A 143,606-nucleotide genomic window follows, 5' to 3' on the forward strand; every position below is an offset into this window, starting at 1 on the left:
CAAGTTCCATGAGGGAAGCTCAAATTCAAGCCATGAAGAGGAGCTAAGTGAGCCAAGTAGCTCACATCATGGAGGAGAAGATTTAGAAGTTGAGGGTCACTCAACATCTAAAGAAGAAGAGGAGGAGAGTTCCTCTTCAAGGTCGGAGCAAGAAGAAGAAGCTTCTACCTCCGGAAGGGATGAAGATGAGAGCGTTCATCCATCCTCAACCCTAGGTAACTCAAGCATTTTAATTTCTAGCAAATTACACATAATGTGCTTCGAGTGTAGGGAATTTGGGCACTACAAGAGCAAGTGTCCAAAGAGGGTTAGAAAGACTCCACCGGCACCAAAGGTCAAGGAAGCCGGCGTCCCAACACGCAAAGGCAAGAAGCACGTGGTGTGCTTTCAATGCAAGCAACGGGGACACTATAGGAGCCAATGTCCGAAGGGGAGGAAACCTCACAAGGACAAGGGATGCACATCGATAGGGGGAGCTAAGGCAAACCCTAAGGTATCTTTTAAGGCTCATTCGTGCAATTCTAGTAGGATACATGCTAGTAATTTTATTGCATTAGTCAATAATGATAAGCATGTTAACACTAAAAATCAATACATGTGCTTAGGTGCTAAACATGTCAACCTAGATAGGGATACTACTAGGAATGCTAACTCTAGGATTAACACTTCTAAGGTTAAGGAAAACCTAGGTAGAAACCCTAAATCAACTAGACACATGCCTAGGAACACCTCAAGAAAGAATGACAAATCAAAACTTGAGGTATTAGAAAAGGAGAATCAAGTCTTGAGGTCAAGGCTTGATACCCTAGAAAAGACCCTTAAAAATTTAGAGAAGTCAACTCTAGGGCCTAAGGGTCAAAAGTCCCAGGACAAGAAAGGTTTGGGTCACAAATCTAAGTCCCAAGTGGTCAAGCCCACTTACCACAATGTTCCATTCGATTATGGAACAAAACCTAGGGCTAGGAAGACCATTACCAAGGTTACAAGGGGAGTCACCCCTATAGTTGACCTTGATGAGACCCAAATGACCAAGGCTTCAAAGCCTAAGAGGGTCATTAGGAGGGTTGCTAGGGAAGTCATCCCTAGTGAATATTTAGTGAACCCAATGAGCTCAAATAGGTATTGGGTTCCTAGGAGCATCTTCTCTACCCCATAAATGGGTTAGAGAGTGTCAACTCCTATAAGAAGGGTAGTTAACCCAACTTTGAGGAAATTGACACTCAAGGAGCATTTTCAAGGTTTTGTGAACCTTTGAAAATGAAATGGAATTATCATTTACTCCTTGGAAGAGTAAAATGTGCCATTATGGAAAAGAATGATTTTAATTGGCACAATTTGGGAAAATCTAGAGAACTCTCGAGGAAAAATGAAACATACCAAGTTTTGAGGATAAATTTGATCTTTAAGTGGCATGAATTAATCTAGAGTTCAAGAAGTGTCAAAATTAGGATTTTGGCATTTTAGGGCAATCAAGGGTTAAATTTTAGGTTAGCAAAGTGGTTAAGGATACTTAGATAGGTAATCTAGGTATATTTATTTATGCTAAATCTTGCCATGATTGTTTGCCCTCACATGTCATGACATCATGTTTAGTTTTATTATCATTTGAAATGTCATGATAATGCTTAGGCTAGTTTATATGTCATGCTTTATTTAAGTTTTCAAACTTTATGCCATGACATCATGACATTGGCACATGTTTTTACTTATGATATCATTATATGTCATGTCATCATCTCTTGCATTATAATCAATTGAATTGATTTAAGGATGAAAAACACATTTTGATATTGAGATCAAATTTATGTTTAGAAAATGCATGAGACCTTAGTCTAAGATACCTAAACTCATATCTCACATCAAAATTGCCATGGATGTGTTTGATACACTTTAGATGTGTGTGAGATATTAGGATCATGAATTAGGATCAAGGTGCATAGTTCTTGTACCTAGATGAGCCTAATTCAAGAAATGGAGGATCATAGGGAAAACTTGTGTACAAGTCATGTACATATAGTCCTAAGATTATGATCCTAAATTAAAGGGTTTAAAATCATTTCAAAATTGATTTGAAAAACCTTGATGAAGCTTTCCTAGTGATTGCATTCATCATTGAACATTGTGATACAAAGTTGAGTTAAACTTGAACTATTTCAAAGTTTTTGAACTTTGTATCAAGATTGAAAAATGGAAGTTATTTTCATAGAAAACTATTTTTCCATGATAGTGTATGATATGAGGAATGTATCCTCAAAGTTTCGTAATTTTGGAATTTTCTTGAATTTATTAGGAGTTTCGATTTTCAGGAAGGAAATCGAAGTTATTCGATGGTGGATGGGTCCGGGGACCCGATCCGGGAAGATCTGATCGGTGCGTGGACCGATCGAGTGTGGATCGGTGCGGACCGATCCGTGAGTTCGATGAGCAGTGCGATCGGTGAAACGTCGGTGCAGGGACCCGATCGTATGCGTCGAATTCTGATTTTTTTGTTGTGCGAAATTTCAGTTATGGAAATGGTGTTTTTGGATTTCTAAAGGTTTGGAACTCACAAAGACATTGTTGGTGCAATGGTAAAGGGGGAGTTGACCTTTAGGGGGAGTTTTACCTAATTGTCAAGGGGAGTTGACTTTTAGGGGGAGTTTTTACTTCTTAATACTTTTGAGGATTAGTGATATGGGATTATCACTAAGTTGATTGTTGAGTTTAGTATCAAGGGGGAAATTTAGAGTTTCAATGAAAGGTATGGAACTTTCATTAGGAAGAAACTCTTGACCTTGATACCCTCCTTTTTTTCTTTTTGATGTGTGTCAAAAAGGGGAGAGTGTTTATTGGAGAATTATTGGAGAACCCAAGTTAGGTTATCGGGTTAACCTAAGCTAGGGGAAGAATGTCAAGGAATGTTCGAGGAAGAACATTGGAATTCTTTTTGATGTGCGTCAAAAAGGGGGAGAATTATTGGAGAACCCAAGTTAGGTTATCGGGTTAACCTAAGGGGAGAATGTCCAGAGAATGTTCAAGGAAAGAACATTGGACATTGGAAGATGGTTGGAAAACCTAAGTTAGGTTATCGGGTTAACCTAACTTGATTATGGGTTTTGTCAAACATCAAAAAGGGGGAGATTGTTGGTGCAACCTTAGGTCAAGGTTGACCTGGTTGATCTGACTCGAGTTGTATTTTGATGTTTGACTTAGGAAGATTGTTAGTGTAACCTTAGGTCAAGGTTGACCTAGTTGAGTTGTATTTTAATGTTTGACACTCGTGGAAGAGTTGTATTCTTGATATGGGACAAGAATAGATGTTTGGGAGATTATTGGTGCAACCGTAGGTCAAGGTTGACCTGGTTGACCTGATTCGGAAAAAAGTCCAAGTATGGAGACTTGGCAACGGAAAAGTCCAAGCAGGGATCTTGGCACTGGAAAAGTCCAAGTATGGAGACTTGGCACTGGAAAAGTCCAAGCAGGGAGCTTGGCACGCGAAAAGTCCAAGTATGGAGACTTGGCGGAGAAGTCAAGCAGGGAGCTTGCACGAGGGAAAGTCCTAAGCGGGATGTTAGGCGGTGTGGAAAGTCCGGTGAGTGAAGCCAGGCGGTGGAAAAGTCCTAAGCGGGATGTTAGGCAATGGGAAAGTCCTAACTGGGATGTTAGGCGGTTGGAAAGTCCTGGTGAGTGAAGCCAGGCGGTGGGAAAGTCCTAACCGGGATGTTAGGCGGTGTGGAAAGTCCCGGTGAGTGACCGGGCAAGGAAAATCCAGATGGATCAAGGGTGATCGGACATCCGGTGGGGAAAAGTCTAAGTGGGTCAAAAGGATTGACCGGACACTTAGCGGGAAGTGCTAGCAGTCAAGGGAGTGACCGGATGCTAGGGATGATGTACCAACAGTCAAGGTTGACCGGATGTTGGTGTGGAAGCCTTAGGTTTAGGGTGAGAAGTTTGGATCGATGCGGTGACCGATCGGTGACTCTGGTTGCCACTGATCGGTGCAGTGACCGATCGTGAATCGAATCGATGGCTCGATTGTAATCTGATCGATGCGGAGACCGATCGAGGCAACGCAACCTCGCGAAGAAAGCCGTGGATCGATCTGCCGACCGATCCACCCATAGCCTGATCGGTCGGCAGCATAGATCAGTGGCTGAGGAACCGAAGGCTGATCGGTCTATGGACCGATCGGAGGTTCCTGATCGGTCACCCGATCGAGGACCGATCAGGGACGAAGCCTATGCTTCTGTTCCGTTTCTGATCGGTCCATGGACCGATCAGAATCTAGCCGATGACGCAAGCGGCTAGTTCTCGCTCTTCTTCTTGGCGGTATAAAGAGGGCTACGGGACTTGGTGAAGTCTCTACCGCTACTTCTTCTTGCTTCGGAAGTTCTCTCACGCCTAAAGCACGCTTCTTCTAGTGCTCGAGCTTTCTTGAGCTCAAGCCATTCGAAGCTTCGCGTGAGCTTCCCAGACTTTCTTGCTTGTTGTTGCATTCGTCCGTGAAGTTGTTGCTTCGGACTTCATCGACGACAAGAAGGCAAGCTTGTATTGTTACATTCATTGTATTTACTTCTTGTATTCCTTGTATTCTATCTTGCTATTGCGAGTTATTGTGGTGAGGTTTCTCCACCCACAAGGAGTTGATATTAGCCGGTTCTCCGGGGACTCATCCACCGACGGATTGATAGGGCTCGTCCACCTTACGGACACGCCGAGGAGTAGGAGTATCATCTCCGAACCTCGTTACATCCTTGCGTTGAGGTTTGATTTCTTCTCCTATTTTCTTTCTGCATTTAGTTTCCGCTGCGCTAACCCTAGTTTGTAGAAAGAAACGCGAGCAATTGGGGTCGGCTATTCACACCCCCCCTCTCTAGCCGTACGAAGAGATCCTAACACCTTGGACTCACCCCTTTATATAGGGCAATAAACCATGGGCATAATGGACTTTTCCATTATGAGTAGTGGAGAACGTGAGCATGTTCCCACATCCCCACTCTCCCCATTTCCAACATCTCTCACTCGTCCAAGGTAAGTCACTAAGACTAGTTCATTCAGGTAAGTCACAAAGACTTAATAAGTCACATAGACTATTAGAGGTTTGGTCACATAGACCATATGAGAAGATTCAATCCATACTTAGAGAAAATGGTTCGTGTGACAGCAAGCACACTGAGCGATAGTTGCTAAGAAAATTGTTAATCCTTGACTTAGCCGCTCCTTGAGCAATCAATGTTAATAAAGTTGTTACACTTTACTTAGCTGCTCAAATAAATTAGAGACATACTCTTCATGGCACATAGCCTCTTTCCTGGTGGCACATAGCCTTTATCCAGGATTCATCCAATCTTCAAGTGACACACAACCATTATCTTGGAGATATCCATGTCTTGCTATTTACCCAGATTAAATAATTTTCATTTACATCGATATGAACATCTCTAATCCCTTATAATGACCATTATGTTAAGAGCATGTTCCATATCCAATATTCACATTCATTTCTATACATAACAGAAATGGATCGACAAGTGAATAATAACAAAAGATGTAAATATATTTAATCTTCCTTTTTAACTAGAATCTATTCATTTTAATCAGTTGCTTTCCTAGTTATGCTCCATAGACCGAATCATCCATAGTTATAGGATACACGCTAAAGTAGCAGACACTAATTAAAACTTCAAGTAAACAACTAAATAGTCACTAAGGCAAAAACTAAGATTAACTTATAATCTCAAAGGTCTCACATAGTAGAGAAACATGGATTCATTCTCCTACTACCTTTATTGTCGCAATAACATATGTGGTATGAATCACATGCTACGATGCTATTCTCTTTACTAAAAAGAGTGTATGTTGTCTTCAAATTTAACATCGTACAGATTTTGATCTAGACATATCTAATGTCTAATCTTGAATTCAACATATGAATTCTAATCTGGCTTTCAACAGGTTCAGTAAATGGTGAGTTCATTTACTTCGATCATTATTAATACATAAATGATCTCATCTTGACATAATTATCAAGGTGACATCAACTTATGGATCTGTCTCTAATTTCAGCTACATAAGTTATTCCATAAGTAACAGTCTTACCCCTATTTGTACTTAACAAACAGAGATGATTGTCTATGTGAGTGGACCAATCTCCACCTGCCAACATGCTCACCGAGATCTTATATGAATGTAACATATAAAATATATACACTGAATAAATTATGGCAAATGACACAATCATAACACAAAATCTGATTGTTATTTCAATATTGTTACATTCTACGAAGTCCCAAAGACTTTACATGTTCTTGAAAGGACTCTTTAGTCATTGGCTTAGTAAAAGGATCTGCAAGCATAGCACGTGTAGGGACATACTCAAGAATTACTTTTCTTTTAGCCACAATATCCCTCACAAAATTATATTTAATTTCTATATGTTTGCCTTTTTTATGATATTTGAGATCCTTGGAAAAAGCTATTGCAGCTTGACTATCACAGTATACAGTTACTGGACTCCCATTATCCTCAACAATTTTCAGATGCTTCAGGAACCTTCTCAACAAGACTGCTTCTTGCACAGCAATTGGATATGGCACATATTCAGCTTCCATAGTCGACAAAGCTACACAAGCTTGTTTCTTGCTGTTCCAGGAGATGACGCCACCATTTAGCAAGAATGCATAACCTGATGTGGATTTTCTATCATCCAGGTGTTGGATTGTATACTGAAAGCCTAAGCTTTGTAAACATTCATTATGTATAAAGAATCACATTTGGTCAAATTGTCTACATTTGTTTGTAGTTGTTCATTTAATTTATATTGTAGATAACATAGTATGTGGTGTCACATGCAGAAGATGATGTTATCAGTACCTTATAAATTATAAACAGTAGCTCACGACCAAAATGGAAATGAACAAACCATTAGAAGGTCGTAGTGTAATTAGGTATTAGTTTATCTTGACTATATAATTACACTAGTACACTCAGAGTGTATTGAGTTGGACCATTTGAGGTCGTTTCTTTTATACTGACTTTATAAAGGAACAAAGACCTCGGTTATTATAGAAGTGTGTACTCTTAATCCTAATATAATAACAAGCATATATATTTGATATTTATTTCTTTAATTTATCAATGGGTGAGATTTAGTTCGATGAATCAATAAGCCCGATAAGTTGGGAAATGGTATCACTTATAGTGTGTGTTGTTGATTATAGAAGGAAACTGTGTCCTAGAGATACTAGGTTGATAATATCCTCAAGAGGAGCTCATAAGGATTGTCATGTTAAACCCTGCAGGTGGACCTAGTCCGACATGACAATAAAGTTGAGTGGTACTACTCTTGGATTTAGATATTAATTAAATGAGTTGTCAGTAACTCACTTAATTAGTGGACATTCGATATCTTAAACACAGGGAGACTAACACACTCATAATAAGAAGGAGCCCAAAAATATAATTTGGGATTGATGCGGTAGTTCAATAATAGTTCTCTAGTGGAATGAATTATTATTGATAAAATTAAGTTGTGTGTTCGGGGCGAACACAGGATGCTTAATTTTATCGGGAGACCAAAACTAATTCCTCCTCTCGGTCCCTATCGTAGCCTCTTATTTATAGAGTACTATACCCACCTATACCCACCTTCTATACCCACCCAAAGGGGGCCGGCCAAGCTAGCTTGGGAACCAAGCTAGGGCCGACCTAGGTATAAATTGGGGTGGCCCTAGCTTAACCCAAGCTAGTGGGCCAAATTAAATTAAAAGGGAATATTAATTTTAATTTTTATTATGTGGAAGAAATAATTTATTAAAGAGAATTAAAATTAAAATATCTCTCTTATAAAAGATCTACAAAAGATTAAAGAAAGAGATTAGATCTCTTTCCTTATTTGTAGATTGGTGAGATATTTTATTTTCTCTTTAAAAATTATTCACATGTTGTAAAATTAAAATTATAGAAAATTCCTTTTATCAACCATGAAGAGATTTTTGAAGAGAAATTTTATTTTTTAAAATTTCCGGAAACAAATTAGGAAGTTTTAATTTGTTGATTAAAACTTGTCTAAATTGTTTCCCCTTGATGTGGCCGGCCAATATAGATTAAATTGGGAAATTTTATTTTATTTTTCTCAATTAAATCATGTCAAGGAAATTAAGGAAATTTTATTGTAATTAAATTTCCTAATTTGCCTAGGCCAAGGAATATAAAAGAAGGGGTGAGGGTGCCTTCATGGGAGACAACCTCTATTATTTCTCTCCCTCTTTTATTCCTTGGAGTGGCCGGCCATCCTCTTCCTCTCTCCCTCTTTGTGGTGGCCGAATCTCTCAAAGGCTTGGAGCTCTTGTGGCGGCCGGATACTACTTGGAGAAGAAGAAGAAGAAGAAGGAGAGAAAGCTAGCATCTCTTGGAGCTTGGTTGGTGTTTTGTTCTTCATCCTTGGTTAAGCTGTTTGTGGCCGAACCTAGCTAGGAGGAGAAGAAGGTGGTTGGTGGTTTCTCATCTCGGAAGATCGTTGCCCACACAACGTCCGAGGTTAGAAGAGGAATACGGTAGAAGATCAAGAGGTTTTTCTACAAGGTATAACTAGTAATTTTTCTTTCCGCATCATACTAGTTATTTATGGAAATAATACCAAATACAAAAGGCTTACGATTCTAGAATTTTGAATATATTTTTCGATGTTGTGTTCTTTTGTTTTTTTCTTTTCCTTGTGATTTGATTGTTCTTTTCGGTTAACCTAAAGTTATTTTAGGAAATTAAATATTAGCTTTCTATAAAAGGTTTTGTCTAGTCGGTGGTGGTTGCTCCCATATCCAAGAAGGTCATGTGCCTCGCCACGTCAGTACTGGGAACCAATTATGGAAATTAATATTTAATGGAATTAATAACTTAAGGTGACTTGGGTCGAAAGTGTTAAGTTCCGCAGGAGATCCAAGTCAAAACCTAAAAGAACAAATAGATTAAGTTTTGGATCAAACGTGTTAAGTTCCGCAGGCGATCCAAAATTTAATTTAAAAGAACACATGGTAGCTAGGAAAAGGTTCAAACCTTTGTACAAAATTTTTGTATAGTGGAACCTCTAGGTTTTCCGAGTAGCAACCAACAATTGGTATCAGAGCTAGGGTTTTGCCTCTGTGTATTTGGTATTAGGTTAATTATGCACATGTCATACATAATTTAGGCAGGTTAATAGTAGGATGTGCTAACTTTGTGGATGCAGGATCCAACTATTATGTCTTTTAGTTATTATGTGTGTGATTGGACCCTTGGACATGTCAAGGGCATTTATATGTGTGTGCATGATTGTATTTAAATACAGCAGGAGCTATATTTAGTTTTATTAGGATTTTATTTTTGATCTAGATACATGTACATTCCTTTTATGGAATATAGGATCAAAATGTAAAATTCTATTTATGTCGCGGATCGAATCTTGCAACGCGTGGAACCTTCTAAGGACCAGAGGCGCAGCGGAACTAGGAGCAAGATGGATGCGACAACTAGACCCAGTGGCGGTGGCCAAATATGGCAGCAGCTTGGGATGACAACACACGGAGGACAACTAAAGACAAAAGCCATAATAGTTGAAAATTAGATTTTCTATTTATTGCTTTTATATTGTGCTGTGTGTGCATGTTAGTTTACAAGTTTAGTAGGCTAGCATAGTTAAAATTCCTCATTTATAAATAACTAAGTGGGAGAGGGATTTTTAAGTAAATCTCATGGTCTCCATTACTGGTTTGTAGGTGATGCAAACAAGCTTGCGCGTTTGCTCTGAGTGCCTTCCTCCATAAGGGATGAGCTTGTTTGCGGATCACTAGAACAGACTTCCATTTTTGGATGACTATAGGAAGTTAATTAAGAGCGTATGATCTTCCCCAACGGAAGGGGCATAATCTTATTAATGGACTTAGTGTCAAGTAGTGATATACACTTAGACACATCTAATAGTATCCTCCCCATCGGAGTCACTGCTATTATTTGTGTGACCAAATGATACCAACTATTAATTTTATTTGTCAAAAAGTTAGGTTGACAAGATAATAAAATTAATGGGTTAAAACCCTCCTTTTACAAATGTTGAATTAGTATACGTCCACACTAACGTGACATACAAAATTCACGGTGTTTTGAGGTGTTGGTTAATTTAAAATAGTATTGTTTGAAGAATCAATATTATTCTAAATTTAGAGTTCTGACAAAAAGTTATTTGTGATTCTTAGGATGACTTTCAACCCACTGTCCATCATACAAAATAGACTTTCTGGACCTAATTACATAGATTGGAAAAGGAACTGGACATTGTCTTACTGTTGAAAGCTATAAATTTGTACTAACCGAGCAATGCCCTGTATGGTGAATCTACCCAGAGGAGATTGAATATCATAGGAAATGGGTAAAAGCGGATGAGATGGCGGTGTTACATTTTGGTTTCAATGTCAAATGTATTGCAACATCAGCATCAAGATTTACCAACAGCCTATGATATTATGAACAATCTCAAGGAACTATTTGGTCATCAGGATAGGGCTTCTAGGCAAGAAGCCATGAGAAAGATAATGAAAGCCACCATGCAAGAGGGTACTCCTGTGAGGGATCATATCCTAAAGATGATGGCTTATCTGAACGAGATACAGATCCTTGGAGGAGAAATTGATGGGGAAACCCAGATCGATATGATCCTCCAAATGCTACCTAGAAGTTTTGAGCAGTTCCGCCTGAACTATAATATGAATAAGAGGATTTATTCATTAGCAGAACTACTGACAGAACTTCAAGCAGCAGAAGGATTATTTCGTCACAATGCTCAAATTCACTATGCTGAAAATGGTTCTACTTCTAAACCGAGAGGAAAGAAGAAGAAGAAACAAGTGGTTCAGTAAAGAAAGTGAATAAATCTCAGAGTACGGGATATAAAGCTGGAATGAAGAAGCCGAAGGGCAAGTGCTTCATCTGCAAGCAGGCAGGACATTGGAAGGCGGACTATCCTCGTAGGAACCAAAACAAAGGTATATCTCATGCTCTAGTTGTTGAAACATGTTTAGCGGTGTTATCTACCAGCACCTGGTGTGTGGATAAGGGAGCCACTGATCATGTCTGCAATTCCTTGCAGGGGTTCTAGGAAACCCGACGACTATCTGAAGGAGAAATTACCGTCTACATGGGCAATGCTACTAAGGTGGCAGCTGTTGCAGTGGGAGACGTCTACTTATCTTTTAGTAGAAATAGAAATTTGGTTTTAAGAAATTGTCTTTATGTACCCAGTTTTAGAAAGAATTTAATTTCAGTTTCTAAACTGTTTTTAGATGGATATTCTGTTTCTTTCAGTAACGATGTAGTTATTAAAAGAAATAATGTGATTATCTGTTCTGGTGCATTGGTTGGCAATTTGTATACTTTAAATCCAATTTCTTCCATAAAGCAATACATGGAAATTTATAACTCATCTTCTAATTTTAATAAGAGAAAAGAACCTTCGGAAATGAACCAAGCATATCTTTGGCATCTAAGGCTTGGTCATATTAACTTAAGTAGGATTCAGAGGCTTATAGCCGATGGACTTTTGGGTTCATTAGAGTTGGAAAATTTTCCAACTTGTGAATCCTGCTTGGAAGGTAAAATAACCAAGAGGTCGTTCAAGGCCAAGGGGTATAGAGCCAAAGAAGTGTTAGAGTTGGTTCACTCTGATTTATGTGGTCCTATGTCTGTCCAGGCAAGAGGAGGTTTTGAATATTTTGTCTCTTTCATGGACGATTATTCAAGATATGGATACATTTACCTAATGCGCCGCAAGTCCGAGTGCTTTGATAAGTTCAAAGAGTACAAGGCTGATGTGGAGAAACGACTAGGTAAAAGTATCAAGACACTACGGTCAGATCGTGGTGGCGAATACCTCTTAGGAGAGTTTAGGAATTACTTATCAGAGGCCGGGATTCAATCCCAACTGTCTGCACCTGGTACACCTCAACAGAATGGTGTGGCAGAACGAAGGAATATGACTCTTATGGAAATGGTTAGATCGATGATGAGTTATTCAGAATTACCAAATTCATTTTAGGGATATGCTCTGGAAACAGCAGTGTATGTTATGAACTTAGTACCTTCTAAATCAGTTTCTTCTACTCCCATAGAATTGTGGAATGGGAGAAAACCAGTTTAAGACATATTCGGATTTGGGGTAGTCCAGCACATGTGCTGAAACCAGATGCTGATAAGTTAGAATCCCGTACAGAAGTTCGCGTGTTTGTAGGATATCCCAAAGGAACGAAAGGTGGTTTATTTTATAGTCCTAAAGACCAGAAGGTCATTGTTAGCACCAATGTCCAGTTTTTAGAAGAAGACTATATAATGGATCACAAGCCCAGTAGCAAAGTTGTTTTAGAAGAACTTAGAGAAGACACGTCTACTTCAGTACCAACAGTACAAGATGAAGTACCACAAGAGACTGCAACACGTGTCACACATGATATACAACCACAGACAGTGCCTCGTCGTAGTGGGAGGGTTGTAAGGCAGCCTGAAAGATTCATGTTTTTGGGAGAGTCTTCGGACTTGATCCCGGGTAAACATGAACTTGATCCCCGGACATATGACGAAGCACTCCAAGATATAGATGCAGCATCTTGGCAAAAGGCGATGAATTCTAAAATAGAGTCTATGTACTCTAATAAGGTCTGGGAGCTTGTAGAACCACCTGATGGTGTAAAAGCCATTGGATGCAAATGGATCTACAAAAGGAAAAGAGGGACAGACGGGAAGGTAGAAACCTTCAAAGCTAGGCTTGTTGTGAAAGGGTACACTCAGAAAGAGGGAATCGATTATGAGGAAACCTTTTCTCCGGTAGCCATGCTTAAGTCTATCCGGATACTCTTATCCATTGTTGCTCATATGAATTATGAGATTTGGCAAATGGATGTCAAGACAGCTTTCCTTAATGGAAGTCTTGAAGAGAACATCCATATGAAGCAACCAGAAGGGTTCGTTGAAAAAGGCAAAGAGCATCTAGTATGCAAGCTCAATCGGTCCATTTATGGACTGAAGCAAGCTTCAAGATCTTGGAACATCCGGTTTAATGAAGTAATCCAGTCATATGGATTTATTCAGTGTCCGGATGAGTCTTGTGTATACAAGAAGTGTAACGGAAACGTGGTGGTATTTCTTGTACTATACGTAGATGATATTTTGTTAATTGGCAACAATGTCAAGGTATTATCAGACGTAAGGGTATGGTTGTCCAAACAATTTGATATGAAGGACTTAGGAGATTGTGCACACATTCTTGGGATCAAAGTTATAAGGGATCGTAAGAAAAGAATGTTGTGTCTGTCCCAAGCTTCATATATAGATACAATCCTTGCTCGTTTTAGCATGCAGGATTCCAAGAAAGGTTTCTTACCTTTTAGGCATGGAATAGCTCTATCTAAAGAGATGTCTCCGAAGACATCAAAAGAGATAGAGGACATGAAAGCAGTTCCTTATGCTTCGGCTGTAGGAAGCCTAATATATGCAATGCTATGTACGAGACCTGATATCTGTTTTACCGTGGGCATGATTAGCAGATATCAGAGTAACCCTGGACAAGGACATTGGACTGCGGTAAAGCATATTACTAGAGATTATATGCTAGTTTACCAAGCAGACGATTTGCTCCCTGTGGGTTACACGGATTCAGATTTCCAATCAGATAGGGACAACAGTAAGTCTACATCAGGCTATGTGTTTACTTTAGGAGGTGGAGCCATTTCATGGAGGAGTGTTAAGCAGAAATGCGTTTCGGACTCAACCATGGAAGCTGAGTATGTAGCAACCTCTGAGGCAGCTAAAGAAGCAGTATGGCTCAGGAACTTTCTAATGGACTTAGATGTGATTCCTGGTTTGCCCAAAATCATCACAATTTATTGTGATAATAGCGGTGCAGTTGCAAACTCGAAGGAACCACGAGCTCATAAGGCAAGTAAACATATAGAGCGCAAGTACCACCTGATACGAGATATCGTGAAGCGAGGAGAAGTTGTCATCGCCAAGATTGCATCAGCGGATAACCTGGCAGATCCTTTCACTAAGGCCCTTCCGGCGAAAGCTTTTGATCGGCATATGGAGGGAATGAGAATCAGATGTATGGTAGAAGATATGGCAGCTTAGTCATTAGTATAAGTGGGAGATTGTTGGATTGTATACTGAAAGCCTAAGCTTTGTAAACATTCATTATGTATAAAGAATCACATTTGGTCAAATTGTCTACATTTGTTTGTAGTTGTTCATTTAATTTATATTGTAGATAACATAGTATGTGGTGTCACATGCAGAAGATGATATTATCAGTACCTTATAAATTATAAATAGTAGCTCACGACCAAAATGGAAATGAACAAACCATTAGAAGGTCGTAGTGTAATTAGGTATTAGTTTATCTTGACTATATAATTACACTAGTACACTCAGAGTGTATTGAGTAGGACCATTTGAGGTCGTTTCTTTTATACTGACTTTATAAAGGAACAAAGATCTCGGTTATTATGGAAGTGTATACTCTTAATCCTAATATAATAACAAGCATATATATTTGATATTTATTTCTTTAATTTATCAATGGGTGAGATTTAGTTTGATGAATCAATAAGCCCGATAAGTTGGGAAATGGTATCACTTATAGTGTGTGTTGTTGATTATAGAAGGAAACTGTGTCCTAGAGATACTAGGTTGATAATGTCCACAAGAGGAGCTCATAAGGATTGTCATGTTAAACCCTGCAGGTGGACCTAGTCCGACATGACAATAAAGTTGAGTGATACTATTCTTGGATTTAGATATTAATTAAATGAGTTGTCAGTAACTCACTTAATTAGTTGACATTCGATATCTTAAACATAGGGAGACTAACACACTCATAATAAGAAGGAGCCCAAAAATGTAATTTGGGATTGGTGCGGTAGTTCAATAATAGTTCTCTAGTGGAATGAATTATTATTGATAAAATTAAGTTGTGTGTTCGGGGTGAACACGGGATGCTTAATTTTATCGGGAGACCAAAATCAATTCCTCCTCTCGGTCCCTATCGTAGCCTCTTATTTATAGAGTACTATACCCACCTATATCCACCTTCTATACCCACCCAAAGGGGGCCGGCCAAGCTAGCTTGGGAACCAAGCTAGGGCCGACCTAGGTATAAATTGGGGTGGCCGACCCTAGCTTAACCCAAGCTAGTGGGGGCCGGCCAAATTAAATTAAAAAGGAATTTTAATTTTAATTTTTATTATGTGGAAGAAATAATTTATTAAAGAGAATTAAAATTAAAATATCTCTCTTATAAAAGATCTACAAAAGATTAAAGAAAGAGATTAGATCTCTTTCCTTATTTGTAGATTGGTGAGATATTTTATTTTCTCTTTAAAAATTATTCACATGTTGTAAAATAAAAATTATAGAAATTTCCTTTTATCAACCATGAAGAGATTTTTGAAGAGAAATTTTATTTTTTAAAATTTCCGGAAACAAATTAGGAAGTTTTAATTTGTTGATTAAAACTTGTCTAAATTGTTTCCCCTTGATGTGGCCGGCCAATATAGATTAAATTGGAAAATTTTATTTTATTTTTCTCAATTAAATCATGTCAAGGAAATTAAGGAAATTTTATTGTAATTAAATTTCCTAATTTGCCTAGGCCAAGGAATATAAAAGAAGGGGTGAGGGTGCCTTCATGGGAGACAACCTCTATTATTTCTCTCCCTCTTTTATTCCCTGGAGTGGCCGACCATCCTCTTCCTCTCTCCCTCTTTGTGGTGGCCGAATCTCTCAAAGGCTTGGAGCTCTTGTGGCGGCCGGATACTACTTGGAGAAGAAGAAGAAGAAGAAGGAGAGAAAGCTAGCATCTCTTGGAGCTTGGTTGGCGTTTTGTTCTTCATCCTTGGTTAAGCTTTTTGTGGCCGAACCTAGCTAGGAGGAGAAGAAGGTGGTTGGTGGTTTCTCATCTCGGAAGATCGTTGCCCACACAACGTCCGAGGTTAGAAGAGGAATACGGTAGAAGATCAAGAGGTTTTTCTACAAGGTATAACTAGTAATTTTTCTTTCTGCATCATACTAGTTATTTATGGAAATAATACCAAATACAAGAGGCTTACGATTCTAGAATTTCGAATATATTTTTCGATGTTGTGTTCTTTTATTTTTTTCTTTTCCTTGTGATTTGATTATTCTTTTCGGTTAACCTAAATTTATTTTAGGAAATTAAATATTAGCTTTCTATAAAAGGTTTTGTCTAGTCGGTGGTGGTTGCTCCCATATCCAAGAAGGTCATGTGCCTCGCCACGTCAGTACTGGGAACCAATTATGGAAATTAATATTTAATGGAATTAATAACTTAAGGTGACTTGGGTCGAAAGTGTTAAGTTCCGCAGGAGATCCAAGTCAAAACCTAAAAGAACAAATAGATTAAGTTTTGGATCAAACGTGTTAAGTTCCACAGGCGATCCAAAATTTAATTTAAAAGAACACATGGTAGTTAGGAAAAGGTTCAGACATTTGTACAAAATTTTTGTACAGTGGAACCTCTAGGTTTTCCGAGTAGCAACCAACACCAGAATCTGTATCTGAATAACCTTTCAGACTCATATCTGATCCTTGAAAACAGAGACAATAATCTGTTGTCGCCTTCAGATATCTGAATATCCTTTTTACCGCATTCCAGTGTCTCGGTCCTGGGTTTGACTGGAAGCGACTGACCAAGCCCACAACATAGCTAATATCGGGACGTGTTTACAATATAGTGTACATCAAACTACCAATAGCACTGTCATATGATTTTTTATTCATCTCAGCTATTTCCTCTGGAGTTTTAGGACACTTACTCTTACTCAAAACAATACCTTTCACAATAGGTGTATGTTCTATGTTGCAATTATACATGTTGAAATAATATAACATCTTATTTATATAAGACTCTTGTGACAGACCCAAAAGTCTTTTAGGACGATCTCTTATAATCGTAACTCCTAAGATGTATTCAGCTTCTCCCATATCTGTTGTATCAAATTGTGATGACAGTCACTTCTTGACTTCATTCACATATCCTATGTCATTTCCAGCTATTAGCATATCATCAACATATAATGATAAAATGACATACTTTTCTTTTTTTCCTTTTCAGGAAAACACAATGATTCTCATTGATCATCTTAAAACCATAAGATAAAACAACTTCGCTAAATCTTATGTTCCATTGTCTTGACGCTTGCTTTAACCCATATATAGACTTTCCAAGTCTACATACTTTCTGCTCTTGGCCTTCAGCAATGAAACCTTCTGGTTGAACCATATAGATTTCTTCGTCAAGATCATCGTTGAGGAAAGTAGTTTTTAAATTCATTTGATGTAATTCCTGTTGGTGCGGTTTGCACTAACGATTTAACCCAGGTTTTGATGAATGACAAATCAGGTTAAGTTAGCTTGTTGTTGTCTAACACTCTGATCGAGTGTGCAGGAGAAGTCCAGCTAGGTCGACGGGCTGACCGGATAGCTGGCGAGAAGTCCAAGCGGGTCGACGGGCTGACCGGACGCTTGGCGAGAAGTCCAGCTAGGTCGACGGGCTGACCGGATAGCTGGCGAGAAGTCCAAGCGGGTCGACGGGCTGACCGGACGCTTGGCGAGAAGTCCAGACGGGTCGACGGGCAGACCGGACGTCTGGCAGGTAAGTCACTGGAGGGGAGTGACTGCGAGGACGCGTTCCCGGGAAGGGAACATTAGGCGTCGATCCGGCTTAGATCCATTTCGGATATCTAAGTCAAGATCGTGACTAGATTCCGGTCTCGGAAAGACGGAATCTAAGTCATACTTTGCTTATCTATAAAACTGTGCTAACAATCTTTGCTGCAGGGTACATTTGCCTCGGACTAACCTTTTCTTGCAGGAGAAGGACTTTCTGGAGAAGAGGGGTCCGGGCGCCCGGGAGGCAAGTTTTATCCCGATTGTGCGTCGCCACGTGGAGCTCACTGATTGGACCTGCCACGTCTCACCAGGGCGCCTGGAAGGGATCTGGGGCGCCCTGAGCTTCATATAAAAGAAGGGGCAAGGGTAGAGCTTCTACAAGAACTGAGAATCCAAGATCTGCTGCTCTGTGCTCTTGCGACGCCACGAAAAGCTCTCCGACTCAGTGCTGGTTTTGTTTTAATTCTATTGTCGGTATTTTCTTTATCTGTCAATTCTTGTACTTAACTCTGTAATATTCGAATTGATAGTGATTGCCCAACGAAAGTGGTCAAGGACCACGGGCCTTCGAGTAGGAGTCGCCTTTCGTTTTTCCCTCCAAAACTGGTTTTGAAAAATACATCGTCATCTTTTCACTATTATTTAGTATCGAAAAAATATTACATTTTCAAAAATTTGAGATAATATTTTTTATTAATATTTTAATAATATTTTATTATTTTTTTTTAAAAAAAAATAGTAGTGAAATATTATTTGTTTTCCAGCACTGCTAATCCAAGACCAAGTCTTGGGATTTTGTCTTTGTTTCATTGTGTGCAAGAACAATGTCTTTTCAAGAAGGATGGAACCCCAATGAACCACCACCGTACGATGAAGATTTCAACTACTGGAGGCGAAGAATGGAATGCTTCTTAGGAAGCGTAGATATCGATTATATGCTAATATTGAAAAAACCTTCTCAGAACTCGGAGCTGAATAAAAACGTAAGTAAAATTATTTATAATATTTTACCTAACAATATTATATGCAGACTAGAAAAATACAAGAATGCATATGAGCTATGGACCCAGTTGATCAAGCTTCACGAGACGCCAATGGAGCTAGAAGATCAAGTTAAAATCGAATCCGGACTCGAGTCAGATCCAACGGAGAACTGAATTAGGGGTTGCGCTCAAGGTTAGTAATATTTACCAAAACACCCTTGCTAGTAGTAGTTTAAAATATGTGCATGTTAATTTGGATATGTCTGAAAGTATATGTGAAAATAGTGTACATGACAATACTTGCGAAAATACCCCTAGGATATTTTCTGATAAAACAAATATAATTAATTCAGAAAATATAGAAAATACCCCCAGGATATTTTCTGATAAAATAAATATAATTAATTCAGAAAATATAGAAAATATCCCTAGGATATTTTCTGATAAAACAAATATAATTAATTTAGAAAATACAGAAAATCTAAAAATAATCAATAAATCTAAAAATTTGAATTTAAACCTAGACATAATTAATAAATTATTTAATAATCTAGACAATATCAATTTGGAAAATTCTATCCAAACCCAAGATAATTTAATTAACAAAAAATTAAATTTTAATGATAAGACTTATTTAATAAATTCCACTAATTATATCAACTTAAAAGGTAAAGAAAATATAAGGATAAAATCAAACACTTTGATAAAATCAAAACGAAAGTTAACAAACTTAAAATTAAATGTTAAAGATAACATATTAAACAAAACTAATCTAGAAAATTTAAAATTAACAATTAATAAAAAGTTAAAAGATAAACCTTTAAAGAAATATAATTCAAACAATTTAATTAACTCAAAAATAAATAAAAACCTAAACTTTAAAAATAAGCTATTAAAGAAAGATAATTCAATTAACCCAATAAAATTGAAATTGAAATTGAAAAAAATTTAAATGTTAAATATACTCTTTTAAAGAAAGATAATTTGACCAATTTAATTAATTCAAAATTAAAAACTTAAATTTAAATTATAAATTAAACATTAAAACTTAACTAAAACCAACTCTAATTATACAAGAAATCTTAAAAAGAAAAATCAATAATTTAAGGGGAGGCTCCAGAATAGCTGGCACCTCCAAAAATATATTACCCGACAGGGTAACCCAAACTAACCCGACAGGGTAATTAGGATTAGTTAAAAAGGGACCCAGTTTAACTTGAATCACGGTACGGGTAAAGTTTTTGGATGATAGTACGTTAGGGAAGCTTGGGCATCGCATGTCTAGAAAGATATGGCTTCGATCTGGTGCATTTGGCCAAGTGGAACTGATCGAAACTACCCTTAAACAGAACCTAACTAGTTAGACCAAGGTTTAGTACTAAGCTCCATGGATAGGACTATTCGGAAAACTTCGAAAGGTTGGTTACTTCTAATGACGTCCAAGTGACTCGCCAAGCTTAGAAGTTTATCCGAAGAATGTCTATTTGTTGATACCAAAGCTAAACCTGAATCTAACACAAGTTAAATCAAACCCTATAATTAAATCTAATTCATCTCACAAAATTGTAGGATTCCCTGATTGAAAATATAGATCAGGTGAGATGACTAAGGACCTAAAAGAAATTAATTAAATTAAATTAAATTAAAATTAAATCAATTAAATTAAAATAACATTTTCTTTAATTTAAAATTTTATTTTAAAAATTAAATTTAATTTTCTTTTACTTACAAATTTATTTTAAAAATTGAACTTAAATTATTTTAACCTAAAAATTATTTTAAAAACTCTTTTAAAAGTTCTTTTAAAACTAATTTTAAAAATTCTTTTAAAACTTTTAAAACTTATTTTAAAAATTATTTTAAAAAAAAAAAATTTTAAAACTTATTTTGAAAATTATTTTAAAAATTCTTTTAAAAACTTTTAAAACTTATTTTAAAAAATTCTTTTAAAAATTATTTTAAAACTTATTTAAAAAATTATTTTAAAAATTCTTTTAAAAACTTTTAAAACTTATTTTAAAAATTATTTTAAAAACTTTTAAAACTTATTTTAAAAATTTATTTTAAAAATTCTTTTAAAAAACTTTTAAAACTTATTTTAAAAATTATTTTAAAAACTTTTAAAACTTATTTTGAAAATTATTTTAAAAATTCTTTTAAAAACTTTTAAAACTTATTTTGAAAATTATTATTCTTTTAAAAACTTTTAAAACTTATTTTAAAAAATTATTTTAAAAATTCTTTTAAAACCTTTAAAACTAATTTTAAAAAATTATTTTAAAAACTTTTAAAACTTATTTTAAAAATTATTTTAAAACTTTTAAAACTTATTTTGAAAATTATTTTAAAAATTCTTTTATAAACTTTTAAAACATATTTTAAAAATTCTTTCAAAACCTTTAAAACTAATTTTAAAAAAAATATTTTAAAAACTTTTAAAACTTATTTTAAAAATCATTTTAAAACTTATTTTAAAATTTTTAAAACTAATTTTAAAAACTTTTAAAACTTATTTTAAAAATTATTTTAAAAATTATTTTAAAACTTTTAAAACTTATTTTTAAAATTATTAAAACTTATTTTAGAAAACTCTTTTAAAAATAACTTTTCACTTTAATAATAATAATAATAATAATAAAAACTATTAAAAATTATGATTTAGGCTTTAGGCATATTTTTAACATTAAACATTATTGTAACCTCAAACATTATTTTAACTTTAAAACTTTAAAGTTAAAACATATTTTTATAGTTAAAACTTAACATTAAAACTTTAAAGTTAATTTAGGTTTAAGACTTAAAATTTAAACATAATTCACAATTAAAATCAAACTTAAATTACCTTCAAAAACTATGTTAAGAATAAACTTAAAACTAAATAAAATTAAATAATTAAATTCAAAATTACATTGAAATATGTTGTTAACAAATAATTAAAATTTGATTAACTTAAGATTATAAACTCAATTAAATAAGTGAATAATTGAAATAAGAACTTAAAAAATTAACTTACACTAAATAGTTAATTAATTCTTAATTTAACTCAATAAATCTTAATTTTAACGTTAATCAAAATCCTAATTTCACTATAAATTAAATCATAAGTTATCCTTATTAACTATTAATTCAAATTGAACTTTAACTATGTTTAATAATTTTTTTGTACTTCAAATTACTACTAACTTTAAACTAAATTAATCCAACTTAAAAGGAAGTAAGTGAAAAAATCGAATTATAACTAATACTTTTATTAACCAATTCAATTAATTAATACAAAGGTTAAATCATTTTAAATAAGTATTAAATTATTAAATCAAGTAAAAATTAATCGATAAATTATTGATAATGGTTAATTGTTATTGAATTAATAAAATCGTATCTTATTTAACCTTAAACTAAAGCTTACAAGCCTGAATCTAAAATTAATGATTAATCAAACTCAAATAGATAATTATACCAAGGATACAGAGATAATAATATAAGTGTTACTAGGTAGACAAATGTGTCAGGGCTTGAAATTTAACACACTCAAACCTTAGCATTATATTAAGGGGGAGTAATAAATAAGGAGGATTAATATATTAACGGAGTATCAAATTCAGGGGGAGGTTTATTTATCTCCTTAAGTGTTAGTTTTTAATCTTCTCTTTAAAATCTCTCTAGAAAATTCTACCTCAATTTAAAAAAAAAAAAATTACTTTGAATATTTTTAGCAAATACTTTTAAAATTTTATGTCAAGTTCAGGGGGAGAGATTAATTAAAATTTTCCCTTTATTTAAAAATATTTTAAAATATATGTTTGAAAAATGTTTTCTTAAACCTATTTTTGAAAACCTAAGCTGTTTTACTTTTTATTGAAAATTGATTAGATTTAACTTAGTTTTTGAAAATTGAATTTAAAACTCTAGTTCTTAAAATTTGATTTTACTTAATTTTGACATTTTGATTTGAAAGTTAACTTTTTACAAAAATTAGTTTTAAAAATTGCTTTGTTATTGAAAATTGTGGAAATTAGATTTCTTTCAAAACTTAAGTTTACAAACTAAGCTTCTCAAAATCATTTTCCTTAATTTTGAAAATTGATTCTTTTACAAACTTAGTGTTGAAAAATAAATTTCAATCAGTTTTGAAAACTTAGTTTTGGAATTTTGATGTTGAGAACTTATGTTTGAAAAGTTGAAACTTACTTTGAAAATTTAACTTGCAAAAACTTAGTGTTGAAAATTGTGGAAATTAGATTTTTCAAAAACTTAAGTTTACAAATTAAATCTTTTAATCCTTTTCAAACTCAGTTTTGGAATTTTTGAAAACTTATTTGAAAAGCATTTCAAAATTGAAACTTGTATGTGAGATTTTGTCTAAACTTGGCTATTTTTCTAAAATCTAAAAGCTAACGCTTTAAACAAGTTTCAAAAGTTTAAACTTCCCCAGATTATCTTGACATGTTTTTTGTTTAAAGTCTATGCTTAGTTAATCCATGCTTATTTTTGATGAATGCCAAAGGGGGAGAGTTAGGTGGTTAAGTTAGCTGAACCAAACTGAAAATACAAACTAACTCAAAAAAAAAAAAAAAAAAACCACATTAAATGCATGTTGTTTTATGCATATGTTTACACTAACTTAACCAGGTTGTCATTCCATCAAAAAGGGGGAGATTGTTGGTGCGGTTTGCACTAACGATTTAACCCAGGTTTTGATGAATGACAAATCAGGTTAAGTTAGCTTGTTGTTGTCTAACACTCTGATCGAGTGTGCAGGAGAAGTCCAGCTAGGTCGACGGGCTGACCGGATAGCTGGCGAGAAGTCCAAGCGGGTCGACGGGCTGACCGGACGCTTGGCGAGAAGTCCAGCTAGGTCGACGGGCTGACCGGATAACTGGCGAGAAGTCCAAGCTGGTCGACGGGCTGACCGGACGCTTGGCGAGAAGTCCAGACGGGTCGACGGGCAGACCGGACGTCTGGCAGGTAAGTCACTGGAGGGGAGTGACTGCGAGGACGCGTTCCCGGGAAGGGAACATTAGGCGTCGATCCGGCTTAGATCCATTTCGGATATCTAAGTCGAGATCGTGACTAGATTCCGGTCTCGGAAAGACGGAATCTAAGTCATACTTTGCTTATCTATAAAACTGTGCTAACAATCTTTGCTGCAGAGTACATTTGCCTCGGACTAACCTTTTCTTGCAGGAGAAGGACTTTCTGGAGAAGAGGGGTCCGGGCGCCCGGAGGTCCGGGCGCCCGGGAGGCAAGTTTTATCCCGATTGTGCGTCGCCACGTGGAGCTCACTGATTGGACCTGCCACGTCTCACCAGGGCGCCTGGAAGGGATCTGGGGCGCCCTGAGCTTCATATAAAAGAAGGGGCAAGGGTAGAGCTTCTACAAGAACTGAGAATCCAAGATCTGCTGCTCTGTGCTCTTGCGACGCCACGAAAAGCTCTCCTACTCAGTGCTGGTTTTGTTTTAATTCTATTGTCGGTATTTTCTTTATCTGTCAATTCTTGTACTTAACTCTGTAATATTCGAATTGATAGTGATTGCCCAACGAAAGTGGTCAAGGACCACGGGCCTTCGAGTAGGAGTCGTCACAGGCTCCGAACGAAGTAAAAAAACATCTGTGTCTATTTTACTTTTCCGCTGCGTTTAAACTCGTTGTTTTTCGAATCGATATTCACCCCCCCCCTCTATCGAATCTAACGGTCCTACAATTCCAAGTCATAATGTACCACAAAGGCCAAAATAACTCGTATTGACACAAATTTCACTACGGGAGAAAATGTCTCTTCAAAGTCAATACTCTCTATTTGGGTATATCCTTTTGCAACTAAACGAGTTTTGTATCTGTTAATCGATCGATCAGCTTTTCTTTTTATTTTGAGAATCCATTTATTCCCAATAGTCCTTCGGCCCGGAGGAAGATCGACTAAGTCTCAAACATGATTATAAATCATGGACTCCATCTCTTCAACCATTGCAGTTTTCCATTTTTCTCTAACTCTACATCCCAATGCTTCCTCAATGGATTGAGGTTCGTCATCGTCAATTGGAAGTGTTACCAATGCCTCATTCTTAATATCAAACATCTTCTTAGGTTTGATCTTACGAACACTTCTCCGTAAGTTGGGCTGTTGAGAAGTCAACTCATGACTCGGTATATCACTCCCACTCGGTTGACTAGACTCAAGTATCCCTTTTGACACCTCTCTTGTTGATAATATCTCATCCTCCTCAAATAGAGGAATATTTTTTATCAACATCACCTCTGATTGAGAACTCTGTTTCGAGAAAAGTCGCATCTCTCGAGTCTATTTTGGAGATGGTTCCATTTAGTTGCTCACTTATGAAAACATAACCTTTGGAGGTCTCATGATATCTTATAAAGATATATTTCTTACCCCTAGGTGCCAATTTTCCATACTTGTGAGAACTATCATGAACATAAGCAGCTAACCCCCAGGGTCTTAAATTACTTAAATCTGGTTTTCTGCCTGTCCAACGTTCATATGGGGTAGATGAAACTAATTTTGAAGGTACTTTGTTAAGTATATAGGCTGCAGTTAATAATACATCTCCCCAATAGGAGATTGACAAATTAGTTTGCACCATCATAGACCTAACCATTTCAAGAATAGTCCTATTTCTTCTTTCAGCTACCCCAATTTACTGTGGAGTTATAGAGATTGTCAGTTGTCTAATAATCCCTCTATCATTATATATTGTCTTGAACATATCGGACAAATACTCCCCTCCACGGTCAGTGCGTAAAGTCTTAACTTTACGTTTCGTTTGATTCTCAACTTCGTTTATATAACGAATGAAGCAATTTAATGCTTCAGATTTGTGAGAAATCAAATATACAAGACCGAACCTAGAGAAATCATCAATAAATGTAATGAAATAGGAAGCTCTATGTCTAGCCTTCACATTCATTGGACCACAAATATCCTAATGAATTAACTGCAATGTTGATTCATATCTAATAGCCTTACCAAATGGTTTCCTAGTTGCTTTTCCAGCAAGACAATGCTCACATATAGACAATTGAATCTTAGCTCGAGTGCCCAATAGACCCTCTCTAGCCAACCTATTCATACGTTCTTGTCCTATGTGTCCTAATATAGCATGTCAAACCTCATCAGTTATATCTGCATCACTAGTTAGAGTAATGTTTGAAAAATAATCATCAATAGCATAATTGACATCTGGTTCTACATCAAGAACCATAAAACCATTTGTTAAAAAATCATGTCCGATTGACACTGAGTCAATCTTAAGTTCAACAGACCGACTGTAAAAATTAATACAATACCCTAAATCAAGAAGGCATGTAACGGAAACAAGATTTCGTCGAATTTCAGGAGCATACAGGATATCATGTAGAAACAAAACTCTACCACCACGGAGGTTGAGTTTGCAAGTGTCGACTCCTTTAACTTCAACTCTTGCATTGTTTCCCACATAGATCCACTTGTTGTCAGCTGGTACCCGACGGTACTCAACAAATGTAACTCGTTTCCAAGCTACATAGTTGGTTGCTCCCGAATCTATAATCCACAAAGGATAAGAATCAGTTAACAACACTGAACTAGCAACAAAATGCTCTTGAAAAGAAGATACACTTAGATTTACCTTTTTTGGCTCAGTGCACTCCCGAGCGAAGTGACCCTTCTTGCCGCAGTTAAAACAAGTCAACTTATTTTTAGGTTTCTTTCCAGTCTTCTTTACTATATTCTTGATTGGGCCCTGCCCCACAGTAGTAGCTTCCTGCTTTTTTCCCTTCCCTTTCTTGAACCATTTCTTTTTCTTGGATCCAGATGATCCAGCAGAAGCTATAGCCACATAGGCTTGTCCAGAAATCCTTGCGGATTCAACTCTCTCTGCCTCCAATTCTACATGGCGTGAGACGTCAGTGAAACTCTTAATACTCTCATTGTGAGTTAAGGTCTGCTTCATGATCTCCCAAGAATCTGGAAGTGAACGAATAACTGCTTGAACCTGTTGTTTATCAGTCAACTCATGACCAGTAGTTTTAAGCTCCCGAATCATGTTCGACATCTCCCTGAGGTGTTGAACGATTGACACATTCGGACGCTTTTTGTAACTATCAAACTTGATTGTCAGCTGTCGAATCTTGCTCAGACTTACTCCACTGTATTTTTCTTTAAGGGCTACCCAGACTGCATGAGCCGTAAGATATGACTCATAATCAAAAGCTAGGTCATCTACCATTGAACTAATCAATATACCCTTTGCAGTGGAGTCCTTTTTCTTCCATGCCTTATAGGAATCAAGATCTCATCTGTGTTGTGCAGTGGGACCATCTATAGGTACTTCCATAACCTGATTTACAACCTCTAGAACTTCTTGTTCCTCAAGTACATATTGTATCATGAGATGCCAGATCTTATAGTTATCCCCATTAAGTTTTTCACCTTTGTTGAGTTCAACTATTATGTTTTTGGTTGCCATAATCTATCATAAATAAATACATTATTTAGTATTCAGTGTAAATCATATGCATGCAATTTATGATTGACTCAATATTACTTTGAGTTGGTTTACAAAATCAAGTGACAACTATGTTTTCACTCATCATTTGTATGATCAATCAAATTAATATTAATCAATTCTATTACATACATCTCAACAAATGAACTGATCATTTTTAATATCATGAATTTTTTAATTAAATGAACTAATCATTTAATATATCATGATTTCTTTAATTAAATGAACTAATCATTTAATACATCGTGAACTAATCATGCATCATGTCAAGCAAACATCATAAATAAATGAACATATCATTAACATAAAATTATGTTGCATATTGTTAACATATAACTAACTGACATGAATGAAATGGACTAACATTGTTCATACATAATGAAAATAACAGAACCCTAGAAAATTAGATAGGCAACTATCACTCCCACTAGGACAGACACTAGTGTAGTTGCCAAAATAATCCCTCTCAGCCTGGACTCATTTGGGGTAACCTCAGGCAGGACAACTTCAAGATTCTCTATAGGATCCTCCACACACTCTCCCAGATCCTCTTTTGATTCTTCAGGATCTTCTGAATCCTCTTCAGATTCCTCTGGATCCTCCTCTGGATCTACAGGCAGGGGCGGATCCAGAGAGAAATTTTAACGAGGGCTAATAGAATATCTTTTGTAACATAAAAAATATATTTAATAACAAAAAATTCAATTTGACATCACAAAAAGATAAAATACTAAATTAATAAATTGCAATTAGACTATTTCTTATTGAAGTATTGGTTAACACTTTGTGACATATTAGGTGATCATTGGATAAGAAAGAGGAGGTAACTGCATCCTGCGGCTTTTCATCTTTTGAAAACGCTGCAATATTTGCTCATTTTCAATTGTTGAAAAGATATCTTTCTCGATGTATACGACTAGACTGTCATTCATCCACTCGTCTCCCATTCTGTTACGTAAATCAGTCTTTATCGTCTTCATCGCAGAAAATACTCTTTCAACAGAAGCGGTCGCAACTGGTAAAACTAATGTCATCTCAATCAGACGATAAACCAATGGATAAGCTTGATTTTTTTGAGTTTCAACAATTTTCTGAGCAAAACTTCCCAAATCTTCAATTCCAAAAAAAATTGGATCATGTCGTATATTATGAATGAAATTCTGAAGTTGTTGTTCAATAACTATACAATCATTTGTTGAGAAGTCCTCAGGATATAAATCACAAAGTCGAACGAGTTTCTGAACATTGAATTCAGAAAAAGAATTCCTTGGATGAAGACATGCTATACAACTAAGCAATTCTGTGCCAACTTCTGTAAAACGAGTATTCATCTCTTGTATAACTGAATCAACAACCTAACATTATAATTCACAAAAAAAATAATTAATAAGTAAAAAACTAGGATCGATGAATATGATAATAATAATAATTTTAAAAAAATAATACCTGATAGAAAATCTCCACACGATAATAATGCAAATTGGTGATGACTTGCCTTCTACGTCTACTACGACCACCAATCATACAATTGTCTTTCATCTCCGACACTGGGATCTCATTCAACTCACAAAATGTGTTGACTTTATCTATAATTGTATGCCATCCGTCTTCCCTAAATATTTGAAATTGATCTTTCACACTCTCAATCAAACTTATAGCTTGGACAATATTTTGATCCTTTTGTTGTAACACAAGTGACAACTCATTTGTCATTCCCAATATCATCTTCATCAAGTGCAACATGAAAACAAACTCATAATTCTCCATTTTCTGAATCAAACTTTTGGCAACCCCTCTACTATCAAAAGAACTAGAATCATCACAAATATTCTCCAACACTTGAATCACTGAAGGCCACATAGATAATAGACGACCCAATGTCAAGTAGTGTGATCCCCAACGAGTGTCTCCTGGCCTTACTAAATTAGTTTCTTGATTTTTGCCACTGCCTGTACTAATGTCTCCACCCTCCAACATTACAACAATCCTATCATGTTCAATTTGCCTAAGTTGATCTCTCCTTTTACATGATGCTCCCGTTGTGTTAACAATCATAGTGACATAGTTAAAAAAAATCACTCGCATTGAGATTACTCTTGGCAACAGCAATAATAACTAACTGCAATTGGTGAGAAAAACAATGAATATAACTTGCAAATGGATTTTCTTGTAAAATGAGAGATTTCAATCCATTGAATTCACCCCGCATATTTGAAGCTCCATCATATCCTTGACCTCTCAGTCTAGATAATGATAATCCATGTTTCGCAAATAAAGCATCGATAGCATCCTTCAAAGAACGAGAGCTAGTGTCAGATACATGTACAATTGCAAGGAATCGTTCAATCACCTGTCCTCTTTTATTCACATATCTCAAAACAACTCCCATTTGCTCCTTCACTGAAATGTCTCGAGATTCATCAACCATTAAGGAGAAAACATTGTTTCCAATATCTTCGATTATGGAAAGTGTGATCTCAGAGGCACAAGCACGCGTAAGGTCTTTTTGAATTGTTGGAGAAATCATTTGATTGTTTCCGGGAGCATTTTGATTAACAACCTTTGAAACTTCCTCATTTCGTTGACTGTACCATTGAAGCAATTCAAGAAAGTTTCCTCTATTTAAAGAATTACTTGACTCATCATGTCCACGGAAAGACAGTCCTTGCTTTAAAAGAAATCGCGTAACATCCAACATTGCTGTTAAACGGATGCGATAAGAAACCTCTATATCTCGCCCATGTGCTCGTAATATATTTGAAACACTATGTCTTTGATCTTGAAAAGATTCAACCTGTACTCTAGCATGATTGTGACAACTATCTACGGCACCATTATGCAAATTAAATCTTTCTAAAGCATTTTTCCAATTAATAAATCTATTTTTTACAAAGGCATCCTCTTTATATCGACCTCCTTTATTTGATGGTTTAAAAAGATAACACCATAAGCAAAACGCCGCATCTTTTGATATGCTATATTCTAACCATGTATATATTTTATACCAACTATCTTGGAAACTCCTTTCTTGATTACCAAAAGATCTTTTTGGATACATATGCCCAATTGGTTGGCAGGGCCCCCTAGTCAAGTACTCTCTTCGGACTTGATCTCGAATAGAAATATCAAACTCTTCAATTGATTTTCGTAATCCAGGATCACTAACAATATCATTTAAATCTAATTCCACATGAGATTGAATTTCCATAACTTCATTAATATTAGGATCATTGGAAGAACCCTCACGAAAACGTTTAGGTTTAAAAAACCTCTCCATAATCTACATAAATAAATAATTAAAAATAAAGTCATGTATATGATGTAACTAAATTAATATTCATAAATCACAACTAATTTAAACCCTAAACTTCTTAATTTAAATTGAAATAAAAAAGTAAAAAAAATAATAAGAAAGGTAAAAAAAAATAACCTTGAATTCACAAATTATGTGAATGACGTGAGCCCACCTATGTTGTAAATCAAGAGTAAGACAGATCCTTTACTTGTACTTGCTGGAAGAGCCAAATAATAACCTTCTGATCCCGGACAAAATACACAGAGTCCTGAAATTATCAAATTAACAAGTTTTAATCTTAATCTAAATAATTGTTAGGATCAAATCAACAGACAACAGGTAGTATTTTTTGGATTTTAGTAAGTTAAGAAAAACATTAATCAAATCAACAGCGGCTTGCAACTGACAGCTGTTGACCTGCTGTAGTGGATGGGCGACGCCGCGGCGGACAGGCGGGCCGGGGCCGCGGGCGGCCGGCAGTCCGGCAGACTGGTCGGCGGCGCCACGATGGACCGGCAGACGACGGAATCAACATTCAACACTACACAAGAAAACAAAATAAAAGTAGAGAAAAAACCTTAGAGGGAGCTGCTGCAGTCAGCGGGCGTCGCAGGGCGGAGCAGTGGGCGGCGGACCGGCGGGTGTCGGACTGGTGGGCGGTGGACCGGCGAACATAGGATGACAGAACGAAGCGTCGAAGCGTCGAGTCGCCGACTGCTGAGGCGGAGTCGAGATTCGCGATCGCGAAGAGGGAGAAATTGTAATTGACGAACACGAACTGTCGGCAAAAAAAAACATGACCTATTGGGCATTTGGGCTTGGGCTGCAAAGGCCTATAAATTTTATTTTAAAAAATTAAAAAAAAAAAAAAGCAAGATGAAAACGTCGCTGCTTCACTTTTTGTCCAGTGGTTGTCGGCTTCTCACGCCGCCGCCGGACACAGAACAAGTGTGACTCCTCTTTAGCTCTTTCTCCGGCAAATCTTGGCGAGGGCTTCAGCCCCCTCCAGCCCTCGCCTAGATCCGCCCCTGTCTACAGGACCTTCTGAATGCTCTTCAGGATCTTCTGAATCCTCTTTAGATTCCTCTGGATCCTCCTCTGGATCTTCAGGACCCCAATAGAGATGAAGTAACTGTCTGCACATCTCTGAATATGAGATGTGCCCATCATAATCATCCCAAAGTTAGAATGCTATCTGCCTAAGATTTTTTGGCAGTGAATAGACTAGAGCCCATCTTCTGTGTGTGTCTTGAACTGGAAACTCTTCTCGCTCGAGTTTCCAGAACAACCGATCGAGCCGACCAATAAGCCATCCGAGTCCTTGAACAGGGTTGAAATCAAACTCCTTAATCTCCTCCCAAAGCTCATGTTGTCGTAAATCATGATTAGCCATCTGAAAAATTGAAATTAAATAAGTCAGTACAAAACCGATAAACCAGTACAAAACCGGTTTATTTCAATTTATACAGGCATAGTACCAACATAATAAATCAAGAAAAATAAATCTTCTCGATTTTCAGGAGTTCAAGTCGACAATTAGAACTAATCTAATTGGTCAGACCCATTGGATCGGTTGATTAGGGATCCAGATCCTAAGCTTGGTCCATTGTCCTTAATTAGAACTAATCTAATTGGACAGGGATTTGTCCTTAATTAGAACTAATCTAATTGGACATGGATTTTTGTACCTATGTTCTGTTACTTTTAATCTAAGTCTATTTCTACCAATTTCAGACTTATTGATCAAACTTAGGTCGGTTTGATCAAACCAATATTCATTGGTTTAAGTCTGACTGATTAGAACAAATCTAATCATTTGATCAAATTTGACCCAATAGAACAAATCTGGTCATTTGATCATATTTGGTCCAAACTCAATCAAATTGGTTCGGTTAAACCAACTAATAATTTAAACCTGAACCGGGTCTAAGTGGACCAAAATTACTCTTGACCATTTATTATTAATGGTGAAATTAATTGAACTCAATTTTTAATTAATTAACAAGCGAACAAAATTAATGCTACAGTATGCATTATAGCGATCTTGATTTTACTAATTTGGCATAACATGTATGCTACGACACATTAGTCGTGCAAAACAGCGACGAGAAATAACAAAGCGATACAGAAAATTTCCAAACAGTGATTTTATAATTCGTATCCATGCATTTAGAAATAACACAGCTCTGATGCCATTGTAGATATATTCTAAATGCATGAAAGAGGAATTAAATTAAAGCAGTAAAAACTTACAGCGATCTGCCGCAGATCTGCAATCGACAATGGCGAAACTCAGGATCGAAAAGCCCTCCGCAATTTCATGAACCAAATCCCACCACCTCAGATATTCTCCTTCCTCTCTCTGCGTTGCACACTAGCAATTTCACATACCTTATGATCCTTGGATGCATCCCTTTATATAGGAAAATAAACCATGGGTATAATGGACTTTTCCATTATGAGTAGTGGAGAACGTGGGCATGTTCCCACGTCCCCACTCTCCCCATTTCCAACAACTTCTTGATTAGAGTGGTGTTGCCACCCAACCATTACGAGGTGGATGCATTTGTTTTGTAACCAATATTCCTTGTGATCCAGAATATGAACAGGAAATTCTTCATATGTCGCATTAGAATATAGTGGAACTTTAAGCTCCTCTAGGACATATGTCGGATTTAGAACATACTTTCGCAGTATAGGAATATGGAAAATATTATGTACTCTTGCTAAAGCTGGGGGTAACACATGATATGTAATAACACCAATCCACTCAAGGATCTTAAAAGGTTCGATAAATTTGTGAGCTAACTTCTCTTTCAACTCAAATCTCTTAACTCCTTTTATGGGTGAAACATGAAGAAATATGTGATCACCTACTACAAATTCTAACATTCTTCATCTTCTGTCTGCATAACTCTTTTGTCAACTCTGAGCAGTCGGCAGTCTCTGTCTAATAGTTTATACTAGCATAGCATTCTACTGAATACTTTGATGCCCCACGAGTTGACATTCACCAACCTCATCCCATAAGATAGGAGATGTACAAGCTCTGCCATAAAGTGCATCAAACTGGGCCATTTAAATAGTAGAGTGGTAACTTTTATTATAAGCAAACTATACCAAATGTAGATGATCCCCCTAATTATCCCAAAATCTTATACATAAGCATACAAAAGATCCTCCAGAGTATGGATAGTGTCCTCTGACTATTCATTAATCTGAGGGTGAAAAGTAGTGATAAAGTGCAATTTAGTACCCAAAGCCTTCTGGAAACTCTGCCAAAACCTTGAAGTAAAGTATGGATTTCAATCAGAAATAATACTAAGAGGAATACTATAGAGTTTAGTAATCTCTCTGCGATATAACTCTGCTATACTATCTAGAGATTCTGTCCTATAAATCAGCAAGAAATGTGCTAATTTGGTTAATTGATCAATGATAACTCAAATCAAATCATATCTTCCCTGGATCCTTAGTAACCCTGTGACAAAATCTATAGTGGCATGCTCCTATTTCCATTCTGTCACTATAATCTTTTGGAGTAACTTGATTGGTCTCTAGTATTCTGCCTTAATTTGTTGGTAAGATAGACACCGAGCTACAAAATTTACAATATCCCTTTTCATACCTTTACACCAATATGATTACTTCAGATCTCGATACATCTGAATACCAGCCAAAGCTACAATATCCCTTTTTAACGTGCTACAAAATCTACAATATCCCTTTTAAATGTGCTAACTCTATTTTGTAGGATAATATTTGTTGCTTGGACTAACGTGTTTTGTAGGGAACCAAAGCTGCAAAAAGGCTGAAAAAGTGCTCTCGGTGCTCGGAGTTACTCCAAGCGCCCGGGTCAGTGCCGGCAAGGGAGCACCCCATGTGGGTGCCTGGCAAGGAGCCCGGAGTTGCTCCTGTTGGAACCCCAAGGTTGTTTTGGTGTGATCAACAAGTTAAGTTAGGTCCTGTGTGTTTTAACCTTGTGTCTAAGTGTGCAGGAGCTTAGGAGCACAGGTACTCGAGCGGAAGACGCAGCTAGCGAGAAGGACGGCACGCGGTGCGTTCGAGGGACGAAGACTGCGGATGAGCACGCCGGCGGACGAGAAGGAAACACGCGGCGATTCCGAGGGACGAGAAGCCGGAGGGAAGCCCGCTCGAGAAGACCGGAAGTTGGGTTCGAGTGAGCCCTTTTCCAGATGGCAGAGATCACCCAAGCGAGTGGATCCGGAGGAGAAGAACCGGACCGAGGCGGGACTGAACCAGAGAAGAGGTCCCAGACGAAAAAGTCAACGTCTGTTGACTTTGGCCTCCGGGGCGCCCGGATCGTGAAGTTTGACCAGATTGAGTCAATCTTGATCTGGACGTTGGGGGATAAAGTTTTATCCCCCCCAGGGCGCCCGGAACCCTTCCAGGCGCCCCGACCAAGGCTATAAATATAGCCTTGGTCCAGAAGCTTTTTCAACGAACTCAGAAATTTACATTCCAAACACTTGTGCGCTTCTTTTCTAGTTTAGCTACTAGTCGGCCCAACGGTTTTACAAGTGGTATCAGAGCCGAGACGCTTCAAGAAGGACTAACCGCCATCTGAAGCAACAAAATGATGGCCGTAGCTAGCGACTACCCACCTGCATTCGAGGGGGAGTTTTTCGTCTGGAAACAAAAAATGGAGGTTTACCTTAATTCAGAGTTTTGGTATTTCTTTAATAATGAAATTTGGTTATTAAGAACCGAAGAACGCGTACGGAGAAGAAATCGATAAACGTCTCTAGACTCACAAGCAACGTGAGGAGTTTATGGCAAACACGCGAGCTAAATTTCACATTCTAACCGTAATACCAAAAGAAAATCTTGACAGAATCGGAGAATACAAGAACGCAAAAGAACTTTGGGAAAAGTTCTTGAAGATCTACAAAGAACCAGCTGAAACCGAATCCGACTCCTTGATGGACATCGAGCCGTCGACAGAACAGTCCGAGAATGAGGAAACTGCCGAGATAGTCGATCTCCATCCCGAGGACACAGAAAGCTCATCCCAGGTGAGCATCAATGAAGGGGGAGAGATATGGGAAGAAAGCAACTCAACAGGGGGAGAATCAACCGCTAACAAGGTAAGTCAGGTATGATCTTCACCTTATGAGAAATTGGATAAATTTATTGAAAAATTGCCTGAAAATGAAAAGTTGATTAGAAATTTTTGCGAGTTAAAAATCGAATCATTGAAAGAGTTTTTTGGTTTACCAATAACTTTGAAAGAATTCTGCAAATTAAAAATATTATCAAAAGAATTCTTCGAACTACAAAATGTTTCGATAAAAGATTCTTACGAATTACAAAATATTTTGATAAAAGAGTTTTGCAAGTTAGAAATTTTGTCGAAAGACTTTTGTAAATTGCAAAATATTTTTTCGAAAGAATTATGCAAATTAGAAATGTTGTCGAAAACTTTCTTCGAATATTTTTTTGAATTACAAATTACTTTCTCAAAAAAGTTTTGCGAATTAGAAATTGAGTCATCGAAAAAGTTTTTCGGATTAAGAAATCTGTTATTAATAGATTCCTGCAAATTAGAATTTTTGTTAAAAAATTCTTGCAAATTACAAAATATTTCTTCAAACGAATTTTGCACAAAATATTTCTTCAAGCTAGAATTTAAGTTATTAAAATATTTTTGTGAAATAGAAAATCAAACAATAACAGAAAATGGCATGTTAAAAGATAGAATAAAATTTTTAGCATGTTTAATATTTGTTGTCTTAAATCTGAAAAATTGTGATTTAAGAAGTTATGATAAATTAAAATGAAAATTTAAAACTTTCTAATAAAATTATGAGAATTAAAAATTAAATAAATGCATAGATTTTTTTTTAATTTTTCTAAATATTCTCAAAAATTGTTTTAAATTTTTCTTGCATAAAGTTTTCGACTTAGAAAGTTTTTTCTTGATAATGAATGCTTAGAAATTTTTCAAAAGTTAATTTTGACTTAGAAAATTTTCTTGACTTAGATATTTTCCAAAAAATCATTGAAATAGATTCTTATAAAATTTCTAAGTGTCAACCCTTAGATTTTTCTTACAATCCCATTTTTTTGTGATCAAAGGGGGAGAAGGAAAGTATAAGTCTAGGGGGAGGTAGAAATTGAAAATTGAAAAATTTTGAAATTTAATTTTTTTCTATCTTGTTGCACATTATTGCAATAACTTGTTTTAATTTTATGTCTAGTTTTGACCCTAGCTTAACTTGGGTTGATCACACCAAAAAGGGGGAGATTGTTGGAACCCCAATGTTGTTTTGGTGTGATCAACAAGAAGTTAAGTTAGATCCTGTGTGTTTTAACCTTGTGTCTAAGTGTGCAGGAGCTTAGGAGCACAGGTACTCGAGCGGAAGACGCAGCTAGTGAGAAGGATGACATTCCGAGGGACGAGGTGCTGCGGAAGAGTACACCGGCAAATGAGAAGGATGCGGTGGTTCCGAGGGACGAAAGCCGGAGCGGAAGATTGCTCGGGGAGCAAGAGACGCAGCTAGCGAGAAGGACGGCACGCGGTGCGTCCGAGGGACGAAGACTGTGGATGAGTACGCCGGTGGACGAGAAGGAAACACGCGGTGATTCCGAGGGGCGAGAAGCCGGAGGGAAGCCCGCTCGAGAAGACCGGAAGTTGGGTTCAGGTGAGCCCTTTTCCGGATGGCAGAGATCACCCAAGCGAGCGGATCTGGAGGAGAAGAACCGGACCGAGGCGGGACTGAACCAGAGAAGAGGTCCCGGACGAAAAAGTCAACATCTGTTGACTTTGGGCTCCGGGGTGCCCGGAGCAATCCAAGGCGCCCGGAGCCCTACGGGGCGCCCGGAGCAGTCCGGGGCGTCCGGAGCCCTACGGGGCGCCCGGAGCCCTATGGGACGCCCGGAACCCCTCCGGGCGCCCGGACCGTGAAGTTTGACCAGATTGAGTCAATCTCGATCTGGACGTAGGGGGATAAAGTTTTATCCCCCCCAGGACGCTCGGAACCCTTCCAGGCGCCCTGATCAAGGCTATAAATATAGCCTTAGTCCAGAAGCTTTTTCAACGAACTCAGAAATTTATATTCCAAACACTTGTGCGCTTCTTTTCTAGTTTAGATTCTATCTTTTGTGCTTTCACTGCTGTAAGAGGATTCTCCGCCTGAAGGAGATATTTTAGTGCACGTTCATTCCTTGGATTAACAACCTCCTTGGTTGTAACCAAGTCAAGTTGTGAGCCTCTTCTTTCTGCTTTTTATTTACTGCTAATTTACTTTATGCAAGTATTCTGTTGAAAGTTCGAGAAGGGTCTTTGTTGTTTTTTTTTCAGGCTATTCAACCCCCCTTCTAGCCGGCCCAACGGTCCTACAGCTCTAGGCTCCCAGACCAGCTACATGCCATCTTCAAGTTACTTTGTCACGCATTGGTTAGTCGACCTACATTAACGTTAGTAGTCTAGGTGTCTGGAGTTGGTCCGGGAGCCTAGACATAGATAAACTTCTTAGATGAAGTTTTGACAAGAGCATGCCATGTCAGCACACTCCAGGTGCCCGAGGAGGGATTTAGGCGCTCGGATGGGGCTATAAAAGAAGCATTTGACTAACAACCTCTACACAATTCATTTATGAGCTTCAACGACTCTTCTCCTACTTCGACAACACTCTGCAGCTACGCAACTGCTCCAAGGACACCCGACCACTACCGACAGACTAACACCAACTCACGAGCCCATTCAGACTCTACAACTTCAAGTGTTGGTCACTAGTTTTAAATTTGTACTTACTTTACATATTTAAAAAGGAAAGTGTAGGATTGTTATATTTTTTCATATTTTGTTCTTTGTATTTGATCACTCTTTCGATAGTTTCAGAAAAGAATTTAGTGGATTACTCATCGATATGTTTGAGGGACCTATGTTTTGGAGTAGGAGTTGCCAAAGGCTTTGAACTAACTAAAAATGCTTGTGTTCGTATTTTCTTCTTTCTGTCTTTTCGTCTTTTCCACTGCGTACTTATTTTGATTTCAAAAGAAAAAGGCAACCCCCCCCCCCCCGGCGGTGCGTAACGATCTTACATTAGTTACTATTTATGTATCCCTTAGATTTTTTTCAAATTTATTTTCAATGTTTACCCCTATTTGTAAATGTGATTAAAGGGTAAGAAATTGGAAGGGTAAAGTTAGGACTTATTTATAAAATGTTAAGTTAAACTATTCATGTCAATTTATTAATTTATTTCTTTTAAATAAATTTTTATGCCCATTTTTACCCTAACTTTAATTAGGATTGATGCACATCAAAAGGGGAGAGATTATAAGTACTCCAAATAAATTTTGATGTGATCAACTGAGTTAAATTAGGTCTTGTGGTGTTTTGATCCTTACATCTAAGTGTGCAGGAATTTAGGAATATAAAAAGTCGAGAGGAAAATGTAGCAGAAGGATGACACGGGAATCGAGTTGACAGGCTTGGTGCATATGAGGGATGAAAAGTTGCGAAAGAGTACATCGATTGAGCGAGAAGGACGCCCGCGCTGCTTCCAAGAGATGAGAAGCCGGAGCAGAAGACTTCTTAAGGAGAAAATCGGAGTTGGGTTTGGGTGATCTCAACTCTGGAAAGCTGGAGGATCACCTAAGCGACCGGAGAAAAAGCCAGCGACCGGAAAAGACACTAGATGGTTAGCACATGGTTGATTGATTCAGCTGCTTGAACTAGATTATCTGGGCACCCAGACCACCCAGGCTCCTAACATGTGGCTTGTCGTAGTGTTGTTGTTGTAGATCACCTTCGGGTCAATGTCAGTAATGGTTCGAGCACCCGGACATGGTCCAAGCATCCGGACATGGGAAAATTTGTTCTCTAAGCTATTACTGTAAGTAGTCCATGGTAGTTTTGATGTGATAAACCAATTCTAATTAGGTCTTGTTGTGTTTTGATCCTTATGTCTAAGTATGCAGGAACTTAGGAGCACAAGAAGTTGAGCAAAAGATACAACTAGCGAGAAGAATGTCACAGAAAAGAGTCGACGAGCTCTATATATCTGAGGGAGAAGGTACTGTGGAAGAGTATGCTAGTGGACGAGAAGGCTCAGCGTTTCCGAGGGATGAGAAGTCAGAGTGGAAGATTGCCAGAGAAAAAGGTCGGAAGATGCGTTCGGATGAGCCCAACTCTAAATGGTTGAGATCACCCAAGCGAGAGTGACCAGAGAAGGCACTAGACCAGTCAGCTAAAGCTGACGGATCCAGGCACTCGGACCAGCAAGTCGGGGCGCCCAGACCACTTTGGTGCCGACCAGGGTGCCTCTTTGAGTGGATCATCGTTGGGTCTATGTAAGCAATGGTCCGGGTGTCCGGAAGTGGATAAAACTTTATCACTTATCCGTTGCATAGTCGTTTATGAGGAGATAGAGTTTTGCCACGCTGGGGGTGCTCGAAGAGTGTCTAGGTGCTTGAATCGTGTCACATCAGCAAACGATTAGTGAGCTATAAATTGAGCCCTGGTCTTCTTCATTTCGTACAACACACTATGTATTCATTCTTATTTCGAATTTCTGTACTCTCAACACTGTAAGAAGCTTCTCTGCCTTCGTAAAAGGAGAACTTTCTACTAGAGCTTTCTGCCTTGGATTAGCAACCTTCCAGGTTACAAACCAAGTAAACTCAGAGTCTTCTCTTATTTTTATGTTATTATTTTTAATCAACTAATGTGTGTTTGTCTTTACTAAAGTTGAAAGCAAAAGAAAGTATAAATTTGATTGCAGGGTTATTCACCCCCCTCTAGCCGGTCACACTGATGGGACCTACAATTGACATCAGAGTAAGGATGCTTCAGAAGAACTAACCGTCGATCGAAGCACATAAGAGATGGTCGGAGCTAGCATCTACCCACCAATGTTTGAGGGGGAGTTTGCATTTTGAAAATAAAAAATGGAGGTATTTTTCTGAACTAACTTTGATATAATGCTTTTTATGAAATTTGATTTTGAAGTCCCCAAAAGTAAAGATGGAAAAGAACTCGAGGAGCATCTTTGGACTAAGAAATGGCGCAACACATTCATAGAAAATGGTAAGGCCGAGTTACACCTTCTGAGCATTCTTCCTGCTCAGGAACTCGACAAAATTGGCAACTAGCACTGTGCAAAAGAACTTTGGGAAAAGTTCTTAGAGCTCTACGAACCATCAAAAGAAGAAGAATCTGATTCTACTATGGATACCAATTCGTCTTCAGAAGAGTCTGGGACTGAGGAGATTATCGGAACAACACTAATTATCAAGTACCTACCTGAAGACAACGAAAGCATCTCAGAGATAAGCGTAGACACCGCAGAAGGAATCAACAATGAAGAGGGAGTCTACCGATGAATATGATATGGTAAGTTAGGTAAATAAGCTTTCTCCAGAGCAATTATATAAAATTGTTCAAATGTTAAATAGATTCTTATATAAAAAGAGAACAAAGTATGTAAAGTCAAAGAAAGAATATGCATGCCTAAAAGAAGAACTTGAGAAAGTAATAGAAGCAAATACAAAATTAAAATGCTAGAAAAAAATAATTCATGCCCAAATTTTTTACATGCTCTAGAAATAAATTTTAAATATCATCGAAAGTTTAATTGATATTTTAGATATCATAAGAGCCAAATTAGAAAATTATCATAAAAATTTATTCTTAAAAAGTACATGGTTAATCGAGTAAGAAGGAACCTATATTGGATTCTAAAATCATGCTTAGATTAAAATTTTAATGCATGTTTTATTTTTAATTTGATTTAATATTTTTTGCTTAAAATTGTCTAATGCTGTAAAATAAATTGTTTCATATATTTTTTAGAAAATTAATTAGATCTTAATTTTTTTTCAATAAAGAGGATTTAATTACTTATTTTTAGAAAAAATTTCAAAAATTTTTAACCATTGTATTCATATTTTTTAATTTTGTTAATAAAAATCATACCTTTTAATTTAAAATTATTTAACAAAGATATTTTTTAAAAATTGTATTTTTTTTGTGATAAAATATTATGTTCTTTATCAAAAAAATTATTTTCAAAATTTATTTACCATTATTTTTTTCTATAAATTTTTTTTATCAAAATATTAATTTTTAATATTAAAAACTCTTGAACATCCCATTTTTGAAAATTTATTTTTTCGATAAAAATATTTGGTATTTTACATTCTCATAAAAGTTTTCATGATTTTTCAAGATTAGAAACTATTTTTAAGAATTATTTTTAAAATATACCTCTTTCTATAGAAAATAATTTTTTATTGCTTATATTAGTTTCACTTTTTTGTGAAAATTTTATCACAATTTTGGATATTTCTGTTTAACTGTTACAAAAAATTTTAAAATTTTTCAATATTTAAAAATAATTTTAAAATTATTTATTCCAAAACTGGTTTATAAATCACAAAAGTTTATATTTTCAAAATTTAAACTTCATAATTTTTTTTAATGTTATTCACTATTTTTTGTATCCCTTAAAATTTATTTTAAAGTTATTTTTAATGAATATCTCTATTTTTAATGTGATTAAATGGAGAGAATTATAGATTAACTCTAGGGGAGATAATTTAACATGTTTAATTGTAAATTATTTACCTATTATTTTATTATTTTTTTTATTTTGTTTAACCTTAACTTAACTTGGGTTGCTCACATCAAAAAAGAGGAGATTGTAAGTACCCTGTGGTAGTTTTGATGTGATCAACCAAGTCAAGTTAGGTCATGTTGTGTTTTGATCCTTGTGTCTAAGTGTGTAAGAACTTAAGAGCATAAAAAGTCAAGTGAAAGACGCAGCTAACTTGAAGGATGACACGAAAAAGAGTTGACGGCTCAATGCATCCGAGGGACGAGGTGTTGTGAAAGAGTACACTAGCAGACGAGAAGCACGTGATGTTTTCGAGGGACGAGAAGTTGGAGCAAAAGATTACTTGAGAAGAAGGTTGGAAGATGGGTTCGGCTGAGCCCAATTCCGGATAACCGAGATCACCCAAGCGACTAGAGAAGACGTTGAACCAGTTAGCCAAAGCTGATTGATCTAGGCACCCATACCACTTTGGGGCCAACTAGGGTACCTCATCGAGTGGATCATCGCTGGGTCCACGTAAGCAACGGTCCGGGAGCCCGGAGCGGGTTCGAGCGTCCGAAAGTGGATAAAACTTTATCACTTGTCCATTGAGTAGCCGTTTGCGAGGAGATAAAGTTTTGCCACGCTGGGGGCACCCAAAGAGGGTCTAGGAGCTCGGATAGTACCACGTCAGCAAACAGTCAGTTTTGACCAGTGGGTTATAAATTGAGCCATGATCTTCTTCATTTCGTACAACACACTTTGTATTCATTCGTATTTCGAATTTTTGTACTCTCAATGTTGTAAGAAGCTTCTCCGTCTTCATAAAAGGAGAAATTTCTACTTGAGCTTTAACTACCTTGGATTAGTAACCTTCCCAGTTATAAACCAAGTAAATTTAGAGTCTTGTTTTACTTTATGTTATTATTCTTAGTTAACTAATATGTGTTTGTCTTTGCTAAAGTTGAAAGCAAAAGAAAGTATAAATTTGATTGCAGGGCTATTCACCTCCTTCTAGCCGGTCGCATGGGACCTATAGTTGCGAAACCGTTGCATGGAGATAAAGTTTGTCTCTCTAGGGGCGCCTGGAGAGGGTCTTGGTGCCTGGAGATGTCATGTCAACAAACAACTAATTTATACTAATGAGCTATAAATAGAGCTCTGGTCTTCATTTGAAATAATACACTCTGTAATCTTTCTTGTTTCGAACTTCTGTACTCTCAACACTGTAAGAGGCTTCTCCGCCTTCAACAAAGAAGAACTTTCTACTTGATCTTTAATTGCCTTGGATTAGCAACCTTCCCAGTTACAAACTAAGTAAACTTAAAGTGTTCTCTTACTTTTTATGTTATTATTTTTGATTAACTAATATGTGTTTGTCTTTGCTAAATAGAAAGCAAAAGAAGTGTTTAATTCTAACTTGCAGGCAATTCACCCCCCTCTTATCGGCCGCTCGGGACCAACATCAGACTCTCATGCTAACCGACCCAGTTATAAGCGAGCATGCTCTTGCACTTGTCCCAGACTTTCATACCGCTCAGCCAAGTTATAAGCAAGTTTACCCTTGCTCCTATATTCCAGACTCTCGTACCGCTTGAACGAGTTATAAGTGAGCTTGTTCTTACGCCTATGCCCCAGATTCTCGTGCTACCTGACCGAGTTATAAGCAAGCCTGCTCTCACACCTGTCCCAGACTCTCATGTCGTCCGACCGAGTTATAAGCGAGTCTGCTCTTGCACTTGTCTCAGACTCTTGTGCAATTAGATCGAGTTATAAGTGAGTTTACCCTCGTGCCTATATTCTAGACTCTCGTGCCACTTGACTGAGTTATAAGAGAGTGAACAAGATATAGCCTGTGAAATTGGGATCGAAGTCAAGATGATGTGACGGTCAAAATCAAGATAAGGCGGCAGTTAAACTTAGGATGTGCATGGCCGAACGAACCACTTCTTCAGGGGCAAGGCCTCCAGCATACGGCCGATCGGCCCACAGAGCCGATCAGACCTTAGGAACTTAGCTCCCGGCTATTCAGGGGCAAGACACCCAACATATACTCGCTTAGTCCCAAAACTGGTTGGATCTCTAGATTCAGTTCCTCACTATTCAAGGTGCAACAGCTAGCATACATCCGCCCGACTCTAGAGTCGATCAGACCTCCAGTCTTAGTTCCTCACTACTCAGGGCATAACCCCCAGCATATATCCGGCTGACCTTAGTGCCAGTCGGACCTCCAAATTCAGTTCCTCATCTCTCCTAGGTGTGGTCCACAACCTACATCTGCCCGGCCCCAGAATTGTCGGATCTTCTCTAGTAGACAACATTGTCAGAGAATCATAACAACTTACCAGAGAATAACAATTACTCATAAGAGAATATTCCTTTATTATGGCAGATACACGTAATTGAACCTTCCTTTGCCTAGAGTAGGGTTGCTTTACATACTCTATTACCCAACATATTCTGACACCAGATATTCTCTAACGCTTCATTATTACGGAGGTTATAAGGGTCAGTATAAAAAGGGGTCCTCTCCATTGGCCAAGTATGCTAGACTACGCACGCACACACGCATCAACATTAGTTTCTACTATTCATTTTCTTCTCTATTTTGTCACAGTTCTGACTTGAGTGTAAGAGTACCTGTGCTAGGGATCTCCTTCCTAGTTTTTGCTCTAACATTTCTATTTGCTCTCTGTGGTGTATGCAGAAAGGATTACTCAGTAGTATCTTCTTCTAGCTCAAAATCTTTTCACGGTCAACAATATAACCATTTAGCCTACGCACTATCTTTCCTGATTTCATACGGGATAAAATAAAATTCAAATTGATGCTCTTATATTTCCAAATTAAATTGGGATAAAAACTAAGGGTAAAACTAAAAATAGTTTATTTTGGTTAAAGATAAATCAAAGAGCATTTTTTTAAACTATTATAGAAGGTCATCTTAGGTACCCACTTATATTGTTTGTTGTTAAAATAGTTATTTAAGCTTAATTTGATTTGTTTTATGACTTTGAGTTTGGTATGAAATTTGCTAATTTGATTCGTTTAAATATTATCAACTCTTAATTCGAGTTGATTGTCTAAATTTTTATATTTTTAACGGTATTTTACTAAACATGATAAAATTCAAGTATTACCCATTTCACACACAAAACTTTCATAATTTTAAAAGCACTTATCACATTCCTATTATACCCCTCATTTCTTTCTTTTTGCTTACATTCAAACAAATTTTTTGTTCTTACATTCAAAAATTCATTATTTTAGAATGCAAATTTCTCCCCTCCCGCCCCTGCCCCCGCCCCCGCCCCCGCCCCCACAACTATACACCCCTCCCCCCCTCCCTCTCTCTCCCATTCAAATGACCTTTCTATCCCCTCTTTTTTTTAAAAAAAAATATATTTAATTTTATTTTAAAATTAATTCTATTTATTAATTTTTCATTAATACTTATATATATATATTATTTAATTTTTATTTAGTTTTATTTTTTTAATTAATTTTTCATTAATACACATATATATTAATTTTATTTAGTTTTATTTTTTTAACTAATTTTGTTTATTATTTTTCATTAATACTTATATATATTTTAATTTTATTTATTTTTTATTTAGTTTTATTTTAAATTAATTTTGTTTATTATTTTTTAATTTTATTTAATTTTTATTTAGTTTTATTTCTTTAATCAATTTTATTTATTATTTTTTATCAAATTTTTTTATTTTTTTATTTTATATAATTTTTAATATATGTCAGAATCTCTTTCTTACTTTAAATTACCTTCCTAATTCGATACTTAAATTACCTTCATCCAACTCTTGACACATGTCAGAACCTTCTCTCCTTTTAAATCATCACTCCCTCCAACCCTTGACACATAACACATGTTAGAATCTCTCACCCTCTTTAAATTACCCATCATCCAACAATTGACACCTGTCAAAACACCCCCTTCATTTAAATTACCCCTCTTCAATGCTTGACATATGTTAGAATCTCCCCTCCCTTTAAATTACCCCCCCCCCCCTCTCTCCTTCCAACCCTTAACATATGTCAAAATCTCTCATCCCTTTAAATTACCCCCTCTTCCAACCCTTAACACATGTCAAAATCTCTCATCACTTTAAATTACCCCCTTCAAATCCTTGACACATGTCAAAATCTCTCATCCCTTTAAATTACGCTACTTCCAACTCTTGACACATGTCAGAACTCCTCACTCTCTTTAAATTATCCATTCTCCAATCCTTGACTCATGTCAAAGCACCCCTCTCCTTTTAAATTACCCCTTCAACCCTTAACACATGTCAGAACCTCCCCTCCCCTTAAATTACCCACCCTTCAACTCTTGACACATGTCAGAACCTCCCCTCCCCTTAAATTACTCATCATTCAACTCTTGACACATGTCAAAACCTCTCCCTTTAAATCCTCCTCTCACACTTTATTTTTAGTTACTCTTCAGTCACACCTCCCTCCACCGCTATCTCCCTCTCAACCTCTCATTCTCTCTTCCTGAAACATAGTTATCTTCTTAGCCATTACTTTTCGTAATTCATAGAAGGTAACTATGGATGATTATTTGGATTTACTTTCAGATAGTGGGTCAATTGAGAATGACGTTCCTAGTGGAGAGAATATCTCCAACAACAGTCATGATTATATAGTCAAATTTACCACAGATTAGGTTAGTTATTATCATTATTTTATGCATATTTGTTATTTATTTTATAAGTAGAGAAATTATATTAAGATTGGATAATGTCATACTTATACATCTTTGTTATATTTTTTATATAGATATTTAAAAGTAGAGAAGATATGATACATTGGGTAAAGACAGTTGGTCTGAAGAATGATATTATAGTGGTTATTAAAAATTCTACTAATTTAAAAGGTGGTAAGCTACCAAAGTACCATCTTATGTGTGAAAGAGGTGGAAAGTACAAACCGCCACGATATCTAGCTGATGGACAATCCTTAAAAAGAAATACTGGGACTAAAAAATGTAAATGTTCATTTGAGATGCGAGGTATACCAATACCTCCAGATGATGTGATGTGGGGTTTAAGGGTTGTCTGTGGTTTTCATAATCATCAATTAGCAGAATATATTGATGGTCATGAGTACCCGAGTAGGTTAAAATCAATAGAGAAAGAATTTGTGCTCGACATGGCCAACAACACCACACTTCGTGAAATTCTTAGTATTTTGAAGTAAAGAGACCCGTCAAACACTACGGGGATCAAAAGCATTTACAATGCTATTTTCGTAAATAAATTCGCTAAATGGGGCGGTCTAAATTCTATTCAGTATGTCTTGGACCAATTAATCAAGAAAGAATACCTCCATAATTACTGTACAAATCCATACACCAATAAAATCACAGATATTCTTTGGATTCATCCAAAAAGTCTAGAGTTGTCTGTCAACTTTTCATCTGTGTTGATCATTGATGTCACATACAGGACCAATGAGTATCATATACCACTATTGGAGGTTGTGGGTATCACATCCACAATGTGAACTTACTCACTTATGTTCGCATATCTTAGTAATGAGAGGACATAGCAACTGACATGGGCATTAAGTTCCTTAAAGAAGTGGATGGTTGAAAAGAATGCATCGTTGCCATTGATGCTTGTTTCAGATCGGGATTTGATGCTCATTAATGTCATTGAAACATATTTTCATAATGCACGTCACATCCTTTGTATTTAGCACATAGACCAGTGCGTAATAAGGAAATGCACCCCTATTCTTGGTCTGGAGTGGCAACATTTTTATGCATCATGACACTCACTCATTAATTCATCGACACAATGATCTTCCCAGCAGAAGTGGGATGTCATGTGTAAGGAGTATCAATGATTCGAGGGTGTTCTAAATTACCTTTGGGATACATGGTTACACCCTTACAAAGAGTGGTTTGTGTTCAGCAGGGGTTGATATATGTATGCACCTTTGGAGCAATTCAAATCAAATGTATAGCCACTTTATAGCTTTATTATTTAAATTTTGTTCATTATTGTATTATTTAAATTCTTTTTAGTATTAAAACACAATGTATTTTTTTATTACAGGGCAGAGTCTGCACATGCGAGACTGAAATTATATTTGGGAGACACCATGTCATCCCTACAATCATCTTTTGAAAAAATATATAAGATGTTGAGAATTCAGTTCAGGAATATTAAGAAGTCGTTTGAGAGATCTCTCAACATTCCACGCAATCAACATTTATATGATGACATTTTCAGTCAAATAAGGTGTCGGATTTTATTAGAGGCAATGGAGTTGATTTCTGGTCAACTAAAATGTATTGAAGAAATATCTCACCAGCTAGTCGGTAAATGCAACTATTCTATCAAAATTGTATACGGATTTCCATGCGAGCATGATCTTGCATATTACCGTTACTTTTTCATTCTAATTCCGCTTCAGAGTATCAACGCTCATTGGAGGAGATTGTCGATACACGTACATCAGTTTAATGACGAGGGAGCACAACCTAATAGGACATCCCACATTGTTGAGATATTAGATGGGATGGATCCACATATGCGAGAGTATATGATAGATAAATTTTCGATATGATAGATCTATCTCAAAGTATAGTTTGAGACCCTTCGTACAACACATAACATAGAGGTCGACTTACGAGTAGAGATGAGCAAAGTGGGTGTCGCATACCTTCTTTTGCAGATGCATCCACTTCGGGATCTAGGGTCTCTCAACCGACTACAACATCTCAAGGGAGAGGAAGACGTGGAAGGGGGTCGAAGGTTCACAATACTCAAACGACCCATGATCACTCTCTAGTTCCACCCAATGATACTTATATTGAGAAATTATCTGTGCCTCTGCAGCGTTATATTTCTCACACTGTTGATGTTCAACCTGATAGTCATTGTGGATTCAGGGCAATAGCTGCACTAATTGGGTATGACAAAGAAGGTTGGTTTCAAGTACGATTCGAGCTTATAGAAGAGATTCAACAAAATAAGGATCTATATGATCAACTTTATCCAGATCCAAATTTGGTAACCAATCTATTATTCTCATTAAATTGGTTCGAGTCGTGGACACCATAAATGTATTGGATGGATTTTATGCCTTTGAGAATTGTTATCACATCAAGGTACAATCTTGTACTGCATACATTTGGTGAGAGTGTTGGGAGTTGTTTTACTCACTTGTCATTAAGAACTCCTCCAGTTCCAAACCATGAGCGTCGAGAAATAGCTATTGCTCATGTTGGTAATCACTTCGTACAAGTTTTCTTACATCCTCATTATCCTGTACCACCCATTTCAACGTGGTGGTGACAACATTCATCGTATGAAGCTAAAGGATGGGTCACTCGTTATAGGACACATGTTCATTTGTGGTATGAAGTAATAGGTACACCACCATCAAACGCGTCGGGAGTAGAATTTGGAGGCAATATTGATTAAAATTTCTAGTTTTATATATTTCCATGTTTTTTTATTGTATTGTTACATGTACTCTTTATTTGAAAAACAAATATTTGTTCCTAAGTTATGAAAGTGTGCACTGTTAATTGTTAGTATTTTTGTTAGTTTTAAATATATAATTTTTATTTTGATCCATATTTTTATATATTTTTAAATTTTTTACAAATAATAACTCCTAAAATTTATAACTGAAAATAAACAAAAGATTATAAACATATAAAAAAATTATTCAAAAAAAAAATAAAACCGATAAAAAATTAATAAAAACTTATTAACAAAAAAATAAAATCAATAAAAAAATAATACCTAAAAAAATAATAAATTGAAAAAAAATATAAGTATTATGAAAAAATAATATATAAAATTAATTAAAAAATAAAGTTAAATAAAATTTATATAAAATTAAAAAATAAAGTATTGATAAAAAAAATAATAAACAAAATTAATTAAAAAAATAAAACTAAATAAAATTTATATAAAATTATAAAAATAAATAAAATTAAATAAAATTTAAAAATATAGTATTAATAAAAAATAATAAATTGAATTAATTAAAAAATAAAATTAAATAAAAATAAAAATATATAAATATGAGAGATATTTTTAAACAAAATTAATTTAAAAATTAAAACTAAATGAAAAATAAATAAAATTAGTATTAAATTTATTTATTTAATTTAATAAATTATTTTAAATTAAACATTAAATATTATATATATATATATATATTTAATTTTTTATAAATTAAACATTAATTTACTAAAAATAATTAATTTATTTACCGCTCTATTTATAAGTAAAGAGTTTAGTGTGGATTGCTATTATACTAATAAATTGTTTACTAGTTATTCACGTCCCATCAAATAAGCTACTGTCTGCACTTATTGCATTCTCCACCCAAGTAAACAACTTATTAATTTAGAAAATTAGATGGACCATCCAATCAATTTGAAGGGCGTGCCTAATGCCACTCACTTTGGACGATTAAAAAACAGAGAAATATCTTTAAAAATCAATGCAAACAGGTATCTGCCAACTGTTCGAGATGATTATTAAATTATATATATTACTTTTTACTTGTTAAATAGCTAATTTCCCTACAATTTTTTTTGGTAAAAATTGGAAATTTAATATTTCTAGATGCCTTAAGTATTCGTTTTTTATTTTCTATTTTTTAAAATATATTTTTGGCAGAATATCCCTCCAAGGAAACAAATCCTTTAAAATAACGAATCTAAATTAATAGGAAAATATACCGAGTGTCGTCCCCCCCCCCCCCCCCCCCTCTCTCTCTCTACCTGTTTCTCTCTCTTCCATTTGTCCTTCGACAGCGGCAGAAATAACCAGAACCAGCACGCGTTCATCTGTCTCATTCTCTCCTCTCCTTCACTCCCTACTGTTGCTCCTCACTTCCCTTTCGTTCTTCGCTGGACCAAGACACGACCGATGGCGAACGGACGAAGACGACTCACCGACCCGCTTTCGTCTTCTCCCGTCCACCGCCGCCGCGTCATGTCGAATTATGCTGCCTAAAAGACGGGTTTTTTTTACTCGTCTGCGGCGAAGTTAACCAGGTAGGAACTATCCAGTGATGGTTGAGATGTGGCGTTGGATCACCGGAGGAGGAGGAGGGTGCCACTTCTCCGCCCTCTTCTACTCTTCCCCCTCCAAGTCTAAGCTCACGGTCGTCTCTTACTTCCTCCTCTTCATCCTCGTGGTGGCCGCCTCTATCTTTGCCTTCTCACGCCTCCCTCTCAACGCCGATCCCTCTGCTTCTTCCTCTCCGCTTTCTCGCTTTTTCTCTTTGCCTGCGGACTCTTCGCTCTCCGCGCCGCCGCCGGCGTCGCCTTCCCCAAGAGAAGATGCGGCGGTGAGCGAGGGTTTGGCGGATCCGTTGCTGGCGAACCGAGGAGTTAGTTCCGAGAACGAAAATGGCGGTGCCAATTCTTCTTTTTCTTTGGAAAAGGGCCATCTTTCCCCAGAAATGCCGTTTCAGGGCTTGGATAGCGCCACAGTGAATTCCACCAAAAATAGTACTTTGGTGCTTGCCACCGACAAAAACAATGATGGGAATTCCTCTGGTGAACTCGTAAGGGTTAAATCCATTCCCCCAGAGGCCGCCCCCTCCAACAGGACGACTGGTTGCGGAGGAAACGGCAAAGGTAAAGGTACTTGTTTTGAAGGGCGGATTTCTGAGAAGAGCGGAACTGAAGAACAAGATCTCCAAATTACTCATCAACAGCCTGATGAGAAGAATCGAACAGATGGAGAAAAGATTAGCGGTTTAGTCGTGAAGACTCCTCCTCCTCCTCCTCCTCCTCCTAATGCAGCCGCTACAATCCCTGTCGTTGCTGATGCTGCTGCATTAATAAGGAACGAGTCCAGTCCTCCTGCCGAGGTGAAGGCTCAGAGCGGCCTCTCTGCGGAATGTGACATATTCGACGGGAGGTGGGTGTGGGATGAAGGTATTGAACCCTTCTATCCTCCAGGATCTTGTCCTTACATTGATGATGACTTCAATTGCCATAAGAATGGGAGGCCAGACACTCAGTTCCTCAAATGGAGATGGAAACCTTACGGTTGTGACGTTCCCAGGTAATTGCAAGCCATTCTTCCCATTCCCCTGTGGTTTTGATGAAAGTTTTATTTCCATGTTACTTACTTTCAGACAACCATAACTAGATTTAATGCCATAGCTTCATAGTAGAGCGCCTTACTTGATCCTTTGCAATTCACTGAAGTATTGGCCTTAAGGTTTGATAATAATAATAATAAGAGGAGGAGGAGGATTTGAGTCTTTTTGAATCAAAAGGAAAAGAATGCAAGATATTAAATCTTTTTTCTTTCTGAATTATAGAAAGTAATTCTTCTAAATTATATTTTCTTCACATTCTTATGCTACTTTTTCAGCATGCATTGTACCTACATTCCAGATTGGATTGTGGAAATGTAAATTCATTTCCTTTGTCTTCCAACAGGTTGAACGCGACTGATTTTTTAAGAAGATTGAGAGGCCAAAGGTTAGTTTTTGTTGGTGACTCACTTAACCGCAATATGTGGGAGTCTCTAGTTTGCATTCTTCGCAATAGCATTAGCAATAAAAATAGAGTACATGAGGCTTCTGGAAGAAAACAATTCAAAATCAAAGGCCGGAAGAGGTTCAAGGTCAAAGGGCACTATTCCTTCATATTTGCGGTAATTTAACACCATTCTTTTAGTTACTTCACTTTCTTCCTTAAGTGTCTTCCACCTCTTCTTACCTCTTTGAACTTCCTCATAGGATTATGACTGCTCCATCGACTTTGTAAGATCAACTTTTCTAGTAAAAGAAGTACTATACAATAATGCTAATGGATCCGATTATGAGAGGCTTAGATTGGATATTTTGGACGAGACGGTTGCTGCGTATCATGGAGCAGATGTTATAGTTTTCAATACTGGTCATTGGTGGACTCACGAGAAGACTGCTAGAGGGTGAGTACCTAAGAACATCACTTAAAGATCACCTTTGTTTTCTCTCCTTTTGTTGGGGCTAAATCAATAGAGCTTTTACCGTAGTTCTACTCTTACAAAGACTGCAAAATTATTACTATACAATAAGAAGCCTGAAATTGTGCTCAAATACAATTCATGGTAAACCTCAAATTGTGCTACTCTTGCCAAATGAATGAATATATTCGGTTGTAAATTTGAAACTATCATAGTCAAAATGTAGAAGTATCACTTTGTCAGGAAGTATATTTTTCATGTTCTTGACTCCATTGCCTTGGTGCATTAATGGCAGAAAAGACTATTATCAAGAAGGCAATCATGTATACCCAGTGCTAAAAGTTATGGAAGCTTACAAGAAGGCCCTCACCACTTGGGCCAGGTGGATCGACAAGAACATTGATTCTAGAAAAACTCAAGTTGTTTTCAGAGGATATTCGCCGACTCATTTCAGGTAACTAACAAGGAACTCTGTGCAATGTAGATTGTTTTATTTGCCAGCAACTTCTCGAGTTGGACATCTATACAGATGACATTTATACTAAATTGCATTCTGCATTGCAAATCCTCATGAACTGTATACACGATACGGTAGTGGTTGTCGATTCAGCTTGGTGGATCATACAAATCTAAATTGATATTTTCTCTGAAAAATGAAGTGGATGATGAAATGTGGAATTTTGATTCATGGCATCGCAGGGGAGGACAGTGGAATTCAGGAGGGCAGTGCCACAAAGAAACTGAGCCAATCTTTAACCAAACTTTTCTCTCCAAGTATCCCTCCAAGATGAGAGCTTTGGAGTATGTCCTGAAACAGATGAAAACTCCAGTTTTGTATCTCAATATCAGTAGGTTGACAGATTACAGGAAGGATGGGCACCCTTCCATATACAGAAAACGATATGAATCCGTGGAAGAACAAATTGCTGCAGAGAAATCGCAGGACTGCAGCCACTGGTGCTTGCCTGGTGTGCCTGATTCATGGAACGAGCTTCTCTATGCTTCTCTGCTCGTTGCTGGTAAAGGATCATGGGGAAGACAAAAATAAGGGATGTCAACTGTATTCATTATTAATTTATGACATGCAATCTAATGTTGAAATGCGTCAGAGTAATATTATATAAATGTATTCTTTTTTTCTTGTGCTGTAATCCGTCAACAGAAATGCCACCATTTCAGCTGAACGTACATACGTTGGCATGCACTGCAAGTTTGATTAAAGCATTTGATAAGGCTGCTGCGATGCTTAGTGTAACAAGTGGTGCTATAGATTGAAAAAATAGTTGAGATAAATTACTTGACTATACGATAATAACGACGATGTAATATGAAAGTGCCTCCAAAAGTGTATGAATTTTAAGAATATAAAAGCACTATTTATTTAAAAATATGTGTATTTATTATAACTATATTAAAGTAAGAAATTATTTACTATCACTAAATAAGTTTTTATATTTAGTTATTCTTTTACCGAAATGAAGGTATATATTATAATTAAATAAAATTACTTACTATAGTATATTTGCATTAGTTACTTTTCCAAATGAGTCTTCTATTATAACATAATAATAAAATTAAAACATTTGGTAAAATTAAAACATATTTGAGATGCATGCATATAGGGGGGCCGCCATGGCCTAATCTTTAAAAACAACTAGCACCGGTAACGTCACACACAACTAGTTTCACATTATATAGCACCACATTAAAATCTTTTTTGACCATACGCATTGTTTCCCAGGACAAATTTATAACAGTTCGCGTATTATGCACTATATACTAGCCTTCTCATATGCACCTCGGGAAGTAGACTTGACCCACATACCCTCCACCCATTGCCCTCCTCACATTGGCCTCGAACAACTTGGGATTGTCGCGGAGAACCACTGCTGCATCGTGATTTAATGGATCCTCATCGTTGGGTTGCTGTTAACAAGACAGTTGCATTAGTAAGCAAATGATGCATGGAGAAAAACAAAAATCAAGAATCGAGCTGCTCCAGAGCAAGAACAGTTAATGCCGATTTGTCAACAAAGAAAGTGTTGAGAAATGGCATGGAGAAAAGCAGATCATCATGGTGATCCGATCACTTGTCAACCACTTATATTTTTTTCATCCTAACACTTAGACAGTTACCTAAGAATAATAATAAATTGTGTATTTAAGCCTGGAATTAGAAGCACAAAATAATACGAAACTAAAATTATGGAACTCATCCAAGAGATTAGCGGGAAAAAACAATATACATAAAAAATTCCATTTTATTTCGTAGAACCAACAAATTAACACCCATTGTACAAATTATGATTAAATTATGTGAATTTAAGTTTGGAAGGAACATTTCATTATTAAACCCACAATAACCTAAATTATGAATATTGCAGCAAAAAAGATGAAGAAAAACCAAACTTCAAAATGAGCCCCTGCAATTAGAAATAAAAACAAAAAATATGAATCTGAAAAAATATAAAATGGTAAAGATGCAGGTATGCCAATTTATAGTGCAACATTACTTTAGTTAAATTAGTACCAAATCTTAATTGACTAGCTGCCTTGCTATGCAAACTATGGAAACATTTTGCATTACTTAAGTCCAATACAACCTAGTACAAATCAATTGGTGAAACCAATCAAGAGAAAGGTGATTAATACCCCAGCTTTGAACAACTTCCTTACATGCTAAGGTACCATGGTCAAGACTCTTGAAAACGTTAAAGCATATTGCAATAAATAAGCTAGAAAGTTAGATTAAACAACAAACTTATCCAAGTACGAAAAGAGGGATGAATATTTAGTAATTAGACAAAGTAGAAAGTTAAAACTAAGTACCATGAAGAGAAGAATCAAGCCATAAACAATAGTATTTATGCTAAGCACAGGCTTCCAGTCTTCACGCAGAATGTTAAGGCAGACATTTCCCTCCAAGTCAATATTAGGATGGTAAACCTGGATTAGAAATTTCATGTTATCGAAGTGAAAAAAAGGAACTTTCACTAAATACTACCACATGTTAAACTTTACCTTTGTCTTGCATTTGACCTTTGGTGGCTCATGAGGATAAGAAGGAGATACTTGGAATGTGAAAATAAACGTACCCCCTCTAACAAAATCATTAAGCAGAAAATAAGTTGAACCAAACACATGACAAGTCCAATTGGCTTACAAGAATTTAGAATTGGACAACAATAGTCAAGCTATAAGTTAAGGAAATATATTAAGATTACAAGAAAAATACTACATGCCAAATCACTTTTGAGTTTTGACATGAGTAGTCGCTTAAAAACACAAGCAAATGCTGGAGAACATTGATGGGCTACTACTTACTGATAGTAACCTTCATCAGGTCTTATGCTGATTTCGAAATTCATCAGATCATCCTTGCCATTTGGAAAAGTTATGTCTGTGCTTTTTGGTAGATTCAGCTCGCTGATATCTGGAGATAGAATTAAGAATATTAGGTATTAATTAATATCTACAATAGAACACAACACTTTATTATATCTCATATCAGTAAGAATTGAATCTTACAAGCCAATTTTGACTTCAGTTCAATAACCCACAAATTAATTGAGAACTACTCTTGACAAATAATTCTAGATAATGTATGAAAAAACAATGGAAGACAAACAAGTATCATAATATGGAGCAAATCTACAACATAAGAAGGAACAAATTACAACATGCTTTTGAGTATTAGATTAGTCATACTACTGAAAACTCATTTGATAAGATATAGTCGCAATGACATAATATAAAATAGTTTCACAGCTTTATTTAACATTACCGTAAAATAGCGATCATCGCACAATGCTGAAGTTGAACTGAGAAAGGGAACATAGAGTTAATGGTTTTGAATTTTGATAACAAAATAAAGAATGGAACTAAAGGATCGCCATATTCTTATGAATGAATACAGCAATAGTAGTATAGTGCAGCAAAGTTAGTGAAGATCATTTAAGTAAAGCATGTTTCCAATCAACAAACAACCTATGGCAAAAAACAAATAAAAAACACCAGTAGGGTATCTTTTGTACATTAACTTATAGATCTACCGAGGTATTAACCACATTTTGAAGTTTTGTTATCGGTGACAAGAGTATCCCAGAGACCCAGAGTGGTACTGTACCCTTATTAAGTAGTGCTAACACAACAAACAACAATGTGATTTTACAAATAAAATAGTTTTATACATAACAATTAATATTTTTTAAGCTTAAAAATGATGATAATAATTGATAAACTAATAATGTTAATAAAAACAAAACTCGTAAACACTAATCAAAATTATAAGTACTAAAATATTTTATATGAATTTGCACAAACAACTAACGGTCAGACAAACCTTTGTGAAGACGCAATTCTCCAGCACTTTGCTTCTTGATAGGAGCCTTTCCACTGGAATTTGCTGCATCCTCCCGTCTTTGGTCCTTAATTTTAAAAAGCTTTATCATTGTTCTGCAATAGTTTATAAAAAAGAAACAGGAAGAATATCATTCATCAGAAACGTAAATACTTTGAGTGAGTTTGATATAGAATTGCAAAGGATCTAATATTTGAGCGTGAGATATAGAAGGCAAGCATGCACAGTTCTTTATTTGTGCATGGTGCTATCCAAACATGGGATTGCTGTAAGTAAACCCCCAAATTTAAAGGAATTGTTTAAATGAGATAACTGTCTAAAGGTTTTGAAATATCATTTCTTGCTCTGGTACAATTTCAGAGTTTTAGCTTTGAAAATCTTAATGGCTTGAAGCGTTTGGATATGCTTTCCACGTTTAGACTATATATATATGGAAAACTTAAAATAACACAAAAAATGTATGAAGCTTGGAATTCCATGTGCACACATGCGTGGACATACATAAGTAGGTTGACATAACTTGTTAGTAGTCAATCCGGAGAAAACATTAACAAAATATGCCCTCTAAGATGTTATCATTTTCTTTTCAGTATATGTCTTGTGTCCCTGAGCAAGATCTAGTTTGCACAGAAAGGGCTATCAGAATATGGATGATCGGATCAGCACAAATTAATCTAAAGTTTAGCACAAAATTTACCATCCTCCATCAACAGCAAACCTAAACTGCAATAATGTTAAGAGAATTCCGGTTTTGGTTGTCAACCTAATCAAAACTCTCATCAAACAGACCAATTCTGCACCAGAATTAACTTGTTACAAAGAAACAGGAACATTAACTTGCCTATTAGAAAGAGGGATAAAATAATCTTTAAAAGAGCAGGAAGCAAGATATGTCAAGATCAAACAGACACGATCAGGACGATCACGAAAAGACCTAAGCGTGCTAATTTAACGGGCACCAGACGTTGTAGAACCTAGGGTTAGTCCTATTCATTCCGATAGAAATTACACGTATCCATGGTATCCAAAACCTTCCAGATACATCATACAAAGTAGGCGGAAGTAATCGGTAATCAGACAAATCGGGCGATCCCAAACGATATAGAGAAAGAAACCTGGCGCAAGGTGGTCGAATTCGACGGGAACAAACGGAGAAGAGGGAGTAGAAGGGGAGGAAGAAGACATACGATAAAGATTCCCCAGTCGGTGCCGCCGCTCGCTCCGGTCTCCTTTCAGTACCGTCGCCTACACGGAGGCTGTCGCCTTCTGGTTTGGGGAAAGCGTAGGGCAGAATCGAAAGGAGCAGCGAAAGTGACCTTTGAGAGAGAAAAGCCAACTTGGCTCTGCCAATTTATGCGAGATTATGTCTGTCATTGTCAAATGGGTCGAACTCACGGGAGGAATAGACCCGATGACGGTTTCGAATCGTCGATTCAAAACTATCGGTTCAGCAACGTATCAACCCGTAACCTTAATCATCTTAGTATTCACGATTCCCAATCAATCATCATCATCATCATCATCATCGATTCTCCTAGTAACATAGTTGAACTCCTATTTTTGGACCGAGTAATATCATTACAGCAAGCTCCGGAAAACAATATTACCAAGTTATAGAGTAATAGTTACAGAATTTTAGCTGAGCGATATTACCATGGTCCACTGAGTAATATCATCAAAGTTCCACAGGACAATATTATTTATTCCACAAAGCAACATCAAAACCCTGCCAAACAAGAACGATCAGTCTCAAAGAGTATAACATAAGGGTTCCTTGAGCAATATCATCAAAAGCTCTGGAGGGTAATATTTTTTAATTCCACAAAGCAATGTCACGGCTCCGTTGAGTAACAACGCTCAGTCTCACAGAGCGATAAATAAAGGTCAGCCGAGTAATATCATCAAAGCTTCATTGAACAATAGCGCTTAGTTCCACACAGCAATGTCAAGACTCTGCCGAGTAACAACGCTCAATCTCACAGAGCCATAGCATAAAAGTCTGCCAACTAATATAATCAAAGCTCCGCCGAGCAATAACACTTAGTTCCACAAAGTAACATTATTGAGGTTCATCGAACAATAATATTAAGTTCCCACAAGACATTATATTAAGGTTTGCAAGCAATACTACTGGGCAAGTCTTTCATCAAAAGTTTCTGGTTTCCAACACGTACATGACACTCGATGATTGGAAAAATAAGTGATGGATGTCAGTGGTGGTTCCTTTGAGTCCTTCTTCATAATACGCGACAATTATTGAATGTTGATAGAGTAATGACGGTCAAAGGCAGTGCCTTCTTCACTTTAAGTAGCAATCAAGGATTGGTAGCACAGTAACAAATCATCAGAAATCGCATCTTCACTGACTTAGACGGGAAGAAGTAAAAAGGTGCGAAGGCAGGTGATGTGGAGATTCTCTGCTAACAACTATATATGCACCCTAGATGGTAACTTCTAGGTATCATTATCTTTTGTTTCTAACTAGCGGAGACAACTCCTTCTTCTTTTACTCTCTCTCTCTCTCTCTCTCTACCAATTACTAACTTGAGCGTTTGAGGGACCGTGTAGAAGGAGCCGACCCGACTTTAACTGGTGTTACTTTCTCAAATCTGCAAAGCTATATGAGAGAGGAGGATTTGTTGAGAAGGAGGAGCCCGAGAGAGTAAAAAAGGAGTCATCAAATTGACGTCGTCTGTGGGAAACTCCTACAAAAGACTACTATGACTCGATCCGGTAAAACGACAATGGAGGATCAACTTAGATATTCGGTTGGATCTTCCCAACCTTAATTGTCTAACCCTAACGAAGGTAGTCGAGATTTGAGATTGCACAAAAAAAATCTCACGTTTGGTGGCAACTATATATCTTATAAGAAGTTTGATGACCAGAGGGTGATCCTCACCCATTTGAGGAAAGAGAAGCGCTATTTACTAAAAGATTGCCGGTAATTACTCCTATCTTTCATAGTTCTAGAGGAGTTATTTCTAAATATCGACTTGACAAACGATCGATCGTTGATACACCTGTTGTTCCATCATCGATGGTACCTTATCTGAACATTAATATTTTGCTGGAGGAAAACCTTGTTCGGATTTCCACCTCTAAAAGAATGATTGCTCGGTAGATTGTTTTCTATGAGAAGATCTTACCAGAAGATTTACCATGTCATTTTCATATGTCCCATGTTGCAGAATATAACAGTTCTTTAGATCTAGAGGATCATTTATATTGTTTTGAAAATTCGGTAGTCTTGTATCAATATCCTGAAGGGTCAAGTGTCACGTCTTTTTAACCACTTTAGTTGAACTGACACAACAATGATTTAATACAGAACTATCTTTTCCTTTGATGATGTCACTACATTATTTTTACAATATTTTTCTAATTCCAAGAGGTTTGTTCCCACTTCTCTTAGTTTGTTTAATCTTAAGCAAAGGTCTCAAGAAACTTTGAGACAGTATGTCCAGTGATATACTCGTATGGCGCGCGAGATTCCTTCAGCGGTTCTAAAATTTTGATGGGAGCCTTTGCACAAGGGCTTCAGAAAGGGGATTTCTTTCGATCTTTGTTCAAAAACCTCTATTAGATTATGATGTGGTCCTAGTGCGAGAGGAAAATTATATAAATATCGAGAAAGCTTAACAAGCTAGGTAAGAACAGAGGGGAACTCGTCATTCTAAAGAAAGAGCTATGTAGATTTGTGATTAATATCAAGTTTTGAGGTGACCTATAAGAGCACAACAAGGACCTCAAAGACAACCTTCTAATGCCTTCTGCGACTTCCATCAAGAATATGGTCACACCATTTGCAATTATCAAGGACTAGTGCAAGTACCTCAGGATAGTTTTGATATGATCAACAAAGTTCAATTAGGTCCTGTTGTATTTGATCCTTGTGTCTAAATGTGTAGGAGCTTAGAAACACAAGAAGTCGAGCGAAAGACGCAGCTAGCGAGAAGGATCGATGGCACGGGAAGGGAGTCGACGGGCTCGATGCATCCGAAGGACAAGATGCTGTGGAAGAGTACACTGATGGACGAGAAGGACGTGCATGAAGGTCCAAGGGATGAGAAGTCGGGGAGGAAGGCTGCTCGAGAAGGAGGCCGAAGTCGAGTTCGGGTGAGCTCAATTCCGGATGGTCGGAGCATCACCTAAGCGAGCAGAGCAAAAAGTGATTAACGAGGGAAGTTAACCATTTTCGGATGAACAATGCGAAGGCGCCTTCCATGAATAGTGATCCTATCCGAGTGCTGAGACGATAGTCGCTGGGGACGTGGCGCTCTCTGCTGGCTAGTCTGGCCTCACGTAAGCTCCGGGATGGCGTAGACCTCCGTTGAGAACCTGCAAGCACAAAACCGAGCCGGGAAGAGGTTTCCGGCGACGACCCTCCGACTCTCAAGTCAGTTCCCGGCGGCGAGAAATCGAAGCAGAGTAACGAGAAATGTAGCTACAATGGTGAATAGCGCATACCTCTGTTGAAGTCTGGGAGTCCTTATATAAGGCTCCCTGAAGGTGCGTGCATGCTTACCAAGACATGCGCGCTTCTCAAAGTATACATGTAATGAGTGTGTCAGAAAAGTGTGTCTGACGTCATACCTTAACAGACCGATCATATCCCTGACGTGATAGTGGAGGCTTCCACCGTATGATTCTCTGCCTGACCATGCCGCCAACCATGTCGTTTGTCGGTGACACCTGCCTCGAGGAAGACATCCCCACCTGCTCATCTAGCCGTCTACAAGACTGAGTAGGGGGTCCGCTTGGTTGCGCCCCCACACTGCTGAGGGAATGACCGAGCCGAGTGGGAGGCTCGCTCGTCCCCTAGTGCTTCATCCTGCTCTCGCCTCGCCACGCGTAGTCGAGCCGTGCCCCCCGTCCGGACGAGCGGGGACTCCGCTCGACCCTTGAGCGTCGGAAACCCAGCGTTGAGCTGGGTTGTTGCATCACCGCCCGGGCAATACACCGGCCGCTCGGCCGAGCCCGGGATATTGACCGTGCTGACTCTGACCCCCACGTGTCATTTAATCCTCTACCATCCGGGTCCCACTTTACCCCCTGGATCAAATAGTATGAAGGCGCCTTCAAAGGCTTGAAGGCGCCTTCAGTGAACAGTACCAACCTCGAGTAACCGTTTGCTTCCGTTGAGTTGTGGATAAAACTTTATCCACTTGAAGGCGCCTTGAACCCTTTTGAAGGTGTCTTCCACCTACATATAGGATTGTCCAGGAGCTATAAAAAGACCCCTGGAGCTAGGAAATATTCAACAACTTGAACAATAACTCTTGTACTCTTTCCTAGTCTATTTCTTGAGCTATCAACGTCTGTAAGAGGCTTCTTCATCTGCAACGAAGAAAATCTTCTAGTACCTTTCACTACCTTGGATTAACAATTATTTAGGTTGCAACCAAGTTAATTTCTGACATTCTTAGATCTTTCTTTAAAGTTATTTAGTTCAATTTTATTACTGTTATTGTAATTGTACCACTAATCAAAGGATCAAGAAAGGTGTTTATTTTGTCTCCAGGGCGTAGCACAGCTGGGGGCGCATGGTTTCGTGGTCAAGAGGTCCAGGGTTCGATCCTCGGGGTGTCATTGCCTGGGGTTAGCGTCCCGGCCATGCGCTTTCAGCTGTGTACCTGCATTTACTTCCCTCTATATCCGTGGGACTAGGTCTAGGGGGCCGCTGATGTAGACCTTACTATGCCAACAAGTGATATTAGAGCCCAACCGCTTTAGAAGGATTAACCGTCGACTAAAGTACAAAGACGATGGTCGATGCAAGTATTCACCCATTGAAATTTGATGGAGACTTCGCGCAATGGAAACGCTGGATGGAGGTATTATTTAAAATAGATTTAAAAATTCTTTTAATTATAAAATATGTTTTTGTAGCCCTCAAGTACCAGCATGGAGCTAAAAAAGAAGAGTACTTATGGACAAAGAAAGAACAAGCTGACTTCGTGGCAAACAGTAAGCAGAGTTCTATTTGCTGAGTGTTCTTTCGCCCCAAGAGGGCAATCAAATCGGCAGCTATGACTCCGCCAAAGAGCTCTGGGAGAAATTCCTGGAACTTCACGAAGGTACTTCAGAAGCCAAGTTAGCAAGGCAGAGCATCCTCCAAACCCAACTAACGAACCTTTGGATGAATAATGGAGAGAAGGTACACGTATCAAAGAACTCATTACTCAGCTCCGCAATCGCAGAGAATCGGTAATAAACCGAGATTTAATTCGATACGTGCTCAACGCTTTCCTAAGGACTCCATAATAGTCATCCTTAGTAGATACATACTACATCTCTAAGGACTTTGAGATAAGTACACTAGAGAATTTATTTTCTACTTTTGAACTTCATGAAACTCGATGTGCAGATCCTAAAGAAATCAAAAAGTCGAATAACAACCTTGCCTTGAAAGCCAAGAAGGAAGATCCAGACTCCGAAACATCAATCAATGAAGATGAAACGACCCTAATGATAAGAAAATTTAATAAATTTATTAAATCTAATAAATTTAAGACGTGGACTAAGAAACAATTTCGGAGCAAAAGGAATGTCCGTGTTACAACTACAATGAAGAATGACACATCTGGATTCTTCATGTGAATTGTTAGAAAAATCTTCAAATATTTGGATGGGAGAAAAAGAAATTGTTGGGGAGACAAGCCTTGGATGAGACCTAATCCTCATAGATTGTCTCTTGGGCAGCAGGTGTGGTGGAAGAACTGTTTTCTTGGTTGTATTTGAACTAACCTGAGTTTGCTGTTGGGATCACTGATGAATCGATCGGTTGATGGAAGATGACGAGAGTGATTTTGTTAGCTTCATCCATGACAACGCAAAGAAGTTGCGAGACAAAGGGGAAATAATAAGGGAATCAAGATCTTTACGAATAGATGTAAGAAAAAAAGGGGGTATGAATCATTTATAAATAAAAGGTTCGCAACATAAGCGAGAATATCAAAAAGATTTGATTTTTTTCATATTCAAAATTGGAAGGCTAAAAAAGTAGGAAAAGTTAATGTTGAAAGACAAGATTAATGAAAAATATTAAAGACATACCTTTCATGGAAAATAAGAAGACTTTCGTCATTTCGAATACCATAGAGATGGGTACAAATATAGCTCAAAAGTATGCAAAATTTTAAGGATCAAACAAAAAAATAGCAGAACAATAGTCATTAACAAAAAAAATTAGTTCATTACAAAGATAAGTGGTTAATTCGTTTGACCACACAACACATGAGGTAATGACATTGGTCTTCCATCAGACAAAGGTATTTAAGGGACCACAGGCGGGGGGTCACTCTCCCTCAGTTGTTCCTTTAGCATTTCCAATTGGGCCTGAAGCCTACACACCTTTGTCATTGCCACACTTTCTTTCAGTCGTGACTCCATCAGATCATCCAAAGCTTGAGTGTACTTCTCTGCTAGACTAGTGAAATGCTTATTGTTTTTCAAATATAGTTGTATCAGACTATTGTTAATAGTCTCCAGCTAGATCAACAAAAAAAAATTGATAAGTCATGACCAGTGGATCGGATGAGACAAATGTATGGTATCCTCCTGAGCATGAAAATAAAGATTAGAACAAATATATGCAAAACAACATAAAACATTATTACCGTGGCTGAAGGAAGAGGGGCCTCTAAGGGTAGGGAAGAAACATGATCAACCATGTATATCCTAAGATTGTATGACCCAGATGTAAGATAAATACTAAGGGTGTGTTTGGTTCGGGGTTATTCTTGATAATTTTGGTTAGTCATCTAAGGTTATCAACAAGAACCTTATTTGGTTTAGGTATTCGATGATTCCCGAATAATGTTCCATGCCCGACACATCAGCAAAAGGGTCATGCAGTCTGAAATCGAAAAACCTCAGAAAACTAAGATTTTTCTTGATTCCGGGGTTAACAATTTTTTTTTACCAAAAATATCCTCCGATAAGAAAAAACATGGAAAAAAGGAAAAAATGTAAAAAAATATTTAAAAATGTAAAAAAATAAAAAAATGTTTAAAATTTTTAAAAATTTTTAAAAATAAATAATTTTTAAAAAAATAAAAAAATTTTAAAATAAAAAATTTAAATTTTAAAAAAAAAATTTAAAATTTTTAGAAATTTTAAAAATAAATTTTTTTTAAAAAATTTAAAAAATTTAAAAATAAAATAAAATAAATAAATAAAATTTAAAATTTAAAAAATGTAACAAAATAAAAAAGTATAAATATAAAAAATATAAAAACATTAAAAAAATAAAAAAAACACATAAAAAGTAAAAAATATACAAGAAAAAGAAAAGTAAAAAAACATAAATAAAATTAATAATAATAATAATAATATGTATAGTTGATTTTGTAACTAAGGGTAATACGATAAAATATTAAACTAAGGTATTCATTAAACCCTTCAAATAAATAAGTTTTTGTTGCATTACCTAAGTTGAACCAAACAACATTTGGTTATATTTTATTCCTTATAACCTTAGTTAACTAAAATTATACATGATAATCTGAACCAAACATATTCTAAGGGATAAGAAAAATGAAGGAAAGCTTAACAATTTTATAGTCTCTCGACGGGATAAAGGCAGCATTGATGGTCGATGTGAGGAGTCACACGAAAATAATAAGAGCTATAGTGAATTCAAAAGTTACAACAATGATCAAAGGAAGGATCCCAAGGCAGGTTTGCACGGAACTGACATTAGATTTGAATAGTGATGGGAGAAGCATGTGTATGTGTTAACAAGTTAAGAGGAAACGAAACTGAAAGCTCTTGTGAAATGTATTTCTACGAACAGAAACAGAGCCTATAAATAGGCTTATTACAGTAGAATCCCTCAAACCATATCTCCTATTTAATAGGATCTAAAAATAAATCAATAAGCCTAAAACTAGGACAAACTACGACGTGGATTACTTGGACAAACTACGACGTGGATTACTGGCTACAATTTCAACTAGATAAAACTTTTAAATCTTATCACCCTCCCTTAAACTGAAAGTTTAAAAAACATTCAGTTTAGGATTTATCAAATGCGCATACTCCAATCAGCCTCCTTAGCTTTTGAAATGTAGATAACCTCAATGGCTTGGTCATAATATCAGCAATTTGATCTTCACTTGTGCAAAAGAAAAACTCAATTACTCCATCCTTCGTCAAGTCCCTCAAAAAATGAAACCTCACATCTATGTGCTTGCTTCTTCCATGCATGACGGGATTTTTAGAGAGTTTAATGGCTGAACTATTATCACAATAGATTTTAAGAGCACCTTCTTGCTTGAAATATAACTCTGCAAGTATTTTCTTTAGCCAAATTGCTTGAGAAGCACAAACTGTTGCAGCTACAAATTCTGCTTCTGTTGTGGATAACGTCACAATTGGTTGCTTCTTTGAACACCATGAAATAGCTGCTGAACTCATCATGAAAATATATCCCGAGGTACTTTTTCTATCATCGAGATCACCTGCATAATCACTGTCAGTAAAACCAATTAAATCTGATTTTTCATTTTTCTTGTAGAACAAACCATATTCAATGGTTCCTTTCAAGTATCTAAAAATTCTTTTGGCGGCTTGAAGATGTATCTCCTTTGGGCATTCCATGTATCTGCTGATAAGACTTACAGCATGCATAATATCAGGTCTTGTAGCTGTTAAATACATCAAATTCCCAATAATTTGCTTATAAAGTGTGCTGTCAACCTTCCTTCCTTCAGGATTTCGAACAAGCTTCAATCCTACTTCAGCAGGAGTGTTAACAGAGTTGCAATTTTCCATTTGAAACCTGTCCAAAATTTCTTGAGCATACTTTTTTTGGGAAATAAAAATTCCAGTTGCTGATTGAACTATTCTAATGCCCAAAAAATAATGCATCTTCCCAAGATCAGACATATCAAATTCAAGCATCATAGATCTTTTAAATTTTGTAATCATGTCACTATCATTTCCTGTAAAAATAAGATCATCCACATATAAGCAGACTATGAGCATTTTTCTTCCATTTTCAATCTTTGTAAAAAGTGTATGCTCATATGGACATTTTTTAAACCCTTCCTCTGAAAAATATGCATCTATACGACTATACCAAGCACGTGGAGCTTGTTTTAGTCCATATAATGCCTTCTTGAGTCTATAAACTTTATTTTCAAATCCAGATTTTATATAACCAGGTGGTTGATCAATAAATACCTTTTCTTGAAGATCACCATGCAGGAATGCTGATTTAACATCCAATTGGAAGATAGACCAAGATCGTTGTGCTGCCAATGCTATCACCAATCTAATTGTGTCAAGTCTTGCAACTGGTGCAAACACTTCTTTGTAATCAACTCCAAATTCTTGCTTGTAGCCTTTTGCAACTAAGCGTGCCTTGTACTTGTCAATTTCACCATTTTCTTTCAATTTGGTCTTGTATATCCACTTGACCCCAATTGTTTTATGCCCTTTTGGAAGATCGGTTAACTCCCATGTATTGTTCCGTTCAATAGCTTTAATTTCTTCATCCATGGCCTTTCGCCATTTTGATTCCTTGACAGCTTCTTCAAAGACTGTAGGGTCACAATCGGAAAACAGGGCAAAATATGTAAGTGGATCATCAGATTGACCAATTCCAGTTACCTCGTAATCTGCCATCCAAGCAGGTCTTCTTCTAGTGCGTCGAGGTAGTTCTTCACTTTCTACTATTGTTGGCAAGCTTGGAGCATCTACTTCATCTGATGAAAGTTGTTGATTATTTTCTGTTGTTGATTGTCGTTCTTCATCAACACCATCAAAGCTCGTAGGTATTAGTTCTTCAGTAGAGTTGTTGTTCCATTGCCAAAATTTTCCTTCTTCAAAAACCACATCTCGGCTGATAATAATTTTCTTGGTGATAGGATTATAAAGCTTATAAGCTTTTGATTGATCACTAACACCAAGAAATATACATTTTTCTCCCTTGTCATCAAGTTTGATCCTCTTCTGATCTGGAATATGAGCATAAGCAATACATCCAAAAATTCTGAGATAATCTACCTTTGGTTTTTGATTGCTCCATGCTTCTTCTGGTGTCATATTCTGAACTGCAAGTGTAGGACTTCTGTTTAATATATGGATACTCCAGTTGACTGCTTCAGGCCAAAAAGCTTTTGAAATGCCGCATTTTGCCAAAAGACTTCTCACCATATTCAAAATAGTACGGTTTTTCCGCTCACAAACGCCATTCTGTTGAGGAGTATAAGCCGCAGTTAGTTGTCTTTTGATTCCATGATTTTCACAAAAATTTGAAAATTCTTGTGAGAGATATTCTCCACCACGATCAGTGCGTAGAACTTTGATTGGATTGCCTGTTTCTTTCTCAACTAGCGCTTTATAGCTCTTAAAAGCTGCAAATGCTTCAGATTTTTCTTGCAAAAAATATACCCAAGTTTTTCGACTCAAATCATCAATGAAGGTGATTATATATCTCTTACCTCCATTAGAGTGTGGATTAATTGGGCCACACAAGTCGGAATGCACCAACTCCAAAGCTTTCTTTGCTCTCCATGATTTCCCTTTTGGAAAATTGTTTCTATGTTGTTTGCTAACAACACATTCTTCACAAACTTCAGAAGGAGCAATAATTTGAGGAAGTCCAGTTACCATATGTTTCTGCTGCAAAGTCTTCAGTCCACTAAAGTTTAGATGGCCATAACGAAAATGCCATAGCCATGAAACATCATTCACCTTTGCTGAAAAACATGGATAAGTGATATTGTTCAAGTAAAGAGGGAACATGCGATTTTCTGTCATGTTAACTTGAGCAATTAAACCTATCTTTGCATCGTGAATTTGGCATACTCCATCTTTAATAGAGATCTCATACCCTTTTTCTTGCAACTGACCAATACTAAGGAGATTGGTCGTTAGATCTGGGACAAACAGAACATTAGATATTGTATGAGAAGAATTTCTTTTGGTTTGGATAGTTACCATTCCTTTTCCCATGACAGAAACTGTAGAGTTATCACCAAATTTGACTGTGTTGCGAAATGATTCATCCAGTTCAGAAAATGCCGTCTTATCTCCACACATGTGATTGCTGCAGCCAGTATCTAGATACCACATATTTTGTTGGGTTTCTTCATTTACCTGGCACACCATTAGAAGAGAGACTTCTTCTTCCTTTTCAACAAAGTTAGATCTTTCTTCATCTTGTTTATTCAGATTAGTACGACATTCTGACTGATAATGACCATACTTATGACATCTATAGCATTCAATATTGGACTTATGTTTATAAGTTGTTGAATGATTACCTCCTCTTCCTCTTCCACGAGATTGATTTTCTTGGTGCTGGTGACGTTGTTGTTGGCTATCACGATAATTACTTCCTCGTCCTTTAAATTTTCCTCTTCCTTGCCTTTTATCTCCTCTTTGTGTTGACTGATTTTCTGTTGAAACTTTCAATGCTTGCTCCTCTTTGTCTTGCTGGTTGAGCTTCTGTTCATGAACCAACAAGGAACTCTGCAACTCATCAATTGTAAGTTCATCAATATCTTTTGACTCTTCTATTGAACAGACAACAAAATTAAATTTTGGTGTCATTGATCGAAGAATCTTTTCAACAATGGTGACATCTTGCATTTTTTCACCATATATCCTCATCTTGTTGGCAATTGCCATGGTTCTTGCAAAGAAATCTGAAACAGATTCCGCAGACTTCATGCGTAAAGTCTCAAATTCTGTCCGAAGACTTTGAAGCTGCACCCTCTTAGCCTTGGCATTTCCTTGATACTTCTTCTTCATGCAATCCCAAATATCCTTGGATGTTTCTTTGCTAAGAATTGTCTCCAAGGTTGCTCGATCTATGGCTTGGAAAAAATAGTTCTTTGCCTTAAGATCCTTGAGCTTCAACGCATCTAACTCTGATTTTTGTGCACTCGACAGCATTTCTCCAACTGCTGGCTCTGCTACTCCAGATTCAACAACCTGCCAATACTCCTTGGATCTCAAGAAGTTCTCCATTAACATGCTCCAATGGTCATAGTGACCATCAAAGCGTGGAATCGCTGGTTGCACAAAATTGTTTTCGGATGCCATTGAAGAAAACAATTTATCACACAAAATAAACAATTTATCACACAAAATAGGAACAATATAACAAGTCACCACTGTCACCTCCCTCGAAGTCCAAATACTATTTAAACTTCTAATCTCCCTCGAATTCGGCCTTCGACGCTCTTTCGATTCACAATTTCTTGGCCGGATCTGTCCCCACTGTCACCTCCTGCCTTCTCCGTCGTTCTTTTGAGTTACTTATGTCTTCGGCACTGCATGCACCCGGAGGAAATCTGCTACGGCAGCGAGATTTGTGGCTTCAACAGCTACGAGGGAGGGTTTGGACAGAGAACAGAACAAGGGAGGAAAGTGAAGGGGGACAACTTGGCTCTGATACCACTGTTAACAAGTTAAGAGGAAACGAAACTGAAAGCTCTTGTGAAATGTATTTCTACGAACAGAAACAGAGCCTATAAATAGGCTTATTACAGTAGAATCCCTCAAACCATATCTCCTATTTAATAGGATCTAAAAATAAATCAATAAGCCTAAAACTAGGACAAACTACGACGTGGATTACTTGGACAAACTACGACGTGGATTACTGGCTACAATTTCAACTAGATAAAACTTTTAAATCTTATCAGTATGGAATTGCTTTAACCAAGATAATGCCTCATTCAAAATATAGTTGCAAAATCAAATCATCTAGTTATTTACCATGTTATTCATGTCTCAACTTATAGTTTCTTTTTATAAACCAAAGTCATGCATTACTTTCGAGTATCATTATAATGGTATAAGTATTAGGTAACTAATGTTTTAGAGTCATTAATAATGATCAATATGTCAAATATATTATCACTATCTCCAAGCATCAATCTCATTACTTCTGAGCATTATTATAATCACCTAAGTAGATGTGACTAGTGCTTTCGAGCTACTAATAATGGTCATTACGTCAAATATGTTTTCATTGCCTCTAGGATTAATCTCACTAGTTTTGGGCATCATTATAACGGCCTAAGAGCTAGGTAACTAGTGCTTCCGAGCCATTAATAATGTTTAATGCGTCAGAGATATTTTCATTACCTCCAGGCATCAATCTCACTGTTTCTGAGTATCATTAGAACGGTCTAAGAGTCAGATAACTAGTGTTTCCGAGCCATTAATAACTGTCAATATGTCAAATATATTTACATCTTAAAAATTGCATTCTGGTTATATTTTCATCTCACTGGTTCTTCTTGGTTATGTATCCTTACATTCTTAAAAATATGGGTGTTACTTATTCTATAGAACTTTTGCAAAACATATCAATCTAGTCATATTTATTTTGGATTTATAAGAGCATAACTTTGTTGATATTTATGGCTTAGTTTGACAACACAGGGATCTCCCAGATTATAAAAAGACTAGTTATTTATATTGTAAACAGAGGCATCTTCCATAAAATACCTTCTGAGTAGTGAATATAAATAAATACTAGGAGTGATATAGCAGTGGTTGACCCAGGAGATGATATATTTTTTTTTACATTTACTCATACTTCATTCGACTTTGTTCTTCAGTTTGACTTGAAGGAAGGACATTTGATGGTAACTAGATTTTTTCTTCAAAGAATAATCACCATTGAACATACACTTAATCAAACTTCATTCGACTTTGCTATTTAGTCTAACTTGAAGGAGGGACATATGATGGTAACCAGATTTACCCCCAGGGATGTAGCATGTTCTCCCAAGCAATATAGTCGAGCTCCTCCTTTTTGGGACAAGTAATATCATCAAAGCCTTGCAGGGCAATATTACTAAGTTTGGCAGAGCAACAATCACAAAGTTTTAGTTGAACGATATTACCATGGGTCCGCCAAGTAATATCATCAAAGTTCCACCGGGCAATGTTACGTAGTTCCACAAAGCAATGTCAAAGCCCAAAGCTCGGTCGGGTATAACTATCAGTGTCCGTCGAGCAATATCATAAAAGCTTCGCAAGGCAATGTTACTTAGTTCCGCAAAGGGATTCGCTAAGCAATATCATCAAAACTCCGCAGAGCAATGATGCTTAATTCCATAAAGCACTATCGAGGTCATATTGAGTAACAATGCTCAGTCTCACAGAGCGATAGCAAAAAGGTATGCCAAGCAATATCATCAAAGCTCTATAGCAATGACGCTTAGTTCCAGAAAGTAACATCATTGAGGTTCACTGAACAATAATGTTAAGTTCCTATAGGGCAATTATATTAAGGTCCATAGAGCAATACTACTGGGTGAGTCTTTCATCAGGAAGCTTTTGGTTGTCAACACGCGACACTCAATGATTGGGAAATAAGTGATGGATGTCAATTGTAGTTCCCTTGATTCTTTTTTCATAATACGTGGCAATTAGTGAATGACGGATGAGTAATGATTGTTAGAGATGGTTCCTTGGGAGCTTTCTTTACTTTATGTGGCAATCACAGATTGGTAGCACGGTAATGAATGGATCATCAAAAACTGTGTCTTCACTGGCTTGGGTGAGAAGTAAAATGGTGTGAAGGTAGGTGATGTGGAGATTATCTGCTAATAACTATATAAACACCCCAGATGGTAAATTCTAGGTATGATGGTCTTCTATTTCTAACTAGCGGAGACAACTCTTTCTTCTTTAAGTTCTTCTTCTTCTTCTTTTACTCTCTTTCTCTTCACCTATTATTCATTTGAGCATCGGAGGGATAACGGCCGAGGAGCCAACCCAATTCTAATCGATGTTACTTTCTCAGATCCGCAAAGCTATACGACAGAGGACTTGTTGAGAATGAGGAGCTAGAGCGAGTAGAAAATGAGTCATCAATTATATTTAAAAAAATAAATTATAAATTTATTAAAAATGTATAAAGAAGGATTTGTTTTTTTTTAAGTTGCATATGTATCGGATATAGAGAAATCAAAGTCCACTTGGTTCACTTACATTTTGTCCTTTCACACTATGAAGCGGTGTTGTTTCTCATTTTCATTTCTTGATATCATAGTGTTCGTGCTTGCAATATCAAAGCCTTCTACTTGGTTATTTAGAAGTTACAATTCTTATATTATTTTTTGGCTCTTGTCCCATCATCAATTAATGTTTAGACTTTTAAAGAGCCAAGAGACAAAATAGATCATCGTTTATTCAATATATAACCTCTGGCACTAAATATCCGTTCTACAACAATAGTTGACACTAACATAGTTAAAATTTCTATAATGAAATAGATGAGAAAACTTTTAGCCTCATGTGTTACCATAGTAGAATATCAAAATCCCACTTACTATCAGCCTACCTCTGTTTGAATGGGGTGAGCGAAGATTCATTAACGGGAGGGGAATAGAGGGAAAGAGAAGAGAAGTAAAGTATTTATATTCTCCTTATTTGAGAGTGTTGGTGCAACATCCCTCAGGTCAAGGTTGACCTGGTTGACCAAGCTGAGTCTTGGTTCGAGTTTAGATGTTTGACAATAAGAAATTGATTGAAGAAGAGTCAAGTAGGTCAAGGTTGACCGGATACTTGACTGGGAAGTCCTAACTGGGATGTTAGGTAGAATGGAAGTCCTGGTGAGTGAAGCCAGGCAGAAGGAAAGTCCTAGTGAGTGAAGCTAGGCAGATTGAAAACCCTAGTGAGTGAAGCTAGGTGAAAGTCCTGGTGAGTGAAGCCAGGTGAAAGCCCTAGTGAGTGAAGCTAGGCAGATGGAAAACCCTAGTGAGTGAAGCTAGGTGAAAGTCCTGGTGAGTGAAGCCAGGCAAGAGAAAATCCAGATGGATCAAGGATGATCGGACATCTGGTGTTGGGAAGTCCAAGTAGGTCAAAGGATTGACTAGATACTTGGTACGAGGAAATACAGATAGGTCAAAGGGATTGACCAGACATCTGATGGAAGTCCAAGTAGGTCAAGGGAGTGACCAGATACTTGGCATGAATAGAAAAGTTCAAGTGGGTCAAAGGGATTGACCAGACACTTGGTGGGAAGTCCTAGCAGGTCAAAGGAGTGACCAGATGCTAGGCATGATGTACCAACAGGTCAAGGTTGACCGGATGTTGGTTTGGTAGGTTTGGGACTTGGTTTTGGGCAAAAACCAAGTACTGGATCGATCAGTGGATCGATCCAGGCCTTTTCTAGCGAACAGAGAGCCTCTGGATCGATCCGTGGATCGATCCAGATGTCCCAATCAATCAGTGAATCGATTGGGACGCTGTTGTTTCGCGCGATAAGCGCTGGATCGATCCGTGGATCGATCCAGGCGTTTTTCCAGAGCACAGAGGCGCTCTGGATCGATCCGTGGATCGATCCAAAGCCTCCCCGATCGATTGGGAACATTCGAATCGATCGGGATCCGACCGTTAGCGTCGATAAAGGCCGCAGGCGCACGATTCCTTCGGCATCTCTTCACCGATTCACTCCAGATCTCTCGCCAGCTCCTCTACAGCATTCACAAAGCTCAGATCGCCAGTTCTTGAAGGATCTTGGAAGTTCTCCAAGTCAAGAGGCGGATCAAAGCCAAGAAGAGAAGCTAGGATTAGGGTTTATACTCATTGTAAGCTTGTAAGCTTGTATTTCTTGTATCCTTTCTCTCTCTTCTTGTATTGAGTCGTGTAGGGCTTCTCCGCCCTTGGTAGTTACCATAAAGGAGAGTTTTACTTAGTGGAGGGTGTGTGTGTTGGTGTGGATCCTTGGATTAGTCACCTCTTGTGAGGTGGATACCAAGTAAACCAACCGTGTTAGCGTTGTGTGATTGTTTCTTTGTATTTCCGCTGCACATCTTTGAAGAAACAAGCAACGTCAAGCAACGTCGAGCAACGAGCGAACGCGACGAGCTATTCACCCCCCCCTCTAGCTACTTTTGGTCCTAACAAGTGGTATCAGAGCAAGGCCGCTCTTCACCGGAATCATCGCCGGAAGGGTCAAGCATAACAAGAAAAGCTAGAGGGTGAAGAAGTTGAAGCAAATTCATCAAAAGTCAAAGATTTCAAGAAGCTCAACTTCAAGATGCAATTCCAAGATGGACTTGGATTTGACACAAGGGTGGCTCCACCGTACACTTCCACGAACTTCGATTCTTGGAAATCAAGAATCGAAAACTTTCTTATGATGGAGATAGAGCAATGGTTTGCTCTAATGGAAGGATTTGAAGCTCCAACAAACTCCAAGGGCAAGCTTCTCAAGAAAAGCAAATGGAGCTCGGAGCAAGTCCAAAGGTGCGATGCAAATGACAAAGTGACCAAGCTTTTGGTCAATTTATTGCCAAGCACCATCCTTTGCAAAATTGGAGAATTTGAAGATGCAAAGGAATTATGGAGCAAATTGGCCAAGCTTCATGAAGAGATCCCCTCCACTGTACAAGAGCAAGAAGTATCCAGAGAGGGTGACTCTTTGGAGCAAGACCAAGAGGAGGACTCCGAGGTTGAGAGATGCTCAACCTCCGAAGAAGAGGAAATCCAAGAAGCTTCATCCTCAAGGGAATGCAACGAAGGGAACAAGGAGGGAGCATACTCCTTGTTTCATATTCAAGATGATGAAGCCTCCACCTCTAGGATTGAGGGGGAGCAATCCTTGGTGACACCGGATCAAGAAGAAGGAGAAGTTTCTACATCCGGGTCAAGAGAAGAAGAGGAGGAAGAAGCTTCTACCTCCACAAGTCAAGAAAAAGCAAATGGAGGAGAATCAAGGTCCGACCAAGAGGAAGCTTCTACCTCCGGATCCAAAGGAAAGATGCCACCCCTACAAGCAAAGGTATAAATATTTCAATTAATAATAAAATCATATTATATGCTTTGAGTGTAGGGAACATGGGCACTACAAGAGCAAGTGCCCTAAATTGGCCAAGAAGAAGGGCCAAGTGGCACAAAAAGGCAAGGTGAAGCCCAAGGAGATCATCCCCAACACAAAGAAGAGCAAGGAGCATATTATATGCTTCTCTTGCAATCAAAAGGGGCATTACCGAAGTCAATGCCCCAAGGGGAAGAAGGTGGTCAAGGCTCAAGGAGGCACTAGTCAAGGGGGAGCCTCCAAGGTAAAGAAGAAGGTATCTTTTATTGAGCCTACCCCTTTACATTATGGTAAAAAGCATGATAGTTCTAATTTTTATCATTTTAATGCGATTTACCATAAGAATAGGAAGCATGAGGGCTTTAAGGAAAAGCATGTGGCCCTACATGCCAAAACTACTCAACCTAAGGTTAGGAAGGTAGATGAACACTTGGGCAAGAACACTAAGGATAATAGATACAAGCCCAAAAACAAAAATGCTCATGGGTGTAATGAAAAATCAAAATCTAAGGATTTAATGATAGAAAATCAAGTCTTGAGATCAAGACTTGATAAAATGGAAAAGACCCTAAAAAGGATGGAAAATATCCTAAAAGGGCAAAATGAGCATAACCTAGGTTTAGGGGTACAAAAGCCATCCAATGACCATAGAGGTTTGGGATACAAACCCAAAGCTAAAAGGGATGTGCCTAGTTATCATAGAGTTTCATATAGCTATGGAACAAACCCTAAGTCTAGAGGTCAAATCAAAGATACAAGGGAAGATATCCCTAGAAGTATCTTTGCAACTAAAGTGACTAAGAAAGTCACTAACAAGGTCACAAGGGAGGCTATCCCTAGAGTTGACCTAGAAAATGTGACCAAGGCTTCTAAGAAGCCCAACAAGGTCACTAGGAAGGTATCTAGGGAAGTTATCCCTAGTGAGTACCTAGAGCATCCAAGGAGCACCAATAGGTGTTGGGTTCCTAGGAGCATTTTCTCTACCCCATAAATGGGTTGGAGAGTGTCAACTCCGATTAGAAGGGTAGTTAACCCAACTTTGAGGAAATTGACACTCAAGGAGCATTTTCAAGGTTTTGTTAACCTTTGAAAATGAAATGGAATTATTATTTACTCCTTGAAAGAGTAAAATATGTCTAATGGTGGAAGAATTGATTCTAATCTTAAATGGCACATATTGGGAAATTCAGAAGAACTACCAAGTTGGGATTTTGGTATGTTCTTAGGAAATTTAAGGCGATCCGGGCCTTAACTTAAAGGTGCTACTCTTGTGGAAAAATGAAATATGTCAACATTTGAGGATATGCTTATTTTCAATTGACATACATTAATCAAGGGAATTAGAAATGCCAATTTAAGCTTTGGCACTTTCTTGAAGCACTTTAGGGCAATCTAGGTTTAAGTTGTAAGTTTAGCTAAGATTTTAAGGATACTTAGATAGTTAATCTAGGTATATTTTATTTATGCTAAATCTTGCCATGATTGTTTGCCCATCATATGCCATGACATCATGTCTATTTTTGCATTCATGTTTTATTATGAAAAATCCAAAAATACCATGTCATGACATTCATACATCATGTAGTTATAGGAATCTTTCTTTTGAAAGTTATTTTATTTTGATGTATGCCATAACATTATCATGCATTAGTTTAATTCCTTGTAATTAAGGACAAATGACATTTAACAACACTTATTAACAAGTGATATCCTAGGTGGATGTCTAATATCTCTAAAATGCCTAGATAGATATGCATGATCCCTAGATTAGGGCAAAACCAAAATCTTCATCTCACAAAGACTATAAGGTGGCTTGTATGTGTTTTAGTGCACATTAGATACAAGTGAGATGTTAGGATGATGAACAAAGCTCAAGATGTTGATTCAGTGCATTCTTTTGAGTTTTTAGGTTCATCAAAACACATAGTTATGTGTTTTCCCATCATTGGGAAAGCTAATGTACAAGTCAAGTGCATTATGCCCAAGGAACATGATGGGATATTGGTTTTGAAAATGTTTTTAAAATGTTTTTGGAAAACCTTGGTGAGAGCTATCTTTTGATAGTAATCACCATTGAATAGTTAGACACAAACTTGAAGAAAACGCTAAAGTTTTAGCAAGTTTTCAAGCTTGTGTCAATCTTTGAAAATATGATGTATTTTCATAGAAAACTATTTTTCGATGATTAAGTATGCCCTAAATAATGTCTACACGAAATTTCATGATTTTTGGATTTTTGTAGAATTTTCTAAGGGTTTCTGAAGTTGACTGAAATGGAATTTCAGCAAATATCAGAGCTCCGATCGATCCATGGATCGATTGGAGTGCCTGAATCGATCCGTGGATCGATTCAGAAGGCAAGTCTCCCGCGAGTAGAAGCTCTCTGGATCGATCAGCCGATCGATCCAGGTAGTCTGAATCGATCAGTGGATCGATTCAGAAAGGTTCAATCGATTGGAACCCAACTCCAATCGATCCAAGTTGCTGATTTTGGCTGGGAAGGCCTGATTTCAGCATCTTTGAGCCTCTTTGAGTCTAGGTAACCATTCCAAACCCCTAAAATACATTTGTATACATACAAAGAGTGTTTTCATGTGAAAACAAGGATGGATTGGTTAAGGAAGGCTTCATTGAAGTTTAGGTTGAGGTTTATTTCAAATTTTGAGTATTTGAACCTCAAAACTTCTAAATTTGGGTTTCCTAAAGGTTTAGGGATTCCAAGTCATTGTTGGTGCAATGACAGAAGTTACCACCATGTCTTTAGGGGGAGGGACTCTTTAAAAACATGAAAAATTATTTTTCAATGAACCTTGGAAGGTGGTTAACCTTCTTTGAAGAAAATGCTCATGTATGAGCTTTTGAACTTGAAATGGGGAGTGGATATCCTCATTAATTCAAGTGGGAACTCAAGTGGTTAGAAAATGCTCAAGGTTGGGTATTTGTCTACATTGAGGGAGAAGTTAAGGATAAATGAAGGGTATGAGATCTTCATTATCGTGTTGATCACAACGAGTGATGTTGTGAACAACGATGAGCAACTCTTCAGGGGGAGAGTCGCCAACAAATGGATTTGTTGATGTGTACCCAAAATTGGGGCATGGGTTGATGTGTGCCAATAGGGGGAGAATGAAAGGACCTGTGAATGGGTGTAAGTTAGGCTTTCATTACCTAGAGGGAGTGTGCCCTCTTAGGGGGAGAATGAAGAGCTTAATTTATGTGTTCATTACCTAGTGGCATGAAGATTGAGGCTATAGGATTAGCCTAACTTACATGTGGTATTGTAAGTGCTATTATGGTATTGTCAAACATCAAAAAGGGGGAGATTGTTGGTGCAACATCCCTCAGGTCAAGGTTGACCTGGTTGACCAAGCTGAGTCTTGGTTTGAGTTTAGATGTTTGACAATAAGAAATTGATTGAAGAAGAGTCAAGTAGGTCAAGGTTGACCGGATACTTGACTGGAAAGTCCTAACTGGGATGTTAGGTAGAATGGAAGTCCTGATGAGTGAAGCCAGGCAGAAGGAAAGTCCTAGTGAGTGAAGCTAGGTAGATTGAAAACCCTAGTGAGTGAAGCTAGGTGAAAGTCCTGGTGAGTGAAGCCAGGTGAAAGCCCTAGTGAGTGAAGCTAGGCAGATGGAAAACCCTAGTGAGTGAAGCTAGGTGAAAGTCCTGGTGAGTGAAGCCAGGCAAGGGAAAATCCAGATGGATCAAGGATGATCGGACATCTGGTGTTGGGAAGTCCAAGTAGGTCAAAGGATTGACTGGATACTTGGCACGAGGAAATACAGATAGGTCAAAGGGATTGACCAGACATCTGATGGAAGTCCAAGTAGGTCAAAGGAGTGACCAGATACTTGGCATGAATAGAAAAGTCCAAGTGAGTCAAAGGGATTGACCAGACACTTGGTGGGAAGTCCTAGCAGGTCAAAGGAGTGACCAGATGCTAGGCATGATATACCAACAGGTCAAGGTTGACCGGATGTTGGTTTGGTAGGCTTGAGACTTGGTTTTGGGCAAAAACCAAGTACTGGATCGATCAGTGGATCGATCCAGGCCTTTTCTAGCGAACAGAGAGCCTCTGGATCGATCCGTGGATCGATCCAGATGTCCCAATCGATCAGTGAATCGATTGGGACGCTGTTGCTTCGCGCGATAAGCGCTGGATCGATCCGTGGATAGATCCAAAGCCTCCCCGATAGATTGGGAACATTCAAATCGATCGGGATCTGACCGTTAGCGTCGATAAAGGCCGCAGGCGCACGATTCCTTCGGCATCTCTTCACCGATTCACTCCAGATCTCTCGCCAGCTCCTCCACAACATTCACAAAACTCAGATCGCCAGTTCTTGAAGGATCTTGGATGTTCTCCAAGTCAAGAGGCGGATCAAAGCCAAGAAGAGAAGCTAGGGTTAGGGTTTATACTCATTGTAAGCTTGTAAGCTTGTATTTCTTGTATCCTTTCTCTCTCTTCTTGTATTGAGTCGTGTAGGGCTTCTCCGCCCTTGGTAGTTACCATAAAGGAGAGTTTTACTTAGTGGAGGGTGTGTGTGTTGGTGTGGATCCTTGGATTAGTCACCTCTTGTGAGGTGGATACCAAGTAAACCAACCGTGTTAGCGTTGTGTGATTGTTTCTTTGTATTTCCGCTGCACATCTTTGAAGAAACAAGCAACGTCAAGCAACGTCGAGCAACGAGCGAACGCGACAAGCTATTCACCCCCCTACTTTTGGTCCTAACAGAGAGGAAGAGAAAGTTCATTAAGAGGGTGTTTGGCTGAGCTTATAAGTTCTCTAAAACAGCTTATAAGCTATTTTGGAGCTTATAAGCTCTTCAAATTTGTTTGGTAAATTTTTTTCAAACAGCTTATAAGCTGTCGAAATAAGTTGTTTGGGAGATTATAGGCTGTTTTTAAAAAGTATGGAAGACCCTACTTTTTAAAAAAAGATCTTATTTTAATAATTTATTTCTCTAAAATATCCTTATATAATTTCATAAATTTCCATCTTATCCTCCATAAATTTTTATAAGCCTAATATCTTTTTATCTCCGCCGACTTTTCTTCCAACGTTGTGTCATCTTCTCCGCCAACGCCTCTTTCTAATTTTCTCTCCCCCGGTCCAGAAATTCACCGAAAACCCTCTATTAATGAAAATCTCAAAACCCTCTATTAATAGTATTATACCATTTTTGGTAATTTTATTAATAAAAAGATCTTATAATACCAAACACATCAATATCTTTAAGTTGATGTAATAAGTTCACCCAAACACTTTAACAACTTATTTTTAAAATAAGACCTAACAACTTATAAGCTCCTAAAATAACTTATAAGTTGTACGAGCTTATAAGCTGTTTTTAATAAGTTTAGCCAAACACCCTCTAACATAACATGTGTTACTATTTTTGGAAGGAAAGTGAGAGTAATAAATGTTAAATATATAAAGTTATAAAATTATCTTTACTTTTATTAAAGAGTTACGCGTTCAAAAACTAAGTACATCTTGCATATATTTATTGGTTAAGACTTATGCATTCAAGCAATTGGTGCTCATTTGTTAAAGTCAGCATCGTCATCGACGTCAAAGTCGGTGTCGACGTCAACGTCGAAGTCGGTGTCGACGTCAACGTCGAAGTTGGTGTCGACGTCAACATCGAAGTCGATGTTGGCGTCAACATCGAAGTCGGTGTTGGCGTCTGCGTCGAAGTCGGCGTCAACGTCGACATCGACGAAGTACGAGCATTGGGCGGTGTAAGTCAAACTATGCGAGTGGTTTTCGTCATTATGCAAAGAATACATAAAATACTAATTTTTAGAATTAATATAATAAAACAGGAATAAAATTGAAATATTTTTTTTTTAAATTTCCCTCACCTTTCCTTAGACCCCAAATCGAAATGTAATTTTTTTTTTTCATTTTATAGGTAAGAAAGATTAAAATTTATCCTTCCTTATATTTCCTTTCCGTAGCTTAATTTCTCCTAAACAGAGTTTTAAGTTTCCCTTTACTTTTTATACCCTTTCCTTTTCTTTTCTCACCTTCTCTTCCTCCTATCTTCCTCCTAAATAGTGTAGTGCGTAAATACATAAATAATTAGAAATAAAAACTTTCAGTTTCCGCGTATTTAACAAATTCTTCAATTTGGCCCATACCTTTTTTTTTTAAAAAATAACAATTTACCCTAATAAATTTGATAAAATCATAATGAAATGACCCAAGTCAATTAAGTCGGTAAAGTGGCCATAATTTTTTATTCTTCTAAAACATAAAGCATTTATTTTTGAATTTTATGGGGAGAAAGTTGAAAGGTGTGCTTTATTTTTTTAAAAAAATATTAAAATGATACATCATTACCTGAATTGATAATTTTAAAAACAGTGTGGGCTATTTTGGTATTCAGAAAATTAATACCACAGAGTAAAGATGAATATATTACAACCTCAGATAGAAAGAGCAATATAAACAGACGCAAGAAATCCATTGAACAAACAACACCACCACAACTGCTATTTCTATCGTGCAGGCCAATTAAACAGTGATGACAACACAAATTCGCACACAGCAGCAGTAGAGACGACATGGAAATTCATACCTACCTTGGCAAAACTACTCGACGACTGATTGGCACTAGCTCAGAATCCAATTCCAGTAGCTCCAATGGGCCGATGCCGATCCCTCCAGAAGCAAGCATCCGGCGTCAAGCTTGCGGACAACCTCATTGGCTCTGACTTGCACCGCGTAAGCACCAGCGGCTCGTAAGCAAGAGTTGGCACTTGTGCGTGCTTGGCCACAGCATTGATTGTTAGCTTCTTCTCCGTGTCTGCAGCGAGCAGGGTTGGTGCTGGAGGACGGCAATCATCTTGCATTGGAGTGCCAACTTCCTTATTCTCATTAGCGATCTCACTAGCTTCGTCAGTGCTAGTGACCATGGTGGTGGTAGCTGCAGCAGTGGATTTTGAAGGGTGGCGATTCCTCTGGAGAAAATCGTCGCTACAAACCCAAGTTTCTTTTGAAACCTCCATCGACAGTTTGGGTTCATACAGCATTAACAGAAGGCAGTCAGGCAAATCAGGGCTCTTCTCTTCCACACCCTTTTGTCCTGTTTCCTCTTCTATCCTAAAATGTTGTCTGCCTCCGTCTTCTTCTTCTTCTTCTATTCCTCTGCTATGAGTCTTTGGAACCTCAAAGATGTCATCTTTTCGCCCCATATCTGTGGCAGAGTCTTCTTCTTCTTCTTCTTCATTCTGTTCTTGATTCATAGGTTCCTTTTCTAGTTTCAAGCCATCCTTCTCTATAGAGAAGCTCCAAGTTTCCTTCCCTTCACTGGAGAAGCTAGATCTTCTTACTTCCTTCTCAGTATTAAAGCTTGGCCTCCTAGCCTCCCTCTCAGTGGAAAAGCTATGCCGCCTGCCCCTTTCCTTTGAAGAAGGGTTATGTCTTCTTCCTCTTTCCTGTGATCTTCGACTCATTGTTCTCTCTTGCTTGTCTACTGTGGAAGGGCAGCTGCTAGATCTCATTATTATGCTTGGTTCCTTCCCTGTTTCTCTTTCTTGGAGAGGACTCTCATTGGGCATTTCGTTCGCGTCTATCTTTTCTCGTAAACTAGCCTTTTCCGATTCAACTAGTGCTATTTCTTGCTCTTGTTCGTCTCCTTCTGCATTTTCTTTCCCTCCCTCTTCGAGTTCAACGACCTCAGCAGCAGTAGCCACTTCTCCTTGTTCCTTGAACTGACTTTGCTTCTCCTTATCTGAATTCAGCTCCTCTTTTTTCAACTTTTCCAGTGAGTCGTCGAATTCTTTCATTAGTTGTTCTGTCAAAACGGAATCTTGATTCTCTTGCTTGGCTTCAGGTGCTCTTGTTCCCTTTTCTTCTCCTTCCATTGCCACATTAGACTTTGCACATTGATCACCGTTTCTTTCATCACTGTTTCCTTCATCTTCATCTCTTTCCTCTACGCGGACCTTCATGGCTGGCGAATCCAGCAAACGAGTCGTCAATGCCGCCATTCTCACGGGATCAGACCTGCACCTCATCAGTAGAAGGGCATTCCTCGGAGGAATGCAAATCTGCACCTCTTCTTGTTTCTCCTCCCCTTTCCCCACAAGCATCACCACTTCATTTCTCTTCTTCACCTCTACATCAAACCCTAATTCTTCCCCCTTCACCCTCTCCGCTATTACCATTCCCATCTCTCTGTCTCTTTTCTCTTCGACGACAACGCTAAAGACGCCCCGTTCCTTCCCCTCCTCGCTCTGAGGAACCGCCACTGGCCACCTTGCGAACACGGCGCCATTTGAGCTCCACCACTCCTCGCCGCATTCTTCAGCTCTATTTGCACCCGATCTGGAGCAAGAAGAGGAGCAGAGGGACCTGCCACCGCAAGGGAAGAAGCAATTTATGCTCACCGGGAGGCGATTCGCCCACTTGTGCTTCCTGCTCGGCCAACATCCTCGCGATCCATTTCCGTCCTCCATCCTCCTAAAGCTCGCCTCGGTGCCACTCCCCCTAACGGATCTCGACCGCACCACCGCCGCGACCGCAGGGGAAGCCTTCTTCTTCTTACTCTTGACCCGTACCTGGCCTATGCAGGTAACCTTCGGCGAGGACGGCTCCGCGGCCTCAAAGGCGACGCCTTTCCGCCGCCCTCCGGCTACCAAGGGGAACATCGGAGACTGGCCGCCCTTCACGCTGCCGCTGCTGCGGAGGCGGCGGCTGCGGGAGGAGGAAAGTGCAGGAACCGCCGCAGCCGGTTCGCGACTGCGTCCGGGGCTGGGAAGCAACCTAGACGGTGGCACCCGCATGGCTTCGCCGGAGGAGAAAAGAGCAGGAACGGACGAGAAAAGAGAGTGCCGCCGCCACTCGGTGGTGGGCAACGGGATCGGTCGCCTCAGTCAAAGCCTAGCGAACGCTGCAGCCGTCTCTCTCGTTTGTAAAAGTTAGCGTGCAGATCCATAAAAGCTGTCCCAAGCAATTAAATTAAATTAAATTAAATTCGGCCCACAACGAGAGATCTACAAAACCAAACTGTTTTAAACAAAGTCTGTCTAAGCAACACAGCTGTTTGATCAGAGTTCCTTCAGCACATGCGCTGCGCACGATGTTTGTACAGTTCGTAGCACTGCATCAATAGATGCTGAACAATTAATGAATAGATATATTTTTCGGTTAAAAAGAAGGGGCCAAAGCAATCATTCACGCCTGTGATCAGAGAGAAGGAAGGCGCACGAAACGCACTGTGCTGTGCAGTGTCCCTGTCGTTTTGGTGCTTTGATCGGCCACCAACCCATCTCTTATTCGTTTCCTTGAAGCGATTTTAGAGTCCGGCGCTCGGTCAAACTGAGAATAAGTGCGGGGGGATGGAGCTGCCTGTCTGGAATCCTATTCTTTGATTTCAAGGCACTCATTTCGCAATTTGACAGTCCTGCTCAATTCGACTGTGAGACCTACGGCTCTGCACAACTCGACAGCCCTGCTCAGACTCAGTAAACTAAATAATGAAAGATACTCTAAGTATTCTTTTTTATAAATCGATATGTAGAATTAGAGATAAGGATATGGATCATTATTTTCTTATAAGTGAAGCAAAAGTATATCTCGCTTGCTCAGGCGTAGCTTCATTGGCCGCCCCCACCACCTGGTGGAAGAGGGATGAATTGCAATACGAATTAGTAGGAGTGATAATAGATGGGATTCGATTCAGATTTATATCCTCAAATCTTATATCTATCATCAGGTATCGTACATTTATTCTTGTATTTGTACTTATATATATATAATTTAATTGAATATATATAGTCTTTTAATATTTTCCTTTATTCAGATAGGATATTAAATTTTCCGTCAAATTTAGTCATTTAGAGAAAATTATCATCCTACTAATAACCCCTTAAATGACCTTTTGGATAAAAGAAATTTATTTACCGAGAGAATGAATCTTAAGATATTTGAACTTTACTTTTATAATACAATCTATCATCTGTATATCAATTCACAATATCTTACACTAGTGGCGGCATTATTTTTTTATAAGTTTTTTTTTAATTTACATTAGATATTTTACTTACGTCGACTAATTCTAGGGTAATCGACCCAGTGCCATAGAAGCTCCCGATCAGTCATCAAGGTAAATCGAAAAATATTCGTAACGGGTAGTCTATCAGTCTAGTGTTATTAGATCAATCATCTATTAAGATAAATTTCTCCGTTAATTTGTCGAAACTGAAACTTAGAAATTGAAAAAGCATTCTGTAGCTAGATCATTGCCCGAGGTGTTATTTTTTTTATAAGTTGGTAATAAAATGTGAGATTGTTACCTATCCTTCTAGGGTGACCTTCACTATCTAGAAGGATTATAAATCATAAGAGTTCTCATCCAATAATAATAACATTACTCATCGACATAACTAACGGAGTATTTTATATTAGTAGAAAGTTAACCTAATTCTATTAACAATAATATTCTTGTATGAACTAACACAATCAGTCCTAACACATTATATAATTACACTTATCCCATAAATAGGATGAACGGTGAGGGATATATACAAAAGGAGGTAAATCATGAACCTAAGTAATCAGTAATTAAGTTGGTCCTCGTGCTTGAAACTTACTGTTCTGTGCTCTCCCTTTTATCAAATTATTCTAATTTAAGATTTATAATGTTTTTAAAACATGGAAATTTAATAGATTATAAGACTAACACACTAATCTATCTATTTTACATATATTTTTTTTAAAAATTTTTTGATCGTTTAGTTTTATTTTAAAATTTACATAGGTCTATATAAATCGATAATTTTTATATATCCGAGTAACAAATAATATCACTCATCCTAAACAGTTAATGTCATTAGTCTCACCCTAAACTATAGACAGATAAATTAACAAAATATTTTATCCTAGTACAATGCAAAGATCAGACAATTGACACTTAAACATATTAAAAAGAACACTCAAAAATCAACTGCACCAGCCGGTCGATAATTTTTCTATATCGAACAAAAACTCAGACTAAGAAACATCTATATTTCTCTCTTTATCTGTTCCTATCTCTTTTCACTAAAACATCGACTCATTAATTTACTTCATATCTACTTCTTGCCTATTCTTGTCTCCGCAGTCTGACACAGTAATTCACTCTTCCTCTTTTTAAAAATATTTAAATTACTGAATAACGATTCCATCTCTGAAAAATAGTTTGTCAGAAACCGAAAGAAAAAAATTTAATCGTTTTTTAAAAATAAACACTAAAAATCATATGATCCTAATTTTCAATCATTTATTGCTACCAAGGCTACTAGAGAGTAGGATAGCCATTGATTTGTCACAAATAATTAATTTTTTTAATAGATTATACCATTATATAATTAAACTTAGGTCAAATCAAATTATTCGATACTTTAAATTTGAAGAATAATCTTCTTTTTTCTTTTACCCACCCTTCCCATCTACCAGATTCTTATACAACTCTCAAGCCAACACAAGTCAATCTTCACAAAGAGAACACAAATTTATTACTTTTCCTCCTTTTCTGTTATCAATCCACCCAATTAAACAAGCTTAAGGCTTGAAAACTGATAACAAAATTGAAGTGAACAAGTCGAGCATGAAGAAATCCTTCACGCAAATAATTGTGATGACTCCTACTCTAGCCATCAGATTTAGGTTCCAATAATCAACCATTCAAGTAAACAGTCGAGATTAAAGAACAAGATCTGGAGGCTAAATAGGGCTCATCGTGTAAATTTTGGAAGACATCTAAGAGTTCCTTCTTCCTGAAGAGGCCTACATATCTTACATGGACACACCACGGCCAACTAAAACACAAGTAAAACAAGAAGTGATGGTTAGTTCAAATTAGCATTACATCGTGCTGAATCTCTACAGAAGCAAGCTGACAACCAACAACACATGCACTTGATGTTCATTGCCATAAGAAAGCTAAGCAATAAAAGATAATGAATTAAAATGAAATATTGCCAGGTGAAATCCTCAAACCACTGAGGAGTTTGACCTACGATGACAGAGTATCGAGCAAAATTAACACTTTGGGGGATACTAAAAGATAATTACATGAACACTCATTCCATTATATAGAACTTTGTTTGCATGCAAAATAGTTAGGATAAGTACCATACGAGGCAATGAAGCAACAGAAGTACTACAAGGATTAGTGAGCTTTGTATAAACTTAAACTATCGCTCTTAACGGTTCATATAAGTTTATAATTGCGAAATGCAAGTCAGAAAAGCATGTTCATCAAACCACGTCCATCATAAGAGTAGTTTGTATGCGTTCTCTCTTCTTCAATCATTCTTCACCAACATTCACCAGCTCATATTCGACCAGCGATAAGTTGTTGTCCGCCTTTACCTCAAAATTAGCTGGTTCAGCAACCTCGATTCGGCCCCATTTATCGACAGCAAGCCGCATGCAGCCCTTGAACATATCAATCTTGGCATTTCGCAGGATGACAGTAGCGCCAGTTTTCAACAAGTCAACTGCCAATTTATGAAGTTGGCAAGGAAATTTTTACCAATTAGTATATACTACAAGTTGGAGAAGAACAGTCGAGGGGGCTTTGAAATTGTTGGCTGCAGCAAACGATTGTCTATGTTTGGTTGCATGAGTGTGCTTGCATATAATAACTAATCAAGACAACAAATGAAAGTAGGATAAACCAAATCAACAATATTCTTTGCGCAAAACTTGAAACGCCAGAATTAATACAAGTCAATTAACGCACTTTCCAATTAGATAATAGGCATCCAACTAACCATTTTTCAGAAGAAAAAAATGTAACAATGTAACTGATATGATGAAACAAGTGATAGGTGTAATGATAAAACTGAGTAATGAGCCTACTCATACCCAAACAAAAGGATTACTACAAGCTAATAAATTTAAAGGCAGAAATTAAAAAGTTGAAGAAAATTGTCAGGATGATGCGTTTCTATGAACTTTACTAAGGGGCACGCCAAGAGAGATGGCTAGAACAGTATGCATTTGATTATAGGAGTGCTGTGAACGCCCTATAACAACAGATCATGGCTAAAACACCCTACATCACAAGAAAGATGGCGTGAATCCCAGAGAATCAGTTTTACCCTCGAGCCGTCGGATCTAAATCTACGGATTCCGCTTCAGCAACAAGGCACGTCGGCGCCGTGCTTCAGATCGGCCATCGGATCTAGATAGACGAAGAGCAATACTAAAAGACGTACCTTGCTCGTTGCGGGCGGTGAAGACGATGCAGGCGGTCTCGTCTCCGATGAGGCATTCGGCGATCCGCGTGGGGCGGAGATGGGCTGCGGCGGGGCGGCCCTTGTGGAGCACAGTGTTGGAAGTGACGACCTTGACGACTAGGGTGTGACCGCTGGTGCCGGGCTTCAGCTGGTCCACCTTGGTGAAGATAGGCTTGCGCTTGGCCGGCTTAGCTCCCTGCCCTTGCTGCCGCTCCATCGAGGCCCGATCTGATCACAAGAAACCCTAACCCTAAAAGAAGTAAGAAAGAAGAGGCGGAATGGAATCGAAATGGAATGCGAAGGAGAGATGGCAGAGGCTACAATTCAACGAATAGAGAAAAAGAGAAAGAGAGAGAGAGAGAGGAGAGAGAGAGGGGGGATAAAAAGGACTAAAGGAGTACGATATGGGCTTCTCTTCATTGGTGGTTTGATTTATAATTAATTGATTGAATTGGGCATCGGGATTTTTTATTCATATTTTTTTATTGGGAAAATAGAGTTTGGATTCCAGCTCACTTCAAAAAAAACAACTTTTGCATTCATTTTTTTTAGACATAATATTAAAAAAATCTAAAAGCCACCCGAAGAGGCGAAGATTTAAATTATGTAAAATGGAAATCTGAAGGCCCCCAATTACCCTCATGAACATCTGTAGTTATATTTGACATAAACAGTAAGAACTTTGATCAATCATAAGATTTTTAGACAAAAGTGTTCTAGTTAAAATATTACTTTGAAAAGAAATTAATATTTAAGGAGAGAATATATTGTTTTACTCCTTCGGGTGGAGAGCACACTTAACTTGTTAGTTCCCTTTTGACAAATATTAAGAAAATTCCAGGTGTTCTCCTTAAACGAACATCCAACAAAATTCAACATGAGGTGCATAATTGTTGTTCTGCCTAATTAGATGCTCAGGAGAGTGATTAAATTTTTTCTAACCAAGTGCTAAACTTGTAATACATATTATTACAACACAAGAATATTTCTTTCAAGAACATGCACTTGAACACTAAATGTGGGCTTCATAAGTTGACCTTGTTCTTGCTCTGAAGGTAAATCACCTCGATGATTCTTCTCTTTCTTCCTTGGCACAATCTTCTACTTGTCGATGGTGATACCTAAGTATTACCACCGAAAAAAATACTGCACAATATGGAACAAAATCACATAGTTATTAGTACAACTGGAGATTAGTTGGCACTCATATTTTATAGAATTGCATAACCAACTTGAATTCAGACTAGAAGAAAGCAGTTCTTGTACCTGCAAACAAACGGGACTTCACACTGAATAAGTTCCAAAATATTGTGGCTGTGGAGATTGCTATCAGTTTTTTGCGTGGGCAAGATTTCCATGTTTCTTGAATCCGATTTATGCTGTTCTCAACTGCCAAAATTTGGGAGTTTATGATGTTAATCTCTTGTTAGTGGGGAGAAGTTTAGGTGGTAATAGTGCTTACCTTTGTTATGAATCTGATGTGAGTAGCAAGAATAGAATTTTGGCAAAGTAAAACTCACAAAAAAACCTGTCACAAGTTTATAGAATCGTCAACAGTTGTTATAATAAAATCCAACAGTAGTTTATGGCTTAATCCAACGTTCTTGGAACTTACAAGTTGCGATAAGCCTCCTCAGGGTTATCAGGTGGCCATACATGGCCCCAGATAGGAGAACAGGTGCAACCTTATGCAGACACAATGGAAGTAAATTACTGACATGAACTCGAAATTAGTTATATTACTGTTGAAGAGAAGGTTCAGAATTGAGCATACTTGAAGTGTCCTCAATGGATCCCCACAGAAGATCTCTTGAATTTTTGCAAAGGCAACGTTGGCCAGTGGGAGGATGACCTGAGCAGCTCGAAGGATGTCTTCGTCTGTTATCTGAACTTTACTTCTCACGTTCAGTTGTTGCCTGATAAAAATTGGGGAAAGGAAAAGAAAAACATATTCAAAGGATGTATCTTTTTCAGTCTAGAGAACTATAGAAATACTCAGACCTCTGAGGAATCGAATCCTTGAAAAAGGCTAAGCCCAAAATTGCAAGACCAAGGTGAGACATTGCAGAAATCATGCTGCAAAAAAGAGGATCGATCAAGGAATATTCAGATGCCATGAACCCTAAAAATGAACTTCCTATGCGCTAAGGAAACTTTCTGTAATCGATTGTTAAGACTTACCTGAAGCTAAAGTCCTTTGAGAAACAAGAGGACAAGAAGAACAAGGTGCCTAGGCCGAACCACAAGGAGGATTTAGCTACATTTTTCCACATCACAAGTTCGAAGATATGTTCTTGTATCCCATCTAGGGAACTGCGACAATCCTCGTTGTTGATTGGTGCCTCTCTCGGTTCTTGTTGAGATACTTCAAAATCATTTTTTTTTGGTGATTTCACTAGAAATAGCGAAGATTGATGGACAAGAAACAAATTTTAACGAAAGTAGTACCTGTTATTGGACTGGGAGGAGGCACAGAGGTCACAAGACTCGATCTTTCTCTGCTCCGCCTCGTAATCCTCACTCTCCCATTTCCGACGCCATCGCCATCCGCCAAATGACCCAGGTCCCTCTCCTCCCTGACAACGTCCTTCTCCAGCCTCCTCCTGGCCCGCCGGCCTTTCCTCGGAGACGACGCGCACCCCATCAGAACCATCGCCGCGGCGGCCCTGCTCTTCCGTCTCCCGCAAGGGGTCCCTCCCGCCTGCGGTGATCCATCCTCGATGGCGGCGGCAGCTGCGGATCTACGCTTGGGCTTGAGGTGAGGGGAAGGCGAGAGGAGCACGATGTCCTGAAGTGGCGAGGGAGAGAGCAACGGGGAGTTGTGCTTCCTAGAAGGCGGCGTGGCGAGGAAGGGGATGATCTGATTCTCGTCGGAGGCGGTGGCGATGACGATGCGGGAGGCAGACTTGCTCCGGTGGCGGGGCTCGGCAGAGGAGCGGGTGCAGGGAGGACTAGGAGCAGCAGGCGGTGGAGAATCCATTGGGTTGAGGAGAGGAAGAAGAAGATTGTAATATAATCAGTAGGCAGAGGCTTCTTTAAGAAGGGAATGTAGTGATGCATTGATTGGTACCAAGTAGCCGTTGGAAGTGGAAAGTTGGGTATGTGTTTTTTATGTGTCAGATTTTGAAGCGTGGAGGATTTGAATCATGTGGGAGGACAGAATCTGACTGTTTCATAACCATTGCAGTGAGACGTTGCTTCTTTTTGTTACCATTAATAAACAAAGAACACTTAGCTGAACTGATTAAGCACTTTGTGAAGCAATTAAGTCTTTGAAAGAACAAGCTCGATACGATGTTATAGATGCGTGAAAGATTTTAAATAAATTCCATCAAAATTGTCATATAAATTTATTTAGACGCGTGATGATCCACTGCTTTGTCAATTTCACGACTTGTACTTAAAATCTATTAGATTAAGTTTGTTAGGCACACAAAAGTCAATTATTAGTAGGTTCCGAGTCCGTCGGAGTAAAAATCAAAATCTTGGTCCGAAGCTTTTCATGTATGTCTTCTCTCCTTCTCTCATGTCACCCCTTAGGCCGTTTCAAATCCTTTTTGTTCTTTTATTTACCGATCTGCCATTTGTTGCCGCTCCATGGACATCCGTCCCGAAACCCTAGCGACGTGGTTCCTGCGATCGCTTTCACCGGAACCGCAGCCTCGCCGTGCCGCCGAGGCCTCCCTCTCCAGTTCTGCCGAACTCCCCGGATTCTCCACCGCCCTCCTTCAGCTGGTCGCCGCCCCCGCTGTCGACGACCAAATTCGCCTCGCCGCCGCCGTTTACTTCAAGAACCACCTTCGGTTCCGCTGGGCCCCTTACGCCTACGATACTGCTTCCGCAATATCGGCTCCCGAGAAGGAGCTGATCAAGACCCACCTCGTCGCCTTTATGCTCAACGCCCCGCCTCGCGTTCAGCCGCAGCTCTCCGAGGCCCTCGTCGTGTCAGTGCCCACGACTTGCCCCAATCCTGGCTTCTCTCCTCCCCGAGCTGGTTGATTCTCTCCGCAGAGCCGCTGCAGCCGACGACTATCACACTGTTAACGGCCTACTCGGAGCCGCCACCTCCCTCTTTTCGAAATTCCGGATCTCGTTTGATAACAATGCCCTTAGGCTCGACCTCAAGTATTGCCTCGATGGCTTTGCTGCTCCGCTCCTGGAGATCTTCCTCAACACCTCCCGGCTCATTTCCTCGAATGTCACGGGTCCTCCTGAGACCCTCCGCCCGCTTTTTGAGTCACTGCGCCTCTGCTCCGAAATCTTCCACTCCCTCAATTCTATTGAGCTACCTGAGATCATATGAATGAATGGATGAGCGAGTTCCTGGCCTTCCTCGGTACATCTTACTCACCTGCCGTTGAGGCTGAGGGAACTTTGGATGCCCTCAGAGCTTCTATCTGTGAAAACCTTCAGCTCTACATGGAAGAAAATGAAGAGGATTTCAAGAGCTGCCTCGGAAAGTTTGCTTTGACTGTGTGTCAACTGTTGATGACTTCGGGCTCTAGCCTGTCCCGTGATCAGCTCACTGTTACTGCCATCAAGTTCCGGACGACAGGCAGCACTAGTGTTCACCATACACTGTTTGGTAGCCCTAATTTTCTCCAAGGGATATGCTCAAGCATCATCTTCCCTAACATCCGGCTTCAAGAAGAAGATGAAGAGCTGTTTGATGTGAATTACATTGAATATATTAGGAGGGATGTTGAAGGCAGCGATATTGATACTAGGAGGAGGATAGCTTGCGAGCTTTTGAAGGGTGTAGCCTTGAATTACAGGGAACAGGTCACAACAATAACATCGATGCAGATACATGAGATGCTGAAACTATATGCAACCAACCCAATAAAAAACTGGAAGGATAAGGACAGTGAAATCTATCTTGTGGTTGCGCTTGCTCCAAAGGCAGGCAGCAGTGCTGGGTACCTTGTGGATGTCGAGAGTTTCTTCACATCAATCATTGTTTCTGAGCTACAAGAACAGGATATAAATGCTTCTCCAATGCTGAAAGCAGGTGCTTTGAAGTTCTTTACAGTGTTCCGAGAAAAGATACCTAAGTCAGCAGTTATCACTCTTTTGCCCCATTTGGCGAGGTTCCTAGTGGCTGAATCAAGTGTAGTCCATTCATATGCAGCAAATTGCATTGAAAAGCTGTTGATGCTTTTCAGCAGTATCTGGTTCAAATGTAGTCACTTTGACTCCTTGATATAGTGCTTCAGATATCAACCCGTTCCTGCCCCTGGTGATGACCAATCTCTTCAGTGCTTTGCAGTTGCTTGAGTCACAGGAAAATTCATTTATCATGAAGTGCATCATGAGAGTACTTGGACGTTGCAATGTAAGTAGTAAGGTTGCTAAACATTGTATTGATCGCTTGGCTCGTGTGCTGTCGGAGGTATGCAAGAATCCAAGGAATCCAACCTTTAACCACTACCTATTGGAGTCAATTACTGCCCTGATTGGAATGTCCTGTGAGAAGGACCAATTCCTCATCTGTGTATTTGAGTCACATTTGTTCCCAGTCTTCCAGAAAATTTTAGTTGATGATGTGGCTGAGTTCTGGCCTTATGCGCTCCAAATATTTGCCCAGCTTGTTGATGTGAGTAAGCCACCTTTTTATGATACTTATTTGCAGCTATTCCAGTTGCTTCTCTTATCATCATGGAAGAGATTGGGAGATGCCCCTGCATTAGTTCAACTGCTCCAAGCATAACTGCAGAAGATTCCCAATGAGCTCATGACTGAAGGAAGATTGCTTGAGGTCATAGTGAGATCTAGACGTCTGCTTTTAGTTTCTAGGACTGAAGAACTGGAATTTTACGTGCTCAGCACTGTGGTGGAAAATCTTTCTTGTGAAATTATTGTGCCTCACCTTACAAATATATGGAGCGTGATTTTCAGCCTCCTAAAGGTTCGGCATGTAGTAAAGTCTGTGAATTCTTTTGTGGTATTCATGTCATTGTTCTTAGTCAGGCATGGTCCCAATGTTCCTGTGGAGTCCATGATGTTTCAAAATTGGTCATTCCTGCAGATTCTTCAGGCATTTTGGATTCCTAATCTCAAGCTCATTTCAGGAGCCATTGAAAGGAAGCTAGCTTCAGTCACGGCAACAAGGCTGATCTGCGAGTCTTCAGTCCTTTCAGATGATAAATACAGTGAACTATGGGGCAGAATGCTTGATAGTATCATCTCTTTGCTGGCTCAACCAGAACAATACTTCGAACAAGAAAATGGCAAGCCAGAACTTCCAGAAACACTAGGTTATTCGGCAGCCTTTACTCGTCTTCATTATGGTGGGAAGAAGGAAGCAGACCGTCTCAAGGAAATATGGGATCCAAAAGGGTTTTTTGTGACATCAATATCAAGACTTTCATCCAGTTCTCCTGGTGGGTATGGGCCAGTGATTCACAAGTATGTGGATGCCACTAATCAAGCTGCATTACTCCATCTTTGTACCACATACAATTGTGCAATTGTCTAGGTAAGAAGCTTTGATTTGGTTTTAAATTTATTTGCGTTTGTGTTTGCCACAAGAATTTTTTCTTTATATATTGTGGGTGCTTTGTTGTATCCTGAAATGTTTTAAGTTTAAATAATGATTGAAGTTCTATAAATGAATTTCCCTTGGTGCTAAATCAAGAGTTTAATCTGTTCATCTATACTCTTATTTAAATAAGGTAATCTTAGAAGTTCAACCTTTGTTTGTTCCAACTATTTGTGGTATAAAACTTTATAAATCTTATTCATCATTGCACTTTTTGCAAGGCTTTCTCACTAGCAATAGTCAAATCAATTTTAATTTCTTAATACATTGACCCCCTTTGCCCATCACCCTTTACACTCTAATTGATTTAACAATTCTAACAATATAATCTATTGGTGCATTTGTCATCATATATTCATCTTAACATATATTGCCGCATATATTCATTTTAACATGACCCGGGGCACATAGAGTTGGCTAGAGGTACGACAGATACATTCGGCGTCGAGGATTCGATTCTCCAGCAACGCACTTTCGGACACCTGCGACGCTCAAAAACCTGGAGTGCTGGCCCTAAGTTGCCGGCCAACTCGTTTCCCGGATTTAATAGGTGGGCAGAATGTGGGGCTGAATCGCTTATCCCAGGATTAGTCAGGGCGCAAGCACTGGATACCTGGCAGAAATATATATATTGAACTTTATATTGTTTCCTGATAGTGTAACAATTTAATCTATAAAGTATTAAAGAATGTGCTAGTCATAAAATTTATTTTTGGCTTAATGGACATGACAATCATTCAAGATTTAAGGAATCCTCTCCATTTTGACTATCCATTCTTAGATTCTGTCATCAGTTTCTGCTTATTGAATAATATATCAAAGATGTCTAAACCTTCTATAGGAATTTCATGTCCATCCATCTTAGATATGTGATTGATTATTTTCTTATTAAGACAACTATATTTTTATAATTTAATTTGTAGTTCTACTTATGTTAAAAAAATTAGTTTCTAAAATTTTCCTCCACAATTCAACCTCATTTAATCTATTTACACTCTCATCAATTACAAGGATATCACTTGAAAATAACATAGAGGTTTGTCTTGAATATGATTGGTTAGTTGAAAAAGATAATAGATTTAGAGTTGACTGTTAATATAAACCTAAGTAACAATATTATTATACATAAAATCAATCTAATTATTAGATATTTTTCATACTCTACCATAAAAATTTTCCAAGTTAAAAGAAATTATTTGTAAATTATTCTTTCTCTGGATTTTTTAATTAGTTGTCTTTATATATAAAATACATTTTTGGTTGTGTTTTCCAAAATGGAAGCAAATTTGTTTTCAGTAATGTTTATTTCATTCATTGTTCTTCTGCAGCAATTTTTTTCTATTCACGGTTTGGCTCATTAATTCAGTTCCTATATAATTTAAACAGCATTATATAGCATTTTTATTCATATAAATAAAAAAATGCAGCCTGGTGCACTAAACTCTTGGCAATATAGGGTCTTAGGGAAGGGCCTATTTTATACAGTCTTACCTTACTTTGTAAGAGGTTGTTTCTGAATATTCATTCATATAAATAAGTACTAAAAAAGTTCTCATTCCTCTGGTGTTTTTTTTTTTGAAAAATTTTATTTAGTAAGTTCTCACTGATTTGTTACCTCAAGTGGTTAGATGCCTGAATGTAATTTCCATGTTAAGGGATCAATCCCCCTTGTAGACCTAAAAATAATTTTATTTAATAAGTTAGCCAAATTGTACATATTGATCTTCTAGACTATTTGAAAGTCCAATAAGCAATAGTTAGGTCATCTATCTGTACCTTAATTTCTAGTAAAGTTTCTTTAGTCTTATTCAGTCTATAATTATAAACAAATCTATAATTCCTGAAATCATCATATTTTTTAACATTTTAAATCAAATTATTTGTAGAATGTTCATTAAATAATTTATAAAAGAATTATATTATTTAAATATATTTTATTATTGATCCGGTGATAAGGGCCCACCCCTCAAAGGGTCGTTGCCACGGTGGAAGTCAAGGTCTAGGCGGTCAACGCTCTTGTATCCCTGGCTGATCGGACAACCCACTTGCCCGACCGGGGTGAAGGATAGCCCAGCCGATATCAACCTGAGGTTATCACAACTCGATCGCATATCGAGCTTCCAACGCTCAGAAAACCTTGTGCCAGCGAGGCATACGCCGACTAGCCAACTTGCTCGGACTTACATCGAACCTTGGAACCGGCAAAACGGGATCGCAGTCGAGCAATCACACTCAGATATAGCTCGGCACAACAATGGAGCTCGGACAGTGGAATGTGGCCGAGCGACCACTCCGCTCGGCCCAAGGGCCTGACCACTCGGACGGCTGAGGGTTGGCCGAGTGGTCAGCCCGCTCGGCCCACTAACAGACAAAAGGAGGATCAGACGATATCCTTGTGGGAACTCGTGCCATCGACAGACGACATGGTTGACGGCATGGTCAGACAGAAGATCGTATGACGGAAGCTTCCATTGTCATGTCAGAGTTATGCTCGGGTCATTGAGGTATGGTGTCAGAGACGCTTTCCTGACATGACTTTTCAGGGTAAGCTTTAGGAAGTGTGCGTGCCTCGAGGAGCGTGCACGCGCGCCTTCAGAGCCCTATATAAAGGGCTCCAAGCTCCAACGGAGGTATGCATAATCTTCACTGTAGCTACTTACTCTGCCTCTCCACTTCCTTGCTTACACATCGCTGGAGACGGGCTTGAGCGTCGGAGGGCTATCGTCGAGGAACCCCTCCCTGACTCGGCACTGACGCTGCTGTGATTGCAGGATCCTCCAGCTTGGAGTCCACCAACGGTCAACAGGAGCGACACGCCCCCTCAGCATCCATTGCTTCGACTCTTAGACAGGATCAATTATAGATGATGATATAGTAAATGATTTAGTCTAATAACATGTTGTGCAAAGAGGGGGCAATACCTCTCAACCTTTCTGAACCGCGGAAGAAGAGGAAGAGAGAAAAGAGATCGCGCGGAACAACAAGACAAAGACGCACAAAAGAGAGCAAACACCAGGAAGGAGAAGAAGAAGAGAAAGAAAAAGAGTTACCGTGGTTCGGCGACTTGCCTACTCCACAAAACAGCCGAATCTTTATTAGAATTCTCTTCTACACAAGAGAATCACATCTAATGATTCTTGTGTTTTCTGATCTACAATGGGTTTACAATGATCCCTATAAATACTGCTAAACCCCCAGACCCGGTAAAAACGTAACAGAATTTGTTATGAAAAACATAACAAAATTCTGTTATATAGAATCTTAACAGAATTTTATTACGAAAAATCTTAACAGATTTTTCTTCCATGACATCCCTTCATCCAAATATGAGATACTCGTCAACAATCTCCACCTTGGCGAATATTCACCCCTTCGAAGAATACGAATATCTGGACAAAACTCCATCTGGATCTCTGGGTCTGGGCTTCCTTCCTCTAGCATCTAGAGATATGGATCAAGTTCAAGCAATGCTTAAACTTCTCTGTGGTCACTGCTTTGTCAACATATCTGCGGCATTATGCGTAAGTGTGAACCTTTCAAGTTGAATTTCCCGAGAAGCAATCAACTCTACGATCTTGTGAAACCTCACATCAATGTGTTTGGTTCTCGCATGATACACTTGATTCTTCGCCAAATAGATAGCACTCTGACTATCATAATACAACTTGACTCCACCTTCTTGAACACAGTTCTCCGACCAACCCTAAGCCATAAAAGCTTCTTGTTGCTTCCGTTGTTGCCGTGTATTCGGATTCAGTAGTGAACAATGCAACAATAGATTGTATCATGTATTTCCAACAAATAGGGCCTCTCATGAGAGTGTACACATATTCTATGGTAGACCTTCTGTCATCCAAATCCCCTCCATAGCCTGTATCTATATATCCTACAACTGAAGGATCACTCTGTTGTCTACTGAACATAATGCCATAATCTACAATATTTCTGAAGTATCTAAAAATCCACTTGATTACATCACAATGTTATCGACTAGGATTTGAAATAAACTTACTCGTCACACTGATGATCTGTGCTAAATCTTGTATCATGCAAACTATAGCATACATCATACACCCATTGTGCTAGTATATGGAACCTTTAACATGTCTTGAATCTAATCATCGATGCCTTTGGATACTATGTAATAGACAATTTGAAATGGTGTGCTAATAGTGTACTCACAGATGGTGTATTTCTCATGTTAAATCTATCTAACATTTTCTCAACATATCTGTATTGAGATAGCCATGAACTCCCAGAGGTTCTGTCCCTTTGAATTGTCATCCCAAGAATTTTCTTGGTCGCATCCAAATCCTTCATGTCAAATTCTTTACTCAATAAATTCTTTAATTTATTAACTTCACTCATACTTCTTACAACAATCAACATAACATCTACAGAAAGTAGTAAGAAAATAAGTGAATCATCATTATTGTTTTTCACATAAATGCAGTAATTATACTCACATCTTGTATAAACATTATGAATCATAGAAGAGTCAAACTGCTTATATCATTGCCTTGGTGACTGCTTCAGCCCATAGAGCGACTTCTTTGACTTACAAACAAAGTGCTCTTGCCCTGGATGACTAAATCCTTTTGGTTGTGTTATATAAATCTGCTTCTCAAAATCACCATGAAGAATAGATGTTTTGATGTCCATTTCCTCCAACTGCATATCATAATGTGCTATCAAAGCCAACACAACCCTGATGGAAGTATGTTTGATCACAAGAGAAAAAAAATCTCATCATAATCAACCTCTTTTCTCTATGAGTAACTATTTGTTACTAGACGAGTCTTGAATATTTCTTCCTCCTTTTTTGATATGACTTTTTTCTCTTAGACATTCATTTGCATCCTATAGCTCTCTTCCCTCTGAAAGTTTTGCCAAATCCCATGTTTGATTCTTTTGTAGAGACTCCATCTCCTCCATTGTAACAGTCGTCCACTGTCCTTCTGAGCTATGTATTGCCTCCTGAAAAGATGTAGGGTCTCCGCTACTAGTGGTAAGTGCATAAGATACCAAGTCTTGAATCCGTATCTAGTGGGTGGTTTTACGACGTCTCGTTCTACCACTAGCTATAGTGCGATGCTCCATGTGCTCTGAGCTAGAATCATCGAAGTCATGAGTCTCTAGCTCCACTTGCACAATATCTTTCTCTTTGTTGCTTTGTGGTGTTTCCTTTCCTTCTTCCCGAGTACGTTGTAACATAGCTTTCTCGTCTCTGCTGATCACCACCTTGTTTGCCTTAGGATCCCAAAGCTTGAAGCCTTTAACTCCTTTCTGATAGCCCAGAAAAATGCATTGCTTTGACTTTGCATCCAGCTTTGATCTTTCCTCACTAGATATATGCATATAGGCTGGACATCCAAAAACTCGAAGATGAGAGTAATCTACTTGATTCCCTGTCCATACTTCCTCCGATTTGCCTTAATGATCTATTAATGAGATAACATGCCATGTTAACCGCTTTCGCCTAGAAATTCTTTGCAATCCCTGCATTCAGCCTGAGACATCTTGCCTTCTCAATAATTGTCCTATTCAACCTTTCCGTTATCCTGTTCTGTTGAGGTGTCCTGCGAACCGAGAAATGTCTCATTATCACATGCTGCTCACAAAATTCTTGAAACTTTGAATCTATGTACTTAGTCTCATTGTCTAACCTAAGTCATTTGATCTTTCTTTCGGTCTGGTTCTCCACTTCAATTTTCCACAGTTTAAACTTTGCAAAAATTTCTGACTTGTGACACATAAAGTATACCGAGACATTTCGTGAGAAATCATCAGTAAAACTTACAAAATACAAGTGTCCTCCATGTGATGCTACACTGGTTAGTTCCTAGAGATCCATATGTACATAGTCCAGAATTCTCTTCGTCTTGTTTATTGTCATCTTGAATTATATTTTTCTTTATTTCCCAAGAACACAAAATTTACAGAATTCAAACTTACACGTTTTGACATCCTTCAACAAATCTCTCTTGTGAAGTTCTAGCATCCCACATTCATCTATATGCCCTAGCCGTATATGCTACAAGACTGTATTGTCTGATTTAGACTCCACTTACAACTGTAGTCCCTATCAACTTGTAGATGTTTCCTGCTGTCTTTTATCCTTTCATTACCATCAGAGCTCCCTTGCTAACCTTCATCATCCCGCTCACTGATTTGTAATTACAACCAATACCATCCAGTGTGCCTGGTGAGATCAAGTTCTTCCTTAGCTCTGGTATATATCTGACATCACATAAAATTTTGATCACACCATCAAATATCTTGATTTAGACGTTCTTATGCCGATAACTTTGCATGACGTATCATTTTCTATCAACACTGAACCAAGATCCACTGCCCTATAAGTGTCAAACCAATCCTTGTTTGGAGTCATATGATATGAACATGCAGAGTCTAAAATCCATGCATCTGTCAACTACTCCGAACTCGATATAACTGATAATATATCTACATCACCGCTCTCTGAATTTTCTTCTTTAACTATGTTTGCAGACTTTACCAAACTACCTTTGTTCTTTGCAACATGTTTCTTTATCTCCGAACAATCTCTCTTGATATGACCTTTACCTCCACATTTGTAGCACGTGATCACCTTCTTCCTTCTCGGCTTAGAACGAGTCTTGTTGTTGTTATATCCATGTCGAGATTTGCTCCTACCACGCTCTTGGTTGCTATTTACCACAAGTCCTTCTCCTTGAGAAATTTCATCGCTTGTTTTCTTCCTTTGGTGAAAACCTAGCAATGCACTTGTGATCTCCTCCAATTTGAGAGTTTCCTTACCCCATATCAAAGTAGTAACCAAATTCTCGTACGTAGGAGATGAAGGTAGAGAATTCAACAACATCGTGTCTTGTCTTCGATCTTCACATCAATCCTTCGGATCACTTACAATCTGGTTGAATACGTTGATGTCTGGCTCGGATCGGTTCCTTCATCATCTTCAGCCCGAATAATTTCGCTGAGATACAACTTGTTTGTCAATGATTTTGACATGTACCGGCTTTCGACTTTTGCCAAACTGTCACCGGTGACTCCTCGTCCATGACATGGTACATCACGTCATCCGTAAGACAAAGCCTGATTGTTGCTACTGCCTTCGCCTGAAGTTCTTCCCAATCTGATTTCTCCATGCTTTCCGGTTTTCTTTCTCCTAGCGCCTTCGCCATGCCTTGTTGCACCAACAAGTCCTTGACCCTTCTCTGCCATAATCCAAAGTTTCCGGTTCCGTCAAACTTCACCATATCAAACTTCGCAGAAGTCGTCCCCGACATGTTGAAGAAATCTGCCAAAAACCTGGAGCTCTGATACCAATTGTTGTGCAAAGAGGGGGCAATACCTCTCAACCTTTCTGAACCGCGGAAGAAGAGGAAGAGAGAAAAGAGATCGCGCGGAACAACAAGACAAAGACGCACAAAAGAGAGCAAACACGTGGAAGAAGAAGAGAAAGAAAAAGAGTTACCGTGGTTCGGCGACTTGCCTACTCCACGAAACGGCCGAATCTTTATTAGAATTCTCTTCTACACAAGAGAATCACATCTAATGATTCTTGTGTTTTCTGATCTACAATGGGTTTACAATGATCCCTATAAATACTGCTAAACCCCCAGACCCGGTAAAAACGTAACAGAATTTGTTATGAAAAACATAATAAAATTCTGTTATATAAAATCTTAACAGAATTTTATTACGAAAAATCTTAACAGATTTTTCTTCCATGACATCCCTTCATCCAAATATGAGACACTCGTCAACATAACATAAAAGAATTCATATAACTAACTTCGCTTACTAGGATAAAGATTTAGTTGTTATTGATTTTCCATCTTTCCTTGCATAGTCATCAACAAGACTTTTTCATTTTTATTTTTAGGCATTTGACATTATCTGGGTCTTTGCATTTTATTTCTCTAGCTTTAGTAAATTTTATGTTATTCCCCACATTTTTTGTTCGCAAAGTATGATATCCTTTAAACTTTTCTATAATGAATACCTTTTTATGGTCTTAGTTTTAGTTCTGTCCACCCAAAGTATCTTCATATTTATAATTTTTGTAGAGCCTCGAAACAAGTATTCTTCAAAGTAATAGGGTTGCCCCAGGGTATAGCGTAGACAATGGGTGCATGGTATCTCTGGTGTAATGATTAGGGGTCGATTCTTATGAATTGACGACCTAGGTTTATTCCACCATGCGCCTAATGCTTGTATCTTGTATTTACCTTCCTCCATATCTATAGGACCGACACTAAAAGAACCGTTAATCTAGCAGATCTATAATTTTTTTTTCAAAGTAATAGGGTTTGTACTACCTTTAGACTGCTCCTATCATTATATGTTTGACCTTTTTATATTATCCAAGGATTGATCTTGCTACATTCTCCTTTCTATTTGTCATCAAAATATAAATTGCGTTGATATTATTGAACTGTTAGTGCCAAACTTCTTTAGTCCTTTTATCACTCAGAAATTTTATATTATTGTCCTTAAAATTTGCCTCCTAGTTATTTCTAAAATTAGAAGCAAAAATTTCCTCTCAGATTTCTAAGATCTATATTTAACACCATTAGTCAGTGATGATTGATTAAGCATTCTCTTGGTATTATCTTACAATTTTGCCACATAATTTCAGAATTAATATTCTTTGTAATTAACATTTTCTTGTCTATACTATTTCAACTCTTGGTAGTGTCTAATTTCTAAATTCCACTTTTCAAGGTTTAAAAATACTAAAGACTTCTTGAATTGGCACAACTTTGGCAGCACAAATTTATGAATAAAACCATGTTGAATATTTTGAATAGGAGGGAAAATCATTTTGCTTAAAATGTGCATGATAGTCTAGATGGATGGAACTATAATTAAATGCAAGCACTGATGGTAACTTTGAACATGGTTGAAAGATCATTTTGATTGTTAGACCATGTTGAAATAGTTTTGTAAATATCCCAGCATAATAAGTTTATTTGGGATTGATAAATGGAATAGCTATAAGGTTTATCGGACAATGTTTCTTCCTGAATTGAGATTCCTGATTTATTCATAGGCAAACACACACTTGAATAACTATTTCGTTAGAATAAAATACGATGATAGTACGGACAATGAAAAAGAATCCACAAGGATCTTGGCTTCCTGAAGTCTCCTAAATGCAACTTGCTACACTATTGGGGAAAATGTCTTTCATCAAACTGCATGAGTTAAAATACCTTATACTGTTCTTATTGATGAATCACCACCATTGTTCTTCATGTCATCTATTTGTCACCTCAGTTCTGGTATCTAATTTATGTAAATCATTTGAGTGCCTTTTTCCTGCTTATTTGCTAAATATAACCTTTCCGTTTCTTTGGTTGGGGGCAAACAATCTCTTTCAGAAATGTAGCACAATGTGATCAACGTTGGCACAAATGTGGTTCTATGAGTCTTATTCATTATGTTGGTAGAAATCTGTTTATTTGAATGGCTTGCGTTTGTTGATCACATGACTTTTTTTCAGGCACACAAATGCTCCCTCTTTCCATATTCTTCTGTCTTTTCAGAAACTGAAAGAACTGGAGTGGACGAGCCTTAGGTTTTTCATGGAGGATGCATTGTACAAATAGGCAGCAGTCAAGTCTTGGTATCTATCTACAAGATCACCGGCTTTGGCGAAGCATGTTGCATTGTTTCAAAAAGCATGCCATATTATGAACCTGAAAGACTGGTGCATCGACTGTACAGTCAAGAGGAGTACATGTGTCAGTCATCTTACCGTGATTTACCTCTTTTGTGTTGGTCCTGGATAGCTGACGGGAGCACTGGGACGAGTGTTTTGTCTTTTTGCCATATAAAAGCATTCATGTTTTGCATGCAGAGGATGTTAGGTTTTGAACTTGGAAGAGTTGTCTGTTTGAGCGAGATGTGTACGATTGTGTTCAATGTTCTTTCAGGTAATCAAAGGTTAAAGGATCCAAATTATTCAAATATCTATTTTTTTTGGTCCTATTTTAGATTTTATTTGCAAGATATGAAATATTTCTGCTAGATTCAGTGAATAAATCTTCTTCTAACTGGCCAAACCAAAATGGTTGGGTTCTTTAAGATTTAACCTGTCCAAGGTTTTTTCTTATTAATCAATTGATATTTATTGAAAGAAAACTAATTTATAAACTCTTTTAACAAAATATCATTTACAGCCATTTTTGCTGGCCATTTAACAAAATATTTGCCCCTCACGAGTTAGCGTAGTTTTTTTTTACACCGTCACGAGTTAGGGTAGTTGTGGATATTTACTCTAATATATTTTTGGATTAATTTTCAACGATTATGAAATATCTTATTAGATATATGATGTTTCACGTATAAAACTTTTTGTGCTAGGATAAAAATTTACCGCAATGTATATCTTGTTGTGGGCCTCATATTGAGGCTCCAATAAATTACACCATCAAATTATTTCACCAACATTTTAATAAAACTATTCTTTAATTTGTTTTAAAGTTATCAATAAAGTTTTATTAACGTAAAACACCTTTTTTCATATTTTATTTTATTATAAAAATATTCTCTTTTAAATTATCTATTCTATCTAAAACAACTAGCCAAATTATTCATTTATCAAAAAAAATATTTTAATAATAAATTAAAATTATTATTTGTTATATTAATGAAATCATCGGAGCATTAAAAAAAAAAGAAGGTTAGGAAACATCTAGAAATTACCCAACGTTACTGGAGTAAAACAGTTCATTCCCTACATTTTCCTCGCAGCCTGGCCGCCGCACTTGCCCTCGTTAACCCTTCGATCTGCTCTCTCCGGCCGCCGCGACAAGCAGCTTTTTCTCTTCCTCTAGAAGCAGTGCATAGCTCGATGTTACCTATTATAACTCCATCAGGCGGTGTGCGGACGCAGTCAGCGTAATTGTTGTATTCTCCGTGAGCAAGCAGTGAGATCCGAACGGGGATCGAGTGGTAATCAGTGATTTCCTCCTGCAAAGGACACAGGTTTGCCAGACAATCTGTTCTACTTGTAGTTCAGCTGTAGTTCAACTGTTGATTGTTGACTGCCCAGCATAAATAGTTTTTAGCGAATGCAAAGTTGAATATCAACGTTTCTACAGTTCTTTAATTTTGTGTTTATTCCTACGGATACAATTTGCGCTGTTTTAATATCTTTTCTTTAGGATCCATAATTTGCACCAGCTATATCCGGGAATCAATTGTCTACTTGACTATAGCTTCGCATCGACCACCTTTTAGACCTCTATTGGCGAACTGAATGGTTACCCATTTATTCTATTGCTTTTTAAATCAATCGATGAACAAGAAGTATCTTTTCACGCTGATATAAATCTACTCAGATTCATGACTATAAGTACACTTTTCAACACCTAAGAATTATTAAGGTAGAAAGGGTTCCTTTGATGAGAATTTAGCGTTGTAACTTGTGACCTAGTTTTTCGCTTATAGCAGTCCTTTATTAGTGCCATGTTGTTGAAACCTAATTTCTGATTTGTATGTTGTCTGTTTCCTTCTTTATTGTCTTTCCACAGCTTTTTAATAATCTGATTGATTTTATCATTTCATTTAACTATCTGAGTGTTATCCCCTTATTGGTCAATGATCACCCGATTACTTCTCTCTTTATTTCCAAACTTTCTAGGATGAGTGAGCACTGTTATTATGGGGCATTTTTTAGTTCGTGGTCAATTGCTAAGGTTTTCATAGGCATCTGTAGATGTGAAGTACTGAGGCAAGAAGAACTTTTTTACGTAGGCATAGACCTGAAGCTGAATTCTTTATGGGTTGTTATTTTTTGAAAGAATTATAGAATAATACCTAAGAATTGTATTTTTTTTATATATATGCATATCCAGGTTTCAGAGCGTTAATACTGGTTGGTGAGGATAAATGGGCCTTGTTTCCTTACATGTTTGATAATTCTAGGGAACTGTGATCCTTAAGTTTGAGAATAAGAAATTGCAAACTTGGTAATTGAGCAAACTGAATAATGAAATTTCATATAAGCAGATTAATTGTTTGTGAGGATGAGCAAGCTTGATCTAAATAAGAAAATATTTTCATTGGAATTTGGAAGTTCTAAACGTGCTAGTTGTCATCACCATCCATTTAGCTTCACTGTTCTGTTTCCAGCTGCAGTTCTTTATAAATTAGCGACGTGCTAAGTTCTATCTGGCTGCTATGTTTCTGAGAAGTGTAAAATCTCACCACTATATAAGAAGATGCTTCTTCAGTAGCATTAGCCACGATGCTGCAATTACAGAGCTAAACAAGGTAAATGCAACTAAATCCAGTATTCTCTAATTTTTTTTGTTAGTATTAGCTGCTAACCCAGCTTCCAGTGATATCTTGTCCAGTGATTGAATTCTAATCCTTACCAGTTCCTTTTGTGCAATATGGACGGCATAAGCATTTTTATCATTCAACTTTGCTAATTGTATGAATGCCATTTCAGGAAATGGAGTCAATTTTTGGCTCACCACCTTCATCCAGTGCCCTAAGTTCAAATGCTCCTCCTCAAGTATCTACCTTTGCTTCTGCCGGCTCAAAAGAAGACCCTGTAAGCTTGTCTCATGTCGATAGCAGCGGACATGCCAAGATGGTAGATGTATCCGCTAAAGAAGAAAGCACGAGAGTAGCAGTCGCAAGCTGCAGAGTTCTTTTAGGCCAAAAGGTGTTCCAGTTGGTTGCCTCAAACCAGATAGCAAAAGGGGATGTCCTGACTGTGGCAAAGATTGCCGGAATCACTGGAGCAAAGCAGACTGGCAACCTCATTCCATTGTGTCATAACATTGGTCTCGCACATGTTCGCGTTGATCTGAAGCTTAATGAGAAAGATCACAGTGTCGAGATTGAAGGGGAAGCTGCAACAGCAGGGAAGACAGGAGTCGAAATGGAAGCCATGACTGCTGTTACGATTGCCGGGCTTACAGTATACGATATGTGCAAGGCTGCTTCTAAGGAGATTTGCGTTACTGATGTTCGCCTCGAGCGCAAGGCAGGAGGTAAGAGCGGCTACTGGTCGAGGGAATAATGATTCAATAATGTAGTCAATGTTTTTTTTTTAAAAAAAAAAATTGGATCAGATGGAACGTTCAATTGATCTCTTGCTGTGGTTTTTTCTTGTTGAACATGTCAAAATGTTTAATCAAAAAAATAATTGGAAAAAAAAAATTGCGTGTAAACATTCTTCCAAGTTGACACTAATTTTACCTTAAACTACATGATATAATGAAAAATGGGATGACAAGATAGAAATGCTCGCTAGAATTTCATTACATGCAACCAATGCAGGTTCAAATCTGTCTTTTTGAACCACATATGTCATATCAAGTTAGGTTTCGTCAATAACCTGATCTGATTCCTGAAGGCAACGAAGGAGAATGATTCGTGTTCTCATTCTCGTCTCCATTCAAATGCACTTACGAAACAGAGATTCTCAGGTTAAAGATTAAGATAACTACGAATCTCACTGAAAACACGTTGCTCAATTTATTTGTGAATTTGTTTAGACAGTGGTGATCGCCCAACATGAAATCATCACATGGAACTCGGACCTTATAAAATGATATAGATTAATGAAAATATGCACACAAAAAAAAAAAAAAGTTGAATATAACTCACATTCATACTCTTGCTTTTCAAAACTTAATTATACGAAAACCGAAGAAAAACACCAAAAGCACGATTCCACTCGCTCACCAACCTCGAAAACTTTGCCTCTTCCCCACTCTACCTCAAATCAATTCTTTTTAAAATTGTTACAATTTTTATTATTTTAATTTTTTTATCAAAAAAAAAAAAAAACAGAGAGACAACTAAAAGGTAGCATCATATGCGGCTGCTGCTACTCAACACTACAGTTGCAGTCTCTCCATCTCCATCCCAAATAAAGCAAACCAATTCGGGGAAGTCGAAGGCATAACGCCCCCCAAATTCGGCTTCGCCATGGCCACCACTCATCCACCGCACCATCGCGGCGGCGGCGGGACCAACCTCGCCTCCTGCCTCCTGGCCACGGTCTTCCTCTTCCTCGTCTTCGTCGCCGCCGCCGTCGTCCTCTTCGTCCTCTTCCGCCCCCGCGACCCCGAGATCCAGGTGTCCGCCGTCCAGCTCCCCGGATTCTCCGCCGCCAACGGCACCCTTCGCTTCACCTTCAACCAGTACGCCGCCGTCCGCAACCCCAACCGCGCCGCCTTCTCCCACTACGACAGCACCCTCCAGCTCGCCTACGCCGGCCACCAAGTGGGGTTCGCGTTCATCCCCGCGGGGAAGATCGCCGGCGGCCGCACGCAGCGCGTCGCCACCTCCTTCTCCGTCAACGCCCTACGGCCGCCCGGCGCCGCCGCCGCCATCGAGGTGGACTCCAGGTTGCGGGTGAAGGGCCGCGTCCGGGTGCTGAGCTTCTTCACGCACCACGTCGAGGCCACCGCCAGGTGCCGCGTCGCGGTCTCCGCCGCCGACGGATCTGTGCTGGGAGTCCGGTGCTGATCGATCGCGGCGCACATCGACATGAGATCCGGTGAAACTCGAAGCGAAAAAGGGCGATCGATCCCTTTCGCGATCTAAAATTTACGGATCGATGGTTTTTTGTTTGTGGGATTGTAATCTGATCCTACATAAATTGTTTTTCTAGATTTATTAAGTTCACTCGAGTTGGATAAATGCTTTTAATAAATAATTTTAAGCAAACCTAATAAAGTAAACACACCCACATAAAAAAAAAATTAAGCATTTTTTCCTACAACTTTATTTCAGAGTTAAACCAAAAAAAGCTTAAAATTCATTACAACGCTGCGCAGAGAGACTCACAGTGCAACCATTTGATCATAACATGACTTAAAATTCAACGTTTACATGTATTTATAAGTACCGTGAAAACCGTAAGGCACTTGATTAGGGACCTAGTTTTACCTCATCACCATCCTCGAAGGTATTGATGATATGGAAACTGCAGTGGTTTTTAACTCTGAACCAAGAAACTGATTCTGCATTGCCAAAACGAGGCATGACCCCTATCTTAGATTCTTCATTTTGCTCATAGCCAATGAACCTGCAATGGAGTCAATTAAACCTTTATAATTCGACCCTAAAAGATAGTTTGCAACTGTGATGTTTCAGTTAGCATACGGTTCCGGCAAGAGCTCTATTAATGCGAATTTCCAGTGGGTAATCCATGATGATATTGTAGCTGAAGAATATAAACCAATCAGTTAAGAACTTGTTTCTAGTATTGAAAATGTCCAGTTTCATTTTAACTTAAAACGCATTCTACTAGATCATTAGTTTCACTGATGAATCAAAATTATATGCAGAGTATCAAATGATGAACGATAGTACTCACTTCTCAGTCACGCCAAGCTCATGAACTAGAACCCCAGTTTTAAATTGCAGGTCGACTTTGTGAAGCATCTTTGTTCCATCAGCTTAATGAGACAGCAGAAAAAGGAAACTCAAGCATCAGCACATGGATGATAAAAAGAAAGACAGTTTTCTTTTTATTCTCTAACCAAAACCTTTTCATTCATTTCAGTTGCTTGAACTGAAATCGTAGATGATATTTACAGATACCTGATATGACTCCCAAGACATAGTATGGTTTTTGTATGGCAATACCCATGATAACCAACTCCCCAGTATGTGGGACTCTCTGTACCAAACAAACACAGTCGGATAAAAATTTCAGCACATTAGAACAGTGATAATAACATAAACACAACCTTCGGATGACTAGTGAAAGGTCGGTCCCAAGTGCCATTGACATCCCAGGATTTGAGAGTATCTAGATTAGAAGGATCGACTTCATAAGGCAGATTCTGCTCTGATATTGCATATAGTTTTCCAGCATGCTCAAAAACACTGGTGTTGGCTTCGAACTTCACTGGTTGGCCACACCTCACCTAATGCATTGGAAACAAATATTCGACACTTAAATGCCCTAAATTAACTGGCCATCTGAAGCAAGCTAAGGATTTATCGTCCATGTACCATGTTGGTGTAAAAAGAAGCCAACACTGCGGAGGGGTCACCAGTAATTGTAGGAAGGAAGAGTTTCTTGTTTCTGTTCTTCTCCAGCAGGAAACTTTCTGTCTCTACGTACTTATTTTTGTACGAAACGTTCCAGTTCCCTTCTCCATCCTTGCTGAAATACGTCGCGTGAATCATTCCTGTTGGTAATATATTTAAAGCAATATAAACAGTAGTATCATATTGAAACAAAAATAGCATGCAATAGACAGATAAATAAAGTAGTCAGGTTTAGAATATAGTTATCCGGTTGAAGCGTCGGCACGCCGACTGTCCTTAGAGAATTTATTGCCGCCTCACGGTGCAAAGGCTCCCCGGCAAAATTCCCCCAAGATCCGACAACCGCTCGTCTTGTCCGTAGGTGCACTCCAAAACGGACGCGACACTCGGACCCAACCTCAGATCGCCGAAAGACCAAGCCTCAGGACACAACAAAGGCGCAGAAAGACTCGAACTCGGAAAGAAAAAATAGAGGAGGTGCTGTGCAGAATGTATCGCACATAGAAGGGAGAAGAAGGAAGATTGAGTGAAGAATAGAGGCACTGCTTGTCCCCTTTTATTCACTCTGAGGAGGTACGAAGCACTGCTTCGCTAGCGAGGAAACGCGTCCGCGTCTCCTCACGCGCGGTGTCGCGTCCGTGTCTCCTCTCGCGCGGTGTTGCGTCCGTTCCTTACGCGGAACAAAAACCAAACTCTAGTTTGGTTCGAACCAACCGAACCGGAAACCAAACTGGTTTGGTTCAGACTGAACCAAACTAGCAAAAATAGACCGGGCCGCCCGTGAGCGCAAGGCCCACGAGCTGGGGATTTGCACCCCCCCCTGCGCGCGTTAATCGCGTACGTGACGCCCGGTTTATGGATTTCCGGCTCGAACCCCCCAAATCCACTCGATTTGGGCTTGGCCCGCGCATGCGTGTAGGTCCCCTTATCATTGCTAAGCAAGGATGGAAGGACTTCCTATACAAGCCCTTCCAAGCTTCTCCACTTAGCAATGTGGGACTAAAAACACTACCAACAAATGCTTTGAATTTAATACAAAATTCAACAATCCCCCACAAATTCAAATCATTTCGGTTGAAAAGATAAAATATGTCCTGAGGCTAGGTTACAATGAGCTTTTAGTGAAAATACCTTCCGGTTTGAATTTTCACCTGAGTACACCAATCTTATTCACATAGGTTTGAAGTGAACTATGTCTTGAACTTAAACCTTCTTTTTTATATGTGAAGTCAATTGGCAACAACTTATCACGGGCGACGGTTGAATCCTTCTGGGTTGGTGCATTACGGCCATGCCACCGAATCTTGTTTCATAAGTGCTAAGGGGAGTTGCCTAGACCCCCCACACTGCGGCCACACAGTTACACTTACATAAGTTAGTTCTCCAAGGATGTACTGCAAGCATCCTGTCATTAAGACCTTGAACTCATTAAGAGCTCCTAAGCTCATCCTTACTAGCAGTCAAGCATCTGTCCAGGGAAGAGACTATGAGATTACATCTCAATCAATTTGATGCTTACGTTTCACCCTTATAGCTTGTTTGTACCACATTGAACCTACTTTTTGGGATCTCCAATCAGATAGGTTGGGTTGCCGCTATAGATGAAACCAGGACAGGCCTCAGTCCCATTCCCTTACTGGATCTCTTGATTTTCTCAGAATCAAGTCCTTTAGTGAGTGGGTCAGCAATATTGTCTTTTGAACTTACAAAGTCCAATGACACCACTCCAAGAGACACTAGCTCACGAATAGACTTTAATCTTATTCGTACATGTCTCTTCTATTTCTGATTATACTTGGAGCTTATAATCTGAGCTATTGTTGTTTGATTATCACAGTGTACTGAAATAGAAGGTATTGGCTTCATCATCAAGGGAATTTCAGAAAGAAGACCCTTAAGCCAATTAGGTTCAGTTACTGTGATATCCAAAGCACACCGCCTCGAGATGTAGACGGTTATAATCGTGCTTATGACCTCCAAGCAACGCATCGCCTCCAGTGTAAAGACATAACCAAGAACGCTTACACTCAGCATGTCGCCTATCCAACTAGCATCACTATATCCCTCCAGGACCGCAGGGAATCCACAAGCCCAAGGATATAGTGCCTTTCAGATATCTGAGTACTCTGTCTAATGCATACCAATGCGTTCTGTCCGGACAGCTGGTAAACCTGCTCAATTTCGATATAGCAAAAGAAATATCAGGTCTAGAACAATTTGCTAAATACATTAGACTACCTATTATTTGTGAGTATCTTAATTGAGACACTGTCACACCACTCTTATTCTTGTGAAGAGTTTTTGAAGGATCATAGGGTGTGACTACAGATTTAACTTGGCTATAGCCATATTTCTCTAATACTCTCTCAACATAGAGTGACTGAGAAATTGTTATTCCATCAGTTGATTGAGTCAACTTCAGCCCTAAAATCATATCAGCACAACCCATATCCTTCATATCAAACTTACCACTTAAGAGGGTCTTAGTCTCATTTATAATAGAAAGGTTAGTTCCAAATAGTAGAATATCATCTACATATAAGCATAGGATAATACAATTATCACCTTTCATTTTAGCATATACACATTTATCAGAGTCATTCACTTCAAAGCCAAATGATAGCATAGCTCTATCAAATTTTTCGTGCCACTGCTTTGGGGCTTGCTTCAAACCATAAAGAGATTTGACTAACCTACAAACTTTGTTCTCATTTCCAGAAACTACATATCCCTCAGGTTGATCCATATATATCTCTTCTTCAAGATCTCCATTAAGGAATGCCGTTTTAACATCCATTTGATGGATCTCAAGATGATATATGGAAGCCAATGCTATTAATACTCGGATTGTAGTAATTCTTGTAACAGGAGAATAAGTGTCAAAATAGTCAATCCATTCTTTTTGTTTGAATCCCTTAGCAACTAGGCGGGCTTTGAATTTATCTACTGACCCATCAGGTTTTAGTTTTCTTTTAAACACCCATTTACATCCTATAGTGTTACACCCAGAAGGTAAATCTACTAACTCCCAAGTAGCATTAGAGATAATAGAGTCCATTTCACTTTTAATGGCCTCTTTCCAGTACTTAGCTTCAGGAGAAGCCATAGCATCTCTATATGTCACAGGGTCACCTTCTATATTATAGGTGATAAAGTCCTGGCCTAAATCCGTAGACACACGTTGCCTCTTGCTCCTTCTCGGTTCTGTACATTCACTAGATTCATCTAGTCTAGAGTGACTTGAGGAAGGTGTACCCACTACGGATAATGGGACCTCTACAGAAGAAGGCTCTTTTCTAGTAGGAATACTAGATTGAGGTGTTCTCGTCTTCATAGGAAATATATCCTCAAAAATGTAGCATCGCGAAGTTCTACAATAGTATTTGCATCTATTCCAGGAATTTCTGATTTAATAATCAGGAACCTATATGCAATACTATTTTGAGCATAACCCAAGAAGATACCATCTACGGTCTTTGGACCAAGTTTTTTCCTTCTGTGTTCAGGTACTAGTACCTTTGCAAGGCACCCCCACACTTTAAGGTATTTCAAACTTGTCCTTCGGCCTTTCCAAAGCTCATATGGGGTTTTATCCCTTGACTTCATTGGGACTCTATTTAGCACATGACATGCAGTGTATAGAGCCTCCCCCCACATAAAGTTGGGTAACCCAGAACTGCCTAACATGGAATTAATCATATCTTCAAGGGTTCGATTTTTTCGTTCTGCTATACCGTTGGATTGAGGACTATATGGAGCAGTTACCTCATGGATTATACTTGTATCTTGACAAAATTTTTGAAACAGGTTCTAGGTAAATTCTCCACCCCTATCAGACCTTAACATCTTAATAGTTTTATCGGTTTGATTCTCAGCTTCAGATTTAAAAATCATAAATTTATCTAAAGCTTCATCCTTGGTTTTTAGCAAATAAACATAACAATAACGAGAGTGATCATCAATGAAGGTAATGAAATACCTTTTATGGTCTCTCGTTATTACACCGTTAAACTCACAACAGTCAGTATGAATCAATTCTAAAATATCAGAATTTCTATCAACTGATTTGAAGGGTTTACGGGGTTGTTTATATTGCACACAAATTTCACATTTTTTCTTATCATTTATAGCATGCTTAGGGATCATGTCAAAATTCATCATCCTTTTTACAGTATTAAAATTGACATGTCCTAATCTGTCATGCCACAGATCATAAGACTCAATGTTATATGAACAACCAATATCAGAAGTTTTATTTAAAGTAGCATTTTCTACATTGAGTTTAAATAAACCTTCATTAAGGTAACCTTTTCCAATAAAGGTTCCTAAATGTAATATTACAACTTTATTACATTTGAAGTTCAACTCATAACCAGCACGAACTAACTTTGATCCGCTAATCAAATTCCGACGGACCGCTGGAACATGATGCACCTCATGCAGTGACAGGACTTTTCCAGAGGTGAACCTCAGGTCAACTTGTCCTATCCCAAACACCCTGGCTGCAGAATGATTCCCCATGGTCACGGAAGTGCCTTCAATTACCTGATAAGTAAGGAAGGCAGATCGATCAGCACAACAGTGTACATTAGCACCTGTATCAACTAACCATTCATTGGGTTGATAGATCAAGTTTAGTTCGGATTTGAAGGTAACAAACCTATCGCTGGTGTCGTCACTAGCAGTCACGACATTTACTTGTGCCTTGGTGTTAGACGTATTGCTTTGGTTCTTGTCCTTTCGCTTAGGGCAGAATTTGGCATAATGTCCAACCTGTCCACATGCCCAGCAAGGCTTAGGTTTAGTTCCAGTTTTCTTTTGAACCTTTGGGTTGGGTTTCATCTTATTCTTCATTTTCTGATTTTTGAATTTCTTCTTGTCAGATGAGACTACTACATTTGCCTTTGGAATAAAATCCATAGGCATTCTTGTATCATCATTTTTATGTTGCTTCCGATGTTCTTCTTCGATATTTAAGGCAATCATCAAATCTTCTAGAGAGATTTTACCTCTTCGATGTTTAAGAGTCATGCCAAAATCTTCTCAACTCGGAGGCAATTTTTCGATGATAGACAAGACCTGAAATTTTTCAGGTAATGACATATCTCCTTCAGCAAGACCATGAATTTGAACTTGGAATTCATGTGTCTGCTCAACCACAGATTTGCCTTCAACCATTTTGAAGTTCAGGAATTTTGCCACAGTGTACTTTTCTAAACCAGAATCTTCAGAGTTGTATTTTTTATCCAAAGATTTCCACAGCTCTTTAGCTGAAGCGGTTGAACAGTACACATCAAATAGTGCGTCTGAGAGGGCAGATAGGATTCTCCTATGGCAGAGATAATCCCTTTGCTTAAACCTCTCTAAGGCAGCACTACGGGCAGATTCCTCTTCAGTAGGTGAAGGAGGGTCTGTTTCTATAACGGAGAATAGCCCTAGGGTAGTAAGCCAAAATTTCATCCGTTGTTGTCAAAGTCTGAAGTTTTGCCCGTAAAATTTCTCGGGTCTAGCACTAGCCTCATCAGATCCTATTACCCTATCATTCATCATGTCTATTGATACAAGCAATAAATTCTCTAAGAATGTTGGTAATATATTTAAAGCAATATAAACAACAGTATTATATTGAAACAAAAATAGCATGCAATAGACAGATAAATAAAGTAGTCGGGTTTAGAATATAGTTATCCGGTTGAAGCGTCGGCACGCCGACTGTCCTTAGAGAATTTATTGCCGCCTCACGGTGCAAAGGCTCCCCGGCAAAATTTCCCCAAGATCCGACAACCGCTCGTCTTGTCCGTAGGTGCACTCCAAAACGGACGCGACACTCCGACCTAACCTCAGATCGCCGAAAGACCAAGCCTCAGGACATAACAAAGGCGCAGAAAGACTCGAACTCGGAAAGAAAAAACAAAGGAGGTTCTGTGCAAAATGTATCGCACGGAGAAGGGAGAAGAAGGAAGATTGAGTGAAGAATAGAGGTACTGCTTGTCCCCTTTTATTCACTCTGAGGAGGTACGAAGCACTGCTTCGCTAGCGAGGAAGCCCTCTGGAATGCCTCCGGAATGCCAATAGATCAACAACGACAACAAAGAAAAGACGACTTGTTTCACTCACAGTGCGTACCATTTCTCAAGTATATGCCTTGGGGGAAGCCCTCCGGAATGCCTCCTTCTATGGCTGAAACCTGGACTGCTTCTCCTATTTCAGCCACGGGCGCAAAGTTCCCCTGCAACCAATGTAGCATGTTAACTGTCTTTGCAGATGGATGCTCACTAACTATCGAGTCCAAAATGGTATTTTTCTAAGAATACCGTGCTGAATAAAGGTTCTTTTTCGAATCTGAAGACGGTTTCCACGATCGAGTCCAAAAGGTTCAAAGATGCAGCTTTTAATTGCTCTGGGACTTCAACCTTCAGAGGCAAGGGCTTCAACCTTTGCAAAAGTGGCTAACAAAGAACAGATTCAACTTCGATCAGTTCCTACATCCATCAATCAATCCAAATCTGCACGCAAGAACGTACGTATTTAATTAATTTGTTTCCGAAGGTAATAAAGTTAACCTTGAATGTCGACGTCGAAGGCAGCGAGTTGGGAGGAGAAGGCCCTTGAGGAGTCCTTGAGATGCTACAGATCACAGCGGATCGACTGAGTGACTCCATTTCAATCCTTTGAAGTCGAGAAGATTTTGGTTGTTGAGAACGATGATGCTACGAGGTGAGCATCTCCAATGCTCCAATGCTCCAAATATCCCCTCTCAAATATTTCCCATTGTACTTGTGCGGAATATTTGATGGGTGATTTAAAATCACCTTGTGGGGCTACCATTATTTGTTATTTTATTATTATTTTTTAATTTAATTAAATTGGGAAAAAAATAAAAAATGAATGTAAGAAGAAACAAAATCAAATGGGAGTGGATCCAAATATTTAATTATGGAATTGAAAATATTTGAGAGTGAATATTTGATAGATGAGACTTATAAATATTTGATTAGTGAGATATTTAATTATGAATTTTGGATATTTGAATAGTAAAATATTTGAAAATTAATATGGAATTAGGGGCCATAAATATTTGAAAAAAATATCCCTAACTATTATTAATGCTCTTATACGGCATTTTACTAAACTATAAGTACGTAAGTTTTTGAAGTTATTAAATCAGACAGGTTAATTTCAAAATTAACAAATGACTCTCCATTACCTATTCACCCTTGTCAGTTACTAATTTATCCTTATCAATTACAAATCATCTATCCATTTCAAAATTGATTTAGTTCTATATTGAAATATTATAATTTTACATAAATCAGTCGAATGATTTATTTTTTTTTAAAAAAAAGTTAATTTTAGATATAATTAGTTAATAAATCAGATGACCTCGGATTGACATAAAATTAATTTTTAGATGTTTAACTATCTCTTCTGATTATATTCATACCCTTAAATATCAATTTGACATTTGGTACATCAACCGATTTTAGCTAAAACTGGCTAATTAACTAAATAATCTCGGATTGATATGAAACTAGTTCTTATGTGCTCCTATATATATATGCCCTTAAACGTCAATTTGACTCAATATACAAAGAGCAGTGATTTTTTGAACACGAATATGTTTGAAAAATTTAATTCATATTCAAAATATCTAACTGATAGACTAAACGATATCATATTGACATGAAACAATATCTTATGTATTCGGCTAGTTCTCCTGATTATATCCATGTTATCAAACTTCAATTTGATGTAATGTATTGAAAGCAATGATTTTTTGAATATAAATTAAATTTTTTTAAATATATTCATGTTCTAAAAATCATTGTTCTCAATATATTGAGTCCTAAAACCAACTAATGACCAAATGACTTTGGATTGACAAGAAACAAATTTTTATATGTTCGTCTGCCTCTTTTAATTATATCCATACTCTCAAACGTAATTTGACTCAATACATTGAGAGCAATGATTTTTTGAACATGAATATGTTTGAAAATTTTAATTCATATTCAAAAAATCATTACTCTAAATATATTGGGTCAAATTGATATTTGACGGTATGGATATAATTAGGAAAACTAGCCGAACACATAGGATTTAGTTTCATGAAAATCTGAGGTCGTTTGATCTATCAACTTGTTTTGCCCAAATCGGCTGATGGATCACATGACTTCGGATTGATATGAAACTAGTTCTTACGTGGTCGTCTACCTCTCCTAATTATATTTATGTTCTTAAACGTCAATTTGACTAATATATTGAGAACAATGATTTTTTAAACATAAAAATATTTAAAAAAATTCAATTCATGTTTAAAAAATATGATTGATGTACTAAACAACCTCGGATTGATATGAAACTAGATCCCATGTGTTCACCTATATCTTTTGATTATATTCATGTTCTTAAATATTTATTTAACCAAATATATTAAGATCAATAATTTTTTAAATAAGAATTAAAATTTTCAAACATATTCGTGTTCAAAGAATTATTGTTCTCAATATATTGAATCAAATTAATATTTCATGAATATAATCAGGAGAATTAGCCGAACACATAAGATCTGATTTCATGTCAATTCGAGATCTTTTGGTCCATCAACAAATTTTGCCCAAAACTGACTAATGGAACAAATGACCTCAGATTGATATGAAACTAGATCTTATGTGTTCAACTAGTTTTAATGATTATATTCATGCCCTTAAATATAAATTAGACTCAATATATTGAAAATAATAATTTTTTAAACATAAATTAAAATTTTTAAATATATTCATGTTTAAAAAATCACTACTTTTAATATATTAAGTCAAAATTATATTTGAGGGTATAAATATAATCAGGAGAGGTAGACAAATACATAGTATTTGGTCATATCAATTCAAGGTTATTTTGTCCATTAGCTAATTTTGGACAAAATCGACTGATAGATCAAACGATCTTGGATTGACATAAAATTAAATTCTATGTGTTCGGCTAGTTCTCCTAATTATATCCATGTTCTCAAATATCAATTTGACTTAATATATTGAGAGCAATGATTTTTTTGAACATAAATTAAAATTTTCAAACATATTCATATTTAAAAAATCATCACTCTCAATATATTGGGTCAAACTGATATTTGAGAGCATAGATATAATTAGGACAGATAAATGAACACATATGAACTAGTTTTATGTCAATCTGCGGTCATTTGGTTCATCAACCGATTTTGGGCAAAATCGGTTGATGGATCAAACGACCTTACATTGATATGAAACTAGTTCATATGTGTTTGTCTACCTCTCATTATTATATCCATGTTTTCAAATTTTAATTTAACCTATTATATTGAGAGCAATGATTTTTTAACAAGAATATATTTGAAAATTTTAATTCATGTTCAAAAAATCATTGCTCATAATATATTGGATCAAATTAATGTTTGAGGCCATGAATATTATCAGGAGAATTAGCCGAATATATAAAATCTAATTTCATGTCAATCCGAGGTCGTTTGGTCCATCAGCCAACTTTTTTGAACATGAATTAAAATTTTCAAATATATTTGTGTTCAAAAAAATATTGCTCTCAATATATGAGTCAAATTGACGTTTGAAGGCATGAATATAATTAGGAGAGGTAGACGAACACATAAAAATTAGTTTTATATCAATCTGAGGTCATTTAGTCAACCAGCCAATTTTAGGCAAAATCGGTTGATGTACCAAATGTCAAATTGACGTTTGAGGCATAGATATAATCAAGAAAGATAGCCGAATATAAACTAGTTTCATTTCAATCCGATTTGTTTGGTCTATCAACCAATTTTACCTAAAATCAACTTTAATATTAAAAAAATAAATCAATCGACTAATTTAAAAAATCAATTGGCTGACTTGCTTAAAATTGTGACATTTCGGCACAGAGCCAAATTGATTCGTCTGCTTTAAAATATCAGTCTGATAAGGGTAAAATGGGAAATGAGTACATGATTTAATAATTTTGAAACTATTTTATGTGATTTGATAATTTCATAAACTTATCTATGTGGTTGGGTAAAAAGCTGATCTTTATATTATCGTCATTTTACTGAACTGAGTGAGTATTATCCATCTCACCTACTTAATTTTCATAATTTCAAAAGCATATATCAGTTGTCTTATTTTTATTAAGTATTTGATTTGAAATGATTTAAAATATTCTAAGTCCAACCGTTAATTTTGGACAAAACTGAATGATGGATGTATATCATTTAAAAATTTAATATTTTTCTAATTAAGAGAGTTATAGGAATCCATTGGTGAGGTTGATTAGTAAATATCATTGTTCTAAGTTTTATAATGAGTTTGTAATAAATTTTATAAAATCTTTACACGTTTCCAAGTTCACTAATCTCAATTTATATTATTGAATTCAATCCGATGGCATAAATATATTAAGGGGATTTTTAGGAATACATTGATTTTGTTTTAAAATGATTCAAAGTTTTCCAACTTTATCCTATATTGGAATTTTCAGTATATATTTCGTCGTGGTTGACGTAGACGGAGATCCCAGGATTCGACAGATTCATCACCTGTCAGTGTACCTGTGCCACCCCCTGATCAGGCAGGACCATCTCATGTATCCTCTCCACCGGCTTCAAATTCGCCGTCGCCATTACAATCGCCAGTGCAGTTCCCAGTCCCCATAGATCTTTCTGACTCTGCAAGAAAATCATTTGCTGAGTTTAGGAATGATAGAGCTTTTTTAGTCCCCATCGGAGATTCGTAAGTACCATAAAATATTTTATTTTTTTTATCTATCTTAATTATGTAACATCGTTTGTTTGTAATTTAATGTAGTTTTGAAAATCCTGTACAGGTTGTTAACGAAATTAATAGAATCGTGAATAACTATTGGGGAGGAGAATCAATGACATATTTAAACACTCCACCGGCCACAAAACAACTATGGTGGAACGAGTTCAAGGTATATTTTCTTGAGTTTAATTCAAATTTAAAGTGCATAAATCATAAATTATTTTTTTTCCAACACAGTGGTTAAATAACTGGGACCCGAATGATGAAATGGAGATCCGCAGAATAATTAAAAAGAAATGCGGCGATCACATCAGACATGTGTTAAGTCACGCCAAAAGTCGGGGGAAAAAAAAATCCAAACTTCATCACCGAAGAAAATTGGGAGAGGATCACCAATTGTTGGGCAACGGAGGAGAGTAAGCAAAGGAGTAACCTGAATAGAATGCATCAATCTCACAATTCTGGTGACTCGGCTACTATATATGCGGGAGGCTCCATTAACATAGATGAGCATAGACGGAGATTAGTAATTTTTTAACTCTTGGAATAATTTTTTATCTATATCAAATTATTTCATTATTTGTAATAATGTTTTTTCAGATCAAAGAGATGGGGAAGGAGCCCTCTTTCATTGATACTTTCACCGGCACTTTTAGAAAAAAAGATAAGACTTGGAGTGGGGTGAGAGCAAAAGCAGTAAAGGTTGGAATTTTTATTTATTTGATCTTGATATATGATTTAGATTTTATTAGTTAAGTACATTTGTTGTCTTAATATTATATGTGCTTCTATTATATCTAATTAATATCTTATGTGTTTTAAAAAATAGGAAAAATATGATGAACTCGAGCTAACCCAAACATGCTCACAAGCTGGTGCCGATACTTAGGGGTCTGAGGACTCTGTTGGCAATAATTTGAGTTTATGATTGGAGGCCAGTGGAGGACCAAAAGGAGGAAGGATATTGGGGATGAGTTCGTTGAGCAGAACCCAAAGAATAGTTGGACCATCTTCCTCCTCACTAGCACTTACGGCTCAAGTAAATAACTTGATGGAAGATATTAACAATTTGAAGGAAATATTATCGCAAAGAGACCAAGAAAGGGTGCAAAGAGACCTAGAAAGAGCGCAAATGGAGCAAGATATGAGAGAGTTGCACCGTCAATAAGATTTTATCATGCGACACCTTCAGTTGAGCTCCGCTCTAAGTCAAATTCCTCCATATAATGATGATGATGATGACAACAATGATAACGATGATGATGGTGATGGATGTTCATGATTTTAATTATGTATGATGATTATTTGTCTCATAATTAGTGTTTTAAACATTAATCCATGGCTTGTTAATTTTTCTAATTTTTATTTTAATTAATATTGTTAATTTATTTTTAACGGGGTTGGTGAGGCGAGATATATGTCGGAGAAAAAAAGTAAGTATTAAGTAACATTTTATACTTTTAATTTTAGTTATTTATTTATTTTTTTATCAGTTGCATTTGCAAAGTTAAATAAGGATATCATTCTTTTTATAAATTTGTTGAAATTTGATACTACTGCATTATTAGTTCAAATTCCGAATTATGATTAGAGTTTGCCTAGCAACCAAGTAACCATAAGTATTAAAAGACTAGTATCAACTAATTGATCTTGACTAGTTTGTGTTTTCTTCATTTGAGACATTTTTCATATGATAGGAATTCTAAGAATACATCTCATGCTCTCCATTTTAGATGGAAATAATATATTTGTAGCTATTGTTTGATAAGGGTTTTTTTTATCATAACAATTTGATATGATAAAATAGATTGTATCATATTTAATATACTTGTAGTTAGCTTGAAAGTACTGCAAAGAATCTGCAAGCAAACTCATTATGAGCATGTTAGAATTTGAGTAAATCTTTCTGGTTACAAATGATCTAGTATATTTGTTTGTTTTTATGCAGGAAAAGAATATTTGATGGGGAAGAAAGCGTTTGTGGCACAAGAAGATGAGTTGATGTAATTTAGTTGTTTTTTTTTTAATTTAAATCCTTGTTTAACTTCTTAGATTGTTGGACTTGTATAACTTTTGGAGTGTTGAACTTGTATAATATTTTGGAGTAGCTTGAAGAAAAAAAAACTTCTATATCTTGTTAAGACCTTTGAATTTGTTGTATCAAATCAATTTGATTTGATTTCAATTATTAATAGATGTATGTGAAATAGGATGTGATATTGTTAATTAGGATGTGATGTATGTGAAATAGGATGTGTGTAATAGGATGTGATATTGTTAATTAGGATGTGATGTATGTGAAATAGGATGTGATATTGTTAATTAGGATGTGTTGAATGTATATGGTTATTTGAATTTGTTGTATATATGCATGTATGGATTGAATTGCATAAATAAACCGTTGCTGGAAATTTTTTTGGGATTTAGGAATGAATTTGGCAATGGAAAAATTTTGTCGCCAAATTATCGTAATTACTATACAACGATAATTTCGCAACAAAATAATTTTTGTTCCAAATTTTGTCCAAAATTCTGGGACGAATCCACATATTACAAAAATTATTTATTTAGGAACGAATTTGGCAACGAAAATAATTTGTCGCCAAATTATCATAATTAGAATTTCGTAACAAAATAATTTTTGTTTCAAATTTCGTACCAAATTCTGGGACGAAAAATGGGACAAAAGTTTATTTGTTGCAAATTAAATTCGATTTTCATTGCCAAATTTGTCACAAATTTTGCAACAAAAAAAATATTCGTTGCAAAAGTTTCAGAATTTGGCAACGAAAATATAATTCGTTGCAAAATTTTACAGCCAAATTAGGGACAAACTTGGCAACCAAAAAATAATTCGTCCCCAAATTCGTTGCTAAATTTGCAACAAAACATATATTCGTTCCAAAATGGTTTACAATTTGGCTTTTCGTTCTAAAAGTTGGCAACAAGATTTTTGGGGCGAAAATTTTTTCGTCTCAAAATTTGTCCCAAAATATTTTGCAACGAAATTTTTTTATAAATTCGTCCCAGAATGTAGTATTTTTTGTAGTGAAATCTCTCTTCCAATATAGAAATTACTTTGTTCATATACAATGTTCTTTCATGTTCTTGTTTTATAAATTATGTACATGACTCATCAATCATTTAAAATTCAGCATGTAGTTGATTGTTATTAGTTTTTATGTAAAATCCAATCTATTTGATTATCTTAACTTTATGTGCATGTTATTTATTGTTTATTATAATTTTTATTTTCATTTGTTTTGGTGTGTCATGTGACTTCTGAAATTGAGTGTCACTATATGATTCTTGTGTATTTTAATTTTGATTTTATGTGTCACATGACTTCTGAATTGAGTGTCATTATATGACTTCTTGCATTAGATTTTACAAATTAAAATTACATGGATTCTACATTTTGTAAGTCTTAGCATCCTTACAGCGTGTTTGCATTATATAGCAAGTTTCTGGATTATATAAGTTTTATCTTTTACATCTTTATCTTAACCCTTACAACATTTGTAAGTCTCTTTATCTTAACCCTTAAAGCATTTGCAACCTTACAGCGTGTTTGCATTTACATGTTTTTGCATTCACTTGGCTTGGAAACTGAAACTATTAGTGATTTATTAAGGTGTTAACATCTAGCAAAGACATCCCTTTAAAATGCCTACTAAATTGCAAGTCTTATATATTTTCTTGTTAGTTTTCTTCCTATCTACTAATAAGCAACATCTAGCTGTGGGGGTCATATGGTAACCATTCATCAATCACTTGCATTTGTATATCCAATTACATCAGTTTTTATAGAAACAATTACATCAAATTATCTTGTAACATTAATAATTGGTGATCATAGTCAAAATCCTTTTGAAAGTTTTTCCTAGATGAAAATATAAATTAACCATTGATTGTTAATTTTATGGTTGCTTTAGACGAAGACACTGAGTTTTGTGTACTAGTTGTTCATTGAAGTATCTTTGTGCATGATTTAGCCAGCTAAGGTATGCTTTTTCTTTGATATCTTTTGCTATCAGTATTCTTTTGTCATGATTTATATAATGGTGTTAATCTATTGCTTTCAAGATTATTTTCATACTTAATTCAAGAATATAATGATGTAGGTTATTCATGAAAAGCAAAAAGAACATACGCTGCATTATAAATATCATCATAGACTATCTCGCAAGGGTTACATCGACTTGGAGACTGAATTGATAAGCTATAGAGCATTTTATTTGTCATTTTCAATCAAGTACTTAATATTATTTAATTGGTCAATTTTTGAATTTTTGAGAGAGAAAAAATTAATTACTGAAAATGAGGAAGTTGATAGATTGATGCTTTAGCATAAAGCCCGCGAGGACAAATCTGGCAACATAACAAATATGACGATAGCACAAGTCGTTGAAAAAATTGTAAATATTTAGTTTTATCTAATTATCATATTGCCTAGCTAAATAATATTGGAGTTTTTGGATTGCGTTGTTACATCACTTATTGCAGGATGACTTGTTGGGAAAGAAGGTCAAAGGAGAGTTCAAATCTTCTGGAATGAAGGATGTGTTAGAGGCAACCGAGAACATTATGGACGGGTTAGAGGATTGGGAGGATGTGTAAAATCTCAACTCTACATTAAAACTACAAGAAGTAATAGGGAATCAGTCCCAAGGGATTCAATGGACAACTTCAAAGAACAATTGGAGGAGAATAAGAGTTTGAAGGTTGAAGTGGAGAAATTGAAGGCTCAACTTGCTCAGGTCACTAATGATCAAACCTGTGAGACTGCGATATCAAACAAGTCCTCAAACATGAACGACCCAAAATAAAGAGATGACGTGGAGGTTTATGAATGCGCTTCAAACTTGGAGGTTTTATTTTTCTCAATTTTATGTCAAATTGATTCTTTTTTTTTTTCAAATTCAGATATTTATAAACAATTTCATATTATTCTTAAAGGGGAATAAATGTAACTTGGCCATAAAACAATGTGAAAATGTGGTGGCGTATGACACAATATTATCAGGAGGCCCAAATATATTGATACATTATGTTCCACTTGGGCAAGGGAATTTCAAGGTATCTATTGATGTTGTCATAGATGAAGGAGCAGAGCTTCCAATCCCAATTCGGTCTGGACCAACAATCATTAATGATGTTGTTGGAACAATTGTTGATTGGCCTAAACAGTTGGTATTTTTACCAACGAAGAAGGTACCTTCAATTTCTATCAAAAGTTGGTATTTGAAAAAAAAACTTAATTATCATATGAATATTTTAAAATATTGTAGAAGAATGTGCAACCTCAATCATTTTCTCTTTCGGATGTTCATGGTCATCAAGACAAGTATAAGGAAATTGAAAAAACATTGCCGATGTCATTCAAGTATATATATTCTTATGTTGTGAGATTGACACCTGAAGATGAGAGCAAACACATAGAATTTGATGAAGCTATGTTTGGATGTTCTAAAAGTGTATGGTTGCTAAGAGAAGATATCTTGCGTTTTATGGAGATGAAAGAGATAGGTGCTAGGCGAATTTTGGTTTACACGAGGTATATTATGTCTTAAATACAATATTTGTTCAAATGGTATGCTTTGTTTGCAATATTTGTTCATATTTTTGCTTTAATTTACATGGAGTATATTTAGATTTGCCATTACTTTGTCATTACTTTGCAATTACCATGGAGTTACCTTTACAAATATTTGAAGAAAGAAAATAAAGTTGATTATGTCTCATTTGTGGATCCTGATCACAAACCTGTTGGTGCAACCTTAGGTCAAGGTTGACCTGGTTGACCCGACTCGAGTTGACCTGACTCGAGTTGTATTTTGATGTTTGACGAGAACAGAAGAGTTGTATTTTGATGGGAGATTGTTGGTGCAACCTTAGGTCAAGGTTGACTTGGTTGACCTGACTCGAGTTGACCTGACTCAAGTTGTATCTTGATGTTTGACAAGAACAGAAACTTGGGAGGTTGTGGGTGCAACCCTTGGTCAAGGTTGACCTGGTTGACCCGAGGTGAGTTGACTTGGCATGGAAAAGTCCAAGCAGGGAGCTTGGCACGGGAAAAGTCCAAGCAGGGAGCTTGGCACGGGAGAAAGTCCAAGTATGGAGACTTGGCACGGAGAAGTCCAAGTATGGGAACTTGGCAAGTGGAAGTCGGAGAGGGCTCGGTAGCTCGTTCTCCGGACTAGGTCAGAGAGGGCTCGGTAGCTCGTTCTCCGGACTAGGTCAGAGAGGGCTCGGTAGCTCGTTCTCTGGACCGGAAGTGAAAGACGGAGAGGGCTCGGTAGCTCGTTCTTCGGACTAGGTCAGAGAGGGCTCGGTAGCTCGTTCTCTAGATCAGGAAGGCAGATGGAAAATCCTGGTGAGTGAAGCCAGGTGAAAATCCTGGTGAGTGAAGCCAGGTGAAAGTCCTGGTGAGTGAAGCCAGGTAGATGAAAAGTCTTGGTGAGTGAAGCTAGGCAGACGGAAAAGTCCTGGTGAGTGAAGCTAGGCAGATTGGAAATCCTGGTGAGTGAAGCCAGGTGAAAACCCTAGTGAGTGAAGCTAGGTGAAAGTGAAAGTCCTGGTGAGTGAAGCCAGGCAGTTGGTGAAAGTCCTGGTGAGTGAAGCCAGGCAAGGGAAAGTCCTGGTGAGTGAAGCCAGGCAGTTGGGAAGTCCTGGTGAGTGAAGCCGGGCAAGGAAAAATCCAGATGGATCAAGGCTGATCGGACATCTGGTGTTGTGAAGGTCAAGTAGGTCAAGGGAGTGACCGGATACTTGGCACGAAGAGAAAAGTCTAAGTGGGTCAAAGGGATTGACCGGACACTTGGTAGGGAGTCTTAGCAGGTCAAGGGAGTGACCAGATGCTAAGCATGAGATATCAATAGGTCAAGGTTGACTGGATATTGGTTTGGAAGACGTGGGACTTGGTTTGGGCAAAAACCAAGAGCTGGATCGATCAGTCGATCGATCCAGTGATACACTGGGTTATCTGATCGGTCTGGTGACCGATCAGTAACCAAACAGTATGCTACTGTATGTTATATGATCGGTCTACAGACCGATCAGAAGGCAAAGAGAAAAGGAGGGGATCGGTCTGTGGACCGATCCACATGCACCCTGATCGGTCCACAGACCGATCAGGAGACGATCAGAGAGTTGGACGAGTTCTCTGTGAAGAGTGCTGATCGGTCTGGGGACCGATCAGCATAGGTCCTGATCGGTGCCCAAGATCGATCAGGGAGGCCTCGGACCGATCAGGGTGGAGCCTGATCGGTCCAGGTATAGCCGTTATGAGTGACAACGGCTATCTCCGTCTTCTTCGCTGTCTTCTTTGCAGTGCAGGTTATAAAAGGAGATCGAGGGCTTCTACAGCAATACTTCTTCTTCTTCCTCTCCTCAGCTGCTACCTCTTGCTTCTGTTGAGCTTTGCTGAGCTCTTCTTAGCTGAAGCTTCGCGTGAGCTTCCTCGGCTGGGGTCTCCAACAGTTGCTGCTGTATTTGGCTCGTGAAGTTGCTGCTTCATCAACAGCCGACGAGAAGGCAAGATTGTTTGTTTATACATTCATATTGTTGCTTCTTCTTGTGTATTCTTGTACTCCTATTCTTGCTGGTGCAAGAAAGATTATGGCGAGGTTTCTCCACCCAGAAGAAGTATATATATTAGCCGGTTCTCCGGGGACTCATCCACCGACGGATTGATAGGCTTCGTCCACCTTACGGACACGCCGAGGAGTAGGAGTATATCTCCGAACCTCGTTACATCGACGCGCGTTGAGGTTTGATTTCTCTGCTTTCGTTTCTATTATTTTTATTTCCGCTGCGCTAACTTGATTTGTAGAAAGAAACGCGAAATTGGGGTCGGCTATTCACACCCCCCTCTCTCTAGCCGCATCCGAAGGTCCTAACAAGTGGTATCAGAGCAAGGTTGCTCTTCGTCGGATTAACACCCGAGGGAGCACAAGCTAGAGAATGGATCGACTTGGAGAAGACGTCACGATTCCACCCGTCTACGATCGCGACGACTTCGCGTTTTGGAAGGTAAGAATGAAGTACTTTCTTATGACTAACCTAGAAAATTGGAGGTGTGTGCAATTAGGTTTACTACTCCATTGGATAAAGAAGGAGAACTTTTGGAGAAGAAGAAGTGGACGAAGGAGCAAATCCACCAATCAACCATCAATGATGAGGTAACGAAAATCATTGAATTTTCTTCACCTAATGATATTTTGTGTAGGATAGGTGGATATAACGATGCCAAGGAGTTGTGGAATAACTTGGCAAAGTTCCATGAGGAGAACTCCACTTCAAGTCATGAAGAGGAGTCAAGTGAGCCAAGTAGCTCACATCATGGAGGCATGGATTTAGAGGTTGAGGGCTACTCAACATCTAAGGAAGAAGAGGAGGAGAGTTCCTCTTCAAGATCGGAGCAAGAAGAAGAAGCTTCTATCTCCGGAAGGGATGAAGAAGAAAGCTCACATCCATCCTCAACCCTAGGTAACTCAAGCCATTTAATTTCAAATAAATTACACATAATGTGCTTTGAGTGTAGGGAATTTGGGCATTACAAGAGTAAGTGTCCAAAGAGGGTTAGGAAGACTCCACCGGCGCCAAAGGTCAAGGAAGCCGGAGTCCCGACACGCAAAGGCAAGGAGCACGTGGTGTGCTTCCAATGCAAGCGAAAGGGACACTATAGGAGTCAATGTCCGAGGGGGAGGCAACCTCACAAGAACAAGAGACCGAGCACGTCAATAGGGGGAGCTAAGGCAAACCCTAAGGTAACATTTAAGTCTCATTCTTGCAATAAGACACATGCTAGTAGTTTTGTTACAATTGTTAATAATGATAAGCATGTTAACTTTAGGAACCAATACATGAGCTTAGGAGTCAAACATGTTAACCTAGATAAGGATAATACTAGAAATGTCAACCCTAGAATTAATCCATCTAAGGCTAAGGAAAATCTAGGTAGAAATCCCAAATCATCTAGACATATGCCTAGGAATACCTCAAAGAAAAATGATAAATTAAAGCTTGAGGTATTAGAGAAAGAAAATCAAGTCTTGAGGTCAAGACTTGACTCTCTAGAAAAGGCTCTTGAGGATTTGACTCTAGGGTCTAGGGGTCAAAAACCCAAGTCCAAGACAAGAAAGATTTGGGTCACAAACCTAAGTCCCAAGTGGTCAAGCCCACTTACCATGATGTTCCATTCGATTATGGAACAAAACCTAGGACTAGGAAGACCATCACCAAGGTCACAAGGGGAGTCACCCCTAGAGTTGATCTTGATGAGTCCCAAATGACCAAGGCTTCAAAGCCTAGGAGGGTCATTAGGAGGGTTGCTAGGGAAGTCATCCCTAGTGAATATTTAGTGAACCCAATGAGCTCAAATAGGTATTGGGTTCCTAGGAGCGTGATTTCATCACGCTAGATGAGTTAGGGTGTGCCAACCTTACTTGAATAGGTAGTTAACATAATCATGGCAAAAGGTGGCACTTTAGGAATTTTCAAGGTGTGATCAAGCCTTGAAAATGAAATTAAGAATTATTCCTAAGGTGATTAGAATGTGTCAACTACATTTGAGGAGTTCTCTTAGGTCAGTTTAATTGGCACATAGTGATCTAAATATCCTTGGTATATGATTTTAGGTCTATTACTCTTAGGAATATAGAACCTATAGTAAAATGATCAAAATTATCAAAAATGGCAACTAAGGCTAGAATTAGGTATTTCCTATACCTTTACATGTTATTTGCCATATATTGTTTGTCATATGCCATGTTATGACATCATATTTAATTTAGTATCATTTGAAATGTCATGATAATGCTTAGGTTATTTATATGTCATGCCTTAGTTAGAGTTTCACATTTTATGCCATGACATTGGCACATGTTCCATTTATGATACTATTTTATGCCATGTCATCATCTCTTGCATTTATAATCAATGAAATTGATTTAAGGACTAAAACACAATTTGATATGGAGATCAAATTGTTGTTTAGAAAATGCATGAGAACCTAGTTAAGATGACCTAAATCCATATCTCACATCAAAATTGACTTGGATGTGTTTGATACACCTTAGATGCGTGTGAGATATTAGGATGATGAGTTAGGATCAAGGTGCATAATTCTTGTACATAGATGAGCCTAATTCGAAATTGGAGGATCATAGAGAAAACTTGTGTACAAATTATGTACATATAGTCCTGAGATTATGGTCCTAAATTAAAGGGTTTAAAATCATTTTAAAATTGATTTGAAAAACTTTGATGAAGCTTTTCTAGTGATAGCATTCATCATTGAGCAAGTTGATACAAAGTTGAGTTAAACTTGAACTATTTCAAAGTTTTTCGAACTTTGTATCAAATTTTGAAAATGGAAGTTATTTTCATCGAAAATTATTTTTCCGTGATAATATATATTATGAGGAATGTATCCTCAAAATTTTACAATTTTTGAAATTTTATGTGATTTTTGAGAGGTTTCTGAATTTCGGAAGTAGAAAAATCAGAAACTTCTGATATCAGAGTTGGGGACCGATCAGAGGGGATTTTGATCGGTCCAGGGCACTCTGGATCGATCACTGGACCGATCTAGGGAAGTGTGGATCGGTCTGGTGACCGATTCAGGGAAGGTCTGATCGGTCAGGTGACCGATCAGCACATGCCAACTTGCTGATTTTCGACTGTTTTGTCTGAAATTTCAGCTGGGAGTTGGTGTTTTGGATTTCTAAAGGCTTGAAACTCTCCAAGACATTGTTGGTGCAATGGTCAAGGGGGAGTTGACCTTTAGGGGGAGTTTTACCTATTAGTCAAGAGGGAGTTGACTTTTAGGGGGAGTTTTTACTCCTAAAGACTTGAGTGATATGAGATTATTACTAAGTTAATTGTTGACCTTAGTATCAAGGGGGAAATTAAGGGTTTCAATGAAAGGTATGTGACCTTCATTAGAAAGAAACTCTTGACCTTGATTCACTCTTTTTGATGTGTGTCAAAAAGGGGGAGAGTGTAGGTTTGGGGAGAATATTCAAGGAAGAACATTAGAAAACCTAAGTTAGGTTATGGTTTTGTCAAACATTAAAAAGGGGGAGATTGTTGGTGCAACCTTAGGTCAAGGTTGACCTGGTTGACCCGACTCGAGTTGACCTGACTCGAGTTGTATTTTGATGTTTGACGAGAACAGAAGAGTTGTATTTTGATGGGAGATTGTTGGTGCAACCTTAGGTCAAGGTTGACCTGGTTGACTTGACTCGAGTTGACCTGACTCAAGTTGTATCTTGATGTTTGACAAGAACAGAAACTTGGGAGGTTGTGGGTGCAACCCTTGGTCAAGGTTGACCTGGTTGACCCGAGGTGAGTTGACTTGGCACGGAAAAGTCCAAGCAGGGAGCTTGGCACGGGAAAAGTCCAAGCAGGGAGCTTGGCACGGGAGAAAGTCCAAGTATGGAGACTTGGCACGGAGAAGTCCAAGTATGGGAACTTGGCAAGTGGAAGTCGGAGAGGGCTCGGTAGCTTGTTCTCCGGACTAGGTCAGAGAGGGCTCGGTAGCTCGTTCTCTGGACCGGAAGTGAAAGACGGAGAGGGCTCGGTAGCTCGTTCTTCAGACTAGGTCAGAGAGGGCTCGGTAGTTCGTTCTCTAGATCAGGAAGGCAGATGGAAAATCCTGGTGAGTGAAGCCAGGTGAAAATCCTGGTGAGTGAAGCCAGGTGAAAGTCCTGGTGAGTGAAGCCAGGCAGATGAAAAGTCCTGGTGAGTGAAGCTAGGCAGACGGAAAAGTCCTGGTGAGTGAAGCCAGGAAGATTGGAAATCCTGGTGAGTGAAGCCAGGTGAAAACCTTAGTGAGTGAAGCTAGGTGAAAGTGAAAGTCCTGGTGAGTGAAGCCATGCAAGGGAAAGTCCTGGTGAGTGAAGCCAGGCAGTTGGGAAGTCCTGGTGAGTGAAGCCGGGCAAGGAAAAATCCAGATGGATCAATGCTGATCGGACATCTGGTGTTGTGAAGGTCAAGTAAGTCAAGGGAGTGACCGGATACTTGGCACGAAGAGAAAAGTCTAAGTGGGTCAAAGGGATTGACCGGACACTTGGTAGAGAGTCTTAGCAGGTAAAGGGAGTGACCAGATGCTAAGCATGAGATACCAATATGTCAAGGTTGACCGGATATTGGTTTGGAAGGCGTGGGACTTAGTTTGGGCAAAAACCAAGAGCTGAATCGATCAGTGGATCGATCCAGTGATACACTGGGTTATCTGATCGGTCTGGTGACCGATCAGTAACCAAACAGTATGCTACTGTATGTTATCTGATCGGTCTGCAACGAACAGAAGGCAAAGAGAAAAGGAGGGGATCGGTCTGTGGACCGATCCACATGCACCCTGATCGGTCCACAGACCGATCAGGAGACGATCAGAGAGTTGGTCGAGTTCTCTGTGAAGAGTGCTGATCGGTCTGGGGACCGATTAGCATAGGTCCTGATCGGTCCCCAAGACCGATCAGGGAGGCCTCGGACCTATCAGGGTGGAGCCTGATCGGTCCAGGTATAGCCGTTATGAGTGACAACGGCTATCTCCGTCTTCTTCGCTGTCTTCTTTGCAGTGCAGGTTATAAAAGGAGATCGAGAGCTTCTACAGCAATACTTCTTCTTCTTCCTCTCCTCAGCTGCTACCTCTTGCTTCTGTAAGAGCTTGCTGTTGCTGAGCTTTGCTGAGCTCTTCTTAGCTGAAGCTTCGCGTGAGCTTCCTCGGCTGGGGTCTCCAACAGTTGCTGCTGTATTTGGCCCGTGAAGTTGCTGCTTCATCAACAGCCGACGAGAAGGCAAGACTGTTTGTTTATACATTCATATTGTTGCTTCTTCTTGTGTATTCTTGTACTCCTATTCTTGCTGGTGCAAGAAAGATTGTGGCGAGGTTTCTCCACCCAGAAGAAGTATATATATTAGCCGGTTCTCCGGGGACTCATCCACCGACGGATTGATAGGCTTCGTCCACCTTACGGACACGCCGAGGAGTAGGAGTATATCTCCGAACCTCGTTACATCGACGCGTGTTGAGGTTTGATTTCTCCGCTTTCATTTCTATTATTTTTATTTCCGCTGTGCTAACTTGATTTGTAGAAAGAAACGCGAAATTGGGGTCGACTATTCACACCCCCCTCTCTAGTCGCATCCGAAGGTCCTAACAAAACCTACATGCGGTGTGGGCGAAGAAGGTAGTAAATTGTCACAACATATTACTGTTCAGTTGAGAGCATCAAACAGAGATAGTATCTGCTTCATCTCATACAACACTGGGTAAGATTTTAATTATTTATCAATTTCTACTACATACTAGTTAATGTTATACTTTCATTTTGTGCAGGTACCATTGGATCCTGACTATAATTAATGAAGATAAGAATATGATATATTTATTGGACTCTTTGACTAATAGGAATTGAGATCATGCTTGGCAAACTATTGTGACCAAATAAGTAGTAGATTATGCTGATTGTGAATGCATTCAATTCATTAGAGGTTGAAAAAATAACTTTCTATTTTTTACAATGTAGTGGGGTCAAATTATACAATACATTAAGAGGTATTTCAAAAGGACTTGGTTTTAAACAATTGACGGTATGTACTGTGACTATGTATTTAGATATTAGTTAATAATTCTTATTATTTGAATTATAACTTATTGCATGATATTTTCAATTTCATTAGGGTAATCTAAAACAAAATGGTCGTGTTAAATGTGGATATTGTGTAATGCAATACATAAGAGATAGTCTTGGATGAATATTCACAATTAGAGATGAAGGTGAATTTCTTCTTTATGAAATATCTATTTTATGAAATATTGAGTTATTTTGTATTGACCCTCAAACTTCTGTTAATGTTTCAGTTTGCAACATCAAAGAATAAAGAGTATTATAATCAATCTCAATATGATGAAGTCAGAAGTGAATAGAGCGAATTCATCTACTTCTATATAGGTGCTTAAGTGCATGTGATATAAATTTTGAATTGTATTTAGAGATTTTTATATACAAAATCTTTTTGGTTATGGTTAAATATATCTTTTATTAATACACTTCTGGATTGTATTTGATACATATTTATAATATATTTGTTCAATTTCAGCGGTGAAAATTATTGTGTTGTAGGAAAATATTATAATATACATTTTTGTCAATTAAAATTGTATTGTAGTAAAATATGATCAAGTACTTCGACACTATAAATAAATGATGGAGTAATACAACACAAAATACTTCGATAAATTTAAACAGTGACGTAGTTAAAGAAACTATTTACTTTTCTATTGATCAAATTTGTGAAGAAAATCGTATTAATTACTTTGCTACATTAAATTTTTTGTTGTGATAAAATATGATCTATTAATTCTATATTGCGATGAAGTAATACAATAATAAATACTTCGACCAAACCAAATATGCAGAAGTAAAATTAAACATTTACTACATCAAAATTCAAAAATTGTGAAGTCATATAAATATTTTATTTCATCAAACAACGTAATCTATGAAGTAATTAATCATCAATTACTTCAATATTTCTACTAGTCTCGATAAAGTAATAGAGCTTTTTTACTTCGAAAATGGTCTGATTTTGAACTAGTGATAGACTTCGGTAATCATGTGGCGAAGTAAAAAATTGACTCTTTTAGTTCACGGTCATCTACTTCGGTAATTAGCTATCTATTACTTCGGATAATATCTGAAGTCTATTATCGATTTTCACATAATGTGCATATGGTGCATTTCATAGTAGCCAGAGACATTTTTATGCCACATCTAGATAGAATCAAGGGTAAATTTCATTGTAATTGTGTTGGTGTAGGTATTTAGTGACAATTATAATAGAAAATAATTTATCAAAAGATAATTCATTGAAAAAGAGTTTATGGATATAATTTTTATTTTTAGTCAATAATTTCCAACATAATTAATTTTCCTAATTATTTTTTCCGATCGAAAATGAACTTATGTAGTAAATACTATCGACGAAATCACTAATTCCATTAATAAATTCTAACCGAATTAATATCCGTAGTTATTTTTTAAATAGAAATAAACTTCCATATCAAATACAATCGACGGAATCACCGATTCCATCGGTAAATTCTTCCAAAGCACGCGGTTAGCGGCTAGCGAAGCCGTCAACATATGGCTAGTGGCAGGTGAAGCCACCAACATGCGGATGGCAGTTGCTGAAGCCGCTAGCACGCGGATGGTAGCCAGCAAAGCCTCCAGCACACGACTGGTGGCCGGAGAAGGGAAGGGGGAGAGACGGTGGGACTTATCCGAGAATCGTCGGAGCCAATTTGGGAAGAAAGGAGCAGCGCATGTCAGGAAAAATTAGGGTTGTGCCTAATTGCCTAATTTTGACTAAGGGTTACTGATGGAATATAATTTCCATCGATAACCCAATATTCCCAATGAAGTTTAAATTCCGTCAAGAAAGTATATTCTGTCAATGATAAAATTACTAACGAAATTTTAATTCTGTTGGTAAATTATCTGTAGACAGGCCCTTTGTCGGCGAACCCCGATGAAACTCACATTCCATCGGTATTCTCCAACGAAACATGATTTCCATCGGAAATTATCAACAGAAATAATTTTTCTCAAAATTTTCGTTATTATTTTGGATAATTTTTTTATGCAGATCATGCTAATAAAATAATTAAAGATAATAAAACGTGAAATAACTTTTAAAATTGAGTGCATGTGCACGATTGAGGTGCCTGGAGTATATTCAAACATCTTAATTGTAAAATCAAATTTTTATTTTTGTTGTTAGTGATCTACATCGAAATCCAGACGTCTTATTATATGTATAGGTTTTTTTTTTAGCTCCGAGTTAAATCAATTAGATTTTGCTTTCTGAGTTTAGGGATTAATTATAATGTTCGAGTTAAAATATTTTTTTTTAAGAAAAAAATTAGGTACTCAAGGGTATAATATTATAATACTTAATATACGTAATTTGTTTTAAGCTTATGATTTAAAATTTAGGGTCTAGTATTTAGTATTAATAATATAATATTTAGGATGCATAATTTTTTTATCTTTTTAAAATTTAGAATTTAGAATTTAAAATTTAGTTATAGTATTTAGGATGGTAGGATTTAAGAAATTTATGATTTTTAAAAAATAAAAAATAAATTAAAGCTCAGAGGTGCTGGATCAATTTCAGAGGTCGCGAGCATCTCTTGCACAGGAGCGAACGAAAAGGTGTGCATAGATATATTCAAATATAAAATATATTTTTTTAAAAAAATATCCTTTTATATCTATATCATAAGAAAAAATCTATCAAAACAAAAATTTATAACTCTACTTATATATTTCTATCTTCACCTATTTCTATCTTCACCTTAGAACTGTGTCGCCAAAACAACTAAATTAAGAGAGTGTTTGGTTGATGAGTTTGAGAATGAGAAAATGAAATGATAGTAAAAGATAATATTTGGATTGTGGGTTTGAGAATGATATTTTGGGAATAATTATTAGATTTATGGGAATCAACCAAACACATATAATTTGATGGGTTTCATTTCCATTCTTATTCTCATTCCACCCTACTATCAAATTCATATTCATAGTGAATCACATCATTTAACTAAAAGTCCCCTAAATGTTTGTTTGTTTTTTTCACTTGTATTTCCACTTTTTCCTCTTTAATTATATTAGTGCATTAAAAAAAAAATAATTTACAAAAAAAAAAAAAACTGGAGCTGCTTTGATAAACAACTTGTTGGAGAGATTCACAATCGATTCCCTCGTCTTGCCTTTTGTCCATAATCGCCATATAATTTTGGTGTCCTCTTCCTACGTTAATTCCTGAACATAACAGAATTTTTAGCTTGCTACACTAATTTGCATAAATTAAGAACATTGGCCTTCACGGTTTGTGCAAATCATCAAGCGAAGTAGTAAAGAATACACCACTCGCATAGATTGCAGATGACATTTCTCTCGATTTATACACACACGACAACAATGGATAAAGGCTATTTCACTGTCAAGCTAGCAGTTCGAAGTTGTTTGTTTAATTAGGTGACGTAATTAGCATCATCATCTGGCTCTTGTAATCCCCAAGGAGAAGAAGAATATACCATGTGACCAGTGTGCTCAAGTCTTATATATATATCAAAATTGGATCATCATCCTCGTCGTTCTCCACCACCGGCTCCAAACGAGTTTAATGGAGTCACTCAGTCGATCCACTGTAATCTGCAGCATCTCAAGGAATCCTCCTCACAGGCCATCTCCTACAAACTCGCTGCCTTCGACGTCGATCTTCAAGGTTAGCTTTTTGGTTGGAAGCAGATCGATATGATTCATATAACAGAGGATTGATAGATGTAGGAATTGGTCGTGTGTGAATCTATTCTTTAATTGGCAGCCTCTACTGCGAAGGTTGAAACCGTTGCAGCTGAAGGTTGAAGTCCCAGAGCAATTAAAAACAGCGTCTTTGAACCTTTTGGATCGGATGGTGGAGACCGTCTTCAGATTCGAAAAAGAGCCTACGTTCATCGCGGTAGAAGAATTCCATTTGAAGATAATTAGTAAGCGTCCATCTGCAATGATATATAGTTAACATGCTTCGTTAGTTGCAGGGGAACTTTGCGCCCGTGGCTGAAATAGGAGAAGCAGTGCAGGTTTCAGCCATAGAAGGAGTCATTCCGGAGGGCTTCCCTCAAGGAATATACTTCAGAAATGGTGCGTATTGAGATTGCAACATTTGTTGATCTATTGATCAGTCGCTCGTCGATCATTGGCAGGACCCAATCATGTACACCCAGATCTGACCGCCGCAGTCTCGGTATTTGGAAGAACAGCCTACACAAGTGTTGAAGGTGATGGAATGATTCATGCGACGTATTTCAGCAAGGATGGCGAAGGGAACTGGAACGTTTCGTACAAAAATAAGTACGTAGAGACGGAAAGTTTCTTGCTGGAGAAGAACAGAAACAAGAAACTCTTCCTTCCTGCAGCGGCCGGTGACCCTTCTGCAGTGTTGGCTTCTTTTTTCATCAACACGGTATATAATTAAATGATGAATCCTTACTTCAGATGGGCATATTAAGTGCCGATATATGTTTCAATTGCGTTAGGTGAGGTGTGGCCAGGCAGTGAAGTTTGAAGCCAACACCGGTGTTTTTGTGCATGCTGGAAAACTGTATGCAGTATCGGAGCAAAATTTGCCTTATGAAATCGATCCTTCTAATCTGGATACTCTCAAATCTTGGGATGTCAATGGCACTTGGGACCGACCTTTTACTAGTCATCCAAAGGTTGTGTTTATGCCAATTGAATTATTTCTAGCCTTATAATATACAAAGGTAAGTTTATCAGTCTGTGTTTTGGTATAGAGAGTCCCACGTACTGGAGAGTTGGTTACCATGGGCGTTGACATACAAAGACCGCACTATGTTTTGGGAGTCATATCAGGTACTTGTCGATCTCATTTATGATTCTAGTTCTAGCAACTGAAATGAATGCATAGGTTTTAATAGAGAAAAAGAAAGGAAACTGTCTTTCTTTTCATCCATATACTGATGCTTGAGTTTCCTTTTTCTGCTCTCTCATTAAGCTGATGGAACTAAGATGCTTCACAAGGTCGACCTGAAACTTAAAACTGGGGTTCTAGTTCATGAGCTTGGCGTGACTGAGAAGTGAGCACTTCATAATTTTGATTCAAGTCTCTCCAATAGTAGAATGTATTTAAGTTAAACTAGGAGCAAGTTCCTAACTGATTGATTATGTTCTTCAGTTACAATATTATCATGGATTACCCACTGGGAATTGGCATTAATAGACCTCTTTCTGGGAAACCGTAAGTTAACTGAAACCTCACAATTTCCAACTATATTTTTGGGGGTCGAATTATAAAGGTTTAATCCAACTCCATTTCGACAAAATTGAAGGTTCATTGGTTATGAGCAAAATGGAAAATCGAAGATAGGAGTTATGCCTCGTTTTGGCAATGCAGAGTCAGTTTCTTGGTTCAGAGTTAAAAATCACTGCAGTTTCCATATCATCAATACCTTCGAGGATGGTGATGAGGTAAAACTAGGTCCCTACTCAATTGCTAGTCATCAAAGAAAAGATGGTTTACTAAATCCGTAGCAGGTTGTCGTAAGAGGGTGCAGAACAACAGGATCAGTGATTCCTGGTCCAGGCCACAAGGCAAACAAACTGGAGTGGTACAGAAGAGCATTCCAATTTCCTAACAAGGACTCCAATACCTTTGATCCTTCAGTGGATGGATCACTTTTTTCGCGTCCTTATCAGTGGAGACTCAACATGAAAACTGGTGCTGTCACAGAAGCATTCCTCACAGGGAAGGAGTTCGCAATGGACTTTCCGACGATTAACAGCAGATTTGTCGGTTTGAGGAACAAATACGCTTATACTCAAGTAATGGATTCGGAAGCAAGCTCAAACTTAGGTGACTGTTAAATCTCAGCACTCTGATTCTACCAAATAAAAAGCTCATGGCCAGATAATATTGTTGATGCAGGTGTTGGAAAGTTCAAGATGATCGCTAAGCTACACTTTGATTTGCACGATAAGGTTGTGAATTGATGCAATAGAATGATGAATGGATTGATCACATAACTTGCTAGTTTTTGTCTCAGGATAATGAGGAGCTGATAAAGGTTGAGTACCACGCGCTTGGTGAAAGCCAGTTTTGTTCAGGCCTAGAATTTGTTCAGAACCTACAAGGAACCGAGGAAGATGATGGCTGGTTGATTTCCTACGTGCATGATGAAAAATCAGACAAATCCATGGTAAGAATTTCCATTTTTTATGGTTAAAACAAATCTGAGAAAATGTCTGTTGCTGCAGGTTTATATCATTGACGCGAAGAGGTTTAATGAAGGGCTTGTAGCCAGAATAGAATTACCCCAAAGAGTGCCTTATGGCTTTCATGGTACTTATAAATATATGTAAACGTTGAATTTTAAGTCATTTTGTGATCAAATGGTTCTACTATGGAATCGTCCCTAGATTAGTCTTTGGCGTTGTACTGGACCAAGATTTTTTAGTTTAATTCTGAAGTAAAGTTGTGGGCTAACCCCCTATTTCCATAAAAATATTCAGGAGATATTTTTTCAGTTTCGGTTATGCCTGTGGCATAGATAGAATTAGTAATTGGATAAAATAAATCAAGTTTCAAGATTTTATGTAATATGTAATTATCTAATGAAATAACACAGTAAAAATATTTAGCTTCTCTTTTATTTTCTACAAATACTACAATCAACAGTAAGGCAAATATGCATAGTTAGTTGCCTATAGGCAACTAACTTTTTTCCTAAATTTTAATATAAAAATTCTCTCCCTATCTCTTCTCGTTCCCTTCCCCTTCTAGATTCAAGGATCTTAGCTTTTATGCAAAGGTCAAAACGTTATCAATGACTATAGATTCACTGTGCTAAGAACAGTTGTTAAAATTAGTGTGTTAATGATAATATGATGTTAGTGGGTTGATGAGTTGACATGTTGAGTTAGTGGTAGATAAATAATAAGATATGGTATTAGTGGTTAACGTTGTCGTGTTAGTGGAGTTAGTGGATTTTTGAATATGTATAATGTATTAGCTATAAATAAGATATGTAATGATCAATGAAAGTATGTGAAAATTTATTTTTTTTATCCTCCTTGTATCCTCGACTCGTTAATTTTCTTATCAGTGGTATCAGAGTGAGGTTCCGAAGAGAGTTATGTCTTCCGAAAGTTTTGTACAACCTGTCATTCCTCGATTTGATGGTCACTATGACCACTGGAGCATGCTTATGGAGAATTTTTTAAGATCC

The 143,606-nt window shown here is 37.6% G+C and overlaps 10 protein-coding genes and 1 pseudogene across 14 annotated transcripts; 5 read left to right on the forward strand and 6 right to left on the reverse strand.

The window, feature by feature from the left end:
- Positions 1 to 27,964: 27,964 nt before the first annotated feature.
- LOC121987002 (zinc finger MYM-type protein 1-like) lies at positions 27,965 to 29,868 on the reverse strand. Its single transcript, XM_042540921.1, has 3 exons — positions 29,250 to 29,868; positions 28,617 to 29,017; positions 27,965 to 28,525 (listed from the first exon to the last, which is right to left on the reverse strand). Exons 1-3 carry the CDS (start codon positions 29,866 to 29,868, stop codon positions 27,965 to 27,967), a joined length of 1,581 nt encoding a protein of 526 aa, XP_042396855.1.
- Positions 29,869 to 50,827: 20,959 nt separating this feature from the next.
- On the forward strand, positions 50,828 to 54,141 carry LOC121985740 (protein trichome birefringence-like 2). Its single transcript, XM_042539355.1, has 5 exons — positions 50,828 to 52,108; positions 52,492 to 52,708; positions 52,794 to 52,987; positions 53,298 to 53,456; positions 53,702 to 54,141. Exons 1-5 carry the CDS (start codon positions 51,105 to 51,107, stop codon positions 54,048 to 54,050), a joined length of 1,923 nt encoding a protein of 640 aa, XP_042395289.1. The 5' UTR covers positions 50,828 to 51,104; the 3' UTR covers positions 54,051 to 54,141.
- A 480-nt stretch (positions 54,142 to 54,621) lies between these two features.
- LOC121985741 (NEDD8-conjugating enzyme Ubc12-like) lies at positions 54,622 to 58,705 on the reverse strand. Of its 3 annotated transcripts, none has more exons than XM_042539359.1 (6): positions 58,550 to 58,705; positions 57,345 to 57,457; positions 56,327 to 56,435; positions 56,024 to 56,102; positions 55,832 to 55,948; positions 54,622 to 54,928 (listed from the first exon to the last, which is right to left on the reverse strand). In XM_042539359.1, the coding sequence occupies exons 2-6, from the start codon at positions 57,451 to 57,453 to the stop codon at positions 54,791 to 54,793; spliced, it is 552 nt and encodes a 183-aa protein (XP_042395293.1). In that variant the 5' UTR covers positions 57,454 to 57,457; positions 58,550 to 58,705; the 3' UTR covers positions 54,622 to 54,790. The 3 variants fall into 3 exon arrangements, with proteins under 3 accessions (XP_042395293.1, XP_042395291.1, XP_042395290.1); XM_042539357.1 differs by having other exon boundaries at positions 58,478 to 58,689; XM_042539356.1 differs by lacking the exon at positions 58,550 to 58,705 and adding an exon at positions 58,372 to 58,421.
- Positions 58,706 to 82,643: 23,938 nt separating this feature from the next.
- On the reverse strand, positions 82,644 to 85,118 carry LOC121985742 (eukaryotic translation initiation factor 5B-like). Its single transcript, XM_042539360.1, has one exon. The coding sequence runs from the start codon at positions 84,962 to 84,964 to the stop codon at positions 82,796 to 82,798; it is 2,169 nt and encodes a 722-aa protein (XP_042395294.1). The 5' UTR covers positions 84,965 to 85,118; the 3' UTR covers positions 82,644 to 82,795.
- Positions 85,119 to 88,218: 3,100 nt separating this feature from the next.
- LOC121985743 (uncharacterized protein At4g28440-like) lies at positions 88,219 to 89,790 on the reverse strand. Its single transcript, XM_042539361.1, has 2 exons — positions 89,387 to 89,790; positions 88,219 to 88,663 (listed from the first exon to the last, which is right to left on the reverse strand). Exons 1-2 carry the CDS (start codon positions 89,622 to 89,624, stop codon positions 88,473 to 88,475), a joined length of 429 nt encoding a protein of 142 aa, XP_042395295.1. The 5' UTR covers positions 89,625 to 89,790; the 3' UTR covers positions 88,219 to 88,472.
- Positions 89,791 to 90,313: 523 nt separating this feature from the next.
- Positions 90,314 to 92,419, reverse strand: LOC121987811 (reticulon-like protein B17). Its single transcript, XM_042541534.1, has 8 exons — positions 91,856 to 92,419; positions 91,589 to 91,772; positions 91,409 to 91,483; positions 91,182 to 91,323; positions 91,023 to 91,092; positions 90,870 to 90,935; positions 90,674 to 90,796; positions 90,314 to 90,553 (listed from the first exon to the last, which is right to left on the reverse strand). The coding sequence occupies exons 1-8, from the start codon at positions 92,385 to 92,387 to the stop codon at positions 90,468 to 90,470; spliced, it is 1,278 nt and encodes a 425-aa protein (XP_042397468.1). The 5' UTR covers positions 92,388 to 92,419; the 3' UTR covers positions 90,314 to 90,467.
- Positions 92,420 to 93,002: 583 nt separating this feature from the next.
- LOC121985744 lies at positions 93,003 to 105,926 on the forward strand (annotated as a pseudogene).
- A 752-nt stretch (positions 105,927 to 106,678) lies between these two features.
- LOC121985745 (cyclic pyranopterin monophosphate synthase, mitochondrial-like) lies at positions 106,679 to 109,086 on the forward strand. Of its 2 annotated transcripts, XM_042539362.1 has the most exons (3): positions 106,679 to 106,946; positions 108,096 to 108,236; positions 108,418 to 109,086. In XM_042539362.1, exons 2-3 carry the CDS (start codon positions 108,144 to 108,146, stop codon positions 108,994 to 108,996), a joined length of 672 nt encoding a protein of 223 aa, XP_042395296.1. In that variant the 5' UTR covers positions 106,679 to 106,946; positions 108,096 to 108,143; the 3' UTR covers positions 108,997 to 109,086. The 2 variants fall into 2 exon arrangements, with proteins under 2 accessions (XP_042395296.1, XP_042395297.1); XM_042539363.1 differs by lacking the exon at positions 106,679 to 106,946 and having other exon boundaries at positions 106,955 to 108,236.
- Positions 109,087 to 109,779: 693 nt separating this feature from the next.
- LOC121987812 lies at positions 109,780 to 110,640 on the forward strand. Its single transcript, XM_042541535.1, has one exon. The coding sequence runs from the start codon at positions 109,911 to 109,913 to the stop codon at positions 110,451 to 110,453; it is 543 nt and encodes a 180-aa protein (XP_042397469.1). The 5' UTR covers positions 109,780 to 109,910; the 3' UTR covers positions 110,454 to 110,640.
- Positions 110,641 to 110,696: 56 nt separating this feature from the next.
- LOC121987813 (carotenoid 9,10(9',10')-cleavage dioxygenase 1-like) lies at positions 110,697 to 118,758 on the reverse strand. Its single transcript, XM_042541536.1, has 9 exons — positions 118,553 to 118,758; positions 118,304 to 118,438; positions 118,116 to 118,218; positions 111,951 to 112,129; positions 111,683 to 111,862; positions 111,534 to 111,612; positions 111,307 to 111,388; positions 111,093 to 111,153; positions 110,697 to 111,015 (listed from the first exon to the last, which is right to left on the reverse strand). The coding sequence occupies exons 1-9, from the start codon at positions 118,649 to 118,651 to the stop codon at positions 111,001 to 111,003; spliced, it is 933 nt and encodes a 310-aa protein (XP_042397470.1). The 5' UTR covers positions 118,652 to 118,758; the 3' UTR covers positions 110,697 to 111,000.
- Positions 118,759 to 139,903: 21,145 nt separating this feature from the next.
- LOC121987814 (carotenoid 9,10(9',10')-cleavage dioxygenase 1-like) lies at positions 139,904 to 142,864 on the forward strand. 2 transcript variants are annotated; one of them, XM_042541538.1, is made up of 13 exons: positions 139,904 to 140,086; positions 140,186 to 140,320; positions 140,400 to 140,502; positions 140,565 to 140,824; positions 140,898 to 141,077; positions 141,156 to 141,234; positions 141,377 to 141,458; positions 141,557 to 141,619; positions 141,711 to 141,849; positions 141,916 to 142,234; positions 142,307 to 142,359; positions 142,425 to 142,577; positions 142,636 to 142,864. In XM_042541538.1, exons 1-13 carry the CDS (start codon positions 139,985 to 139,987, stop codon positions 142,738 to 142,740), a joined length of 1,773 nt encoding a protein of 590 aa, XP_042397472.1. In that variant the 5' UTR covers positions 139,904 to 139,984; the 3' UTR covers positions 142,741 to 142,864. The 2 variants fall into 2 exon arrangements, with proteins under 2 accessions (XP_042397472.1, XP_042397473.1); XM_042541539.1 differs by having other exon boundaries at positions 139,977 to 140,086; positions 140,200 to 140,320.
- Positions 142,865 to 143,606: the final 742 nt, after the last annotated feature.

Source organism: Zingiber officinale, chromosome 5B (genome assembly GCF_018446385.1).
Source record: "Zingiber officinale cultivar Zhangliang chromosome 5B, Zo_v1.1, whole genome shotgun sequence".
NCBI lineage: Eukaryota > Viridiplantae > Streptophyta > Magnoliopsida > Zingiberales > Zingiberaceae > Zingiber > Zingiber officinale.

What these genes read in the sequence shown, in the direction of transcription:
- LOC121985742 (XM_042539360.1), bottom strand. Translation starts at nt 84,964, where the DNA reads ATGCGGGTGCCACCGTCTAGGTTGCTTCCCAGCCCCGGACGCAGTCGC.
- LOC121985743 (XM_042539361.1), bottom strand. Translation starts at nt 89,624, where the DNA reads ATGGAGCGGCAGCAAGGGCAGGGAGCTAAGCCGGCCAAGCGCAAGCCT. An exon ending in CACCGCCCGCAACGAGCAAG is followed by an intron (nt 88,664 to 89,386) that starts GTACGTCTTTTA and finishes ATAAATTGGCAG; the next exon opens with TTGACTTGTTGAAAACTGGC.
- LOC121985740 (XM_042539355.1), top strand. Translation starts at nt 51,105, where the DNA reads ATGGTTGAGATGTGGCGTTGGATCACCGGAGGAGGAGGAGGGTGCCAC. An exon ending in ACTATTCCTTCATATTTGCG is followed by an intron (nt 52,709 to 52,793) that starts GTAATTTAACAC and finishes ACTTCCTCATAG; the next exon opens with GATTATGACTGCTCCATCGA. An exon ending in TATTCGCCGACTCATTTCAG is followed by an intron (nt 53,457 to 53,701) that starts GTAACTAACAAG and finishes ATGGCATCGCAG; the next exon opens with GGGAGGACAGTGGAATTCAG.
- LOC121985741 (XM_042539356.1), bottom strand. Translation starts at nt 58,409, where the DNA reads ATGATGTATCTGGAAGGTTTTGGATACCATGGATACGT. An exon ending in TTTGGATACCATGGATACGT is followed by an intron (nt 57,458 to 58,371) that starts GTAATTTCTATC and finishes AAACTATTGCAG; the next exon opens with AACAATGATAAAGCTTTTTA. An exon ending in GCTTGATTCTTCTCTTCATG is followed by an intron (nt 54,929 to 55,831) that starts GTACTTAGTTTT and finishes TCTTGTTAACAG; the next exon opens with CAACCCAACGATGAGGATCC.
- LOC121987002 (XM_042540921.1), bottom strand. Translation starts at nt 29,868, where the DNA reads ATGTTGGATGTTACGCGATTTCTTTTAAAGCAAGGACTGTCTTTCCGT. An exon ending in CAAGAGTAATCTCAATGCGA is followed by an intron (nt 29,018 to 29,249) that starts GTGATTTTTTTT and finishes TGTGGCCTTCAG; the next exon opens with TGATTCAAGTGTTGGAGAAT. An exon ending in GTGTGGAGATTTTCTATCAG is followed by an intron (nt 28,526 to 28,616) that starts GTATTATTTTTT and finishes TTATAATGTTAG; the next exon opens with GTTGTTGATTCAGTTATACA.
- LOC121987814 (XM_042541538.1), top strand. Translation starts at nt 139,985, where the DNA reads ATGGAGTCACTCAGTCGATCCACTGTAATCTGCAGCATCTCAAGGAAT. An exon ending in AGACCTCTTTCTGGGAAACC is followed by an intron (nt 141,620 to 141,710) that starts GTAAGTTAACTG and finishes ACAAAATTGAAG; the next exon opens with GTTCATTGGTTATGAGCAAA. An exon ending in AAAAATCAGACAAATCCATG is followed by an intron (nt 142,578 to 142,635) that starts GTAAGAATTTCC and finishes CTGTTGCTGCAG; the next exon opens with GTTTATATCATTGACGCGAA.
- LOC121987813 (XM_042541536.1), bottom strand. Translation starts at nt 118,651, where the DNA reads ATGGAGTCACTCAGTCGATCCGCTGTGATCTGTAGCATCTCAAGGACT. An exon ending in CTTTCACTAGTCATCCGAAG is followed by an intron (nt 111,613 to 111,682) that starts GTTGTGTTTATG and finishes TGTTTGGTACAG; the next exon opens with AGAGTCCCACATACTGGGGA. An exon ending in TGTCTTGGGAGTCATATCAG is followed by an intron (nt 111,389 to 111,533) that starts GTATCTGTAAAT and finishes TGTCTCATTAAG; the next exon opens with CTGATGGAACAAAGATGCTT.
- LOC121987811 (XM_042541534.1), bottom strand. Translation starts at nt 92,387, where the DNA reads ATGGATTCTCCACCGCCTGCTGCTCCTAGTCCTCCCTGCACCCGCTCC. An exon ending in TCCTCCCAGTCCAATAACAG is followed by an intron (nt 91,773 to 91,855) that starts GTACTACTTTCG and finishes ATGATTTTGAAG; the next exon opens with TATCTCAACAAGAACCGAGA. An exon ending in TCAAAGGACTTTAGCTTCAG is followed by an intron (nt 91,484 to 91,588) that starts GTAAGTCTTAAC and finishes TCTTTTTTGCAG; the next exon opens with CATGATTTCTGCAATGTCTC.
- LOC121987812 (XM_042541535.1), top strand. Translation starts at nt 109,911, where the DNA reads ATGGCCACCACTCATCCACCGCACCATCGCGGCGGCGGCGGGACCAAC.
- LOC121985745 (XM_042539362.1), top strand. Translation starts at nt 108,144, where the DNA reads ATGTTTCTGAGAAGTGTAAAATCTCACCACTATATAAGAAGATGCTTC. An exon ending in CAATTACAGAGCTAAACAAG is followed by an intron (nt 108,237 to 108,417) that starts GTAAATGCAACT and finishes ATGCCATTTCAG; the next exon opens with GAAATGGAGTCAATTTTTGG.